Source organism: Lagopus leucura, unplaced genomic scaffold, assembly GCF_019238085.1.
Source record: "Lagopus leucura isolate 7727_CA_CO unplaced genomic scaffold, USGS_WTPT01 Super-Scaffold_100157, whole genome shotgun sequence".
NCBI lineage: Eukaryota > Metazoa > Chordata > Aves > Galliformes > Phasianidae > Lagopus > Lagopus leucura.
Window position 1 is genome coordinate 3,001,107 of NW_024962334.1, and position 130,035 is coordinate 3,131,141.

A 130,035-nucleotide genomic window follows, 5' to 3' on the forward strand; every position below is an offset into this window, starting at 1 on the left:
AATGAAGAACAAACTCCTTGTGCTGCTTGTGAATGAACTCATTCACACCTGTTACTGCTTGGCGTTCTTCTCCACACGGAGCTGCAATTGAAATGGACACTGCTGGTCTGATTGCCAGCCCCCTCCCACATGCTCAGATCGGCCAAGTTTGCAAGGCCTGGCTCTTGGTGAGTTGTGCCCAAGGTCAGAGGTGGCTCTTCTCAGCCTTGAGATGTGTTTTCCAGTTGCATGCTGTGCTACTCCTGTTGTGTTGACCTCTTGAGCTGCAGCCCTAACTGGGGATCCAAGTAGACTGACACAGAAGGAATGGCTGAGATCTATGTGAGCTTGGATTGGAAATGCAGTGCCAAGGGCTGCACAAATGTGAGACAGTTCTGAGTGTAAGGAAAGGCATCTGTTGGGTGAGGGCTTTGCTGGGTGAGCGTCACCCTGCTGAAGAGCAGGCAGCTGTTGTCTTTGCAGACAGCCACATCCATGGGGATTGGAAGCTTTGTCTGCCTTCTGGCTCTTGGCTGCTGCTCTGAGAGTGGAGGTTCTTGCCCGGAGAGAAGCAGCAGCAGAAAGGATCCCATGCGTGGCCTCTGAGCCCTTCCAGACAAACCAGCTGGATTAGCGTGGCTGTGACCTTGGTTTGGAGTTCACCCAGCAGGCTTTGCCCAAAGCAGAATGAGCTGTGGGCACAGCGTCCAGCAGTGGAAGCGACCAACAGCTGGAGACAGCAGCAGCCTGAGCGGAAAGCGGCGCTCTTGAGGGAAATCCTCACTGTGAACAAAGGCCCAGAAGAAGAGAGCAGCTTGTCCCTGCATTCACATAGTAAGGTTTTCCTTTCTGATCTGTTACCCCTCAGGCGCTGCCTGCAGCTGTGTGATGTGCTCTGCAGGAAGTGCCCATGTTTCACATTCCACCTTGTCTTTCACCTGATTTTAAAGCTTAGATGCACCCTCAATTTCTGCAGCCCTGAGCTCTGTGCCACGAGAGCTCTCCAGCTTCTACCCGTGATGTGAGACTGTAATGTGTCTACTGTGTCAGGCTCTTCTTCTCTTTTCTCTTTTAAGGTACCTCTTTTAAGTACCTCCTTTAAGGTAGGAAAATTCCTTTCTGGGCCAGGAGAAGAAGAAATGCAGCAATCTTCCCTGCGCTGCTCAGTTTGCCTGAGTTGCCAAGTGCTCCTCGTTTTTCTCGTACCCTTCAATTCCCAGTCCATATTTTCCCCAAAGCAAAAGAATTCAGAGGTAACCACCAACAGTTCAGTAAGCGATTTCAGTATTTATTTCTGACTGTGGCAGTTACTTCAGTTCAGAAGTCACACTTAATTTACGGAGCCTGCTTTAATTCTGACCAAGGTTGCAGTGGCAGCTGGCTTCCCAAGGCTGCAGTACGTGGTGGTGGCACAGCCTCGGGCTTCTGCATTTGTGCTGATCCCACATTTCCTTTCTCTGTCTCGCAGGTCAGCTGGCGCTGGAAGCGAACGGCATCCAGTGTGAATGAAGGTCAGTGCAGGAGCAGCTGCTGCTGGGAGGAAGGAAGCGCAGGCTGATGGACGCTGACGCATCTCCCGGCACGGCACCAGAGGAGGCAGCAGTGATGCTGGGGGGCAGCTGCAGAAGAACACGAGGAGCTCCTCAGCAGGAAGCCACAAACCCTGCAGAAAGCTGCAGCAGACTCAGAGCACGCGTGGATGCCCAGGAGGAAATGCAGGCCCAGCGCTTGAGCAGCGCCCTGCCACAGAGTGCTGCAGCCCAACAACAAAGCTGTTCTGCCTTTGCCCAGATGGCTTTCCAAGGTGGACTCGTCTGTCCTCATAAAAACCAGAGGGCTGACTCATCCGAATGCTTGCTGATTGCCTGGGAGCCCAAATCCTCCCAGCCTCCAGCCTGGGGGAGCCTGGGGGCAACATCTCCTGGGTCTGATCATGCGGTGCCTGAGCGAGAGGATGACCCAGGCTGGTTACACAAGAGTCATCTTAATTTCTCTGTTTTGATACTTCAGATAACCCCATTGGGCGGCCCTCATGTTTTCTTACAATTTGGTACCAGGCCTGGTGACTTTGGGCCAGTGCCCAAAAGGCTGCATCCAGCGCAGGGGCTCACAGCCACAGCCCCAGTTAGAACAGCACTGACTTCAGGGCCTAAAGCCTCAGCCGCAGGCAGAGAAGAGAGCTCCAGCCTTGGAACTAAAGCCACAGCTGGAGAAGGTGGAAAGGCCCTAGGGCCTAAAGCCACAGCCAGAGAGGCTGGCACCAGCCCCAGAGCCAAAAAGGACAGCCCAAAAGGCAAGATCCAGCCCAGGGACTGAAAGCCACAGACACAGCCAGGGAGGCCAGCGCTGCCCTGGGACCGAAAGCAAAAACCAGAGATGCCGGGTTTTGTTTTCTGCTGATTCCTATTGGACTCCATTGACCACTCTGAGACCATACTGGTTTTTATTGGGCTGCACAAGGGTCGTCTTCACTTCTCTGTTGCTTTACTTCAATTAACCGCCATTCAATCAACCCCATTCACCACACTGGGTGAGTCTCATGTTTCCTACAGTTTGGATCTGGGAGGTGACCACTCCTTTGCCTATGATGAAAGCACAGCAGTGATGCAGGCACTTGCTGAGCTCACAGTGGTTGCCTGGCTGGGAGCGTTTGTGCCCCAGCTGGAGCAGAGCTGGTGGTCTGGTGAGCGTGCTGCACACCTAGACTGAGCTCTGTGCTTTTCAGGAGAGATCTTCCTGTGAGAGCCCACTGGGAGCAGCGCTGCGGCGCGTGCGTCAGCTGGGCACAGTGACCAGGTCATCCGGCTGGGCAGTGACCAGGTGAGCTGGGTTTGGTGCTGGCTGGAGGCCGGGAGGTATCAGCAGAAAAGCTGGGCTGGGGAGGAGTTCCCAGCTCCAGCAGTGCCGTTCAGCATGGCTGTTTCCAGGGGAAATGGTTCTTGTTCAGATTCCATCCCACGTTTCTGTGAAGATGATGGGATGTCATTCCTCCCCTGGAAATTCACTGCTGAGCCCCACCTTCATGTCAGACATTGAAAAGCAAGGAGAGCACAAGCTTCTCAGAGCACAGCTCGTGCCCCCACGGGTGGCTGGGTGCAGAGCTGTGGAGGAGATGGAGAAGGGCACTTGCTGACACAAGCCGTGGCAGTCAGACCCAAACTGGACCTGGTGGCAGGCAGCTCTTGCAGCCAGCTGCCTTCCAGACGTTGCCCTCCTCAAGAGACTCCATGGCACGGCAGGAGAAAGCTGGGAAGATGCTTCTTCCTCATGATTTTTCACTGGTGGATGCTTTCTGCAGGGTTCCTGTCCAAAAGGAGACTTTGGGCATCGAGGAAGAGTGAAGCCAGCTCTTTCCAGGAGCGGGAGAAGTTCCTGTGCAGAGAACCATCTGAGCTTGGGCTTCCTCTGAGACTTCAGCCATCATGTCTCAGCATGGAGACGAGCGCGGCTGCAATTCCCGCTCTGTGAGAGCAAAGGTAGGGCTGGGTATCTTTTGCTGGGTGTTTCTTCCTTTGTTTTTGTTTTCCAGGGGAAGGGGTGGAGCAGGGGGAGCCCTGCTGGTCCTTTGGGACCTCAGGAACTGGTTGGGTTCTGCGCTCGCTGACAGCCTGGGCTAATAACATGGGCATGGCTCAGGCTGTGTTTTCCCTCAGTGGTAAAGAACATCTCAGCACTCTGCTATCCCATCTCTGGCACGACCTGGAAGCTCTGTGCAAACCTCGGCTGCCCGTTCCCTCCAACGTTTCTTCTTTCTCTCCTCAGAAGCAGCGCGGCGCGGTTCCCCGCCTTTGGGAGCAGCAGCCAGCAGGCTGCCAGAGATCCCACGGTGCCTGGCAGCACACAGAGGGACGCGATGGGCACGGGCCGTCCTCACTGCCACGCAAAAGTGAGTTTCTGCAGTCCTCTGTCATGAAGGATGGGGGAATGCCTTCTAGGTATCACTTCTGAGCGGTTGCGGTGCTGTAGGGATGTCCAGAAACCACGGTGGAAGCATTAGAAAGGCCAACAGCTGATGGCAGCAGCGAGACACAAGTCTGTGTATAAGTGGTGGTGCTCAGGGCTGAGTGCATTCCCTCTAGGGACAAGAGATCCGTGTCTCGACGTTTGCACCCGGTAGCATTTGTTTGCTGATGCAGCTTTGCTCTGCAGAATGCAGAGCTGTCAGGCAGTCCGGGGTTCCTCTGCTGCCATCTGACAGGAATGAGAGCATAATGCTTTGTGTCAGCACACTGCAGTTTGAACACCAGTTTCTGCTCTGGCTGTAGAACAGCATCTTCTGGTTTTGGGGTGGGTGTGGGCTAACAGGACAGTGCTGCTCCTGGTGTCTGTGCAATCACACTGGATCTGTCGTTGCAGGGACGGAGCCTGCGCGTCCGTGGGATGGTGCTGGGCACGGGGGGAAACGGAAAGCCTCCCCAGGTAAGAAGCTCCTGTGAGCTGTGGTGTGGGTGCTGCCTCTAAGCAGGGCTGCATGCAGGGCTGAGTGTGATGGAGGAGAGAGGAAAGGGCACCGCAGTTCTGTGCTGACTGCAGAAGTGGCACAAGGCTGTAGCAGCGGAAAGGAAATTGAAGAAACTACACTGGAAGACCAGAAGTTTGGTTGGCTGTGCTAAAACGTTCCTCCAAAGAGATGCTCTTCATGTCTCTGTTTCCTTTCTGTCAGATACTGATGCAAGCAGCCTGCCAGCAAAGCGCAGCCTTGCAGAGAGGCAAGGCAGAAGCACCGAGTGTGGCACAGCACCCAAGAGAGGTATGGACACACAGCAGGCACCTGGGTTTGGTGCACTGTCTTTCTAGCTAGGCTCTCTGTCTATTCTTTCTGGGGCTGACGTTGTTGTGTGTTTTACTTGAGGTATTAATCCCAGGGATCTACTATTACCTTCCTGTCCCGTTTTGTAGTCTCAACCCAACGTTCAGCCAAGATGCTAAGATTCCTTACTGTGTACACTCGAGATCAGGTTTCCTGGTATCGAGGCCCATTGTGCAGACTGAAAGTATCACTGGACTCTCATTGTATCTCCTTGCTTCTCTTTTCTTGATTATAACAGACAGAGGTGCTGAGTCCAACGGAAAGATCGACCCGAAAGCGGTGCAGGAAGGGCTTTCTGGGAGAGCTTGTCTGCAGGCTGGGGGGCTTCCTACATCAGCAGGTCCCAGCTCAGGGGGAAGACCTGCCCCTGCCGTGTGCCCCCGCTCTGTCTCCAAGTCCCTGGCTGCAGGTAAACGCAAGAGCTTGGAGGAAGAGCAGCAAACATCAGCGCTGCTGCCTGCCTGCAAAAGAGCCAGAGGTCAGAGCGGAGGCAGCGTGCCGGCTCCAGCAGCACAGCCTGGGCCTGCTGCAGCACGGAGCTCCAAGCTGCGAGGTAAGCAGGTGCTGTGCTACCGCCCTGCAGGGCAGGCGCTGCCCTGATCAAGCACACCGAGGCTGCAGAGGCTTTGCTTTGCTTTCTCCTTCTCTGCAGATGGGAAAAGAGTTGGAGCCTACAAAGTCCAAAGGCAGTGAGGTGCCACACTATGTAACCCCGTCTCTTTAACTGCCTGGTGGTCTTCTGTTTGTCCCCCCGGAAATGTCATTCACTGAGAGGCTTCCTGCTCAAATTTCCCCTGTCTTTTTTCTGCCTTCTGCTTTTATGGTACCCATGTTTACACAGTTCTGCTGCTCACAGAATGAATTCATTTTTATTCTTGCTTTATAGCAAGAAGACGACGACAGAAAGAGAGGAGAAGGGAATTGAAGAAGGCTTCCCTCAGAGCTGCAGCTGCACATGCAGAGGTGAGTCCTTGGCCAGCACAGACACGGCTCTTGTTGCCCTCAGTGCCTCTGTCTGACAGCCGTGAAAGATGCTGTAAGGTCCTGAGGGCAGTGATGTCACAGAAAAACACCCAGCTGTGTGTCTGAGGAAGTCACGCTGTCAGTGAGAGCTGCCCAGGCGAGCTTGGGTGCCTTCCTCTGCCTTCAGAAGGACGCTGTTGGTAACGGCTGGAGGGTTTTGCTGCCATAAGGAGCCTTGCCATGTCGGGCACTGCGACCTTGGAAACCTCGTTCCCCCAGCAGAGCATGAATCTTAGCATAGGCAGCTGCTGTGGGAAGTAACGCCAGCGACCTGAACGGCAGGAACGTGCTGTGCTGCATGGGGCCGTTCTGCAAGTGTCCTGATCAGCCTTTCTGCAGGAGAGCTCCCCACATTGTTTCTACACTCACTCTGTTTCTTTCCAGTGCTCCACAATGAACAGCCTGGTGGAGATGATGCAGCAGCTGCAGCTGAGGGACTGAGAGGAGCAGCATCAGCCGGCAGCGCTGCGGCGTGCGGCGTTACAGGGCAGCGCTGCGAGTGCCGCCCAACTCCAACTAAACTTTGGTTGTGGTCAATAAAAACATCACCAGTAGAGATGGACACAGAGCGCACGGCCTGATTTGTGCAGCGGCAGCCAGGAGCTGCTGCTCCAACGACTTCCTGGCGCACTCACACAACCCTGTGCACTCACACACACTGCCTGCACCTCCTGGCACACCTGTGTGCAACCATCCGAACGCACGGGCAAAGGTGTGCAAAGCCACACAGCCTTGTGCAGAGCCCTCGGTGCACACGCCGTGTTCATGCACACGGACACGCACACGTGTGTGCTGCCATGTTCTGCTTCTGGCCTTCGGTGTCTGGAGGGGGGCGGCAAGAAAGAAGGGCAAAGAGTGAGAGTTTAGATGGGACGGATGGCAGAAGTCTGTCACAATAAGGGTGGCACTGGAGCAGGGACACTGTCATGGGAAAAAAGCCAGATTGAAGAGGAAAAACAGGGATTTCGGGGAGAAAAGCCCAGATGTAAGGAGAAAAGCAGGGATTTCTGGGAGAAAACTTCACATTTAAGGGAAAAAACAGGGATTTTTGGGAGAAAAAGCCAGATTTAAGGGGAAAAACAGGGATTTCTGGGATAAAAAGCCACATCCATGGAACAGATCCTCCTGGATGACATGCTCAGCCACGTGAGGGATGGGCATGTCATCTGTGACAGTCAGCATGGCTTCACCAGAGGAAGGTCATGCTTGACCAATCTGGTGGCCTTCTATGATGGAGTGACGGCATCGGTGGACAAGGGAAAGGTGACCAATGTCATTTACCTGGACTTGAGCAAGGCCTTTGACATGGTCCCCCACCACATCCTCATCTCCAAATTGGAGGGATGTGGATTTGATGGATGGACCACTAAGTGGATAAGAAACCAGTTGAAAGGCTGCAGACTTTCAGAGGGTGGTCATCAATGGCTCTGTGTCCAGGTGGAGGCTGGTAACAAGAGGCGTCCCCCAGGGCTCTGTGTTGGGACCGGTGCTCTTCAACATCTTTATCAATGATGTTGATGTAGGAATCGAGTGCATCCTCAGCAAGTTCACTGATGACACCAAGCTGAGCGGTGAGGTCGACACAGTTGAAGGAAGAGATGCCATGCAGAGGGACTTCGAGAGGCTGGAAAGGTGGGCAGGGTGAACTTGATGAGGTTCAACACAGCAAAGTGCAAGGTTTTGCACTTGGGCCGGAGGAATCCCAGGCATCCATACAGGCTGGAAGGAGCGGTGCTTGAGAGCAGCCCTGTGGAGAAGAACCTGGGGGTCCTGATGGATGAAAAGCTTAATATGAGCCAACAGTGTTGCGGCTCAGAGGGCAAATGGTATCCTGGGGTCCATCAGAAGAGGGGTGGCAGGCAAGGACAGGGAGGTGATTGTCCCCCTCTACTCTGCTCTTGTGAGGCCCCATCTGGAGTACTGCGTCCAAGCGTGGAGCCCGTAGTACAAAAAAGACAGGGAGCTATTGGAGAGGGTCCAGAGGAGGGCCACTAGGATGATCTGGGGACTGGAGCAGCTCCCCTATGAGGACAGGCTGAGGGAGCTGGGCTTGTTCAGCCTGGAGAAAAGAAGGCTGCGAGGTGACCTCATTGCAGCCTGCAGTACCTAAAGGAGCCTACGGAGGGGAGGGGAATCAACTCTTTGAAAGGGTTGACATGTGTAGGATGAGGGGCAATGGTTTTAAGTTGAGGGAGGGGAGATTGAGGTCAGACATCAGGGGGAAATTCTTTACCCAGAGAGCGGTGAGGTGCTGGAACAGCTGCCCAGAGTGGCTGTGGATGCCCCGTCCTTGGAGGTGTTCAAGGCCAGGTAGGATGGGTCCCTGGGCAGCCTGGTTTAGCATTCAACGTGGAGGTTGGTGGCCCTGCACGTGGTAGGGGGGTTGGAGATTCATGATCCTTGAGGTCCCTTCCAACCCTGGCCATTCTGTGATTCTGTGATTTGTGTTTCACGCTTGTTGCAGTGTATACAAGAAGTGATACAGGATGCTTTGAACCGTGCCTTTTTTATTAATAAGGAAGGGGGAGATGTGGGGGGAAGATGTAACTGTGAGCAGTCAGCAAAGAGTTTATCAGACTCCTTAATAGACCCTGTCACTGTGAAACCTTGGGAGCCTGGAGTGTAAGACTGAGAGCAAACGGGATCTCTTTGCACCTAAGGGTAAACAGGAGGTTCTGTTTGTATGCACTGTTAACCTCATCACACTTCAGAAACCTTTCATGCTTTGTCACTGTTGTTTGGGAGAAGCTAGGCCAATTAACTGATGAGAGGGACAGGATTTTCCTGCTGGTAAGTGAATGGGATGTAAGATGTATGTTGAACACCATAAAGCAGAACTATTCGGGGAACGATTCTGATGCTACAAGAAACCGCGCGAGCTCTCTAATTCCACTGAGCGCCGACAACTGGCGTCCAAACAGGGACCCGAAGACTGACCGGTCCGGAGCACGTTGAGAAAAGCGTGACAGGTGCCGAGAAAAGCACGGAGCACGCTGAGAATAGCGTGGCACTGAGAGAAGCGTGGGTGCGCTGAGAGAAGCGCCACAACCTGAGGATTCATCGCCCCGACAGCTCGGATTGCCTTTCTCCGGACCGTTGCCGTGGGGATTAATGTGAGCTCCGAACAAAGAACGTCCCAGTTACTTTACAGATTATTCTTAAAAAACGGGGAAAAACGGTGCCCGCTGCCATTTTACAGCACGTGAGTGACCCCTCGATCACAAATCAGGCAATTTTCGATCCCGAAGTAGAGGACCGGGTCGGGGTGATGCTATGGGACGCTGCTACTGTGGGTGGTACAACAGCGTTCGGGGAGCTGCAGGAAGGGAGAAAGCTCTTTGAAGCGCTAAAGAGCCACTTAAGATCGCCATCTGACAGCCCCAGTGTGCCTGAGGGCAAGGGAGCGGCTGGTTGCTCTACAGATCAGCCCGCAGTGCCATCGGCTGCCGGCCGCCGCCATCGGATGGATTTTTACTGTGTCGCCCCCCGAGGATCCCGGCGGCGGGAAGAGACGGATTTGTCCCCTCCTGATCCACGCGCAGCTGCTGGGTGGGAGGCCAGGAAAGCCGGAAGGACGGAGAGGTTGAAAGCTTCCCCTGTTATCCCTGTAGCCCCAGATCAGAGCCGTGCTGGGAAGCGTTGTTGCACGGCGTCCTGCAGGACTTGGGACGCACGGTCACAGCCGCGCCCCCGTGTGAAGCGCTGGCATCGCTTGCATCGCTCAGCTGCTTCATTCTCGGGCACAGCCGGCGCCAGCTGCGCCCACGAAAAGGGTGCTGCAGGGTTCGGATCAACGGGGACCCGCGCACAGAAGTTGGATGTTTCCGGACTTGTCACGGCGGACTTCAAAGACTGCTTTTGCACCATCTCTCTGGACCCCCACGGTGCTCCGAGGTTTGTTTTTTCGCCCTCTCTGCAGAGATCAGCACCAGCCCAGCAGCATCACTGGACGGTATTGCCTCCGGGCATGGGAAACAGCCCTGCAATCCGCGCAGATAACGGCCCGGGATCCCTATCCCAGAAAGTATGACAGTGTTACAGTGTTACAAGATAAGCCATAGCGGAGCACACCCAGAGCATCCTTAAAGCTATGCTACTTCAGCAAAGCAGAGGGAATGCAGGAGGCACTTCCAGCTGCAAGGCTTGCTGAACCTATACTATATTGAACTTTTTAAAGCAAGGATGTGAATACAGAGCACAGCCAATAGCCCTCATTTCGTTTCAGTTGACTGGGAAAGAGTGACTATTAATGGAAAAACTATGATACAAGTACAGAACCTGAATCATGTGAATGGAAAGGCTCTCATTCCCACGGATAACTCGGGGGAGAGGAAGCATCTTGAGGATAAACTGTACTGGTTATTGTCTCTCTCTTTGTGATTGGTAAATGCTTATGGCACATGAAAGTGTAACTGTTAATGGCATATGGAAATGTAATTGATAATGGTATACGGAGGAGGAATTGTTAACAGTGCACAGAAGTGTAAGTGTTAATGCTGTATGGAAGTGCAAACATTAATGCTGAATGGAAGAGGAGTTAAGAATGGAACATGGAAGCGTAACTGAGGGTACAAGTAGTGGAATTGTGAGAAACAAAACAACAAAAGCAAAAACCAGCCGAAAGTTTAAAGGAGAACAGTGAGTGAAAATATTCAAGTCTGTGATCTGCTCGAGCCAAAGCAGATCAGTGCCGGCAAGAGAACGCATCCCCGCACTGCTCCTCCCCCCGCTGGTAACCAGAACGCAAACAAAGCGTTAACTGCGAATGGGGACGAAAACAAAGCGCTGCAAGCGAGAATAGGCTTGATCTGCAGAGATGTAGGAAACTCGGTATCCCGGTGTCAGCACGGGAAGCCTTAGGAGGAAGGAGCTGAGAGCCGGGCTCTAGGACCCAGAGATCTCCGTAGGAAGAGCTGGGAGGGGGGGGCTGGCAGCGTCCAGGAGGGTTCTGCCCTCATTGAACAGAAGAGCAGCTTGTGCCAAAAGCGGCGCTGGATGTGGTAACAGATGCGATAACAGTTAAGGGTGGAGAAAATTCAGCTAAGGAAGGAATGACAGCAAGGTGTGAAATTCGTAGTAAAGCTGAAGGAAAATGTGGTGTTCTTACTGCAGTAAGTGATGAATTTGTAACTGGCAAAATGAGTGTAATAGGAGCAATCTGTTGTTTGTTAACCAAGCTTATCACTAGGAAACTGCAGTAACCACAGCTTCCAACCACAGACCTCCTGAAACATCAACAAACATAACCTTTAAATGTATGGACCCCAGGACTTACACAGCTTTAAAGATATTGTGCAAGGATCACAAACGGATGCATTGCGAAAGATCCCAGCCCCCACTTGACAAGACAAAGGACGATTCCAGCAACAGGACCACGCATGCACAAGAGATATCGAGAGCACCACCTACACCGGATGTGGAACTGTGTGCAGACTGTCAGCTGGAAGAGGAAATCGTGCACCGTTGCTGGAGCAGAGACTCCCTGGACACCCAGAGCTGTTTTGTTTACTTGCTTGCTTTAATAAGTGACAATTTCCAAAATACATAATTGGGTTGCTCAGTTTGTTTGACGTAATGTAAAACAATTTGGTGCCGTGACTCAGATCCAGGTAACTCTCATACAGGATCCTCAGCCCGGGGAGGAGCCCCGTTTTTGGATGGCCTGGAGTGGGTGATCTCCGTACAGAGAGCTGTAATTCCGAACCCTAAAAATCAGGAAAGTAAGCAAAAGAAACTGCAGAACCCCGTAATTTTTGTGCACGAAGACCCGGACGACGACTCAAGGCTCTAGAGTAAGTATTGCAGGGTTGCAAGGGAATCCGTTCAGTCGGGGCTGGGAATCCTGGAGTGTGAGTGACTGAGAGGTTTCTGCGAGAGACCAAGCGAGTGTGGAACCTTTAGTGGTGCGGTTCCCACAGCCTGTGAGAGTGTGGGTGACAAGGGGGGCGAGTGTGAGAGTGAAAGGAGAGCACCCCAGACGATGGGACAGAAGAAGAGCAAGCCTTCTGATCCCATGGGTGGTCCTAAGGGGAGACTACCAGATACACCACCAGATAGCCTACCAGGACTTATGATTAAGTACTGGGGGGCTTTCCCTCGAGGAAAGAGCAAAGAGAAAATGGTCCTTTATTGTATGGAGGTTTGGGGAGGAAAACAGATTAGGGCAGGTAGTCTGTTCTGGCTGATATTTGGATCCTTTGAGGGCTGGATATGCCAGGCCTGAAATATTTATGTTAATTCCAAAAAGCCATTTAGCAATGAGGAAAGCAAATATGCTAGCCTATGGATTGTGCCAGGAGCCCAAACTTTTCTATTCAGCCTTAAAGAGACAAAGAGAAAAGATTAAAAAGGAAGAAGAAATCCCCTGGTCCCCTCCTCCTTATGTTCCCCCCGAGTTTCCTGCAGCTCCCCAACTCCCCATAACTCCCAAACCTGCATCTGCACCCCAGGCTCCAGTAGAGGTTCCAGTAGAAGATAAGGGGATAGGATCTGATGATGCAGAGGAGTCAAATTATCCTGACTCACTGGACTCCGAAGGAGAACCAGGAGCCAGACCAAAGGAAGAAGTTCCAGGGAGGAAAGGTTGTTCCCCCTGAGGGAAGTCCCAGTGATGGGACCTGAACAGCAGCTCGGAGTAGGGTATGTCTCTAGTCCTTTGAATTCAGGAGATGTTAGAGAATTTAAAAGGGAAATGGGGAATTTACTAGAAAACCCATTGGGAGTTTCTGAAAGACTGGACCAGTTTTTGGGCACCAAGTCTTTACACCTGGGAAGAGTTACAATCTATATTAGGAATCTTATTTACTGCAGAAGAGAGGGATGTGATCTGGAGGGCAGGAATGAGGATCTGGATCATCAGGCTGGCCCAGGAGCAGATGAGAAGTGGCCTCTCCAAAGGCCCCCCTGGAATAACCAAAATGCAGAGCACCAAGCTAATATGCCAGACCTCTGAACGATTATCATTCAAGGGATCAGGGAGTCAGCTCCTCGGGGCAGAATATTAATAAAGGCCTTTAGTGAGCAGCAAAAGAAGGATGAAACTCCGACTGAATGGCTGGAAAGGCTGCGTAAAAGCCTGCAGCTGTATTCGGGAGTAGACCCTGCTACTCTTGTAGGACAGGCACTACTAAAAACACAGTTTGTGGTGAAATCTTGGACTGACATCAGGAGGAAGTTGGAAAAGTTAGAAGACTGGCAGGATAAGGGAGGAGAGGAATTACTGAGGGAAGCACAGAAGGTATGTGTAAGATGAGAAGAAGAGATCCACAAGAAGCAAGCTAGAATCTTAGTGGCAGCAGTAAGGGAAGGGCAACAATCAAAGCAGGAATTCTCCAGAAGGAGAAAAGACTCTTAATCAAGGGAACAGGGAGATGGAAAACAGAGAGTGACTAGGGATGTGAGGCAAAATGAATGTTTTTACTGCCAGAAAAAAAAAGGACATAAGAAAAAAGATTGCAGAAAGCGAATACAGGATGAAAAGATGTTCCAGGAAGATTATGGGGTCAGGGGCTCTATGTGCTGGGGACCCCTGAAGGAACGGAGCCCTTGATACAATTGAAAGTGGGTCCTCAGCGCCAGGACATGGAGTTCCTTGTGGACTCCAGGACTGTCCAAGAGCTACCCTGGGGATCAGTTTCTTCAGAAGAACTTCAGGTAGGTGAACCATTTAAAGTACCAATAATCAAAGGAGCAGAGATAGAAGCACCCTGTAAGTGTGGTTTAGGTTCCTTTTTGCTAGTGCCTGAAGCAGAGTATAATTTGTTGTGTAGTGATCTGATTATTGAATTAGGAGCTAATTTGGAAGTCAGAAACAAGGAGCTGACTGTACAATTATGCACCCTGACAGTAAAGGGTGAGGAACAGAGAAATCCTGAGGTGTGGTATAGCTCGGATGCAGTGGGGAAATTGGATATTGCCCCTTTTGAAGTTACCATTAAGAACCCAGAGATCCCTGTAAGGATAAAACAGTGCCCTATTTCACAGGAAGGCCGACAGGGACTCCAACCAGAGATTGAGAGATTAATAGCAAGAGGCTCGTTAGAACCCTGAGTGTCACCATTCAACACACCTGTACTACCTGTGAAGAAACCTGATGGGTCATAAGGGCTAGCGCACGACTTGAGGGAAATAAACAAGCAAACCATCACCTGATACCCAGTAGTTGCCAACCCTTATACTCTGTTAAGCCAGTTAACACCAGAACTGAAGTGGTACACAGTCATAGACTTAAAAGATGCATTCTGGGCCTGCCCCCTTAAGGAGGAATGTAGGGATTATTTTGCTTTTGAATGGGAAGATCTCCAAACCCAACAATTAAGGTGGACAGTGTTACCCCAAGGATTCACCTAATCTGTTTGGTCAAGCATAGAACAGGTACTGGGCACTTCTCAACCAGATCCCCAGACAACCTTAGTGCAATATGTAGATGATTTGCTCCTGGCGGGGGCAGACGAGGATGCAGTCCGAAAAGAAAGCATTAAGTTATTAAACTTTTTAGGCCTAAAAGGGCTAAAGGTATTGAAGTCAAAATTGCAGTTTACAGAAGAGGAAGTAAAGTATTTGGGACATTGGTTAGCAAAAGGAAACAAGAAATTAGACCCAGAAAGGGTGAATGGAATCTTATCCCTCCAGGCTCTGAAAAATAAGAGACAAATAAGGCAAATCCTGGGATTACTAGGATATTGTAGACAATGGATTGAGAACTATAGCAGTAAGGTAAAGTTTTTATATGAGAAATTAACCAAAGGTGGACATCTGAAATGGGGCCAAGAGGAAGATCAGGAACTAAAAGATTTAAAAGCGGACTTAGTTAATGCCCCAGTATTAAGCCTGCCAGATGTTAAGAGACCATTTTACCTGTTTGTGAATATAGATGGAGGGACAGATTTGGGGTCCTGACACAGGAATGGGCAGGAAGAAAGAAACCTGTGGGGTACTTTTCTAAGTTACTTGATCCCGTGAGTAGAGGGTGGCCAACTTGTTTACAAGCCATAGTGGTGGTAGCCCTTTTAGTAGAGGAAAAGTAATCTTTGGTGGAGAATTAAAAGTATATACCCCCCACAACATTAGGGGAGTGTTACAACAAAAGCCAGATAAGTGGATAACTGATGCCAGGTTGTTAAAATATGAGGGGATATTAACACATTCCCCCAGGCTGGAAATTGAAACTATGGGCCTACAGAACCCTGCTCAATTTATTTATGGAGGACCGAATGAAAATCTAACCCATGATTGTATACAGTGTATAGAGCATCAATCCAAAATTCGGGAAGACATGGAGGAAGAAGAGTTACAGGAAGGAGAAAAACATTGTGTGGACGGGTCCTCTCGGGTGGTGGATGGAAAGCATAGATCAGGATATGCAATAGTTGATGGGAAAACATTATCAGTAGCCGAATCAGGGGCGTTAGATGAATCCTGTTCTGCTCAGGCTTGTGAATTGTACGCCCTATTGAGGGCACTACTATTACTTAAAGATAAAAAAGAGACCATATGTACTGACTCTAAATATGCCTGTGGGGTAGTCCACACCTTTGGGAAGATATGGGAAGAAAGGGGGCTAATAAATTCACAAGGAAAAGGGCTGGTTCATGAATACCTAATCAAGCAGACACTGCAAGCTTTGAGAAGACTGAAGCAAATTGTGATTGTACATAGAAGAGGTCACCAAAAGGGAATGTCCAATCACATAAGAGGAAACAACCCGGCTGATGAGGAAGCCAAGAAAGCAGCTCTGTTGATAGTTAAAGAGTTAGGGATCGAGGAGTCCAAAGAGCAAAAAACAACACAAAAAAAGTTTTACTGCTAAGGAAAAGGAAAGGTTGTTGCAAATGGGTATTGAAAAAAGAAATGGGTAATGGTTACTTCGTGATGGTTGGGAAGTACTACCAAAAGGACTCGCCTGGAAGAGAATGAGAGAATCCCATAGAAAAACACATTGGGGAATCCAGGCACCAGCGGACCAATTTAGCACAAAATATATGTGCATTGGGTTATACAATATAGCAAAGGCTGTTTTGGGAGGATGCTTGACCTGTAAGAAAGTTAATAAGCAGCATCTAAGAGAAAGAATACCAGGTGGGAGAGAATTAGCCTCAAGACTGTTTGCCAAAATCCAGGTAGATTTTACAGAATTGCCTAAAACTGGGAGATATAAATATTTATTGGTGATAGTAGACCATTTGACGTATTATGTAGAAGCTTACCCAGTAGCCAGAGCCACTGCCCAAACGGTGTTAAAAATATTATTTGAGAACATCATCCCCAGATATGGGAACACTGAGGTAATAGATTCAGACAGAAGATCTCCTTTTATTTCCAGAACAGTGAAGGAGGCCTTAGAACCACTCGGAGTTAAATGGGAATTCCACACTCCATGGCACCCCCAAAGCTCGGGGAAAGTAGAGGGGATGAATGGAGAAATCAAGAAACAGCTTACTAAATTAATGATAGAAACTAAGATGTCTTGGGTTAAATGTTGACCACTGGCTCTGTTAAATTTAAGGACCCAGCCTAGGATGGATACAGCCATTTCTCCTTTTGAAATGTTACATGGGATGCCGTATGACTTTGAATTAGCAGTAGAACATCCAAAGATCGAGGAATACTCCTTACGGGAGTATATAGTGGAGTTAATGAAAAGAAGGAACAAGCTGAGAAAGAGAGGCCTGATTGTACAGAGGCCACCCCTAAATATGGCAATCCATCAGTTGAAACCAGGAGATCGAGTGTTGATTAAGACTTGGAGGGAAGTATTCCTCACCCCTAGATGGGAATGGCCTTTTACTGTTCTGCTTACCACAGAAGCTGCCATCCGGACAGCCGAACGAGGATGGACGCATGTAAGTCGTGTAAAAGGACCCATTCCGGAGGATCAATGGGAAGCATCTGAAAACCCCGGGGGACTGAAACTCAAACTGAGAAGAAAGATCTAATAAGCACAAATGAGACCGTCTGTAACTTGTTAGTACTCACTGACTTCTGTAAGGGGAACTGGTGGATCTGTTATACTTAAGGATATCTGCCCCAAGATATCCGTGACCTGTAACTGAGTGGTCAAGCTCCTACAGAGATTATTTAGAGCCCTATGATGGGACATTTTTGAAAGGGGAATTGGCCTAAAGGAGCGGTTGGTGCGCTTAACGGGGGTAAAACCTTGAGAGCCTGAAAGTGGTTAATTGAGTGTCGAGTAAACTTATAAGGAGCAAAGAGGGACCCCTGAAGAATACGACTGCTGCCGGGAAGATGGAAAACCTCACTGCCCTAAGCAAAAGAGTAGGTGAAGGAGGCAGAGGCGTAAAACAGTGGGGATGTAGGCCAAGAGGCCCCCTCAGGGGTAGAACCCCAGGCTCCCACTCCCAGGGCCAATGCCTCTTACAGCGTGGATATGACACCCAGATCCATTGGGCGCTTAAAACTTTGGAGGAAAGGAGGAATCCATTTAAACACCGTAAGGATCCACCAGTTATCCTATTCTTATATGCTGTTGTATGCATTGTGGGGTGGGTGTTGGTACCAATCCAGGCAGAAAGTAACCCCCACCAGCCCTTTAAATGGTCCCTAATCAGGTGGGAGGATCAGCAAGTGATTCAAATTAAGGAGACTGCAGGTCCACCCAGTTTCACACCTACTTTATGTGAGCTTGTACCAATTAAACCATGCCTGAATCTTTTAGGATTTTATTTCTGCCCGAGCTCTAACCCAGGAAAAGAATATTGCAATAGGCCGGGGCATTATTATTGTGCCTACTGGGGTTGTGAGACCATAGCTCCTGATTGGATAGGAGGGAAGGGTAAAGATCCCTTCCTATCCGTAGGCTGGGGACCCACAGGGTGTACACCTCCTCGTCGAGATTCCAGTGGAGGCACTGTCTCCCCAGGGAACTGTAAGCACATTTACCTCAACATAACCAAACACGAAGATCCAGGATGGACAATAGGAAAAACCTGGGGAATGAGATACTGGGAACCAGGTACCGACCGAGGGGGTGTGATATATATTAAGAGAGAAGAACTTCAGTCATCCCCTGTGGCAGTCGGCCCAAATGTAGCACTAAAAGAGGATCCAAAGCCTGAGGGAGGGAGTGTCAGTATCACCGAGGACAGCAGAGACAACTCCACTGAAAAACCTGTGATAGAAGCCGTGAGTAACAACCCCCTTTTGGAATTTAATGAAAGCTAGTTATCAGGCCCTTAACGACTCCAACCCAAACATGAGGAACCATTGTTGGCTATGGTACGATATTAAACCTCCATTTTATGAAGCAACAGGAACTACCACTCATGATAAGCTCACAAATGAATCGAAGCCCAGTCAGTGGAAGTGGAAGGATGGGAAAAGGGGGCTCACTATACAACACGTAACAGGAAAAGGGCAGTGTATAGGTGAAATACCTGGGTCCAGGGAGAAACTTTATGGGGTAACAGTGTCCCTAGAACCAAAAGTTGAATGGGTAATTCTGGCAAATGGGACCAAATGAATTTGTTCCAGGGCAGGACTTATCCCTTGCCTGTCCTTAAAAGAGTTTAACGAAAGCTGAGAATACTGTGTTCAAGTGACCATTATTCCTAGGATATTATATCACAATGAAGATTTCTTATATAATCATTGGGAAAAAGGGGAACACTATTTACAGGAAAGAGAACCCTTTGCAGCTCTCACTATAGCAACTGTAATGGCTGTAGGAGCTGCAGGAGTGGACACAGGCATCTCTTCTCTGGTACAACAAAATCAAAGGTTCCAATCATTACAAGCTGCTGTAGATGAGGATTTGGTAAGAATCGAAAAGTCTATAACAGTCCTAGAAAAATCTTTAAGATCATTATTGGAAGTAGTGTTACAAAATCGATTAGGACTCAATGTATTATTCTTGCAACTAGGAGGTCTGTGTGCAGCCATAGGAGAGGAATGCTGTTTTTATGCTGACCACACTGGGGTAGTAAGAGATGCCATGACCAAATTAAGGGAAGGACTGGAGAATCAAAAAAGAGAGAGAGTACAACAGCAGAGTTGGTATGAGTCATGGTTCAACCATTCTCCATGGCTTACTACACTATTGTCTACAATAGCTGGTCCTTTGATGTTGTTGATGTTAGTGCTAACCTTTGGACCCTGTATTTTTAATAAAATGATCGCCCTGGTAAAAAGCAGACTTGAAGCAGCACATTTAATGTTGATCAGAAGACAATATGAACAATTAGAGGAGAAGGAGGTCAGTGAGACCCCTATCCTTGAGTTGGCTCGGGAAGCGGTTAATCAATTTGATGAACAAAATGGGAAAAAGAAAAGGGGAGAATTGTAATAGGAGCAATCTGTTGTTTGTTAACCAAGCTTATCACTAGGAAACCGCAGTAACCACAGCTTCCAACCACAGACCTCCTGAAACATCAACAAACATAACCTTTAAATGTATGGACCCCAGGACTTACACAGCTTTAAAGATATTGTGCAAGGATCACAAATGGATGCATTGCGAAAGATCCCAGCCCCCATCTGACAAGACAAAGGATGACTGCCCAGCAACAGGACCACGCATGCACAAGAGATATTGAGAGCACCACCTACACCGGATGTGGAACTGTGTGCAGACTGTCCGCTGCAAGGGGAAAGCGCGCGCCGTTGCTGGAGCAGAGACTCCCTGGACACCCAGAGCTGTTTTGTTTACTTGCTTGCTTTAATAAATGATAATTTCCAAAATACATAATTGGGTTGCTCAATTTGTTTGACGTAATTTAAAACAGCGAGGAGGTTTACTTTGTTAAATGCTTACAATCTAGTATAGGAAAACAGGTAGGCATACACAAATTTCTGTACATGCCAAATTCATCCAAACCTTGACTAGGGCATGATTTACTAAAACAACAGTGCCACAGCCCAAAGACAAAGGTCTGCGCTCTCCTCAGCTGCAGAGGGCAGCAGTAACCTTCCCACTGAAATGCGGCAGCTCTCCCAGTAAAGAAATGCTCATGGCTGGACTGTGCATGCCCTACAAGGCTCAAACAGGCTCAGAAGATCTAGAGAGGATCCTAGAGAGGATCTTAAGTAAAATTGCACCCAAGTTTGAACTAGGAGAGCATGAACGTTTCTGCCTCCAAGGAAATAGACACAACTTGCACAATGCTTACACATTTTCTCACTCCTCTTGTCTGGCTACCTTGTGACAATAAGCCCTGTTTAGTGTTTATTTCTTATATTTGTGTTATTTGTTGAGTAATAACTTCCAGCATGTGCACCAAAGCAGAGAGCATTTACTGAGTGAGGTGGTCAGAAGGGCAGCAGCTCCTGGCTGGCCATGTGCAGGGGCTTCTCAGCCATGTTTGCCAGTGAGGTGTGGGTACAGCTGGTAGAACAGCTCCTGGGGGTAATTTTTGGTCACAGAGCCCTGCAGTGCCCGGAACAAAGCCAGCAGCACGTTCCTATAGAGACCCATGTCAGGTGGGGCTGGGGCTGCAGCATCTCTGCTTCTTCCCAGTCTTAGCAAACAGAAAGTCAGTCCAACAGCTCTGCTTAGAGGAGAACCCAAATTTATTTCAGGCATGTGGTCCTGGAATCTGGAAAACCCCGATGTCTCCAGGTGCAGGCAGTACTGCCAAGCATCGACATCAGATGGTTTATACACCTGACCTGCTTAACAGGAAAGGAACGGTGCCATTGCGTGGCTAAACTGAGCCCATCAGGCAGCTGTAAGGTAGTTGAGTCCTCAGAGCCCAAAGTGAGTGGAAGTTTGCTACAACACTCCATGCATGGTTAAGGTAACTTAGTTTCAGCAAGTTTTGCATTAGTAATAATGGAAAAAGAAAACCCACCCAAACAAGTATGATAGGTGCTGCAAAAGAAAATCCTCATCTTTTGGATGGAAAGTCAATGACTGTGTGCAATTTCCCCTGTGAAGCCACAGGGCCTTCTTCCACTCCAATGTCTCTGCTGTCTGACACAACGGGAGAGCTGCTGTGGCCTCGTGTCCGTGCCTGTGCTCCTCCAGGATGAGCAGCTCTGTGGGAGGAGAAGAAACCCACAGGGATTTGGGCCACAATTAAGAACTGCATCCTGTAAAGGAAAACCACAGATAAGAGGGAGGATCAGCAAGCAGCAGCACGGTCATCACAGCTCTGGGGGAGGTGTTGTATTTTTCTAAGGCTTGGTTATCCTAGCCACTGGAGGATGATGTCAAAATAACCATTTTGTCACAGGTATCTTTATGGCAAAGGACAGACATAAGTGAGAGCAGCGTAAAAGCCAGCTGGGACTCAGACCAGCAGCACAGCCTTCTTACCAGGCTTCCTTCCCAGCAAAGTAATGTGATGGTGCGCTCCCTCCTCTCCCTTTCTTTCTTCCTTCCTTCCTCCCTCAGTCTGGCACAAGAAGACAGTGAGCAACACTCCTGGCTAAATTAAAATAATGATCACAAAACTGTCTCAGACCGGGAGGCTGAAAGAACTCACAGCAGGCCTTTGGCTCAACAGCTGAGGGCCAGTTGAGCACATGCCTAAAAACAAAGTGCAGCAATGAGTCAATTATCTTACCACCAAACAGAGAGCAGCACAAGCACCTCTTAAGCTCTTCTGCACAGCAGCAGGCTGCAGGACGAGCTCTCTCCTTGTTTGGAAATAGCCAAATAATTTATCAGGACAGTATCTCTGATAAAGCAGATTTGATTTGCAATTGCAATGCCGGGCCTCCTGCTGACGTGAGGAATCAAACTCTATAACCACAATGCAGTTATAAAAGCAGCTATGTTTTAATCAGTGCTGCACAGACACCGGGTGCAAGGGGGATCGTTCCTCCTAACTTGCACAACGGAGGGCAAAAGATAAAGGCTGAACTAATACATAATCAATGATTTTCCTGGAATTCATACACATATTCACTACAATTCCAAGAACCCATCAGCATATGGTCTGTCCCTCTTGCACGTGCGCTGTGGGCAGTGGGGGTCTCCTTCTGGTGGTCATGGGATGAAGGCTCTCTGTCTTCAACAGAAGTAATCCGATCCTGACCCGTTCCTTGTGTAATGTTTCTTCCAGTTTACAATAGAGTTTCGAGATGTTCTTTTCTTATCTGGCCTCACATCCTGCTTTCCTGCATTGCTATACAATGGTTAACCCTTATCTTGTCCTCTCTTAACTCATGCAAGCAGGAGAGCACACAGAAAACAGCATTACATCTTTTATGCCCTATAACTCGACACTTATCTCTTTCTCCCCTGATCCTCATTGGCTGAGTACTTCAGGTTCACAATCTTCCCAACGCTCAACTAAACATACGGATAATGGCTAAACATCAATTGTTGCTAGCTAAGCATATATCGCTAATTAGTTAACTTCTCACACTTGCTCACTCAACACTTGGTTCTTGTTTCTGGACATCTGCTTGTCCTTGCATAGAGAGAAGCTTGGAAAGAGGACAGGAGGGAGTATCTCGATCCCTGCCTGTTGCATCCCAACCTACCCACAGAGCAAGACAAGCCAGCCTTGTTTAGAGGCCATGGCTTCTTTGATGTTTCTTAAATCTATTTTTCTTTTGCTGAGGGTCTCTTATCCAAACAGAATAGCCCTTCAATATGCTTTCTAGTCCATAATACTATACCTACACTATTTGGAACATTTAAGAGCTACTGCAGTTTGGCAAGCAAGAATTAATCACACAATTCAGCAACTGTATTTCTAGAGTATGTTACTAACACACATGGTATTTCTACTTTTTCACATCAGCTATTTCTAAGGACAAGTTACAAAATACAAGTACGTTGTGCTCTGCTTCTTCAGATCAATTCCCCCTTTTTAATATCCAATGCAGGAACAACATTCCATTCCTACAGCCTTGAGCAGGGATGCCTCTTGATGTTACACCTGCACAGAGATCCTTTCCACCTCGATGTCAAGACACCTTGATGGTACAGATCCTCAGTAAGCGACTAATAGTTTGGTTTGAGCTTTGTCAGCTTCATTAAAGTTATATCTATCTATCTATCTATATAGGATCCCTTGGACACAAACTGTCTGGGACTAGGAGTGGATCCAGCTGTGCTGAGGAACCTTACCTCTGTGGTTTGAAGAGTGTACACAGCAATGGGGTTGGCTCTGATCCTCATGACACAGCAGGAGAGCGTCCTGTAGGTGTGTGTGTAACCCTATCCTCCATGTAGAAAACAACCCAAAGAGAAGAACCCCAATTAGAAGAATTTAGAACGCTAGAAGCTCCGTCCAGCCGCGGTGCAAACACGCCGCTTCCGCCCGGCAGCGTTCCCACACTCAACATGGCTCCTCGACGGCTTCACCCGCTCCTCAGCGCCCCCCTGCAGCGCGCCTCCCCGCCGCTCTGAACATGCCGTGCCCTTTCTCAAAATGGCGGCCGCCAGCTTCACCCCGCGGCCGCCCTGCCCGGGTGACGGCCGGGTCGCGTGGTCACGTGGCGGACGGCGGGGGCGGAGCGGTGCCGGGCAGCGCGCTGGCTTTGTTCGCTCCTCCTGGCCGTGCCATGCGGTCGGCTCCTGTGGGGTCCGGGGCCTCCCGGGGTCGGTGCCGCTTATGTACGGGACGGTGCCGGAGGGCCGGGATCGGCGGCAGCGGGGTGAGCGGGGCCGGTGGGCGCGGGCGGAGGCAGGAGGGGGAGCTGCAGGAGCTGCAGGATGGGGAGAGCGAGCGTCCTCCGAGCGGCGTTCTGTTCCGCAGTTCTTGCCCTCAGTCTGATTTCTCTCTCCTTTCCCTGGCCGAATTTCGGCGCCCCGTTACGGGGCCCCCCGGGGGGGGGGGGGGGGGTTGGAGCTGACGGGCAGCCAGTAACTAGGAATAGAAAATGCCCAATAACTAATCACATTCTGCGGCAAAACAAAAAGAAAGCATAGTCCCTTTTTAAAAAAGCAAGTGGCAGAGTGCTTCCCCCCAAAAAAGGGAAAAATCGCCAGATGTTTATGCTGAGCTAACACGCTGAGAATGAAGAGTGGCAGCTTTGCTTCTTCCCTTCACTACTTGTTTTGGTTTGAAGTGCAGAGCAAAGGATGTGTGAGCCATGCTGGAGCAGTGTGCCTGCTGCATGGTATTGCAGTGAGCAATGCAGAGAATTTTATAACGTGTTTATAATGTCTGTCTCCTTCTTAGATGGCACTGAGTTCTCTGAGATGCTCTATGGAAATGATGAGAATGACTTCTGAAGCTGTGAGCAGTGGCTGATGAGAAGCTAAAGAGAGGGACCTCAACATTGAACTGACTGGTAAATCCAAGCCTTAGGGTTTATGTGCTCTTTGTTCTAACAAACACGTCTGACCCTTAATTACTTTAAGGGACCGGTGTTGTTATGTCTCGCTAGACAAGGCAGGGAAGCTCTAGGACTTGGTATGCTTGCACTGATGCTTCTCTCAGACTGCTTTTGCTTTTCTGTGGCAGCATAACGTCCTAGGCATAATCTGCTCATGAACCCCTGGAGGGCTGATGAAAAAGTTCAGTAATTATGGTGAAATATTTATGTATGTGTATGTGCTCCTACTTTGTGTATCAACAGATACTGACCTCTGTTTACTTTTTGCTTTATAGATATGGAATGATGGGGCATTTCATAGCAAATGGATGAAGGTATGTCTGTTTTCCTTCTTAAAAGTGAAATGTGCTTCTGAAGTTCCCTTGTTATCACTTGTGCTTTGCTTGTCTGATTTTTCTCTAGAGAAGAGACCTTCATCCTGTGACTACTTCCCTTCCTGACCTCTCATGGTAGCTGCAGGCATGAAGCACTAACAGGAACGCAGGATCCTTAGTTTTGTTTTTTTTTCCTGAAGCTTTTATTTTTAGCTTCGTAAGTCGGTGTGTGCTAAGGAGGGCACTTTAAAGGAAGCTGCAGTTGAAGCGTACGAATTCATGTTCTTACTGGCTGGAAAACAGCTTATTTTGTAAGTCAGAGATCCAGAATTCCTTCAGATTCTCAAGTGAAGTTCCAGTGGATTTGATGCCCTTTAATTATTGATGTACAGCTCCAGGCTTTCATTACATGGTCTCATTTACCTTTTTCATAAAGTAAGAGCTCTGTATTTTAACTGTGCAAAAGTCAATACCTCATTTAGAACATGAGTTGGAAAGAGACAGTATTTCACATTGGGTAACACTGTGCTGTCACTGTTTCCTTCACTGCACAGCCCTCTTTGAAAGCTCATTTCTCTTTGAGTTATGTTATGCTGAAGTGGAATCTTAATATAAGTTCTACTATATTCATTATTCATGTCCTTGTTGCTGCTTTGAGGCTAAGAAGGAAATGCATTTCTTCTCAAAAGAAGGTAGGGTTGAGTGTGAAGAAAACTGCTGATTGTTTTTTTCCTCTCCATGCACAACTTTGCAGAAATTGGGTCCCTTCTGCTTAAAATCACTCAGTCAGCAGCTATTAGAAAAGTTCTTTTTGTTTTTGTATGCTGTACAAGGTCAGTTGTGTTATTTGTCCGTGGCAGCATCTGCAGCTGTTTCATTCAGTGATTGGTTTTAGCAGAATAATACAGAAAATGGTGCACAACAGTTAAATGTGATGTGATGTTAGGAGGGAAAAACCCTTGGTAACTTCAGTGTCCTTCACAGGGTTAGCATAGATAACATTCTGCCTGCTCCTGAAAAGTGGGACTGCTCTCCTCTGAAACACTTCATCCTCGTTTATATGTAAGGATGTGTGATACACTTGTAGTCTGTTAAACTGGTCTATGGTCAGAGTTTATAGCAGGACAGGTAAGCAGGAATTTTATAAAGAAACTTCCTTAGGCATTGAGCTAATAAACTTTGATCACCTGCAAGAGGCTTTCTGAGAAATAGCAATTATAATGCTGGTGTTGCATAACTAATTTTTCTATGGTTGTTTTATTCCTGATTTGCCTACAATAGGCAGGACTTGCACCTCAGCAAGTTTATAGTGTGTTAGGAAACATGCATTTCATATTTTAATTACATAGACACGTTTTACATCCGGACTTGCATTACTCACTTCCACCACACTGTTTTCAGAGAAACTGGTGAGATCCAGAAGCTCACTGGGGCTTTGACTACTATTTCATCTCAGCACACGCAGCGTAGTTTACTCAGCCAGGCTGGTCGTACTTGTGAGTGGATGGATGCTTAAAGGAGGTGGAAGCTCTGCAGGTCTCACAGATGGCCCAAGAAACCTTACTGTCATAGTCAAAGCTATGTAATGTACATCAACAAAAATAGAATAAACAAAGGAAATGTGCTGTTACAAAGAGCCAGCTTTGGTTTATGCCACCTCTGTGAATATCCTGTGCGGTGCTTTTGTAGCTGTGTTACCAGAACCACCAGAAGTTTGTTTTTCTACCTAAACTCTTAAATGAACTTTGGCTGCCGCTGCCGCGCCGCCCCGCCCCTTCTTCCGGGAGAGTCCCGTCCCTCCCTTCGCCTCTGCGGAGCCAATTGGCTGCCCTGGCTGTCACTTAAAGCTTGGGCGGAGGGGCGATTGGTCGAACGGGGTCACGCGGGGTGCCCGCTCCGAGCGAGGGCGAGTCCGGGTAGCGGGCGCGCGGAGGCGTGACGTCACCTGACGCGACGCGCAGCGGCCATGGCGAGCGTCACGTGACTCGGGGAATCGGCGGTATGGGGCCGAGGAAACGCGGGTCCTCGCGGGGCTGGGCGGTGGGTCTGGCGGGTTATTGGGGCGCGGGGGGCCACGTAGGGCTGGGAAGGCGTCATCCCGGAGCTGCGGGTGCCGGGACGCGTTCTGGGGGCCCCGTGGGGCTGGCAACGGGGTGGGGAAGCGGGGGTCTCGCGAGGCCCGGGGGGGGGCGCGGGCCCGTTATGCGGGGTATTGCCCTGGGACTCGGGAGAAGGGGCGGCGGTTTCCGTGCCTGATGGGACCGTTCTTCCCTCTCCTCCCTTTTGTTCCCCTCTCGCAGACCGTGGCTGCCCCTATTTCCCCCACGCTGGTGCCGGGCGAGGCCTCGGAGAGCGACTCAGAGCCGGAGCCGGGGGGGAGCGCGGCCGGGACCCTCGCAGCGGGGCTGAAGGTTCCGGGGGAGGCGTCGGAGACCGAGGAGGAGGAGGACGAGGACAGTGCGGCCCGAGTGCCGCTGCCAGGGGTGTCCCGGGAGAGCCCCTCACTGCTGCAGCAGCGCCTGGGGGCGGGCGAGGGGCGGCTGCGGGGCGCGATGGCTGAGGCGCTGGGACGCAGTTTCAATGGGGCTGCGCGGCTGCTGGAAGGCCTGGGAGGGCCCCTGGGCCGAGCCCGAGCTGGAGCAGCTGCCACTGCTCACTGCCTGTGCCTGGTGCGCCGTGACCTGCGCGCCGTGGCTGCCGCCGTGGCCACCGTCACCGCCTGCCAGCTGCTGCCCGACATCCGCGTGGAGCCGTGAGAGTGGGAACGCCAGCGGGGCGGTGCTGGCAGCCGCGGGGAGCTCCTGGCGTCGTTGTTGCAGCGTCGCTGTCGCTGACCTCCAGCTCCTCCCGACGGACTTGGGGGTTGTGGTTGTCGCTGATGGCGTTCTCGCTGTCGCTGCGTTTCCAGTGCTGTGTCCCCTTGAGCTGATGCTGCCATCGGCAGTGCTGCCACTGATCGCTCAGTGTCAGGGGAGAGGTTTTGTGAAGGGCACAGTGGTATGGGATTCCTTTCATAAAGATTCTGGACCTTGGTTCCCTGTCCGTATCCAAATTAGAATGATAAACAGTATTAAAGATTCATCTTTTGAGGAAGAACCTCTGAGCACTTGTAACTGGCAGTGCTTTGATAACCTGTTCCATAAGGAGTGCTGGGTGATGCTGACTGATAGCATCAATTGTGAGCATCCTCTATAGAAAGTTTCCCTCTGTGGGAGTGAGGAAACAAAACGTGCTGGGGTTATTATGGGGTTACTAGAGTCTAGGATTCTAGAGTCTGAGGATTGTATGAGGATGCTACGAGGATGCTAGCTCCTGTGAGTGCAAGTTCTGTTATTTCAGATCCTGTGATTGTTTCCCAATTCCAGATTCTTTGATTCTGTGATGATTCTGGGCTTCAAATGTGTGGTGATTCTGATTCCTCACTAAGAGTATGGGCTCCCAGATTTGTAGCTTCGCAATATGATACATTTCCATATCCACCCCTGTGCATAGCGTGTGGCATAGTTCTGAGTGCCTGACACAAACCAAGCAAAATCAATTTCTGTAGGTTATTAAAAAATAATAATAATAAAAATAAAATCTTTGCTGTTGTTTCTTCTCCCTGTTCCATTTATTTACGTTCTGCCTTACTTCATATGCAACAGATAATACCTTTTTCCCCTTTCATCCCTTGATGGCTCCTGTTGGTCCCTTGTTTCTCAATCATAATGAGCTCTCAGTGCCATTCATGTGAGAATTTGGGAGTGGCTTTCACTCCATGAATCTTGTAATAGAGTCCCTAGTTGCTATCATGCAGACTTCACCAATTTATAACAGATACAGCTACAATATACACTCCTAAGGGGGAAGCAGGAACGCATTTATTGATGAGCATAGATATGCTGTAGCAGATATAACAGTGACTTCACAAGACTGGAGATGGCTGGATGCCCTTGGTTATTTTCCACAGAGAGGACAGGGTTACACACACACCTACAGGACGCTCTCCTGCTGTGTCATGAGGATCAGAGCCAACCCCATGGCTGTGTGCACTCTTCAAACCACAGAGGTAAGGTTCCTCAGCACAGCTGGATCCACTCCTAGTCCCAGACGCGTTCAGGAGTTTGTGTCTCAGGGATCCTATGTGCACAAAGATCTAACATATAACCTGTACAATGGACTGACTGCATGGGAGGAGGCAGTTTATCATCATGCAGATGTTCAGCCACTGTTCTGTGGCAAATGGTTGGACTGTGCAGCCATCCCTGAGGCAATCTACAGAAAGTATCTTGTCACCCCTGCCACATTCCTCTGCAATTTGGATAGTGGGAAATGCATTAGCTCAATCAATCACAGCATACCCGCTTCTGGAATGTTTCTGAACTTCTCTTCAAGCAGTGGTTCCCTACTACAGCCGCTGTAGAGGCGGGCTGTGCTTATTTAATTCCCTCCACAACCCATCACTTTTTGACAGGCCGTATTGGGTTGTTCCAAGCTGTAGTAGTTGACTTAAAACTCCTGCATCCAATAAATCATTAATTGTATTTGATATCTCTTCATGCCCCCCACCCAGGGTCCCATACTGTTTCACTGTCACTACTTCAGTTGCAGCAGGAATCTGCACAGCAGGCATTGTTACTTTTCCCACTGAAATTGTCGGAGCACGAACGCAATTCTTTATCCCAAATTGGGGCTGACTGCTGGTAAGATTCAAGGTGAGTCCTTTTGGAATACCTGTCCCTGTGATGTACTCTGGGACAGGGACAATCGTGACAGGATACAATCATTTCAGGAGGTTTCCTATTTTCATTTCTGTTTGTGTTTTCACAGCTTGCATTTGTTTCCCTCCCAGCCCTATTACTGGCTGTCCTGCAGATTTCTCGGGGTTCCCATATACTAAGGAACCTCTGCTCCGGGGTCGTCTGAGGCTATGCAGTTTGTGAGGACCAGTTTTTCCAAAATATCTCCTTCCAAGGATACAAATTGGAATATGGTTCCCAATCCTCCCCCACAGCAGCCGACCCGCTCGCATCGGGTGCTCTGCAAATAGCTAAGAGGTCCCACTGAGTGCAGTAGGTGGAATTGTTCCCGGGTGTTTAGCTTTAGAATTTGGCACCTTCTTGCTAGGGTTTATTTAACCCTCTGTGTTTGTGTATCCTCTGTAATTCAGGAAGTGGAAAACCATCAGTCTTATCATGAGAAATCCTGTCTCTTAAGAAAGCTGTAAACAATTCTTTTCAAGGAATCCTATTTTCGCTGCCTTTCTGCTCTTCCCTCTTGTCCATTCTCCCCTGCCATCTCCTTCCTTCCCCTCCCCCATTGGCTCTGCTCCTCTTACCTGTGTCCTTTCTTCAGTTCTGCCCTCTTTGTCCTCCCCTCTCATTCATCACACTTCTGTTCTTCTGCCTTACAATTTCCTTTCAGCTTTGTGGTGGGCTGCCAGGAGATTCTGTCAGAGGCCTGGAGCAGGGACAGCACAGGGACAGGGGAGGGGACAGGAGAGGGACAGGCAGAGACAGGAGCAGGACAGGGAAAAGTCTAGGGTAGACAAGGGATAGGGACAGGGACAGGAGATGGGCAGGAAAGCAGAGGGGCAGGGGCAGTGACAGGATAAGGAAAAGGATGAGGATGGGTATGGAGGTGGTAGTAGGGTAGGGATAGGGACAGGACCAGAAGATGGGCAAGGAGATGTGGAGGATCAGGGACAGGACAGGGACAGGGATGGGCTGAACAGGGAATGAGGGCACAGCAGGGCCTGGTCAGGACTATGTCAGAGGCAGGAAGGGACTTGAAAGGGGCAGGACTGGAGACAGGCACTGCTGGGACTGCTGCCACTTTGTGGTGGTGAGGATGAAGGGATGCCTGCTGTACTTCCTGGGTGGTGAGAAGTAGAAGATCATGGGGATTTCTTGCTTTTTATTTATTTTCTCCAAGCAGCTTATTAATTGCTATGAGCAGTGACTTTGGTTAATGCTCTGATTGGGTAACGGCAGCTCCATTAGAAGATTGCAGGTTTGCAGGGGAATTTTCCACCAAGGAGGGATCTCCAGACAGAGATCCTTCTCCTGTGGCAGTCAGCCCTGAAATGGGGCCTAAGGGAGGTGCAGCCAGGCTCCAGCCCTTCCTGTTGCACAGCTGAATTGCCTTCACCTGTGCTCCCAATGCTGACCTGGTCCTTTCCACAGGTGCTCAACCAGTGGTTCAGGCTCAACAGTTCCCATGCAGAGTCCTTCACAGGTCGCAGTGCAGGAATCTGCTTGGATGTGGTTCTTTAGGGGCTGCCAGGGGCAACCATGGTCTTCTGTACAGCTTGCAGAAGCAGCTCTGCTCTGACACCTGGAGCGCCTTCTTCCTCTACTTCTTCACTGACCTTGGTGGCTGCAGCGTTCTTTCTTTCACGTTATTCCTCCTCCTATCTCTCACAGCTGCTGCACTGCTTCAGAAATAACTTTGATTTACAACTCCTGACTTGGCAAGGCCAAACAGTGGCCTCAACAGGAAAACGAGTGCTATATTTTCAGTTCTGAAATAACCAGCTTAGGGATGTTTAAAACTGGCTGCAGGAGCTGACAGCACCGAGGGTGCTCCATGTTAATGCCTGGATATTGTAAGCTGGAGCTAGCAATGCAAGTGCTGAGATACAGGAAGGGCCATTTAAAGAAAAATCTCCTGAATTCTGCCTTCCTTGCTAAGTCCCACAGCTAAACATCAGCAAAACAACATCTTGAAACTGAACATTTTTTGTTCATTAACGTTTTACTTTTTCTTTCTATCCTGAAATATATTAGTAGTGGACATGGCAAAAAAGTTACCCAATACATTCCACCTGGGCATAAACGCTCACTTGTGTGGTAAAGCAGTGCCTAGAAACCTGCAACGACTGCTCCTTATCCACGTTCACTGGATTTTCTTCCTGGTAAATGGATGAGTATTTTTACCTATAATGGCACCAAGTGTTGAACACTCATCTTTAATTTAGCATCAGAGATGGTTTTTCTGCTTCTGTAAATGACCACTCACTCAAAAAATAACAGCTGTTTCTCAAGCACAACTGCCTAACTCCATGGGCTCAATGCTGAACACTTCTGACACCTTGGGACCTTCTTTCCTGAGGCCAACCCAATTTAATTCACAAAAAACGTACGTGAGGAGAAAAACAAAACAGTTTTGGTAAAACAGAGGCTTTTAGCAACTTCCTTTCGGCAGTCAAGAAGTAGCAAGGAAAACACCAATCCCCATTTTTTAATTGATGCTGATACCAACATGCCTCAAGTATGTACAATCCCAAACAAAATCCTCTGGGGAAGTTCAGTGGGTTCCCTGAGCACTGCTGCCTTTGTGAGCCCTGACTGCCTTCCAGCTCTCAGTGCCCTTTGTGCATTTCCCACCTCTCTGCCTCCTGATGCCATGCGAGGTGCTGCTGTCCCTCACAGCACGGCCTCTGCTCCCTTCTCTCACTGCTCTGTGTCCCATCAGGCAGTGACCGTCCTTGTCCCACCCTTTCCTGCACACAAGCGGTGAGTTTTTTCCACTTCCTATGATGCAAATTAATAGAATCACCGATTTGGATTGGAAGGGACATTGAAGAACAGCTCCAAGCCTCATACAATGGGTGAGACACCTTCCACTAGTTCACGTTACTGAAGTGACCAATAAGAAGTCTATAGTTGTTTGATTTTGTGATCTAAGAATGCAGACCCTGGGCAGGAAGTGTTCTGGTGCACTGTGTTCCATGAAATACAGAATATTATGCTGTTATAATTCTGCAGGGCTGAACTTGGTGGCCTGTTGTTCTGCTCGGCCAGAGAATGCCAGGGCAGTTGCAGCTCCCATGGGCAGCTGCTCATTGATCTGCAGACACCTCAGATTGCTGACAAAAGACTTCTGCCTGCTCTCCTTGATCAAGCAGTTGGTAAGCAGCCTGATCAAGACCATGCAACAGTTAATGATGTTATCTCCTATAACAGCTCAAGTGACCAAAATGAGAGAATCTTTTCCATGGTGTACTGCATGTGAGTCATAGGCTCTTTCACATCTGGACACCTAAGGATACAGTTTGCAAAGGAATCCCTCGTTTTATCTCCATCTATCACTAGCTGTATCCAATAAAGTCTGTAAGAAGACACAAAAGCCAGGACAAGCTTGCTGATAACAGCTGAGGACACGCAGGAATGTCCATGACACAACAGCCACTGCAGTCAAGGAAGATCTAGAAAACAGGCGATGAAGCAGAAGAGAAAGAAATAAGCTTAGTCATGCTCCTGTGGCACCACTCCATTTGTTCGGGTAAATCCCTTTATAGGCTGCCCTCATTATGCACAGCAGGGACAGCTTCAGTTGTCCCAGATGTGGGTATCTACTGACAGTGCAGGTGTTGTTGGACAAAGGTACGTCCTTCCACGCTCTGGGAGTAACAGCCTACATTTCACCAGATATTTGCATCTGAACAGCTCCTTCTTATCCTTAATCTCCACATGTGAGCATTAGTGGCTCACTAATTAGCAGTAGTGAGGTACCTCACAGGGAGGCGTCTATGTTGTGGTCATCTGATCTGAGGCAAGAGGAACTGAGGAGGGTATTGGGAGGGGGGGAGAGGATGAGAATGGGGGAATAAGGAGGGGAGGGATGAGGTGAGGGTGGGGAAGGGACCCTGGGGGTAAAAATGGAGAACTGGGGGGGGGGGCCAAAAAGGATGGGGGGACCCGGGTTTGGGGGCCCCCCCACCGGCCCGTGGTGGGGCGGACCGGGGGCCGAGTGTGACCCTGAGGGTCAGAAAGAGGGACTGGCCGAACCGTGGACGGGAACGAGGCAGCGATGTACCCTGGATTGGGGGGGGTGGGGGACACAGCGCACCTCCCCACACCGAGCACAGGCCCTGAGCACCACAGAGGCCCCACGGAGCCAACTCAGAGCGGCCCCCGCCCCGGTGCCCCCCCGAACACCCACTTGTACAAGCTGAAGCGGCGCTCAGAGCCCGGGGCTGCCCTGCGGCGCTGGAGCAGCGCGCGGCCTCGCACCACTTCCACTCGGCCGCCTCAGTCTCGCGGCGAGGAGTGATGACGTCACAGCGCTGCGCCGCACCACTTCTGCACGGCCGCTTCCGTCTCTCGGCGCAGGGTGATGACGCCACACGGCCCCGCGCATCTCGCCCCAGTCGACCCCGCAGCTCCTCCCTCGCCCGGTCCCAATGCGCCGCTCCAGCAACCGCCCTCAGCGCGGGCAGAAAGTAACCGACCTTTTATTCTCATTATTGCTACTAAAAATCTCTGCTGTCTTTTACGAATTGCCGTGAATTTCCACTCGGCACACGCAGGTGCGTTCTGCGTTTCCTCAGTTGCTCCGCGCCTCCAATCTGACACGGCCGAAGGCTTTGCGGGGCTCCTCCCGCTGATACAGAGCGGGAAGCGCCGCGGCACATCCGCACGGCTCCCTTTGCCAGCGGCAGAACCCTGACTTGCTCTGCTCCGCTCCCTGGGCTGCCGTGGGACGCCAGAACGGCGCTGCTGATGGGGGAAGCAGCTGCACTCCTCCCTCCCGCCAGCAGTCGTTCCTCCACACCCGCAGGAGGACGGTTTCCCTCCCAGCAGCCTGCCGCACCACTGGCCATACCTGCACGTGGAAGGTGTGGGCGATCTCTCCGTCTACATCGTAAACAAACAACCCCAGGAGAGTTTCACCTTCGTCCTCATCCGCTCCCTCAAAGACAAGAGATGATGGCGGTCACACTTAGGCAGGCCGTGCAAAAAAGAACATACCGAGGCCGAAGGTGGGAGCCCCTCCCCCCCCACATCAGCTCTGGCAGGATTGGAGCACAAAGGAGGGTGAGCCTGAGTCAGGGCACCTGGAGCAATTGCTCCCAGCTGCTCGGCCATGAAGAGCAGCAGAGGGGTCTTATGGGGCTCTGTGGCAAAGCTTTTCCTCGGGGCTTTCCTCCAGAAGAAGCAGTGGGCAGAGACTTACTGAGACAGAAAAGTCTTTGGGGGCACTGCTGACTTCCCCAGAGGGAGAAACTGCCTTGGAGATGTGCCAGACAGTGAAAGCCATGGGCTGGAGATGCTGATTCTGAAGGTGCTTGTGCTGGAGCTTGAATTTCAGCCCGCAGATAGCCAGCTGTGATGGTTGGTGATGCTCACAGCACAGGGTGTGAGGGCCTTGCATAGGAGCTGAGGAGGCATGAGAGGGTCGGCACCCTTCAGTTCCTGGGAGGTCCCAAATGTCCTTGGGCAAAGGAGGGGGTGACAGTGGATGTGGGGGGCTGGGACAGCAGACTTTGCCTGAGCTCAGGATTGGAGTAGCTCAGTTCCCAATGAGAGCACATCACATCCATTCCTACTGTCCTGCTTTCTTTCTAAAGGAACTGACCAAGAAACTGAGCAGGATGCACTGCAGGAAGGCAGCTAGTCCCACAGTGTCCCACACTGCCAGTCTCGGACAGTGGAATGCAGGCATGGTCAACAACTGGCATGCCAGGTAATTTCTGTGCCGCGCTCATCCAGCGTCACTCACCAGAGTCACTGTGTGCCTGCAGGCTCTTGCTGCCTGCCCTTGCACACCAGTCAGCAGCCAAACCTGAGCGTGTGGGCACAGAGCACGTGTAAAAGAAGCCAGAGATGGCTCTCTGATAATGGCTGAACTCAGTGGGGTGTGGAGAGTTGTTCCAGCGCCGTGCAGAGAAGGTACTTGCAGACCTCTGTGATGCTGCTCAGCTCCCACCACTTGCAGTTCCCACAGAGTTGTGAGCTTTGCCCTTATGCAACAAAGCCGCGTGGGGGTGATGAACGGGGTCCTGTGTGGTAGGAGCCTGCAGGAGTGTTTCTCCCCTGGTCTGGCTCTGGCTGTGCCCTGCACTGGCTGGTTTCTCTCCCTGGTTGTAGGGAGAGCTGACAGATGGCACAAGAGGAGTGGTCCCTTCCAGTTTGGTTGCAGAGGTTTCAGATGATGAACTGGATACGCCTCAAGATCCTGTGGGAATTCCTGCATTACTCCATCTGCAAGATTACCCCCTGCTCCCCTTGATGTTCAAGTGGAGTGTGTGCAGGATGTGGATGAGCTCCTACAAAACAAAACAAAAACAACCAATTAAACACCCACAATAAAACAATCAATCAAACAAAATCCCTAGGCTGTTCTTTTTCTTGGATAAAGGGCTGTTTACAAGGGTGGATAGAGATAGGACATGGGGGAGCGGTTTTAAACTGAGACAGGGGAGGATTAAGCTAGATATTAGGAGCAGTTATTTCACGCAGAGTTGGTGAAGCACTGGAACAGGCTGCCCAAGGAGGTTGTGGATGCCCAGTCTCCAGAAGCATTGAAGGCCAGGCTGGATGTGGCTCTGGGCAGCCTGGACTAGTGGTAGCCTGGTTGGTGACCGTACACATAGCAGGGGGGTTGATACTAGATGATCACTGTGGTCCTTTTCAGCCCAGGTCTTTTATATGATTCTATGATTATATGATGGTATCAGACGTCAGGGAAGTAATGTGAAAGAAACAAGCCTTTGAAAATGAGCTTGGTTTGCTCTGCCCCTCATACACCTGATAATTGCATCCCATGCTTGGCAAACGACCTTTCTGTGGGGTGTAGACCAGGAAAGCAGAGGAGGAGAATAAAGCAGCTGTTTTTTCCTAGAGCTTTCATTTCACTGGGTCTGGCCCTATTTTCTGAAACTAAGAGACAGCGTGTGGAAGAAGAGCAGGGAAAGGTTTTGTTTTTGGTGTTCATTCCAGCCTGCTGCTTGCTGCTGGGAAAGGTGTGCTTGGCTTCAAGGGAGGATACATGGTGGAAAGCCAGCAGCTGGGAGGTCTGGGGTGCCCAGGATGCCCAGTGACAAAGGGCAACAGCCCAAGCAAGAGCTGGGATGATTTGTTTTTAAATTGCATCCAGTTAAGTCCTGTCCCATTGCATCTATCATATGTCTCCCCATTCCCTTTAGGGTCCCCTGAAAAGCTGTTCTCTGTTTTGCAGTTTTGTCTGATTTTCTCATCTCCTCAGGGCCTTGCAGCATTGAGAGGAAGGTTTTCCCTCTCTCCTTTCCCTCTGCAAAATCATTTTAATGGCTGAGTGCCCCCTCCTGTCGGGCACACACCATGTTCAGTTGCATCAAGAGTTAGAAAACGACTCCTTTTTTCCTCTCTTCCTGAATCACCCTGTTTTCCCTCTGCTTTGGGGAAAGTCCTTCTATTGCAGATGTGACTCCTTGCAGAGCTGTGACTGCAGTGCCCAGGCTGCAAGAACAGAAGCATTTCAGGTGCCAGAATGGTTATCTTTCCTCGTGGTGGAATGGGGTACACAGAGAAGGAGGACTTCCATTCTCAGGGTGGATGTGCATCTGGGAAGGCACGCAGGGCAGGCACTGTCTTGGCCAGTTCAGCCAGCAGCTGCATCCAGCTGGCAGAAAGCAACGCCCTCTGTGATATGTGCACACCAAACAGTTGCTGGATTGAATATTTTAGGTCCTGTCTACAGTGTTACTGATGGGCTTTCATTTGCCAGTGAGTTTCCCGCACACAAACACGCACTCCCTGGCAATGAGCTGAAGACCTTCCATCAGATGAGCCACGCGTCACTTCCTCCTCCCAGCTGCTGATGCCTTCTCCACCTGGATGGCTTTATAACACATCTCCCCTGCCTCAGCTCTACATCTCACTCTTGCAGGCAGCATGCTGTTGCTTCCCTTACTCGTTGTGACTTCACTTTGGTCCCGTAAGTGCCGTTTCCCTTCTCCTCTCCCTCCCGTGCATGGAGAACACAGTCCCTGCTGCAGAGCTTGGTGGCTCCTGGCCTACGTGCAGTTTCTCCCTGTTCCCTTGCAGGTGGGGATGCACAGGCTGCACCGGTGCAAAGCCCAGCAGAGCGCAGGCTGGTGGAGGGCAGCCCAGTCACCATGAGGTGCCAGCTGAGCAGTGAAACCACTGTGCACTGGTACAGGCAGCTTCCCGGGGAGCCACCCAAGAGGATACTGTACATGTCTGGATCCTCACCTATCTTCGATGACAACAACGACGGATTTAAATTTCGAGTGCAGAAAAGTACTTCCAACAGTGTTCTGACAATAAAGAAAGCATCCCGGAGGGATACTGGTACTTATCTCTGTGCATATTGGTATTACCAAGGCTACACAGCATTAGATGGGCAAAGATAAGCCGTACAAAAAGGCATCTGGCACTCTGAACCTCAAGCTGTCAACTCCTGCCAGATGCAGATTCTTTTTAGGCCACCTTTCTCTGGTGATCTTCTGCAGCAGGAGAGCAAAAGCAGAAGATTAACATGGCAAATGCTAAATGAATTATCTTAACTAACTCTCAGAATACTTCTTCTGTACTTACACATAGCTGTAACATGCAGAAACTGAACAGTCTTAGTCACTTCAGGATAAAAACCGGTGACTTTGCAGATATGGCAAAGAACTGACTGTACTCAGAGCACTCAGCTGACAGTGGGCACAGACTGTGTGCCTGTGGACAACGAGTAGTTGGAAATTTCCCTTCTTCATTGAAAGCTGTACAGCAAACGTAGAAACATATCTCTATCTCCTGCAGGCTCTCACTTGAACGGAGGCACACAAGCAAAGCAATGAGAGAAAGCTACATGTTCTTCTAGATCCTCCTTCATTCTTTCTCTGCTGTCATTTCAGGTTCTACCAACTCCTTCTGCAGCACCGATGGCTCAATTTCACTGTGTCAAGTTCTCACCTGTTGCATCCAGACAGAACTTCTCTCTTCTTCCGTGGGCCTGCTCTCCAAGGAGCCCTTTGAGCACAGTGCACGGAGTTCTAAGAATTAGTCTATGGTCAAAGCCTCTTTTCACCATGCAGAGCAAAGCTGGCATTTGTCTGTCAGTTAGCTCCAGAACTGAGTACTGCATTTGATTAGAAGCCTCGGGCACAACATCCTGTGAGGTAGTGCACTGGAGAGACTGGACCTTCAGCCACACAGAGATTGCCATAGTGGTGGTTTTGCAAGGCTCTGAACGCTGCTCGTGCTGAATGTGCCCTTGTGCCTTTCTGTCCTTGCAGTCCTTTCCCAGGTTGCTGCAGCTTCTTGACAAGCACAGCCCCGTGTTGTTATGCACAGAAAAAACACTGCTGGTGACTTCTCCTCCCACTCAGTGTGTCCCCATCCGGGGCCCCACATCTCTCAGTCTCAACAGCAGCAGAGCAGGAGCAGCAGACATGCTGCTGCTGGCATCTCTGATGGTTGCAACTGCCTGGTCCTGTAAGTGCTTCAGCTTCTTTTTCCTCACGGGCAACCATGGATTGTGCCCTCACAGATGCCTTCCCAAGTAGATTGCTGCCAATGAATAACAGTTTCTCCTCTTCTGCTTTTCTTTTTCTTCTTCTTTTTTTTTTTTCTTTTTTTTCTTTCTCTAATTCTAGATGGACATGCACAGGAAACTCCCATACAGAGCCCTGTATCCATCACCATGTCACAAGGAAATGCAGATCTGAAGTGTCATTTTAAGGACTTCTCTGGACATTTTGATAGCACCATCATACACTGGTATCAACAGAAGGAGAATAAAGCTCCAGTCAGGATGATCTACTTTTCATCAGGGACAGTAGTAGCAGATGAGAGCTTCCAAAGGCACAGATACAGGATTCAAACTATTTCTGGACAGAATCTTTGCATTCTTACCATAAGAAGTGTAATTCCAGATGATGCTGCCACGTACTACTGTGCCTACTGGGACCCTCACAGTGGCAGATGCCAAACAATCACCACAACAAATACTTCCTCAGTAGCTCAACCACAGATCATTTGGAACGACCAGGTGCCAAGCAGATTTCTGCTCTGTGGGCAGAAGAATAGCAATGGACTGATACACAGTTCATCTGTCCTGGTAGATGTTGGCCACAGGGTTTAGTCTCATGTTCTCTCCATACGGTGCCTAACACAAATGTGGTTGTAACTGGCTGAGGTTGCCCACACAGCAGATGCAAGGAGTGACTGTGTGTGTGCATCTCTCTCCCTTCTCCTTCAAGTCTCTTCCATCCTTCTCTCCTCCTTGCTCATGCATTGAAGCCACCTACCTGCCATTCCTGACATGAAATGAAACGGCTTTTGCCGTTGCTGTTTGCTAGGAAGAGAGGCAGTCGTCCAATGCTCTCAGCAATACGAGCATGACACCACATTGCCACGTGTCTCTCTGCTTTTGTTTTCCAGTCTTTCTCTCCACGAAGTGTTTGCATTTCTTCTGAGGCTCAGAACTGAAATCCTGTGGCTGTGCATTTCCTCCCACACTCCCAATCAAAGGCAGGGCACACGCTCACGGTGCTGCTGCCCGTTGCTGAACGCTGATACCTACCGGCTCTTCAGCAGAGGGCAGCATGGGCAGAGAGCATTTCATTGTGCTGGAGATGGGTGTGCATGCTGGGGCAGTTGAAGGGGGCCCCACATGGAAAAGAACATACCTCCTATCCACTCTGAGTGATGGCACACACTCAATGACCACCAGGGTGTCCTCTCATCTGGCAGCCTTGCTCCTGATGCCCAGCTGCTCTTGCTCTCAGTCCTTTCTCAGTAGCTCTTATGCAAAATTGATGTCCTTGGATTGAGCAATAGTTGTTGCATTTCTCTGAAAAGGAGATGTGATGATAAACCTTTAACCAACCTGAAGGAACATTTGCAGGTCTTACTCAATATCAGGCTGTTGTGTTATTACAGCCCTGTATTGTTATGCATAGAAAATACATCACTGTAGACTTCTCCTCCCACTCAGTGCAGCCTCCATCCAAGGCCCCTTTCATTCTCCTCTGAGTCTCAACAGCAGCTGAGTTGGAGCACCAAACATGCTGATGCTGGCAGCTCTTATGGCCACAAATGTGTGGTTTTGTAAGTCCTTTTTCTTTTGTTTTCTTCTTAGGGTGCCCTTTGCTGCACTAACTACTTTCCTAATCCCTGAATTTCAGCTAACATCAGTTACACATTTTATCTCTTGCAGACGGATTTGCACAGGAAATTCCTATACAGAGTCCTATATCCATCACCAGGTTCCAGAAAAGTGCACGTATGTTCTGTGAAATGAAGAAATTACCAGGACGTTTTGATAGCACTGTCATACACTGGTATCAACAAAAGGAGAATAAACCTCCAGAGAGGCTACTCTTCTTTGCAGGAGGGAAGACTACAGTTGAAAGTGGCTTTCAAGGGAACAAGTACATGGTTGATAAAGTTTCTAGTCGGAATCTGTGTATTCTTACAATAAACAATGTAAGTCCAGATGATGCTGCTACTTACTACTGTGCCTACTGGGACCCTCACTGTGATAGAAGCTCAGAAACCATCAAGCCACAAAACTCCTTCAACCACTCAACTTCAGCTTCAGTCTGAACCACAGGATTGTTACTGCCTCATTCCCCAGCCTTCTCACTCCATCTGCTATCAGCTGTGACCAGAGCAAACACTGCCCAGATGCAGAGAATCACAAACAATAAAGGTCTGGAAGGGACCTCCGCAGATCATCCAGTCCATCCTCCCTGCTAAAGCAGATTCCTTAGAGCAGGTGATACAGGGAAGAGTCCCAGAAGTTCTTGAATGTCTCCAGAGGATGTCTTGGTGTCTTCTGGATGATGCTGCTACCTGCTATTGTGCCTACTGGGATGCTCACAGTGGCAGCAGCCTAACAATCACCTCAATCAATACTCCTCCAGCAGCTCAACCACAAACCATTTGAAAGATCCCAGCTCACTTCCCCAGCATGGAGGAGTCTCCTGAACACGTGGGGGATTTCCTCATTGCTGACCATCTCTTTACAGATGTCAGCTTCCAGAAGACAGGATTTCAAGCAAACCAAGGGTGCCACGGCTGAAGCAAACAGTGGACGTCTAAAACGTAACCCAAACTCAGCACTTCAGGTGCTCTTCCTTTTTCCTCAGGCATAGCCATGAACTGTTTGTAGTGGCTCAGCTTGGATAGTAGGGAAAATTTCTTCTCAGCAGGAGTGGTGATGTGTTGGAACAGGCTGCTCAGGGAAGCGGTGGAGTCCCCATCCCTGGAAGCTTTCAGCAAGAGGGTGGATGTGGCACTTAGGGACGTGGTTTGTCAGCATGGATGACAGTTGCACTAGATGATCATAGCAGTCTTTGCCAACCTTCATTATTCTATGATTGCTTCAGTACAAAGCAGTGCTTTTTCATGGTGGTGACACTCTTTCATGTATCTAGTTGGTGTCCAAATGTGCTATTGTTGAGTTTTGTCCTACAAATGCTTGCAAGCCAAAAACACACAGAGGAATTGGACAATATTTCTGCAGCACTCAGAGCTTTTCTTTCTGTGTTTCTAACTATGAGATGCAGTGGAATCCTTCACAGCGTGACTCAAGACACAGCTGGGGAAGAACTGGTCAGCTTCTTTCTCTGCCTGTGTTACTGCTGGTATTGCATTATGTTTGCCATAAAAGTAATAGAATTTCTGAAGTTGGAAAAGCCCCATAAGATTGTGAAGTCCTCATATCCAGCAAGCACTACTAAGTCCATCACTGATCCATGTCCCTAAGCACTACATCCACATGGCTTTTAGATACCTCCAGAGATGGGAACTCCACCATTTATTTAACTGGGCAGCCTATTCAACAATTCTGCCCAGAAGAGTTTAGAGTAGATGACTGTTTCTCTTAAATCTGCTTAAACAGAAAGTTGGTCTGAACTGCTTAAACCATCTGCAGTCTGGTTCCTCCCTGTAGCCACAAACCGTACTTTCTTGACATTGGTTTGTAGTCATTAGGGCACACAGTGTCCCAGAAGTATTCAGACTTTTTCTTTGACACGTCAAGCTAAGCATGCAGGCTGGCTCACAGTACCTGGGTTTTCTCAGATGTTATCCTGTGCTGTGCTGAAAGGAACAAGCGTGCAAAGGAACAGCCTTCATCATCCTCTGCTGACACAGGAAAAAATGTCTGTGAGTGGTTATTTCAGGGTCGGGGTCGAGTTCAGGAGGCAGACAGCTAACAGACACGTGCTGGGACAGAAAATGGCAGATGCAGCACATGGACACCTTCACAATGGACCGCAGAGTGGCTCCCAGTGCTGGATTGTATCCTAGTAGTAGCAGATGGTACTTAATTCTGGATGAGAGGTGGAGTATGCCCTTGAGGAGGAGCAGTGTGATCACCTGAGTGTATGTGGTTCCTTAAGATGTATGATCCCATGGGCTGACTTGTTTGTGTAAAATTGAAGAGGATACCTTCACTTAATCATTGTAAGTGGATGGGTTATCTGACCAATTTAGGACCTTTTTAGAGAAAGATTTGATCTAAAGGGAATTATATATCTGCTGAATACTGAGTGCAAATCTGAAATTCCTGACATCCTCCAACAAGGCAATGCCAGCCCATCCCTCAAGGAGTCCCCAAGGGCTTGAATAGTAAAAAAGGGCTTTTTGTTTTCAGTGACTGCATGTTATGAGAGCACTTCAGATTTTTGCAAAGCTAAAGCACAGTGTGTAATGTGTGGATCAAATACTTCGGCACAGGGACTAAGCTGATTGTCTCAAGTAAGTACCATTGATACCAATCTGATTTTTACACCGTTATTTGTGTTGTTAGATTATTATAGTTGTTAATGTAAGTGTTTAGGAAAAATAATTTCTGACTGATAGGTCATATTTTGTCTCTAATCTGTGAATGTGCTTGCAGTTGGGTGTTGGTGGGCATGAATATCAACCTAGTGGATAGAGAGATCACAGGAAAGATTTCTGAATATTTATTGAGGATGGGGGGTGGAAAAACGAGGAGAGGTAGAAGTTTAAATGTTGTGGTGGATGCATTCCTTGTGCTGTTCCAGGAAAGAATAATGAATTGAGAGAAAAGAACAGCTTTCAGTTCAACTAGTCAGAAATGCCAAAACTTGCTTGTTTATAGATGTGATTCAGCCTAAATTAATGGGGAAGAAAAATTGCCAGGAATTGAATAAATGTCGTGGTCCTGGCTGTAGCTAAAGCAACCGGCTTCCCTTTGCCTTCAGTGACTCCTCAAAAACTGTGCAGTCTGTAGTATGAATGCTACTGTCAGTACAAACCATCCAGCAGTGCCTACAGTGCCTTGCTCAGAAAATACATGAGCTTACCAAGGTGAGTATAAAGAAACCAAACTGCAAAAAGCAGAAGAAAGTTGCAGTTTCCTGCAGTTTGCAGTTAGATTTTGTCTGTATACAGGCAGGTATTTTTGCCAAAGAGGGAACAGTGTAATCACTCAATACAGCCACAAACTTCATTAAACACATACCAGGTGTTTTTCTAGTTTAGAATATGGTCTCTGCATGTAAAATATTGGCTTTGAAGTAAGAGTGTGATGTACCTTAATCTAAGGTATTTTCACACAGCAGTATTGTGCAAGATACCTTATCTAAATCCACAAATACCAAGTAATTAATTTTATTTTCCTTTGGGAATGATAATGTAACCACATTTCTTATTAAAATAACAGCTAAAAGTTACTTTAGAGAAAATGAGGTAGGCTAGAAGCAGCAGATTTTGTTACAAACATCCCAGCACTAAAAGGGCTAAAGCATAGTAAGTAAGCATGACACAACTTTCTTTTCAGGAAATGCTACATTTAAAAATTGGGACATTTTATTCTCCATGAAAAAATAAAATAAAATCATAGTATTTCTAAATATTGCACTCAGTCCATACTAAAATTTCAGTTATTATGCTGGCCAAATTATCACCAGCTTCTAAATCAGAGAAATAATCTCTGTGGCTTGTGAAAGAAAAATGAAGTGCAGAAGATATTGCTAAGCATTATCACACTGTGCTATGGTGATGAGAAAATATTTGGAAGTGGAACTAAGCTTATTGTTTCAGGTGAGTGTGAAATAAAACTTACTACATCTGAAATGCATTTCCATACTGTTAGATGTTGACTACATGATGTGCTCTGGTTCTTTACCTCCCACTAGGATTAAAACAGAATGCTTTGCAGGATTTTACCTGCAAACAGTATTTTCTGATGCAGAACACAACATCATTGTTTTGTATTTGTATATGAAATGGGAAAAATGAGGCAATTATTCTGGTGGAGAATATAATTAACCCCTTTTTTTCTTCTTAAAGATGAATTTAAATGTGGCGAAGATAATGTTCAGAGAAAAAAGATTTTAATTTTTTTATCTTTAATGGTGCATATTCCACTCTTGTGACATGTCTAATTCATTCCAAAAGACTGGCAATCTTGGAAGAGCAAAGAAGAGCAAGACGCTTATTTTTGTCTCAGTCTGACTATGTCAAACAGTGGGAGAATGCCCAGAACTGTCTTAAGACCTGCACAGCTGAAAGACTGCTCTCTCTCCCTCTCTCTCTTAGTATCATTTATTACATGTTATCAGTTGTTATTATTAAGAGTGCTGAACTGTAGAGACACTAATTTTCCTTTCCCAAAGTACTGACATACTCTATCAAATTTTATTGCTTCACATAACGTTCAGATGTTTGATGCCTGCCTGTGGTTTGGCTTGACTAAGTACCTGGGATAGAAACTCTAATTTTGCTCATCTGAAAATGGGGTGTATTGGTAATGGGAGGTTTGATGTTTAATTAAGGTTTTGCTTCATGCTCTGATAACAAAAATTCTGATCAGGGGGTTTGTGCTGCTCAGCTCTCACCATAATGTTCACTAATTCTAGGGCTGATTTTATGGTGCTTTAAGGGAGCGTTTAAGGCCAGGTTGGACGGGGTCCTGGGCAGTCTGGTCCTGTATTAAATGTGGAGGTTGGTGGCCCTGCCTGTAGCAGGGGCGTTGGAGCTTGATGATCCTCGAGGTCCCTTCCAACCCCGAGCCATTCTGTGATTCTGTGATTCTATGATTCTGCTGTTGCTGCTTTCTCCAAGTAGCAGATAAGGAGTGAAATTACTTAGTCTGCTACATCCATCTAAATTTTTGAAAGACTGAAATTAGTTGAGATGAACCCTGCCCATTTAGCAATGAACATTTCCTCAAAGTCTTCACACCATGTATTTAGTTAGTTAGTTACTTTAGGTTACTGATTATTTTTGCTGTTCTAGGATCTAAAAATTGATTAAATCAAATCTGTTTATAAAATAATATTTACTCATAAATTAAATGTGCCCTTGTCACAAAGAAGGCTGGCAGTATCTTGGGCTGCATTAGGCGTAGCATTGCCATCAGGTCAAGGGAATGGATCCTTCCTCTCTGCTCAGCACCAAGGAGCCCACTTGTGGATTTGTCCAGTTCTGAGCTTCACAGTGGGACATTGGTGACGCATTGGGACACAAGTGGGACATTGGTGTATTTGGGAGAGTCCAACACAGAGCCATGAAGATGGCAGAGGGATTGGAGGAAAGGCTCTGAGAGTTGGGTCTGTTCAATCTGGTGAAGAGGAGGTTCAGGATCATCTCAACAATATCTGTAAATTCCTGAAGGGAGGGTGTGAAGAAGATGAAGTCAGGCTTTTTTCAGTGGCACCCAGTGTCAGGACAAGAGTCCATGGGCAACGTTAGCCATTCTGAGATACTATGATATAAAGATAACAGATCTGATATTGTAAAGACTTTATCCATCGTGTACAGATATTACTACAAAGTTTTCGGCACTGGTACAAAGCTCATTGTATCAGGTAAGTTACTTTCCTTACCATAAGATAAAGGAGTTTTTTGTGTTCATGCAGATGGATTATTATGGTGTCCAGGAGGACATTCAGCTTGCTTAGAGCTTTGGTCAGCACTGTCCCCGCGTGGGTTTCCCTCATCTTGTCATTCTGTCAGTCTTGTTGATCTGTAATGCAGTGGTTTAGGATTGCAAATATACCCAGGAGCTGTTTTTTTATCACTTATGAGCATAACTCCTCCTTGGAAATACTGTGAAAAATGATCAGGAGTAGTTTCAAGAGCCCTCATGCTTTCTTCCAATTACCGAAGCATTAACAACAGAATCAAGCAGTTGTGAATTAAACATAAAAAAAGAAATCCTCTTCTCAATACGGATTCAAGTAACAGTTTGCAATGGTGAAAATTGCTGAAGTCCTTTTTCAGTTAGACTAGTAAAAGTGAAAGAATTTGTGCTTAATTATTTTTGTTATCTACACAGCGCTTTGGCAGTAGAAATAAAATAGTACCTCCAAATTCTCCTCTTCTTATTAACATATTATTAACATTAACATTATTAACATATACTTAAAGAAGTCACCTTTTTCTTGCCATTCCTGCTGAGATATTTATTTGAATGGTACACTGAGGACAAAATCCTCCCTCTTCCCCATTAACTGGTGATCTAATCACTGTAATCCTAGGGTGGACTATTACAGAAACACAAGGGTGAGGAACTATTGCTTCCAAATATTTTAAGCCTGATTAAATGCCTTGCCTTATACTAGCATATCCATCAAAGATTGTTTTAAGCAATTCCTTTATGAAAGACTAGCAAAATCATAACTATAATTCACTAGAAATATCTATGTTGGGACATTTTTCGTGTTAAGTGAAATTAAGTGAATTAAGTGAAAGCCCTTACGTTGGTGATCAGGTGGTCACCATTTAATTAGTATTTACAGCTTAAAATAAATGATTTTCAAGTGTCTACCAAAACTTGCAGGATTCAGTTTCCTTGACAAGGGCCAAGGTTCCTGACTAATTAAGAGAATAAAAAGCCTACATTTACCTCATGCTTATGATCTGGCACCTCACAAGTACGTTGCTAGCTTATTAGGAAGTAATAAGACAAAGAATCTATTAATATTTCTAGTAAATAAATGCACAGCAGAAATTGCAGCAGCAATATTTGATTTCTTTAGATGCCAACTCCTAAATATTACCAAGGAATCTACCATGATTTCATCAGAAGCATGAAGTTCAGTAGTCAAATAGCTAGAATTATTTTTTGCAATTTTATAGACTAAAATACATCTTGCTTATATATTGTTTATGCTTACATTTACTTACATCATCTAAAATTGAATTAAATTGATATTCTGCCCTTTTAAATCAAAATGCACTCATTAGTATTTTTCTGTGTTTGCTTTTTGTGTGTGTTCATGGGGAAGAACATGAAGTTCTGAATCAAAACCCATTAGATTTGAAAGCCCAGACCAGTGTTATGGAGAAAGGGTTGTGCATGAAACAAATAAGGGAAGATGTGGGCAATCTAAAGAAAACTGCAGAGCTAATCCTCGTTAATAATATTAGTAGGTACATCTGCTAATGACTTTAGCAGAAATAACAAGGATGTCACAGGCCTGAAGGTGAACTGAGTACCTCTTTCTTTTAAGGAAACCTAGAGGAGAAAGAATGTGGTATGCTGTTCTAACAAGGTAATACAGATGACAGACAAGTGATGTGGAATTTGCAGTAGCAAAATCCATCTCAAATTTACCGAAATGCTTGTGTGATGCTGCCATTTTGGTACTGACGCCCTACACTAACATCAGTACTCTGTATGCAAGTGGGGTAGGAGCAGGAGGTCAACAGTCCTGACCCCACACCTGTGTGAGCATATTGCAATGGACCTCAGCATGCAGAGTTAGATCCCAAATGAGTAAGGGCTCCTACAACAAGCCTGAGAGGAGCTGTGGCTGTTCAGGACTGTCCAGCCCAGATTTCCTGTAGTGCTTTTCATTAATTCAGTTAAACAGGAGCCCAAGGCGTTTCTTTATGTGCACCATCTTTGGCAAAAGAATCATTTTCCCCTCTCAATTTTTTAATAAAAAGCACAATCACTCTTAGTTACACCATGATACAAAAGAACAACCTAAATAGTTATCTAAATGGTTTATCTAAATAAAGGTTATTTAAATAATCCTAATAGTTACACTTCCAGTTGCCTTCCAGTACAATATTTCCTCCTTATAGTTGTTAACCCAAAACAATCTGTGTTTCACAGAAATTGGACATGGATTGCTGAGTAATACTGTGTGATGAGTTTCAGCTTTTGTGCATTAATAGATTCAGCTAGAGAAACAGCCTACACATATTGATATCACCAAAGCAGGCTGATTTTGCTCACAGATGATGAAAACATGCTTGACAAACCTCCGCTCCCATGGATCTTTAGAGATCTTTATTTCAGTGTATAGAGAAGCACACACAAAATTTGTTACAAAACGAGAACTTGGAAGGACTTGAAAGAGATAAAAAAAGGATTCAAAATGAGTGGTTAAGACCTTGCATTCAGTTTCATATCATAAAATCAAATAAAATCAATGCTTTCAGGATCATGTGGTCAAAAGCAACTCAGCATCCCTAAAAAAGAATTAATTTCTCTGGGGAAAAAAAAAAAAAAGAAAAAGAAAAAAAGTAGAAGATGTGTGGTAGCTCAGTCAATGCCTCAGAAATCAACAGTTTTGGTTTATTCTAATATCTTCTAAAAAGTAATAGCGAAGATCAGCTTGAAATGGAATTTTAAGTGCATTTCACTGAAGACTCTTTGGGAATAGAAATGAAAACTGAAATTGAGCTCATAGTTTCCACATGATTTTTAGCTAAATAACTAGACTCTCTTTGTTCATAAAACGGAATACTTCTCTGGCCAAAATGTCATAAACATTTTCTGTGAGGAAATACAGCAGTGTGGTTATACCAGATACTTGGCACTGGCACGAATCTCGTAAACTCATTTCCATCAGGTCTTTTAAAGTTGTTTTTCTGTTTGTTTTGGATTGGTGTTTGTTTTGTTGTTGTTTATTTGTTTACATTTTGTAATGGCAAAGTTGTGAAGGTTGAGCGGAGGCTCCTTCCTTAAGTTTCCTGGGGAGGCTCAGCATAGGCAATGTTATCACCAACACTTCAGAACCAAATGCTGTCTATAAGCTGAGTGCTCTCAGCTCATTTTTTGAGGGGCCACCCAAAAAAGGATAATTAAAATTTCAATCCAACTCTCCCTGCTTTATTACAAGAAAAGCCATGCACTGGCTTAAGAATTATGCGCAGGTTACATCTGCATGGTGATAATTGTTTTAAAAAGACATGGCTGCCTCTTCAAGCCTGCATAAAAGAACTGTTTGATGAAATAAGCAGCACAGAGAGAGCGTAACTAAAGAAAAAAAGGCAGCAGAGTGTAGAGTGGACATTTACTACTTGAACATTCCTCAGAAAGTATTGGATCTTGTGCACAGATAAGTCAGTGTAAATCAGCTTGCTGACTTAATTAACTTTACAGATAAGCCTGAAAATACATCAAAATCCACTGACAGGTTTTTGACATTTTTTTCTGCTAAACATCATTGCAGCTTATCTATATATTCACACACAATCGCACGTATTTTCATGCATCCTGGAAAAACTTCCTGTTCCCAAATAAATAAATGAACACGGCTCTTGCTGGAACCATCACTTATTATTTAATAATTGCCTATGACCTATGCAGACTCTGTTTGAGAGCAGTTCTGCTGGGAAGGCCATGGGATATAGGCTGCCCCACAGCCCCCTAACATCTTCTGACTCAGCTTCAAGGGAGAGTGGCTTTGAATATATTCAACAGTATTTCAGCTTCTTATCATGTTTCTCAAAATAAAATAAAATAAAATAAAATAAAATAAAATAAAATAAAATAAAATAAAATAAAATAAAATAAAATCCCACCCCAAAAAAAACCAACCCTCCAAACATTTTTGAACACGTATCTAAAGTTTTGACTAACCGGACAAAATTTAATTTAATAAAGCACTCAAGAAATCTTTTGAGAGATCGTTTTTAATGTACAGTGATAAAAACTTCTCTATCAGATGTGCTGCTTGAGGAGAAGCATGAGCAGAGCTGTCCAGATATTCGCGTTCACTGAACAATTTGGAATTCAAATGATGCTTCGCCATGCGCGTGGCAGAGTATGAAAGCTTCTATCCAACATTCTCTGGACTTGGAAGAGTCTATATGTTGTATAAGCAACATTGAGTTTAGACTGTCTTAAGTGAATCTTCTACTTTTGCAATTGATTTGCTGTTAGTTCTCTATGAAATAGCATATTTAAAATAAGATTGGAAGTCCTGTTTTCTATTCCCAGTTATTCAAAAGAGTCTTGTAACTGTTTTTGACTGGAACCCAAGTGGTAGAATTTATTAGTTTAAATTCATTTCATATAAACCGTGTCTAAATGTCAAGTACAGTCAGCTCAAATGAAAGCGTATTTTTACATGAAGGATAGCAAGGGTTGTAATCCATCCATCTGCTTACCTAAAATGTATTTTGTACCTGAGCCATCGCCATTCCCATCCTAAGTATTTCATAATAAACTGGAGAGCTAAAGTATTCGTCGAGAAGAACTATTTTGTCTCTGAACACCTGTGATTTATTGCTGTACACTTCCAAGATTCCAACTCTTTGTTTTGTTATTTCTCTTCCCCTCCAAAAATAAATCCAGACAAAGGAAATTCTGGACCAGAGAATTCTGAAATCCTGCAGAAGGAGCACAAAAACCAACTCGTGTATGTTTGTCTGTTTGAGAAATTCTACCCAGAAGTTGTTCGGGTGAAATGGATGGATGAAGCACAAAAGGAGGTAACACAGAACGTAGTAAAAGGAGATGTCTGGAAGTTTCCAGGTGAGGAGAAGTACTCAGTCAGCTCCTGGTTATCTGTACCACTGGAGGACAAAAACAAGAAATATTCTTGCCATTTTGAGCATGAAAGTGGAATCTATTCACTGCTCACACATGGTAAGCACTGCATTTTAAATGTTTTATTCTACCTACTATGTCTTTCCTTTTTTTTTTTTTTTTTTTTTTTTTAATAAATGAATTTTTATTTTTCAGCAAAATTCCAGAAATAATGCTGTACATGACTGCTCCTGCAAGCTTCTGCATTCCTAGGCACCATTACTAAAGTTCTCATCAGCTGAAACAATCTAAGCTTTTCCAGGAGAAAAAAATCAACCCGTGCTGAGTTTGCCAAGCGAAGGCCCCTTTGTAGTTCTTCAGTGTCAGCAGGTGTAAAGCAGGGTTGCACCAAAAGGTCTGCACTGCCTTACCTGGCAGCATGCAGAATTTCTTCAAAACCGTGTTACAGCTGTGTTACAGCAGAGGCATCGATCCCTCTGACATCAGACATGGCTATAATAAATGCAGGAGGCAAAAATAAGGCTGATGGGTGTGTAGAGCAATGTTTGAATATGTTACTTATTCATGGTCTGGTGGCAGTGAGGTAATAACCACTTTAAAAAGAAAGAAATTATTTAATTGCTGGAAAACTGATTACGTGAGGAAAAATCTGAAAGCCAATACAGTTTCAGAGGGAAAAAAAGGCAATCTATAATAACTGGTCTAAACCTACAAATGGGTTGTATCATGGTAACATCACTGAGAAAGCTGCTTATTCTGGATAGGTGAATCTTTCCTGAGCTCACCTTGCTGTACAGCTCCACTCCGTGAAAATGTAGCCATACACAACTATTACTTTCAGAATATATTCTGACAAAAGTATGTTTCAAGTGTACTTATAGCCCCCACCTCAATGAATTCAAATACCATAACCGAGAACAAACCCCAAAAAGAAAAAAGCTCAAGAAAGGGAGGCAGTTTTAGAGACACCAATCTACCACTGGAACAGCAAATTCACAACAGGGAACGCGAGTGACAACCGGGTGCTCAGATTGACTTCAATTGGGAAATTAAAGAGCTGCTGCCAAAAATCTGCCTAACAGAGGCATTCACAAAAGGGCAAAAGCAAAGCCCCGGGTTAAGGCAACAAACACTCATTCACTTCTGGATCAACATTTGTCCCCCTCAATTCCCCCCATGACGGAATCCTACTGGTGGACAACTGATCTACAGACATGTCTTGAACATCCTACTTTTTTAAATACTAACTTCCACTTCACTGTTGCTCTTCTTTTTAGCCCTATGTTAATCTTTGTTAAAATTTAAGTCCAATTTTGTCATTTAAACTCTCTTTCCATTACTTTCTTCAGTGAGCTCTCCTGAGAAGCAGGACTGTGACATTGAATCTAGAAACAGCACAGTTTTTAACAGAGGTAATGACAATGAATTAAAATGGGGGAAAGCAATGTGGAAGTTAGATATCGCTTAATATGAACAACATGAACATTTTAAATAGCTTGCAGGAAATCTGTTAAATTCTGGGGTCTGCAACTTAAAAGGGCTTTCATGCTACTCTGAATCACCATGTTTTGGAGTATAAAAAGCAGCCCTCCTGGCTGGACTTTGTTAGCTGGTTGCAGATGCTGGGGCTGCTGCCCTAGGTTATTAGCCTGCATTAAACGTCACTGCTTTAAATACTCAACACAGTTAAATGCACAGCGCTTGAGCTGATGCTCCTTCAGACTAGCAACTGGCAAAGAAGCTTTCCTTTAGATTGAATGAGGATTTAGGAAATACTTTGGGCACTCGTGTCAAGAAACTGATGCAAAATGATTCCAGGAAACACGGTGTTATCGATGGTGGAAGAGCCAGACGCTCTTGCATTGCAGGGAATGATAACCTGGCAGCCAGTCTAGCGCTAAGAAACCTGCCCCATCTGCAGCCTGCTCAGGGGACAGTCAGACACTGTGTCATGTATTTCCACATAAATGTAGCACACAGACCTGGCTCTACCTGTTTCTTCTAGGAGGTTGCACAGTACTGATGTTCAACAGGAATTTTCTGCCTTACATTTGTTGCAGATCACTTGACGCACAAGGCAGCGCAGTTGGTGTACGTTGTTCTGCTTCTGAAGAGCTCCATGTACTATGTCATAGTACTCTTCTTCTTCTTCAAGTACAGAGCAAGGAATGCAGCCAAGCCCTCGGGAAAGAGAACGTAAATACTGGGTTTGGAAAGGTTTATAAGATTGTCTTCAATTTGCTTTGCTGTATAATTATCCACATAGGTTCTCCTGCTCTCCATGCTAGATACAACAACAAAAACAATCCTAAGAGAACAGGCATATAGGGTTTGCTGTGCTTTACTGCTAGTGTTTTCCTAATTTTTTCTGAGTATTGAACTGAGGTGGAGGTGAGCAAAAAAAATAAGTTTACATGGGGTTTTAGTAGGAACTCTGTAATGCAACATGAGGAACCTCCTCCTGCTTAAAGTATTTTTGCATGCATAGGAGTAGAGGTGTAATGGAGCTTTCAAAACATAAAACATTGATGCATTTTATCAATGCATTTTAGGATCAGTTAGGAGCATTCCACTGCTGAAAACGCATCGATGCTTTTTTTTATTATTATTATTTTTTACTTTCAATGATTTATTGCAAAAAATAAATCAAGTCCACCAAAGCAGGACTTGAATATTCTGAAGTGATAAATGCTTTAAAAGACTCAGCAAGGCATGATTTTTGAAAGCAAAGATATTATCTTTTAGCAAGTTTAATGACCATAAAAGCAATTTTAACATGCATATCTATAGAAATTTAAGAAATTCACCAGGCCACAGGTAGCACTGCTGCACAAACTGAAAACTTGCGTATGGTATCTTCAAAGGTACAAAACGATCGCAGTTATCACCTTGTTTAGAGAAATCTTTTCAAACTCAGCAAAACCTTACAGCTGGTGCTTCAATAGAGAAAGTGTTCTCACATCACAAGAGAACTCTCAGATGCTGTACTTCGAACTCCTCATCTCCAGGTTTTGCTAATGTAGAGCTTGTACAAGTTTGGAGAGGAATGCCTGCACCAAACCTGTAAAGATGTAGAGCAATAAAGGCTTCCCTTGAGAGGCGTTTGTGAGATCTCTATTTGTTCTACAGGCTGTACCACGGTGTCTTGAAAGCTTGGTTATTTTCCATGTCCATTGAATTCCTTGGAGAATGAAGGATCCTTAAAACCACCTGTTTTTCTTTTATTCTTTTCCTATTTTTAAACGGGGACACAGTTCTACACAGACAAATGAAAATTAACCCATTAAGTCTTATCCATTGAACAGCAAAGCTGGGGAGAAACAACATGCTGTTACAACAGGCCTGTCTTCCACCCCTGCTCAAGAAGGGCTGCATAGAGCAGGCAGCTCAGGACTGTGGCCAGATGTCTTTTGAGTATTTCCATGGCAACCAGTAGCAAATCTCTGAGCCTCTCCTCATATGAAAGATACTCTGGTCTCTTGATTATCTCTCCTGGCTCTTTTCTGGGCTTTCTCCACATGCCATGTCTGTCTTGTACAGATGAGCCCAGAATTGGAGCCCTCAAAAGTACCAGAAAACCACTGCTGACACTCAAGACTCAACCAGGGACCTTTAGATCTTCAGTCTAACTCTCTCCTAGCTGAGCTATTTCAGCACTGCCTTAGCTTCAACATTTACAAAACCTGATGGAATGTAATTATCTTTCAGCTGTATTCAGCCAAGCTTTGCAGACATCATCTTGAGAGTCAAAGTGATTTCAGGGAACGAAATAGAGACAGACTGGGCTCAAAAGAAATGGTCCAACCAGCAGTATGAACACAGGGTCCCTGTCATGGGCCCTTACCTCTGTTTACAGAGTCTGTGTGTGAGCCTTTAGTAATAGGGTGATGGGTGATGTCTAGAAGAGAAGCAGGGAAACAAAACTTCTGTTCTTGAAGGAGGTGTACATCTACCTTTAGAACAGAGAAGGTATCTGTCACAAGCCAAAGGGAAATAAAGATACAGGGCTAGGACTCTATAATTTGACCTTACTGATGAAGCAGCAGAATGATAACAGACAGGAATGATGGATGATGAAGAGAAGGACAGTGTAATTGTACAGTGAGAATGGGAAGAAAATAAAACAGACAATCAAGCACAAACTGTTCTTTCTACAGAAAAGGAACTTGGTATCCAGGTGGACAACAGGTTGACCACGAGCGAGGAGTGTGTCCTTGCAGCCAAGAAGGCCAATGGGTTTGTTAAAAAGAGTATGGCCAGCAGGTCAAGAGAGGTTCTCCTCCTCCTCTACTCCATTCTGCTGAGTCCACATTTGGGCACTGTGTCCAGTTCTGGCGTCCCCAGTCCAAGAGAGGGTACTTCTAGAGAGAATCCGGAGGGGGACTACGAAGATTATTAGGATCCTGGAGCATCTCCCTCATGAGGAAAGGCTGAGAAACCTGGGACTGCTCAGCCTAGAGAAGAGAACACTCAAGGGTAAAATCTCATCGATGCTTATAAATATCTAAAGGGCAGGAGCCAAGTGCATGAGGCCAGGTTCTCTTTGGTGACGCCCAGTGATAGGACAAGAGAGAGTAGGTACAAATGGAACACATTTCTCACATTCCATCTGAACATGAGGATTGACTGCTTTACTTAGAGGATAAGAGGCTGCCCAGAGATGTTGTGGAGATACTCAATACCTTTGATGCTTTCTGTGTAACCTCTCTTACGGAATCTGCTTTAGCAGGGGGTTGGAATAGATGACCTCCAGAGATCCCTTCCAATCTTTAAGATTCTGAGATTCTATAATCTTTAGTCAAACTCTCTTTGAAAACAGGCTGATATCCTGCATTATTATTTGCTAAGGCTTGATTCCAGTGCAAGTGAAATACAACAGAAAGAAAAGTATTTGGGAAATGCACTTACTGTAGATTTGAGAAACATAATTAATATCACTGCCAGGCCTCCCTCACCATTATACCTGCTAGTCCATCAGGCTAGAAATGCATTTGATTGCTACAGTGAATCAAGTCTGCTTTTACTAAGCTCATCCTCAAATCCACTTGTGCCGTCTCACGTACAAATCAAAAGATGCTGTCCGTGTTGCACAGTGAAAAAAAGAGAAAACATGGCCTTTTAAGCTTCCTGAACAAAAAACCCTGCCCATAAGCAGTGCTGAACAATGTTCAGAATAGCTCTTATCTCACAGCTTATGGGGTTTCTCAAGTGCATAGCTGCAAGTCTCACATTTGCAACAGATCACATGCCCCTGTAGTGTATTTATACAGGCATACGCTGCTTATAGCACGTTTGTATTCTTATTTATTTGGCCCAAATAGGAGGACAAGTGGATGTTTTCAGGCGTGGGGTGCAGGGGGGGCTAATGGCAGGAAGCTTAGGTTGTTTAGTGGAAAAAACCTGTAAACTGAACCAGTCACAACCAGCTCAGAGGAGGTGGGCTGCGATGGAAAAGGGCGATAAGCTGAGGACAGTTAGACCACAGCCGCCCTGTCTTTCACCACAGAAAGTTTCTAAACCGCGGCGATGGAAATACAGAGTGATAAAACCACGTGCCTACGTGACGTGGTAAAAAACAGTGACACTGATGGCTCACTACACGTTGCTCTAACTGTGATAGCCACATGTAAGGGCTGCCGCTGTGCACAAGCACGGGTGCTGCAGGACTTCCACTCTTATTATCATGCATGCATGCCAGAGTTAGATGCTATCTAATGCAAATTTCTGCAGCCAGGACTTTCTTAATGCTTCAAAGGTACGTCTTCTCAAATGAGTGTCTTATCACAGCAGATTTTCAGTGCTTTCAAGCTTCTAAAAGCATGAGCATTACAGCTGCTGTGCTCCTGCTGTGGTTGCAAAAATAATGAAAGTATTGAGAAAATGACTGCAGTCAATCTGGTGCTTCTAATGAAAAGACGACAGAATGGAACACACATTTCTAAAACACAAAGGACTAATGTGCAGATGAATTTTTTTTTGTGGGAAGGGATTTCCTCTCTTTTCTTTGTCTTGCTAAGAAGCACTTTGCATCCTATATTGAACAAGAACTTGCATGGTTGAGAATTCTGATTTCTCATCTACTAAAATGCCCTAGAATAGGTGATAAGGATAGAAACACGCGGATTCCTCTCACAAATAGTTGCAAGGGAGAAAGATCTGCGTAAGGATTAGAGCAGCCTGCCAACAGCTGACTTCTGTCGATACCAGTTACCAAAACAAATTTTAAAGGAGATCCCAAGAGCAGACTAATCATTTTGAGACTCTGAAACATGCAGGGCACCAGCACACACTCACAGGTGCTGAGCAGATCAAAAACCTCCAAAGAACGGTTCAAGAGTTTGTTCCTCTGCATCTAAAGGGAAATAGATGAAATGGCAACAACAATCAATTGACAAGTTTTAGCTCCTGAGTCTCAACTATCACTAAATATACTTCCACCATACAGAAGTTTTATTTCAATCTTTTACCAATCTCTTGGCTAGGTGCACAAGACATCACTTGCAGTGATTATTCAGCTATTTAGAAGATCACTTCAGGTATGCATCGCAGACAAATATTTTCGTACTGCTTGCAAGTAATCTAACATGCATATGCCAACAAGGCACACCTTTGCTGCTGTGCAGCACACACTGCAGTACAGGGGAACCATTCCCTTTACTTTCTAATGAGTAATTCCTTCTACATCCACCATTCTTAAAGAGGACCAGAAGATCTCAGATCAGAATCTTCAGCTTCTTGGGGTTTAATTTTGCCTTTAGCTGGAGCTTTGCCATTTGTGGTAAAGCGAATGCAAGACAATCCTGAAAATAAATTAAGTCATTTCAAAAATGAGAAAATCAACTCTCATATTTAACTGAAGCACACCACAGAAATCTTCAGCAACCAGTGGTGGAGGGTAACACTCTCCTGGTATTAAGCAGAGGGAAGAAGGTACTACTCAAGTAGTTTTGTCTGACAATCTTCAAGATGAGTACATTTGTCCTACAACTAAAGTAAAAATAAATCTTTTCCTGGAACTTCCTCTCTCCAGAGAAATTTTTTGCACCCCTTCCCCTTCTGGTCCATCATTGTCTTTCCAGGATAGCTGTTGAAGAAATGATGGAGACCAGCCATGAGATCTGAGATTTGGGTGGTGCTGTGTGGAGCCAGGTGTTGGACTTTATGATCCTTGTGGATCCCTTCCAACTCAGGATATCCTATGATTCCATTTCATCCTGAGTCTTTTTCATCGTGCTGCAGAAGAGCTGCTTCAGCCCCTGCGCTTGGATTAGCCAGAATTCAGAAGCAGTTGAGTCCAACTCAGGCTCTGATCAGCCAGAACCCAGCAGGACTTCCTGCAGCAGGTTCAAAGATGAACTCAAAGAAATAGTCCAGTAATCAAATTATTTTGGGATGGAGCTAAAGAGAAAAAAGGTACCTATTTCCAAGAAAACTGGAGTTCTACACAAAGGTTCTCTCATTTACAATGAGTTTTCCACTGCCCTGTTTTTCTCTGAAGACTTCTTCAGATCCTAAATGGGAAGAGAGGATTGTTACTAACTCCGCTGAAAGAAATCACAGGCATTTCAAATCAAGCATTTCCCCCAAATTACTCCCTTTTTCTTTTAATCTGGAGAACATGCTTTTAGATGTAACCTGGAAGGCTTTTAATTATCAAATCCAAAAAAACAACTTCACTAGGATCATTGCTGAAATGCCTTTCCTCACAAAAGGTTTTGTCAGCAAGGATAATCAACTCCATGTTTCCTCCCTCGCAAGCAGTTTTTCCCACTCATTGCAGCCTTCCCCTTCAGAAGACATCTTCAGAAGCCCTTTTGGGAGCAGCCAGAAGCACTGCTTTACAAAATAAATCATTTCTGTAATAAGCAATCCGGAAAGAAGTTGTCTCAACTCCAAGCCACGACCCAAATAGCTCCTTCTGTTGTCTTCCCCTTGCCCCTTCATGCTCTAAGCCCTTAAGAAAGATCAGGTGGGCACAGGACCACGTACCAGAGATGGCTCCTGCAGGAAGCAGGGCTTTGCAGGAGGGTGGTTGGCTGTGTGTCATTTCAGGGAGACTTTTCCTCATCTTTCCTGGTGCAGCAAAACTGCTGCTTATTTTCAGGCTCCAACTATAAAATAATGGTAAAAATTAACTGTTTCACAGTTAGGCAGGCTAACAGAAAGGAAGGATGTGAGCTGGCACTCTGGTGGCAGCACGCTGAGCTCCAAACAAAGCTGGTAATAAGGTTTTAAAAATCTCTGTATGGGAAAGACTGACTTGGCTTTACAACCAGGTGATCAGGATGCAGCACTGATGACCAGTGTTCCTGTAATCAAAGTTTTCTCCTCCTGGGCATCTCCTGTGTCCATTTGCAGTGCAGTACAGCACAGCACGATGCTCTCTGCTGTCCTGCTTTTTCACCCACACATGGAGCTGTCACGCACCATGTCAAAGCACTGCAAGGTTTCTCCCTGCATTATCAACTCCTAACTCCTCTTCAGAAAGCTTTTACACTCCTAGTAGGTACAGAACAGGTCTGCTCACCATCACAGACAAGCTGAAGTGCAGGGCACCAGCTGAAGGTGCTGTCTGGGAGCTAAGGAAAAAAAAAAAAGGCTTGGCAGGAACAAAAATCCCTTCTTTAGCCAAGGATGAAGATTTTATGCTGAAAATCCCATTCTTTCTGCATATACCAGTAATCACTTTGAAACACCAGGAACAGAAAGCAAGGGGCTGCCAAGTTTCAGAGGGCAGGTAAAAAATGCCTTCCAAGCTGCAGCAAGAGAAGCAGCTTCTCTTCGGGCTGAACATCCTCAGGCAGGAGACAGTGTCATCACTCAGCAGCTTTTAAGGCAGCAATTAAGCTGGGAAAAAAATATAAAAAACATTTCTACCTTCACAATGCAAGATAGCAAAAACGACCTTCAGTGTTCATCCAAAGATGAGAGAGTACAGTGCCATCCAGCAGTCTCTCTCACCCAAAGGAGGGGAACTTGATGGTATATAACCAGTTTCAAGCTAGGACAGGACCAGAGAAGAATGCAGCACCCCCAGCTGCTGTTTGGAAGGTGCCACATCTCATTTGTCACAGCCAGCAGCAGAAGCCCAGCTTCCCCTTCTGTCTGCCTGCAGAGAAAGGAGCTCCCATGGCTGCAGGGCATCGTGTTCTGCTACAAATGCACATGGGAAAGAAGCAACTCTTGTGCAGCAGAATGTGAGATGTACAGGAAATATACGGGGGAGATTTCCTTTCTGAGGGGCACTCCATTGACTCCAGACAGAATGTAATAAACTATACTTGCTTGTCCCATTTCCTTCATTCAGACTGGCCTTCCAGAATGTTGAGTTCTCATTGCTGAGGACAGCCTGTCACCAATGCAGGTCATTTTAACCTTTTGTTCAGCAGTGCTTGCACACATCCTTTCTCACTGCGTTCACACCACCCATTTCTGCTACCAACCCTTGAACCACATCACTAACAGCTTTTCAAACCAGTTGTCTCCCAAAGGCTGAAGCAGGAAGGCCAATTGCTCGTTCCTGAGATCTGTGCTTTCTCCCCATTGCTCATCTAGAGACTGAGTGCCCTCTGCTGACAGTCAGGGCAGGCAGCAAACCTTGAGGCAGTCGAGGTGTCTGGGTGCAGGCATCAAGGTTTTGGCAGCAGTGGGCTGTAAGCGTGGGGCCCTTTTTGAGAAGAGACCAGGACATCCTGCAATGCTCACCATCCTGGATCCATATACTGATAGCTTCTCAAAGGTCAGCCTTTTCTGAATGCGGCTGTAGAATATATTTTCTTCTCCTCCTTTTGTAGAGGAAACTATTTACTACCTACAGTCTCTCCTATTCTTCACTGGGTGTAAGAACAATTCTACCCAAAGGAGCAACCTTAATTAACTACTGTTTCAAGCACCTGAGCTTGAAAGGTTTTCCCAAATCCCCTAGAAGGGTTTAGGGGAATTTAGTGCTTTACGTGAATTTGAGTGCCTTCCCTGGAGAGTTTCTCTCTCTGCAGGAGTTTCCCAGCACTCTGTGGGCAGGAGAGTCAAGAACACTGCCTCCAAGCCATCCTGAACCAATAGCCTCATACAGATTTTCCCTCTGCCCTCCATCAAGCAGCTCTTGCAGGTTCAGGTCTTCCTCCTCTTCCCAAGCTTGACAAAAGCATTGGAGAAAACAGGAACACAAAGCAGAGTATAAACAGAGCGTATGCGACCCTTGGCCAAGGTAAAGGACTAAAGCAGACAGCAAGCAGAGGGAGAAACTGATCACTACCTCAATCTAATATCAGCTCTTCTCGTGAAGCTTAGTCTATGTTTGTGTATCCCCACCACAACCAGACACTGAAAGCTCATGGTCCTCCATTAGATAAAACTAGGCAAGACCCCCTACCCATCAGTACACAGCCCTTTGCTGTTTGCAGCATGAGGTCAGCTCTGCTCACTTTTTGGAGGTGTTGCTCCATTCCAGGACAAGAAATGTGCTCCAGGTGCAGAGGAGCAGCCCTTACAGAGAATCCCACTGCCACACACCAGATGGCTCTAAAGGTGGCCTTGAGCAAAGGCTTTGGCATGTGCAGCACTCAGATGAGCAGGGCCTGTTCAAAGGGTGCCAACTGCACCAGGAATGAATGCCTCCCTGCTGCACCTCCTGCCATGCATCTTGCATTAAAAAAGCCAAACAGTAAATAATTATCTCACTTGATCATGCTCATGCTTTAATTACCCCAGCACAGGGAGGTGCTTTCCATTCTATTTCTGCCTATTCCTGCTGTTCGTTTCAATGCAGCATTAGCTCATTTTTACACAGCTGTACCTGCTGCGTGTTTAAAATCATTCTCAACAGACTTTCACAGTGACTGTTTGCAAACTACACTGAGAATAACTATTACCAATGTGCCAGTGCAGTAGAGTCATAATTGAAGTGAGCGTGAATAACAAGGGAGGCTTCCTTGCAAACCAAAACCACGTGCCTGACTTACAGCCACAAACCCTTTTTTGTTTCTCAAAACTTAGCATTCAGGAACAACTTCCAAAAAATAATTTCATGGATCTTTTATCAGGTCCGAAACCAACGCAAGTACAACTCACCTTGCCTGGGAGCCTAACAAACTTCTTGCCTGCAAACTGAAGTTCTGTAGCAAGTAAATGAAGACAAAAGCGCCCATCCAGATGCTTAATGCTACATTGAGCTGGAGCATGCAGGACATAAAACCCCAAATACCTTTGATAATTTCTTTGGTATATTAGACTTTGGCATATTAGATAAATCTCATGTGTATCCTTGAACAGGATGAGGGTTTGATGCCCTTTCTGATGCACCTCGTGTCATCCTCTTCACTGATACGTGCCTTTAAGGCTCTCAGGAGAGAAAAGACTATTGTATAAAGGATCATGCAGCGTGAAATTGAATACACATACATACATAGTTTTGTTTTCATTGCATCCCAGAGGTACCCTTAACTCTACAGAGAGCAGCACGGTCCACAAAACCCATCACTTGACATTTTATAATTAAAACTCATGAACTGCTCCCATGAAGATTTAAACTTACATTTCATTCTTGGTGTCTGATACTTTCAGATGCTACAGGTAAGTTGCAGGAGGCATCGGACTGGAAAAAGCAAGCAGACTTGTGACAGCATGGCTTTGTGGGAAACCTGTGAGGAGTTAAATCAAAGGTCTATTCAGTAAGAACACACCAGAGGCTAGCTGGAGACAGCTACAATGACAAAAATTGCACTCAAGATGCCCCTGTTAGAAATAGCTCAGAGATCACTGTGTAACAACTGTGACTGGTATCAGGATGTACTACTACAGTACAGACAGAAGGCTCCACAGCCAGTTTGGATGCTATATTTGCCTTGCAACTGGCAAGATGTACCTGCTTGGATTCAGAGCTCACGAGCATAAGTGTGCCACTGAATGTTCAGAATGTGCCACTTTCCAGTCTAGAAGATATGCACTGTTCTCCTCCTTTAAAATGGAAAGTTCTGAAGATACTCTATAACAAAGTCACAGTGGTTTAGCAAATGCTTCAACAGCTGATCACTTCCACGCTTGTCAAAGCAATGTATTATTCTGGTACGGAAGAGCTTCAGCAGTGCTAAGCCTGCATTACTTTGGACTCACTCTTCCCCAGATCTACCTCATACCACACATGCAATCTGCACAAGGGCAGTCAGTTTCCAAACCAGTTGTACCAAGAACCATCCAAAACATCTACAGAGTGGGTGGTTCCATTGAGCCCAAAAAATGTTGCTCCCATAGGCAAAGTTGGGAACACCCCTAAGTAACAGTTGTACCTTGTTACAAATCATACTCTTTTATCTGAAACAAATTCTAATTTTCACCATTATTTCAAGACAAAGACAGTATTCTAAATAACTCAGCACATGCTTGTACTTGCTCTGATTGAAGTTCTGTTTGTAAATAATGAAGCTGGAGATTTAGAAATTCACTCTCCCCCCTTAAACAGCAATAGGCATCACAGGCTTCTCTCTCTTTGCACTTTCATTTCTGTAAAGCCAGTCCTAGAGCTCTGTTGTTGGCTTGGATGCTGACAGCACAGGGCAGGGCCCTGGCACCCCACCATCTGAGGGAGATGGATTGCTTGGTCTGGGGTATAGGTCTGCTTTTTGGCACAAGACGAGCTTGTGGGGATTCACAGTCTCACCAGGGTTTGGTATAAAAAGCTGAGCAAACTAGATGCACCACAGGATGCATTTTGCTGTATGATGTCCCACAGACAAGAAGAAAAAAAAAAACAACAGCAAATCAGCAAAATTTTACTTTTTCTTTACCTTTTTTGGCGCTGGTTTCTGGCACATCCTTTGCAGCCCCTACCAGATGCTTACTGAACCTTTCCATCCAGCCCCAACCACCAGCATTTGATTGAGCATAACTACCACAGGCTTGTGGAAAGGAAGGATGTCTCCAACAATGGGACATCCGCCACCTCTCCAGGCAAACTGTCCCTGTTCCAGTGCCCATACCATAGAAAAACAATCTCCCCTCTTTTACTTTGAAACCATTTTCCCTCGTCCTATCACAAAAGATGCTGCTGAAGAGTCTGTTCCTGTCTCCCACATAACTGCCTTTAGATACAGAAAGGCTGCTGTCAGGTATCCCCAAAGCCCCATTCTCTCAGCCTGTACTCATACAAAAGGTGTTCCTTCCTTTAGATCATTTTAATGGCCACCCTCCAGCTGTGCTCCAGCAGGTCCATGTCTCTCCTGTGAATTCCACATCTGGATGCAGTTCTCCAGGTGAGGCCTCACCAGTGCACAGTAGGTCCCTTCCAACCCCTGAAATTGTGTGATTTATACTTGTGAACACACTCAGAACCCCAGAAGTATCTCAATCTCCAGAATACATGCTATAAAAACAAGACCAATAGGAAGTACACAATATGAAAGCAGAGTTAACAGCAAAGAGCATGATTTAAATGATCACCAAACTACAGTACTACTATAAACGAGCAGCTCTAGGGAGATCTGCTACTTAAGGGATGTTTCTCAACACAGAAAGCATTTGTTTTTAATGCCCAAGAGACATTAAAGCATCCAAGGAAAAAGAAAGTACACTCACTTGTCCTGTGTAAAGATGGCAGTTCCTTTGAAAATAAGCTCCCATGAAGACAGAAGCACAAATGCTCGGATTGTAAATATATATTTTGGTTTGAGGAATACTGACAGGCAACCATTTGCAACAGGAAAGTATCTGATACGAGTCCAAAAGAACGATTTCTCTCAAGTGAAACATTTGGCCTTGCTAGCCTCAAACAAAGGCTAACAGTGTGTCAGGCAGTTAAGAACTCCCACTGCTGGTGATATTTATTAACACAGCCCTTGTGCCAGCTTGAAAAGAGTGGAAGTTCTGAATAGCTTTCACGGAACACAGAGAATAAGCTACAGACAAAACAGTTCCAGAACAACTTGTACTGACTTGATGATGGTATTGTCATGAAGTAGCAGACCTGGCTAGGAAAAAAAAACAAAAACAAAAACAAAAAACCCAACCAAACTCACTACTTCAAAACCTTTGGATTAAAAAGTAAAAAAACCTTTTTTATGAATACGAAGATCAAAATTCACTGTTCTGTGCAGACTTTCTTTATTCTGTTGGAACCTCAGCATTTCGAAGAAAACACGAAGCATCTGCTTTTGGTCAGTAAAGTGTCCATTTAATGAACTCCTCAGCCACATTCCCCAACCCTTCCTCCCACCCTAAAATTTCAGTTCACACTTGAGCAGCAGATGACAAACTGACGGAATACAACAAAAGCCTGAAAATCTGTACTCTTAAACTAAGAGCATCAAGGGCCAGTATTTGACAAAATTATCTAGAACTCACATGTGCCCATGCAAAAAAAAAAAAGCAGATTTTTATATACAGTCCCTATTTATTTTCTTATAAATTTAAATATTTTACAAAAATGCATTTTCAAAATGTATAAAGTTCAGTGAACACCCCAAATGTATCTTAAAATAAAATGTTATCTGATTTCAATGGTTATTTCAAGAATGAAGTCTAAATTGCACCAGATAAAAGGCACTTGTGCTGTGTGATGTCTTGAGCAAACGTATGTTAAGTTTATAATACAGTGTCTTCTTGAATTCATGCAGTTGTCTCTGAGCATCAAGCATCATTAAAGCAGCCAGAAGAGATCGTGAGTAAACTTGATTCCACAGCTGTGAAAATGTTTTCTATCACCAGGTTGAACATACAGCATTGTGCTCCAGCTCTGACTCTAGAATCAAACGCTACAGAAGAATTGCTGCTATTCACAAGGGAATTCAAACTACATCTCATTTTCTCATAAGTTACAAAAAGAAGTACGTCATTTAATTATGAAACTAAAACACCACTGAACAACTCTGTGTTCACATAGTGTGTGCCAATGAAAGTCTGTATTTAAAAATGAGCTAGGGCTAGTTATTCAAGGAGCAGTGCATTGTACTTTCAATTTCCACTTCACTGTTGAGATAGAAGCGCAGTCCTGTTTGCCTTCATCTTCTCCAGCCGTTTCATTAAGTGGCTATTGGTCATCTCCATCTCTTCTATCTTATCCAGTGCTGTTCTTAACTATAAAATGAAAGCAAAAGTTATCACCACCAAATTTAATTGGAGTTTTTGCTGTGTTTAAGCCTTGACAGTGAAAATAAAAGTCAGAAATACAGCTTTTAAATTCCTTACAATAGTACTGTGTGAGTTAAGGCTGATACTTGAAGAGTAGCCATATCATTACTGCAGCCAGATGAAGGAGAACTTAAATATTAACATAATAACGGGTAAGCAATTTGAATATGAAACACTGTCATCACCAGTTTCCCATTACATGCTATTGAAAGATAAGGTCCTCTCAACTACTGTCACTAGCTGCTGGGGACATATTCCCATGGGTAGCAGGCATCACACAAGCAGCAGCAAACATGTTCTTTCCAGCTCTTTGTGAGGTATGTGATGGATACTTCCTAGGATGATACTCGATTATGGGAAGGTTGGCTCCTCAGTAATATTTATGGAAGGATTAGCTTAAGATATCCAAGTGACCACATTTAGAAGAAAATATAACTTCAGATCCTCTCTTTCAAGGACAATACTGCATTGAATGGTATTTAGTACTACTTTCACGTGCTACAGTTGTCCTCTGAATGCAGCACTGAGAGTCAGAGGCCTTCTGAAAACACTCAAAGCTGTAACAGAAGATTACTAAAAAGAGAGAGCTTGGACATAAAAGACAGTGCAATTCCAGACAAGTGAATCAAGTTAATTACCTCTCGCTGAAGCTTCCTCTTTTCAGCTTTGAGTTCATCTTCCACCTTTTCTGCATTTTCTGCTGCATTTTTATACCTTGCAACCTGTCCCTCCAGCCGTCCAACCTGCAAACCCAAACAAAGTGAGAGGAATGATTAGCCAAGGTGTTCCACTCTGAGCTCACCTACCACCACCAGTTCTTCCATTTCCAAAAGAACACTAACACAAGGCATCCTGTGAACTACCCCTATCTCTGTAGAGAAAGAGGAGGTTTAAATGTACTCAGCTACAGCCATAACTTCAAAGTGTTTAAAACAAAAACAAACAAACAAATCCACTATTACCACCAAAAAAAAAAGCTAAAAGCAACAAAATGGCAGGCAGAACTTCCTTCCCTTCTCTGCTGGTCTCCTGGCAAAGGATGCAGAAAACAGTAGAGAATGGAACATAGTATAGAAATATTTCAGATGATATGAAAAGAGACTGAACTAAGCAGAGAGAGGAATCTGTAAAACAAAGAACTGGGGAATACATGGGGATTAATATTAACCCTGGAAAGCTAAGAAGCAGAGACAGATGAAAGTAGAAAGAAGAAAGAGTCATAACATGATGCAAGACATCTTAAGCCAAAGCACGGATTTCAATAGAGAAGTATGGACTACAAGAGTGCAGTCGTGCAACTTTGACTCACATTTTCAAGTGATCTGCAGAGATGCTGCATTATACCACCTTGTTACTCACCCTTTGCTAATAGACTAAAATTCCTGAATTCAGTCCCTCTTTACATTCTGCTATATATTAATGTGCAAATTAAACATAAAATACAGAGTTAGACTATGCACAGCTATTTACTTGCAGCAAGTAGGAAGAAAGTACAAATGTAACACTGTTCTGTGCAAACTAAAGAACAAGTAGTAAATCAAATTATAGGTTTTCATAGGTTTTCTTGAGAAAAAGTATTGTGAAAGTTTGCAGAAAAAGCATAATGGTATGAATAAACTTGAAGAAAGATGCACTTACATTTTGTTCCAAGGTGGTTATGTCTTGTTCAGCTTTTGAAAGTCTAAACTTGTATTCACTAATTTGTCTGTTGGCATCTCCTAGACAAAAATTGACATGAATACATTTCTCAGAGTGGTTCTCTGTACTATCAGTACTCCTTCTAAGTCAAATTCACTAACAAAGCCCATTTTATTTATATTGAGGCATATGACAATCTGTTAAACAAGCAAAATATTCAGCTAAAGGAATAACTTGCTTGGAACGGAAAAGAGTGTAATGCTGCTAAGAAGCAGTTGTGAATTTTGAGCTATATTTTAGTAACTTCTCATATTTTGCTTTAGGGAATGGTTAAATCTTTTAGATAAGTTTCTGTGTAAAACAAAATAATCAAAACATTTTAACAAAAGCAATTCAGGTGAAATTCTAAAAGCTAAAAAACACATTTGTTCAAGTATCGACACCCATTCTAGGCAAGACTGTTAACTGAGAACCAACTAACCACAAGTAAATACATATTTTTTAAGTTATTACATAGTGAGAAATTTCCTGCAAGGAGTCATACCAAGGCAAAAATACCTACTCCATGATGTATCTGCTCCCAATACTACCCTGTGTAACAACACAGGAAAAGGTAGCCAGCTTCATCTCCCCAGTAAGAATACCTCTGAATAGTAACTGTATACGTACTCTGCATTTCAATTAGTTGCAAGTCAGAACCATTCTCTAAGCCTACTATATCTGGATTCATGCCATCACTTTTAGAGTATTTCTGCCTTTCTTCTTCCAATTGCATCTTCAGTTTTCTAACCTGAAACACAAGTTTCACTTTGTGAAAAACACAAACATTCAGTAGCAGTACATGTAAACATTCAGTGAGGCCAAATAGTAGCAAGATGCCACTTGCTGAGACAGTTCTGCAAGTGGGAATAGCAGAATGTATGTATGCAGGATGTATGTTTTCTTGAGCTCTCTTCTCAATATTGAAACTACATTAAAACACAGCTACTTTGGTACCAGTAACTTTCTGTTTAAGTAACTGAAGAGATTAAAGAAATTGTACACTTCACTGCTCAGCAGCTTGGCAGAAAGATGCCAGAGCTTTTGAGAGCTACATTTCACTGAATTCAGTATTCCTGGATAATACCAGAAGGAAATCTAGGTGCCTGCATCTGTTTACTGCTACTTTATGAATATCCTGTAAAGGATACACAAGAGGTACATTTCTGACAATAACAGGTTGTTTTACCTGGGACAGCAATTCTTCCTTTTCTCCAGCTAACTTGCGTAGCCGGACATCTAAAACAAGAGAGTTCCATTAGAAAACATGAATCTTTAAGTAAGGAATCTATTTCTTGTAATTTTTGTTTTCTACGTAAAACATTCTTCAAACAAAGCCAACAGCATTGGGAGAACAAAACCATTATATCTCCCTAGCAATAACATAATGCTTTTCAGTTAATAGCAGTAAAATGAAAAAATACCCAATTGTTCATATATTAGTGTAACAGCTCTAGAACAAAGGGCTCTGAGTTTAATAATTCTACAAAGTAAATTAACAATCAAGTAGTCAAGTGAAGACCGGTTTTAAATAGTAAAACACAGTTTTGTTTCAATCTAGAGGCAGCCAACATGTTTTTTTCCCAGTCACATACTCTTCTTGCCTTATTCTTAAAGATTGCTACCTCTTCAGGTATGGCACTAGGCTTGTGCAAAGCATGCATTTGTAGAAAGTCTTATAGTGGCTGTTCTCAAACCACAGAAAACTATTTGGGAAAGATCCCAGAGGAACATTTCAAAATCTCAAATCAGCTAGGAGATCAGTAATAGCTTCAAAATACCCTGCCAGATAATGAAATGTAATGATTATAGTAGTTTACAAGGAAAGCATAACCTTGTCAGTAACAAAGCATAAAGGTGTGTATTTCACAATACAAACATGTACCAAGCCCAGCCCCCATCTAAACAATGCTTAATTATTATACATCGTGTGCAAATATAATGCAAGTGTATGGAGAAATTTATCTGCATGTTAACTAACAGTTTCACAGGGTATTGACTACACACAGATTAACTAAGAAGCTAAAATAAAGGTCTGGGAAAAAGAAAAAAAAAACATATGTTATCTTTGATTGTTGTTAAAACTGGTGGATTGTGAACGGAAAGCAAGCAGATCTCAAACTCTGACTTATTTTTGGATATTTTTACCTAGCGGCCCTTCTCCTGCAGATTCCAAGACTTGAGCAGCTTCCTGCGATACAACTGTTATTGCACCAACTGCAGACTCATGGTTGATATCACCATTTGGTGTGCCATCTGGGATTATCACTAACCCATGTTTCTGAAAGTACAAAAGAGAAATTGGTACTCAGAGGAGACCACTGCTAAACTGCAACCGTACAGAAATCTTTTTGAAAAGCCTTCTTGAAGAGATTGAAACAGTTACAATGAAACGCTCCATACCCCGAGGTCATGTATCGAGGCTGCACAAGAACAGTAACCATTCTTCCTCCTTTTCACCAGCCTTGATTTCATGCCCCATTGCTGGATTTCTGACACCATCATACAGCTACTACCAACATACCTCTCCTCTCTTCATTGTTTCCTTCAGGTCAGCCAACTCCTCTCTGAGCTCATCTCGCTCATTCTTAATGCAGTCAAAGTAATCTTTCTGTCTTTCTAGGGCCTGGGTTCAGGCAGATAGCAAGAAAAAGAATGGCATAGAGAAAAAAGATGACAGACAGCAGAAAGATTTTCTAAACATAAATACAAAAAGCTTAATAAAAGAAATTAAAAGGGGTATTTTATGTATGTAAAATGCATCTGTGTCTAACATCTAACAACTACATTTTGCAAGTCAAACATCTAGCCTCACTGCCATGTTTCTCATGACAAATTTTGTCCCAGAGGGGTCTTAGTTAATTTCTATTATAGAACTTTTTAGGAATATTCTGGTTTTGATAGATTTTGATAATCTAAACAAAGCACCAGAAGAGCAAGTCATTCTTCATTCTTCTTAACATGGCCAGATATAAAATTTGCTGGAACTCAATTGTCAAAAGATCTCCAAGCATCACACCCATTGAGATAAATTTCTGTAAGTTCTAAAGTATGGAAGTAGAAATCTTACCTCACTGAACCACTGCCATCCACTTAGAAGTCTAGGTTATTTCTACCAAGCACCTTTTACTATAAGCAAAGTAATCACTTCCACAGAAAAGCAGAAACAAGCACTAGCAGTACTATTCCAGCACGAGAAAGGATCACAGCTAAAAGCACAATGTATGGACATAGCTGGGTTTGCCTACCGAACTAAAATGCAGCTCTGTTACTTGGCAGTTAATCAGACATTTTCCCTTGACTGGGCAGGATCCCAGTATTCCATTCAAGCTCAATATTGCATGCATTACAAATGATCCTGACTACAGGGCAACTGCAAAAACATGCACAAGTTTTCCTAAGAAAGTTATTTAGCTACACCTGGCATCATGCTTTTAGGAGGGAATGATAACAAGAAAGAAATGAAGGTGAATACCACTGTATTGCTTGTAATTGCTCCACGTGATTGCAGTATGCTGAACTTTAATAATTAGCACAAAACAATTAAAATGTAGAATTTAAGATGTCCTTTCATTTCCAGACCCACACTACATCTTTGTAACAACATCAGTGTGAAGATCCTTAATCAGTACATTGTTTTGTGTTCCACTTAAAGATGACTGCCATTTCTGAAGCATACAGGGGTGGCGTGGGGGTGAGTGTTCTATGTTCACCCACAAGGGTGGGCACAGAGGCCTAAAGTCACACTGCAGATGCAGAACCTGTGCTCTTGGCAGTGCCCTGTGATGCTGCTGGCCTTGCTAGAACACCCTTCCTATTTTCTCCCAACACATAAAAGTGCTGGCAAGCAGGAAATAGGGGTAACCACGTTCTTATACCTACGGAGAGATTGTTAATAACTACTCAAAACTGAAAAATCTTAGTAAAACTGCTAGTTCTTGTATGCCTGAGGGTTATGATATGACACGGATTTCACACTAGATATTGTACTATTGCAATTCTTCTCATAGGAAAATTAAAATTTAAATAGTAATAATAACAACAAATTGAACTCTACAAGCACGTTTTGGCATACCAACGGGATTAAAATCTGACTGCCTGATAAAGAGCATATTTGTCCAGGGTGTTTATTATTAAATATTCCAAAAACCATGAAATCTATACCAAACTCAGATACACCACTGCTAATTTCAAATTGGTCACAGACGTACTAGACTACAACAGCTGTACCTTTCAGTAATAATCTAACCTAAAAGTGTTGTTCAATGTCCTCAAATTGACCATATTATAACAAGGTGCAACTACAAATTTTGACTGCTTTGTAGAAACAGGATAATATAAGGAGACTTGGGTAAAACAAGTCATGCTATCTTTGTTAGGCTTGCCTTTCTTCCTTCCTCTGAGGTACCAGTCTTGCAAACATTTTAGAGGTAGGTTATAATTCTAAGTCAAACTACTTCCTTTGCAAAGCTTCAGAAATTCAGAAGCTGGAAGAGAGTAAAATTAGCAATGTGACTCAGTACTGAGGAGAAAGACAAGAACTGAGAGCTTAGAAAAATACCTGAACATTTTAAGTAATGTGAGAGAAAAAAAGACAGTGGCATTGTTACATTTCAAGCAGTAGGAGATTTTAAGTTTGAGATGAGAAACTGTGAGGAAAATTTTTCAGCTTTTGACTTTGTGACTGTCTGCAGTAACTAAAGGAAAAAATTATTGTCCAGGTAGCTTTTATTTCTTTGAACGTTAGATATATATAATAGCTTCTGCATTAACTGTGGTGAGGTATTGGAAAGAAAAAAACAGAAACTGAGACAGTCTGGTACACAGAAGTGATGAAGAGTAAATATGGAAGACATATGATCAGTTAATGCAGTATTAAAATAAGCTTCCTGGAGTGTACCCAGAAAAAAACAACAACTATGGAAGTTGAAATACTATTTTTCTGATGCAGGAGAATGTAGCAGCATGGTTTGAAGGAATGAAACAATAAAACTGACGTGAAGGAAGAAGGTTGTATATACATATATTTTTAAATAAATCTGGGCACTGCAAGCTAAAGATAACTTTTCACTTTTCACACTGACTTGAGCTTCAACAAATACATTAATATTCAAAGAAATGTGAATAAGTCAAAATCCGGGTGTAAAATTAGTTTGATAGAAACAACCCTGAAGTTGCTGAAAGACACTTCCCTTCTGAAGACTACCCACAGTTAACTCCCTCTGACCGCTGGGCAATTTACTTGTAGACCAGAACAGCCACAAGTTCAGGCCATGCAGTTATTTTTTAGGGTCAGCCTGGTTCTGAGGTAGCTTTTCCATTGTGACTGCCCAGAAACAAAGCTGACAAGCCCTGCCTGAACTGTATCAGCTGTGAAACAAATACATGACTCTGTTCTTGCTGCACCACCTTTCCTAATACACAGGAACCCTATAGATACTCCTCAAAAGAGCTGACACAGCCAATGTTTCAATTTCAGCTCTCAGTCTCTTGGTACCAGTCAGCCTGGTTCAGTACTGTATCCAAAGTAAAGACCTAGAAGGATCAAGAATGCAATACAGAAACGTGCACGTGTGGCTGAAGAATTCAACTCAAGTCTGCACGCATATCTTAGCACTAGGTATGCTAACTACAACCTTAACAAGTATTCACTGAGACTTCTCTGCATTTGAACCCTTAGCACCTGCAGCTCCCCAGGTTTTCCCCTATTCCAAGTAGTGGAAAGCAGACCAATTAAAAATCCACTGATTCTTAGGCAAATTTCTAAGGCAGCAATAAAGGTAGCAGCCAAATCACTAGCAAAGGTTGACCTCTGTTCAGGTTTTGAAAAATTTAATTTACCTTCATAAACACTAAAAGCGTTAAAAGTTACTTCAATTCTGTGTAAAACTCTATCAGTGCCACATATCTGTGGATCAGTGTAAAGGAACAATTCTTATATCTGTTAAGGATATGCTAACAGTGACTTTTACAAGTCTTGACTACAGGTTAAAAGTGTTCTGAAAGAAAAAATTGTGCATAACAGTTAATTCCATTTTTTTAATATATTAATATTATTGACCGTTATGCAAGTAAAGAAAGTGGAGCTAATTCTCTCTCTCAAACAAGATGACTGCAAAACATCTTAAATATTTAAATTGGGAGTGGCCTTCATTTCTTTGGAGTACACAGCATTCCTTGGGAGGAGGAGGGGAATTAGTCTACTTAAAAGAACAATTCTGCCCCCGTATTTGTTTCCTACCCCTATTTTTTTATCTTTCCAATTAATTGTCTCCTGGAGATCAAACACCTCTTTGGTTATGGAATCTATATGCAGCTGCATGCGTTGATTCTCCTGTAGTAAATAGTATAAGGGAAGAATAAAAGAGGAAAGACAAGTAAGAAATGAGGAAAAAAACAACAAAAATTCACATTTGAAGGTAAAGGAAATAAAGCAATAAAAGACAACCAAAGAGTATATGAACATGAGGGTAAAGAAAACGAGTGTGACTTTTTCATTTGAATTCATGCAAAAGAACTGTAGTTTTATTCCACTTCTTCATGTCAAGGGCAGAATTTTGTACAGCTAGCACTACTGTTCTTCAAGAGTTCCCACTGCAGTTTGGAGATAGCATGCCTTCTTCAGACAAACAATTATTAGGTGGTAGTTTCCAGACACCTTTAAGCACGGTTTGGAAGTCAACGTTCTACCCCACCTGCTAGCTTCCCCCAACCCCTCCCCAGATACACAATCTGTTAACTAGAAACAACCTTGTTTATGGAGTAAGACCTGAGAGAACAGATAATGAAATAAATACATTTGGAAGGTTACTGCCATAGAGCAAACTAATTATGTAAGATAGTACTACTGCAAGAAACTTTAATAGATTTTCAGCCTGCGCTTGTATTCAATAATTTGTCTACCACTGGTGGCAAAATAAATACTTCATAAAATAAACAGAAAGCTGGCTTTTAGCCCATAAATTTAAAATTTAAATTGGTGCTTGCTAGATGCTGACCATTAACAACAACAAAAAAATCTAGAATTAACTGCTGAGGAGAGTATTACATATATAGCATCTTCTTCATGTAATCTGCCTTCAAAGTATTGCAACATTAGTCAAAAGCAGTAGGAAGTATCACAGTACATGGACAAGTTGCAATATCCAACACTGTTCAGCAAAGAAATTTAGAAATAGAGTAAATGCACAGGACATGACAATAGGAAAAGTTAAACTGTTGCAGGAGATTAATTACCAGCTGATACTGAAAAGTTAGCTGACAAGGACAGTACAATGATATGTATGGAATTATGGCTATATAGGAACTAGTTATGTGCAACTGGCAAAAAACACTTGCTTTAGTGCTTTTTACACACTTCCCTTGGCAAGTGATTTTGCTAGTGTTTAACAAATAGAAAACTCTCTTGAAAGCATAAAAGAAGAATGTTTGAATCAAGCATCCAGGAAGTGAAGTGTGCTTGCTGACTACTTTCAGATATTTTAATCAGTGTATTTCAAATATAGCACTACACTACAAAAGAAAAAAACAGCAACATGGTTATGACCCAGTAACACTGACAACTGTTGCTGCATTTATGCTTGACTGCAAAGCAAGCAAACACTCAGTACTGAAAACTCCAGTGGCTGATGGTCACAAAAATCAGAAACAGCTGAAATGGAAGTTTTGGGAAAAAGCAAAGAAGAATAGTTTGCACTATCCATGCTTCAGAACTTCTGGTTGTGGGATGAGATTTTGGTCATACAAGCATTATCTCTGTTCTCAGAAGAAAGTAAAGGCACAAGGCACATTCAGGTGAGAATCATGGTTACCAAACAAAGGATTTTCTAATACGTAACATACATGCAAATCTTCCAGGGACATTCTTAACTTTATGAGCTAACAGACTGATTAGCTTAAATTCTATTCTCTAAAACAAGATAAATTCTTTAATAAAAATGGGAGTTAATATTTTAGCTAATTTTGTGTGTGATGACTGTTCCTGTTCAAATCTTGCACTGATTTTATTTGTACAAGTTCTATCATGCATCATTACCACACATCAACATACCTCTATCAATTCATCTCTTTGTCGCAGGCCCTCTTTAAGTTCATCCAGCTTGTGCTGCAGAACACTGCACGTGTGTTTCTGTCTTTCCAATTCCTGTATGGAATTCAATGATTTTTATCGATTTGTGATTGGACATGCATTTTAAATATATTTAAGTTAAACAAGTTACTAGTCTATCTTGACATGACAATATCTAAGAAACCCCTGTAATAACTTAAGAAATTCTAACTATGTAAAATCTAAAAACCACAGATTAAATTTTAGGTAAGTTCCCCAGATACTTACTATACAGAAAATTCATTTAATAAGATAGGGAATGGAGACAAAAGACTCCATAAAGGTTTATGCATAATATCAATGATACCTAGTCTATCTATGTATTGCCTGGAAAAAAAACTGCCACAGATTTTCTCTTTCCAAGAAAGTTTGACCAAACTTATCCTATTCAGTTCAAATGAATATTTTGCTTTAGTATTTGGATGGATTCTTCTCTTAATACAGAGGTCTTTGACTGCTTCTTACTGAGAAGTTGGAGCTTCCTATGAACTATCTTTGTAGAGTGGGGAGGGGGGAAGATAAAGCCCTCAGAAATCAGTACCTTTGACTTCTCTTCATTTTCCCTGTGGTACTCTGCTATTTGCTCTTCTTTCTCCTCAATGACATCCTTTAGAGTATCCACTTGGTACACCAAGTTGTTTTTCTCATTGTCTAGTTGAGCATTGGAAACCATAGCTTTCTTGTACTTCTCTTCAACTTCAGAGAGCGAATCCTATGGGTAGAAAGGGTTACATTTGTCTTTTTTATTAATTGCTTTAATAATAAAAATTGAAGTGTTAACTGTTACACAGTCAAACTCCGCGACTACTCTTGTTTCTGATCTATTTTTTCTGTGACAACTTTATGGATATCAAGCTCAATTTCCATTATTCATATTATATTGTAGACAGCAATAGAGAAAATTATCATAGCACAAGTAACAAAATTACAGGGTAGTATTCCACTTGACACTTTCTGCTTCACAACATTCATAACTTACAGGAAGAAAGTATTATCAGCATATTATTTACTTCATATTCAGTGCATGCAAAGGAAAACATGTCAGAACACAGCAACAAATCTGAAAGAACTCAGACAAATGACTGTAAATGTCTACAGAAAAATCTCTCAGAGCAGCTTTAATTTTATTCTCATTATATAAGAAGGGCTTTATAATCTAGATTCAAAATTGAAAGGTAGACAAATCTTTCTAGTAATTATGATTATTTTGGCTTAAACTGTTTTATCTTCCTATTTTTAAGGAGTAGAATAGAGAAAATTTGCCAAGAAATACAAAATCATGCATAGGTCTCATAACATCATAACACGCGTAATTATTTATCCATGTTACAACAAACCTTCATTTTTAGGAAGCTGTCCTTAAAGTGCATATTTTCTCTTTTATTTTTCTATCATGATTATATAAATTCATGCCTATCAATTCAATACACTGAATTTTGGAATTTCGTGCCGAGAAATCTAGTATCTCAAAAACTCCAGAAGAAATAACTCCAGGGATGTCCAGATAGACTGCAGGTCAGAATAGACTACACAACATAGGAAGTATTGAGAAAGATATTGTTATCATCCAGGAGACAGAAAATAATAAACAGCAAAGAAGATTCAGGCTGAGATATAAGCAAATAATGAAAAAATAAAGACCCCTTCGAAGTGCATTCAGATAATTCAAGTTTTAGATTTAAAAATGTGATAATGTAATCATGACAAACTCTGTAGTTATTGGTAAATCAAAACATCAAGAGACAGGAAAGCTTTCCAACACTTTTAAAGAAGAATTCCATTTGGAAGGAAAAGGAAAATAATAGGAGTCATAAAAGGCGGATGATATAGTCCTTCTATATTTTACAGATTTAACAAAAGCAACAACAAAAACACCAGAGAAAAATGCCTACTATTGTTCATTTTCGTGAGCGTCTTGAGTGGCATCATACAGTAATGTATGTTGGCAGAGGTCCCTGTATGCCATCTGGCCTAACCTCCCAGTTAAAGCTGGGCCAAGATCATGCTGATTGGAGCTCTCTGCAGCTTATTTTGGACTTATTTCCATGGATGCAGAGTGCACAACAAGGCTGGGTAACTTGTTCTCGTGTTTGACTATCTTCCTTGTGAAAACTCTTGAAATCAAATTGGCATTTCTCTTGCTGCAACACAATTTTTGTCTGTTGCATCTGGCCCTACTGCTGCTTGCCTCTGTATGGAATCTGTTCTGTTTTTTCTACAGCTCCTTTCAGGCAGCTGAAAACATCAATAAAATGAACCCATGCCCCATCTTAACAAGTCCACATTCCCCTTATTTCATCCATGTGCTCCAGAACACTAGCCATCAACAAGAACTAAGAAAAGAGCAAACAATGATTGCAAAACAGATGCCTAGCTGCCTTAAAAAATAGGAAAAAAAAAAAAAAAAGACTTGCTTGGAGGTTAGAAGATCAAATTAAAACGCAATTAATCATCAAGTTAATGCAAAAAAAAAAAATCTGCATTTAGGGAAGAGGAATAAAACTGATATTGAGACAGAAGAGTGGCAATTGTTTCCAAGAAAGGAGATAAGCTTAGAAGACCCTGATCAATCGAAAAAGTTAATCTTACTAAGACATCTCTGGAATAGTTCCTTTGTTTAAGAGAAGACTAACTCACAGAACCACTAAGCTTAGAAGGACTGCTAAGAGCATTTGGTCCAATCGTTAACCCATCACCTCGCCACCCTGTCGTCCCTAGGTGCTACACCTGCCCTTTTGTGCTGGTAGGCTCTGCAAGGATGACTTCAGGATATGGCAGCAGATGTTCTGGATTAGGTATGGACACTTGCAGCAAAATCTACCTATACAGCAGACTGTTAACTGTCTAAAAAGTGATCAAAACACCTGAGAAGCTTTTGAGATTAAACCAACTGCATGACAAAATACTTTTTTTTCTTTTAGCATTGGAAAAATATTCATAAGCATGCAATTTTCATGCTATGTTCTCCTCTAGCTTAAGTTACCGTAGCTCCATTTCGTGCAATTACTGATACCATTATTTATTTTTGTAAAGCATCATCTTCCCTATGGTGCAAGAACTACATGCATTTTCAGTTATATCCCAGTTTTGCAAGAAGTAATAAGGATTTGGAAGAGTTTCTGAAAGACCTGGATGAGGCAGTAGGATGCCTGAGGATGAAGCAGCGGAAATGGGCTGGAATGAAAATAGATAAAACTCTGTACATAACCTGTAACTAAGAAGAAATACCACCAATAATTCTATTGGCAAAGCCAAAGGGCTGTGCAAATAAGCCTCTGGAGCTTGAACCAAAAGACTAAACAAAGCAGACATCAAGACAGAGCTCCATAAAATGGATCAGAAAAAAATGCTGAGGAAAGGAAAATGATTCCTTTTCTAGCTGCTGCAAGAGAATACAGAAAGACTTAGCAAAACAGAGGCAAACTGAGACATTAAAAAATGTGGAAAACTGACTAAATCAAAAGTACTTACAATACTGTTGACTATGCTGACACCCAGATTTGTAGCCAAGTGGAAAAAGAAAACCTTTTTGTAACAAGAGAGATAGGCAACTACAGAGATATGGGGGAAGTGGGCCTACAGATCACAGTTACCAGGCACTGGAAAAACACAAGTAGAAGCAGATACCCTTGTAGCCCTTGTTAAACGAAAGAAAACACCAGCAGTTGAGAAGGCAGTGCATTCCTAACTAGAAAGAAGGGTTCCTGAAAGAACTTCTCTAAATTAACTTAATATATTTAATATCATTAATAATAATTTTAAAAAATGGAATACATTTTGTACCATCTTTAAAGTCAATCATAGGTCAAAGATCTTATCAAATCCTCTAAAGAACATTTTTGCTACCTTGAACAGCTCTAATTACATATTTTCTCTTTGCTAGAATGTCTACCACATTGTTTAACCAAGAAAATAAAAGGAGGCTGTTAAATGCCAACATTATATTCTCTAGCAGCAAGAAGCAGCCATTGAATTCTTCCTCTATATGGATGTAAAACAAGTATGTTAAGAGCTCTATATTTTATACAAAGCCACTCACAACTAGATAGCAGGAAAGAGAACAAATCCTGGAAAAGATATTGTAAGTTGCCTGATTTGTTATATTTAGTTTTCCTTCAGTGCAGAAGAGAGACCAATCATACTTTAGATTAACTGCAAACTGTTAATTGTGGAAAATTTACAAAAGAAAAGCATATTAATTTAAGCAAGCCAAAATACAGACAAATCTCATTAACCCAATACTGAAAATATCAGTCTGTGATTTAAGAATATAACTGGAAGTGCAAACCAATACAATCAAATCATTATCTTTCATAACTGCAGTCTACAAATGATCCAAACAAAACAGTCTCCTCCTGCAAGCAACATGCCTGCCTACATGTCCATATTTCAAAAGCATTACTTCAGTTTTACTTTATAAAATTTCCTGGAAATTAGAAGAGTAATTAAGTTACTCATCATAACTGTATCTTATTTCTTTCTTCCTCATCTGACATATAGCAGCTACTTTGAATATCTATTTATTTGCTAACAAAGCACTGGAAAATACATTAAACCTCTTAAAACCTTAATCACAAAACATTCACTAAAATGTTAAAGTTAAAATAATGTTAACGTAAACCAAATAATGATTTGAAATGTACAACGAGCAGATCTTAACATTTTGTCCAAATGACAAAATCTGATGCTCTCTATGCATTAAAAGTTAGGCACATGCTTTGTAGAAATTTAAGAACTTGTTAGTAAAGCTTCATACAGTTAGTGGAACCAGTGAGATCTCCATTACCCCAGAATACCCATACAGAATGCATGCATGGGAGAAGCCCTAATACCTTCAGTTCTTTAAGTCCCTGCATGTATCTCCCCTCTACATCGTGTATCTGGTCCTTAAGATCATAGATATCCTGCAGGACATAGGAATGAACCATTGCATAAGAAGTATGGGGAAATACATTTGCAGTTGAAAGACTATAAGATTTGACATAAACAAGTTCCACTAAAATAAACTACCAGCAACATAAATACTGATCAGTACAAAATATACATTTTTCCCCTGATTGAAAATTAAACCCTCATAGCATTTTCTTACTACTATGAAACCAGAAGTAAAAAGCATTCCTCCCAACCACAAATACAATTTTAAGCTAGATCCAAATTCTCCAGCAATGCAGTTTACCCGTAATTCACTGAGGGAGGCATCAGGATCCAATAAACTGCTTGTATCTCCACTTCCTCTCCTAGATGAGTTGCCACTCAGAGGAATTGAATTGCGAGACGACGGCTTAAAGAAGGGAAAACATTGCATCAGGTATGACATAGTGGTATATTTGACTTCAGTCTTTATAAATTACTTCATAACCATCAAGCACTTTTCTCTCATCTTTACTTTTTCATAGGATTATTTTCCACCAAATGTTTTCCAGCACTTATGTCACTTCTTGATGAGATGTTGGTTTCTGTTTACAGTCATCTGATTTATGAGAAGCTTAAAGAACAGTATGTAGCAGAACAGAAAGAAATAGAAAACATATCAGTTATCGTGACATTTCAAGTTTATTCCCAATTTTCTCTTCAGGCGATATCCATAAGGAGCTGTTAGTGCCAAAAAACACTTCTAAAACTTCTCTGTCACACAGCATTCAGAATTCTCCAATGGGATCCAACATCTGTGTTTTTCAAGTCTTAGCCTCTTAAAATACAACCTTTCCTGGTGAATGTTTTACCCAGAAAATGAATTCTACAAGAACTTGATACTTCTTAAAAGGATATTCAAGAATAACATTATTTCCTTTGAGAATAAGATGCAATGCATTATTTTCAGTAGAAGCAGTATGTCCAAAATTATTTCTTTGCAAGTTCTTAAAATTACTAAAATACACCCCACAAAGAAAACACATATTTCTACTTTTGGAAAAATGTTGATGCTTTTAAACTGATGGATGAATACCAACAATCAAAAATTTTAATTCAAATATTCTTACCCTTGAAAAAATTTCTGAATGTGATTTTTCACTCTTTTCTTCCAGCTGAAAAAGAGAAGGAAAACTGGTCACAATACACCTTTTGCTACAAAAGACTACTAAAAAGCACTATTCTGTTCAAAGATACTGAAAAATATTTGAGAACAAAAAGTGAAACGAAAAAGAAATATCAGAAGTTAACACAGATCAAAATGCATGAAAAAAAATACAGCTTCAAAACATAGTTTTACCTTAACTGCAAAATAAATGAATGCTTGTAAAGAAAAAGCCAGAAACCCTTTACAAAGTTTTCCAAAGAGTCATTGCTTAGAATAAAGTACCGAGCAAAACAAGTTCCATTACTTCAAATTTGAGCACAGTAGGGACTGCAGCACTCGGTGGCATAACAAAGATTCATGCAAGTGCACTTCAGACAATCAGTGACACCAGTGTGAATGGTCTAGTTATTAGAAAACACATTTGCTACCTCTAACTCTTCAGTAAAACCAGGAGTTACATAAGGACAAGAACACACACAAGTGAAAGCTCTGAATTATTAAATAACTTTAATTCATTCTTTTTTTGGACTGGAGCCTGAGCAAACAAACATCTCCTCCACTTCACCTCCATCCCAACTTTTTATTTCAGATCCTTTGGTAATCCAGACTTGCACTGTAGACGTCCATAGTTCCAACATTGCAGGGAAATCAACACACAGATGAGTGCTTTTAAAAAGCATGACCTCTTCAAAAGCTGGTTTCTCCAAAACCGCCCACTTTGCTCCCAGCCCAGTGACAACAGATTTGGAAGTTTGCTATCATCACAGTACAAACAAATGTTCCTTTATGAGATCTTTTTCCACCTGCTATGGTTTCTACAGCTTGACAGTGCATTTCCATGGCAGATTTATCATCTCCAATGATATACTGAAATTTTAATTTGTAATATTTGCCACCCCCATGATGGTAAAAACGATATGAAAAATCCAAAAGATCTGAAGAATCATTTGGAAAGACAAAGTAATATCATAGCCTACATTTACATTAAGAATAAGTAGTTTTACATACTCCAAATTAACTTACGTAGGAACTACAATAAAAACAACTGAGAAAATAACAATTGTTTGTCTCAGCTTCCACACTTTCAGCACAGCAAGCTTGAGTAAAAGAGCTCTACTGTAAGTTAAAAAAAGCTAAGACTTAAAATAGATAAATGCTCTCTGTCATACTTTGACCACATACAGAGACAAATAAAATACAAATTATGCAGCACTATATGACTATTATACTGTCAAAATGTGGAATGACAGAAACAGCAGTTGTAAGGGTACTCTTTAGCAGTCATCTAGTCCAACCTTCCCACCATAGCAGAGTTGCTGCAAACAGAAACCCAGGTTAGCTTTTAATTCATAGGCTCTGTGTGGTTAACTTTCACCAGCTCCTGAGGTTGGAGATTCTCCAACCTTGTTGTAACCTGAGTGCAACACTAATCTCCTTGTGGAGCTTCTCCCAGGCTCTAGCTTTGAGGAGCAGCATGAGGTTGCAAGATGTACAGTTAAGAACTGCTTGGCTTTTACCTAATTAAGCAGTGGCAGGCTGCTAGTAGATCAGGTAGCCCTTTTCCTTCTACTGCATATGCTAGCCCTGATCATTCAAAGATAAGGTTATGTACAGAAAACTCCCTATTCTTTCTACTATTAAACATAAAAACTTTAATTAACAGCAATAAAAAACAAAGGCAGCTAGGTTTTTGAAGCTCAGATCAAAGGAATGCACAGAAAAACTGTCATCCCAATTTTCCTGCGACAAGCTCTGTTAACCTAGGGCTCAGGGCGAGGGCATAGATGGCTTCAATAAAGGATTCTTAGAAACTCTTACAATGGATTAATGAACACTAGAATGTGCTAACAATAACGTACTTCAGTCTATTTTTGTCACTAAAACAAATATTAGTACTCCAAAACTCCACAAAGCAAAACTAGGTATTGCTAACTTCATAAAATAAACTTCCACAAGAAAAAAAAAAGATTTTTTTTACATTGAAGGGATGCTTATGCTCATCACCTGTCAAAATAACGTGAAGTGTTAAGACGTTACATGCTTCAAGCAACAGGCAGAATCTCCTTAAAATAAAGCAGCATGCAGCATGAAACAGTTTGAAGAAAATTCGTGGACTGAAATAAGCCCCAATCCTTCAACAAGCAGACTTATTTGACAAAAGAACTCGGGGTTCTTTTACAGTATTTACTCCTCTGTAGAACAAAAATAAAATTCACGGTTAGTCAGTTTGCTCTACTTGGCACAATACAGCAACAAGCATTACACTCACACTATTCAAACCTTGGACATCATCTGCATCAGAAACAACGCTTCCCCTGCGGTTGGAGCGACTGAAATAGTCAGCAGCAGTTTCACTTTTATCAGAAAAATCAGAGGACTTGAAAAAAAGAGATTGAAAGAAAACTGAAGATTATAAGATTATACCACAGAATGAACAAGATTTTTTTTTTTAGATGTAGCAACAACTTACATTTTCATTGTTGCAATTTATTCCTGGATTTGAAGTATAAGAACTGCAAAATATTCTCTTCTGAATTTTTGAGACATTAAGTGTCTCTGTAGAAATAATACACGTGCCACACCATGATCAATACTTTAGCCATGCATCATTTTTAAGTACACTTCAAATTTATTGTTCTGATCATTGTCTATCTAGCTAGGTGCTTATCTAAAAGCAAGACCAATAGATATTTATTATTGACTCATTTTCTATCATTTGAGTAATATAAGAAGTACAGTCAAACATAGAAAAACGGCTTGGAATCAGTAGTGCCAAACTACATAAATCCTTAAAAAATTAAAGAGAATAAAATTGCAAGCCATAAAAACAGATGATACATTCTGAAGTCAAGAAAGAGAAGAATACTTTTGTCGACAAACGTTGTTTCTTCTTTGGATCACACTCTTACCAATCTAATCTGGGCTTTCACTCTCAATTTCCAGAATCTTTACAATGGAATAAAAAGTTTTCTCCCTGAAGCCACCCTCACGTGGCTAAAAAGTGAGGGGAAGAAGTGCTCACATTACTCACAGAAAAGGCAAGATATATCTAAACACATGACGATCACTACAACTGCCACAGGAATTCCAGTGAAATGTTTTTTTAAAAGCACATTATATATGTTAAATGTGAACAATGCATTTAGTTTTAAAAGTACTCGTATGAAAGAAAAATCTTTAAGTAATTTGAAAATACATGGCCTCCAGTCAATTTTCACCATTAAAAAATAACTCAGAATATCTTTGTACTTGAAATAAATACTCGATGTAGCTTCATCTCATTTGGATTGAAGATGGTGAGATGCCTTGCACACAAATGTGACCAGTGACAAATAAAATAGGCAGCCGATAAATACTTACAGCCACTTCACAATAACTAAGGAACCAGAAGGAATTCCAAAGAACACCATGCCACCCAACTCACCATACTATCACTCTTCCCTTGCATGGCAAGATCAGAGAGGATGCATTTCTGTCCATTTCATCATCTGTACATCACAAGGATTGAAAACATTCCCTTGCACTTAAGTCATTATAATTTTTATATTTCTGTATTTTATTATAGATAAAAATAATGTTTGAATGTTTGTCCAAGAAATTTGTATAGCACAAATGAAAGATCTGTTCTGCGAGGAACAATGAAGAAACTATGCTTATAATTAAAGCAAAATAAAAAGCAATAAAAAACTTTAAAATAAGATAAAATGAATGACTTATACAAGCTTGAGAAACAACTATTGAGGCATAATTTTTCTCAACAGTAATATATATGTTTTTTTAAACAGAAACAGTTAGGTCAGAAGGCTGAGGCACAAAGCAAGGCTTGTATTAAAAAACAAACAAAAACAACATTAAAAACCCTACAGCACCAAACAATTATGTGTCTAACATATTTACTGCCTCAATACAAAGCCAAACAGAAGGCACAATAATGGATCAAAACACATTTAGACTGTGAGTAAAACTCAATAGTGTGCATCTTCATGGTGGCCAACGGGAAGGAAAAAAAAACTGCTCAGGTGCTCCTCAAAAATTACCCTGGTTTTTCTCTTCAGTAAAGATTTATTTCATTACTGTTAAGTTCATAAAACGTATCTTCAAAAGCCTCATCAGAAAATTTAAGAGAAGCCTTTTCCCAATATGCCAGTTCTACCTCTGAGAAGGTACTCAGCACACCTGCATCTTATTCCTAATGGGTTTTTCAGATGCAGAGCACTATGGATTTGTATGTTTTTCAGTGTTGTTTTCTACTCTGATTTCATGTTCTCTTCTATTCTCCCTTTTGATTTCCCAAGGTTACTGAGCTTATTTCCAATGCAACACCCCAGTGACACCAAGTCTTAACAACAGAAAGAATATATGGAGTGATGATTGAGCTGTGAGCAAGATTTTTGCTCCGTCTACTTAATATCCTTCTCAGAATTGTTTCATGCAATTTTTTCCACTTGGAAATCTATTAAATCTTCACTAGTATATGTTGGCATTAATGATACCACAAACATACTGAAAACTGATACCTAAACTCCTAAATATATATGTTTTATATATAAGAAATTACACTCCATCTTGAGAAACAGAGGAGACAATGAGTACACTCAACATCCAGAAGACTTCAGAAATGGATGACAGTAACTGCTAAGTTTTGGAACCCTTTACAGAAATGGCAAAAGCCCCTTTTTCCTATACTCCTTAAAATTTAGTCTGAGTCTATTGCAGCTAAAAAAAACAATCAGTTTCTGACAAATATATTTATTTTTTTTTTTATTTTTTCCTCTCTAACACTGATAAGAACATGTGAAAAATGAAAACATGACTATTTCAGTTTAACCCACACAAAATGCTGACATTCTTTTCTTGGGTAGCATGACAGATGCATCAGTAAAACTGACAGAGCTGCTCTGGGGCAGAAACATGGTGTAGCTACTAAAAATCACTTTGCAGCACAAAAAGTCATCTTTGGAGCAACAGTTTCAGCTTAACAAGTTTATCTAATTTTTTATCTAATTCGGGAACAAGTTTATCTCATTTTTAAGTACCAGTCACCAGAAAAGTGAGCTGATTACTTCTCAGTGCACAATATGAACAACACTGAAGTTGACATCAGTCCTCCTCCCCCACAGAAAGACTTTTTCCACATGCTGGGATCCAGCTGTGACATAAGGTGGTAACTGCACAAAGTACTGCACTTCAGCACTTAGTTCTTTCCAGTTCTGTACATCACAAATATTTGAGAGATGCTTAAAGCAGGAAATTCCTTACTGCTTCTTTATTTCATTATCTCACTGCCTGAAGTTCACACCTTGGTAAAATTTACATCTCTAACAGAGATTAATAATTTTAGAATTATAAGAATTTAATAGAATTTTAAGAATTTAATAATTAATAGATTTTAATAAAAAAAAGTGAAAATCTAATTAATCAGTAAAATGACTCACTGTTCATTTCAATCAGTGAAAATTCTCATAGCTGTTGTGTGTTAGTATCAAAGCATTCAGCAAAACATGCAAAGGAATGCTCACCACAGGACTACTTCGAATTGAGCTTGCTCTTGAAGAATACCAACTGTATTCAGATGGCTAAAGAAAAGTGTTAAAAATTTTCTTAATTTTCATTGCTTTATGTCTCCAAAAAACCAAGATTTTGAAGGAAGCAACAGAAAACCTGTAACACTTACAGTGCAAGAACTACATGAGCTACGTAATCCATCACCACTCAAAGATGCCTGAGAAACAGAGGGAATAAAATGCCATTTATATTCCGACTCAGAAATTACTGTCACACACTCACACTGAAATGCACTGATAAATTAAATCTCATTTTTATTATCTTACCCAGCTAAGCATTTTCCAGTTGCTATTTATGTTTTTTGAAAGGATGAAGAGCAGTTTTTAAGAATTGCCAGTAGCATTTCCTCCAACTAATATGATGTCTACTTCCCAATATAATCTAAATTTCAGTGAAAAATAGCTAAATAAGTTTTGAAAGTCAGCTTTTTTCAGAAAAATAAATATTTTAAGTGAAATTTATTTTTAGAAGTTGCAAACCACCCTGGGAACTGAAGTCGTACCGTACACTTATCCATCTTGAAAACCCATGCAGATTTTCCTGAAGAACTTTTTCGGAGCGCAAGGCTGAAATCTATTTATGTATAACAGAAGCTCTGGCACCAAGCTGAATAAAAATGTAGAGCCTCGTGTTGGTTTCCCCTACCTCTGAAGCTATCTCCAATAGAAATTAAGAATTATGTGCAATAGCAGTTATCACAGTGGCATTCTCTCACTGGATCTTCTAATGTTATGACAAAAACGCACACAAAATCAAGAAGCAAACTGCTTGCAATTCAAGTGCATAAGTGCATACAAATATTACATCCAAAAAATTTGACTATTCTCTCACATAGTTTCAGAACTTCTCTAGGTGGCAGCTAAGTTAGATTTGAATTGCTGTAGCAGTAAAAGGCATTTAGTTTCAAGCATACACAGTACCTTTTGAATAGAAGCTTTATGGAGCTACTTAGCCATTCTTGTTCTAGCTGCTTTGTACTTTGCAAAGATGCCCACTTGCACTTTTGCACACTTACAAGTTTTAATTCTGGCATCTTATTTGAAAGTACATGAAATGTATTTACCACAAATTTCTGTAACATCCAGACAATGAATCTCTCATTCAATTGCTAGATTTTTTAAAATATTACACATGCAGTTGTTGTCTATCGTGCTTAGATTAACTAACTCTAAGGCCAATGTTCATGAACATTACTGCTGTATTCATAAACTTTATGTTTGTCCGTAAAAAGATCATCAAATAGCAATTACAAAAGCAATTTAAAGGGGGAAACCTAGCATTTAAGGACCCTGAACTAATGCCTCCCCAAAACGAGATGCATGAATTATGTATATTTAAGAGCACAAGAAGAATGCACATGTAATGCTGTCAAGCCACACGGTCATACAATACAAACTTAAGGCAACCGTGCAAAATGGGGCTTACGAACCAAACTGATACTTCTTATCAAACCAGTGTTTACAGAAGGAGACACCTATAAAGAAAAGCGTAATTTGAATTTTCAAGGGCCATTAAAACATCTAGAGAAAAAATGTCTTTCATGTAGTACTAACCCTGTAACTCCTAGTTGTTGCCACTGGATCACTGTATAGAGAAGACGACTGTAATGCAAAGAACAGAGAAAACAAGAGAGAAAGAAACTTTTTCTGTGTACAGCATATGTTCTTACCAGTTGCTTTACATTCACCAAAAGTTCTAAAGATGGAAGTAAGGTATTATAGTTGCAAAATACGTAAGAACTTTTAAGAAAAGTATGGATAAACATTCCAGGAAAATCCATCATCTTTGAAAACGAAACATGCAACGTTCAGTGGAATAGTCTAGAATTTTTATCAAACAAAAGTAGCAATAAATTAAAAGACATCAATTTCCTTTAGACACTTATTTAAACACGACAAACATACCTGCAGTTACTGTGAGATGCAATCTACCTCATCAGGCTGTTAATTTATCACTCACAGCAATGTACAGTGAGTAGCATATTGGGGCTACATTTTTAACATGCTGTATGTACTTTACATATTAAGCAACAAATATAGGAAGGAAGGACAGACCCGAGTATAGTAGGAAGGAATCGGTTTGCTATATCTAAGGCTGCTATAATTTCTTTGATCATGGTAAAGTCCACTCTGTGAAAGGGAAAGAAAAAGAAAAGAAACACTAATATTGCAAGAGAAAGAAACACTAATATTGAAAGACCAAATTTGACAGCCCAACTATTTCCAAGTTCAAAAATTGGGATTTTTTTTCTTGCCACAAATTAGCATATGCCATACTCTTAATGTCTTGCCCAAAGTAGAGAACAGTTGTGTTACGCTCCCTTATAACAAAACCCTAAGAAGTTTGACTAAACTCTGACAAGTACAACATGAAATATAAGAAAAACATGAGACAGAACTCACTAATGATTACTACAGTTGTTCATTTTATCTTTCTTTTTCTATTAGATACCAACTTATATCAGAACGTGGAGGGAGAGAAGAATCTAATAGGGAATGGACGTTTCATCATCACCCTCAGTCCATAGCCTAACGCTGTGCATTACACCAAGCACAAATTCTGAGGGCTAACAGCTGAAATTCTGGCTTATTGTTGCTTTTATACATTTCACGGACAAATAGCACACATATGCATATACATATGTGAGAAGAAATTATATAAGAGAGAGAAAACAGAGAGGCAAGTACATGGCACAGTGTAGTACTTTTAGCATTGTCTCAACCCACACGTCCACTGCTCCAATCACTGCTAAGTCATCAGCTGTCAACATCCCTGAAAAACTGCCTCCAAATGCTGGCACTACATTGATGCCACACACTGGATTTTCTAGAAGAGTGTTCAGAAGATCACAATAACCCACATCTTCCTCAAGAACTCACATGAATAATGTCAGCGTTTATGGTAAATACTACCTTAGCTAGTTCAAAACTACAGTTAAACTCTAACAAGTAGTGGTCAAAGCACAAGTAATAAAAATCCGTATTTGCGTTCTGACTGAATAAACTTTAATTCACAGAAGTGCCACTTCTAAGCCATTTGAAAAGGCTTCTCACTGAATGGTATTTTTCATTCAGATGAGCTCCATCCACGTAGCCCTACTGATGTGACACAGCTTAACACACTCAACTTGTCAGAATTTGGTCAGTACTACAAGTTCCTTTGTTAACAAAAAAATAAAATAAAATAAAAGCATATATCAGCAAGCCAATCCATTTATTCATGTACTGTATTAGTACATAACAATCTAGACAGTGTATCTATAATAAATATCATAGAAAACTAACCAATAAATCTTTACGGGAATAAGCAGTTTTCTTCCTTGTACTGTGAGATTCACCGTAAGCATGACTCTAAGAATCAAATTTAGAAAAATTAATAGCACTACAAAACAGCAGCTTCATTCTTAAAACACAAAATGTCAATTCAAGACATTACATGACCAGAAAAATAGGCCATACATCTAACACTGTGTAAAAAAAAAAGACAAGTAAAATTATAACCATCCTTATCTTTGGTTAGAACCAAAGTATTTACCTTCCACAAGAAATGTAAAATCAAAAATCAACTTAAAAGTGCTTAATATTACAGATTATTTTAAACACTGTTTTTATTATGCTGCCTACTTGCAGATTATTCAAATAAGCAAATTCAGCTTTTTAAGCTGCTAACATGCTTCTGAGTGGAATTGGTGCTCCATTTTGCTGAAGGACATGCACGCAAATCTAACTTACTATAATACCACATCAGAACTACAATGCTTCATAATGGTAAGAAGGGATACAAACCACATGCTTTTTTCTCTAGATCGAAAAAAACCCGGTATATTACATTAAGTTTAATCTTCTATATGAAATATAGGATACAAATGTGTACATACAGATACAGTGTTGCCTTTTTGTTTTTAATTATGTGCTATATAAGTTGCACTTAATTACATTTATGGTTTAGCAATGACTAAAGTACCTACTGCAAAATAGCTGTTAGTTGTCTATACGTTACTCCATTAGACTTCTTCCCCACAGAAAGTGGGGAAATAGTATTCTTGACCTTAAAGTGTGATAGCACAAATCTTCTCTTTTTTAAAAGTCATTTTTAAAGTAGCAAGTTAGTGTCATCACACTGTGTAAGAACAAATCAGTCTACATTCACACAAAAAACATGCAAAGTGTGAACATACAGGGACCGAATATCTTGCAGGTCTATCCTTAGCACTGTCATACTGAGGTAAAAGAAGAAGAAATGAAAATGCTTACTTACAAAAGGAAAACAGAACAGAAATAAAATTGCATTCAACTGAGGCAGTGCTTGTTGTGTTACATGATGAAAGGCAGATAGCTACACAGGAAAAGAAGTCAACCACCATCCGTCAACCCACTGTTGAGGTACAAAACACATCACAATGTAGGGGCTCCCCAGAGCACCTTACAGAGCATGGGAACTTACAGCCTCTAGGGCACCAAAGACAATATGGGACGCAGGGAATAGCATTTAGGGATCAGGTGGGGGAAAGCAGAGAGAAGTGTTTTTGGAAGGAACGGGTGCATGAGGAAAGAACAGTGGAGATAAAAGGGGTTCTCTGTGTGTAAAAACACTTCTGGTGACTGTCCTTGTCTGGCCATGCCCTCTGCCTCACCAAGACAGTCTGATCTGGCTTCTTATTAAACTCCACTTCTAACTACTTTCCTGGGTGCACATCTGGATATGGAGGCCCAGGGCAAACGACTGGACAGACTGAGCGCCTAGGGCCAGTTACTGGAGGATCCATATTGCATACATGTATGTATTGCTCACTGACAGGCCTTCCTCTTAGTCAGCATGACACAGGAGCAGAATGAGGCTGCCTGTGTTCATGTGAACGCTGAGTGTTCCTGTCCACATCAGCCTTGTGTTTTAATATAAACAAAATAAATTTAACAATCTGATGTTGTATATTTGTCTTTTTTGGACATTCAGCAACAATATTATTAGCTGAATGTGGGAAAATGGAATGACAGTGGAATGATAGTGTATCTCTCAGTCCACCAGACTTAGGAATGCTTTAGGAAATTCGTTTGTAATAAGTTTCCCAGTGTTCCCATGTCTTCTGTCATTCAAAGACTTCTAGACAATCTATATATTAATTTAAAAAAAAAAAAAACACCAAACAACTACAACAAAAAAGAAGAACATACATCTTAGGTTTTCACAGTAAGTTTGTTCTTTTGATTTCAATTCATATGTATAACTTAGTTATTCTGACTGTACATCACGCACAATTCAAAATGCTGCTCACTATTATCCTAAGCTTTCTTAAAGCAAAAATAAACAGAAGTTGAAGATGATTCAAGAACACAGTAATATGCTAAAAGCATGCTAGAGCACTACTAAATGTTAGTTTTGGTGAGAATCACTGGGAGGACAAGAAAAATAATTTCTCTTATCTACTGGTATGTCTGAGAATTCTGCAGAGTTTAACTTACATCTCAACTATAAAGCGTTAAGAGCTTACAAAAAAAATCTTTTTTCATGTAAATATTTACTGAAAAACTGCCTAAGCTCTGAGTGACACAAATCAGATACAAATACAGATTTCTAAAAAAAAAAAAAAAAAAAGTAGAATTTCTATTCATATTTTAGTCCAGAATGCAGAAATAGCATAGCAATACATTTACTTTAAAAATAGTTGAGAACAAAATGCTTCCTGACAGAACTTCCAGGAACACTTTTGTACCCACCAAGGTTGATGCACCACCTCTGTCACTTGATTTTACTTCTCTTTCACAAACATTAGGAGAGACTGAGAGATTAACTCCCTTCAAACTCAAGTTTTTCCTTATGCCCCCAAATTTGCTATCACAGATAAAATGCTTGATTACATCAGTTATTCCAGCAGTTCAATAAGCAGCATTTTCCTTGAAGAAGCATGCTTTCACCAAGCAACTGCTTTGGTAAGTAGAGATTGAAAGGGTTATAATGGGAACACATCAAGGCATGCTCATTCTGGGTTACACACCACAAGATCTCTCCTTCTGGTGGTACTTGTTCTGCTCCTGTGAGACCCACTGCTATCCAAAGGACTCTTAAGAATGAAATTGCAAAAATATTTCAATATACAATGTCACTAGAAGACTCTCTAAAGGTAACTGTTGAGCTTCGCTAAATTATTTACTCTCAATCTTCATGTATTTGTACACTAAGTGAACAAGTGTAAGAACAAATCTGAGCAAATCTATATTATTTCACAAGTTTTTGTCTCCACTTACAATACAATATTTTTTTTCTCTCTATCAGCCAACTGTTGTTTGCAAAGTAGTCAATATTAGGTCACTAAAAGCGTTTATTTGGAGAAAATACCTGTGACAAAAAAATGTAGAAGCACTTATTTAACACAGAGACGTGTAAGATGTTACATAATCTTTGACAAACTGAATTTGATTTCTAATTGCTCGTAGTAAATGGCAATCATTTTTATTTAAGTCACACCAGAACATTCTATTCCAGTGAACTAAACAGACCCAACCCTTTTAGTATTGTAACTTGTCCCTCCCTTGGGCCTTTATTACAACTATTCTTTAGCACCATTTTTCATTCAAAAAGACTATGGGAAAGCCAGTACAACAATAAATAATTTTACTACCAGCGTTTGGGGTATCTCACAGCATTCGGGTAAGGCTTTGTCACTAACAAATAATACATTCCCACATTCTCAAATAAATAAAACCCTGCACTGTATTTCTTCTTCAGAACACATCCTCAGGTACTCCTCTTTATCCCACAAGTATTATAGAAATAGTACTATCTGAAGTGCAAGAAAACACAACAGCGAGCAGAAGACCACAAGCACTGATTGGGAATGAAAGCTGAAGTTACCAACTAGTATTATTCATCTTCAGTAAGTGGTCCTTATCTATAGGATGACTGAGTCAACAGAAGCAGTATTAATTTTTTTTTTTCTATTTGCAGAACTTCTGACACAGGCAAAATGGAAAAGAGAACTTCTCCCCATGAGACCACTGCCATCTGAACTGTTATTGTCAATAGCAGCTTCACATCCAACCGTGAGCTCCTGGTGCGTAACAGTACCCATAGAGACAACGGGCCGCTGCTGCAGGAATTCTAATGCTCTGCCCTTCAAGGAAAAACAATCGATTCTTACTAACTGGCAATATCTGAAGCCTAAATGAGGACAGTTATTCAGATATTTTTAAAGAAATACTTCATTTAATAGTAGACTGGACTAACGCTAAAAGATGACCCTTACAAACTGTCATTAAACATAAGTTATTCTAAGGAACCAAATGTTTCATAATATGCATTTCTAAGCAATTTCCAAGCCCTACTCTCAGCCACGGAAATTGACCATAAATTATTATAAACAGAAGAGGAAAAGAACTCAAGGTATTCACAGCATTAACTTCAAAGATTTAAAATGTGACGATTGATATTCTTTTGAAATGCAAAGACACAAATGCATACGATAAAAAACATTCATGAAATACTGATGTAGAATTGATGGAAATAAAATACCAAATGAAGTTCAACATCACACGTGATTTAAAATACCGTCCCCCAAATCATTAATGCTGAAAGCATCATCTACTTCCTGATAACATGAAATTGTACTTATTTTTAAATACAACTTTAGTTGTACTTTTTAAGAAGGGCCTTGTGGCAAGGGAAAAAATACAGTTCTAACACGAACCAAATATGAATGTCGACTGGACCGGTGAGAATACCTGGCCCTCTCTGAATCTTCCTGAGAAAGAAGAAATAGAGTTATTCATGGTAATAAAAAACATTAAAAAAAAAAAAAAAAAAGGAAAAAGTAAAAGCAAGTGAAGGTGAGCAACATGCTGTTAGCACTTTTAATGCCATGTATTATTTTCAGTAATCGCTGTGGTAAGTGAAGTCATTCAAGATTCAAGTCAGGAGGAATTGTGATTTCACCTGATTTTGGAAGCGTATTAATGCATCATGTTATAAAATGAAAATGAGAAAGGTGAATATAATTATTCAGTTAGAGTCCAGCACAGAAACCTTCTGATTACTGTACTAATGTAGAAAAGCGCAGAAGATTTTTTAAAAAGTCCATTTAAAAAGCTTTGCAGAATTACATTTTACAAAGGCATTTTAACCCTTATGGAAATTATTGTTCTCTGTTTCCTGATGTATATTTCAAATATTCTATCCCATAGGAATAAAGCTTCTTAAGCAAATGGATCAATTGCAGAATCTATAGGAAGCTGACATCTGTAGTGTCCGTGGAAAATGACGAACCTAACTTACACAATTGGGGAGGTAGCTAAGAGACCTTCACCTTTTATTTTGAAAGACCAAGGAATGTTTATTTTGTCTCAAATCAGCATCTCAAAATTTTCATTACAAAAGGTAAATAAATTTAGAATAATTTCAAAGCAATCCCATTTGAAAACTGGAACAGGGCTCTAGAACTAGGATCTTTACTCAAATAAATCACTTCCTACCATTTTACCATATATCAAACTATTATGAAGATTGTAAGCTACTGATCTTCACATGTAAAGGCTCAGCTTCCTATAGACAGCTTTCATATCCCTTACTGTCACAAGATTATTTTCTATATTATTATCACTGGGTATATTAGCATGTTTAACTATTCAAAAATTGCCTGGTTAATTCTTGGCAATAAAAAAAACTGTACATCTTCTTATTATTCTATCCTTGTATTACCACAAGAAGAGGTGGATTACATAATGACATTTTAGTCTTCCTCTCTGTAACAACTACTTTGAGTTTTAAAATGAACATCGTGCCATGGAATAAATACCTGCTACTCATTTTTGCAGTCTGCAAACAGAAGCTCCATGCTTAGATAAAATTCCTCCTGGTTGCCTGTATAACACCAGTGTTTCCTCAGTAACATACCTGAATTATGAAAAGCCTGACTTTCTGTACACAGTTGCCTAATTTTGAAGTGAAATTGCTCACAAAGGAGATTTGCATTATGGAACACATGGGTGGTTTTGTTTTGTTTTTTTGTTCTGTTTTTTTGAAGGGGGAAGGAGAGCAGTGTACATAAATGCACATTTTATCACACATGAACAGAACCTGTTTTGATTTGTTATAAGTGACATGAAAACTACCACACAAACATGCTAGCTAGGTGAAGAGTCAGTACAGCTCAGCACAACTTCTGCAAATGAAATTCTAATGACAGACCAGCCTTTTTCATCCTTAGTGCCAATTAACAGTCACTACCTTATGACTATTTTTGGCATGTCCTAAATCTTCTTGATTCAAATCATTCACAGTGAACGCCAGGATAAAAGCAATCCCCCAAAACTCCCACCAATTCACAACAACATTTCTTTTTAAGAGGAATTCTCTCAAGAGACAGACTAAATCAGTATAAACTGAGACGCAACTTTCTAGGACTGTAATTCAACTATTCACATGCCTCCCTATTCAGAGGAAGCAAAGGGCAAGGGGTGAAAGGATGAAAGTAACACAAAGCTTTTTTGTTTTGTTTTAAAACATATTACTCGAAGATTTAAGTCACAAAAGCGACTTAATCGATGATCAATGAAATAACCACTGTTTGCTGTTACTCAAAAAGGAAATAAATGCAACTCTGCCAAGAAAACAGTGGAGAAAGCCTCAAACCAAACCCCACAAGCCAAATCCCTCAAATTCACTGAAGTAAAAATATTTACTATTGAAAAGACATTTACCAATACTGAAACTGAAGTAAATTTGAAGAAGGACACATAACCTCAAGTCAGAATATGATGTCAACAATATGCATCTCATTTAAGTTTCTTCCTTTTTGCTTCCATACGTCGTCTTGCAAATCCACACCCATACTCAGCTATTATGCATGTTTTTTTCAGCAGTTCAAGACAGCACAAAATGACACACCACAAACCATTAGTAAATTATTTCCTCCAAATCCTGTTAGTTCCTCGAGTGGCAAAAACATGCACAAAAGGTTGTTTTAGCCTACCATCCATTTCTGGATATGAGCCCATTTTGTATCATATGAATGCTGAGAAAACTACAGAATGCAAAAAAAAAAAAACAAAAACAAACCATTTACAAAATAGTTTCCAAATCAAAAAATCCAGACAAATCTAAGTTCATTGCCATGTAATCTTCAAAGTAGCATCAGATACAACAGCAGTTAGACAACAAGGTATGCAGTAATGAAAGACATATAAAAACATGTATTTTATAAGCAGTACTTACCATCTCAGCAAAAAAAGCAAATATCATTTACACAGATTTGAATAACTACATGAAGTAACTGAAACACTGAAACTTCTGCTTGCCATGTGAAAACCTGAGCAGACTGCAGTAACCATGGAATAATCAAACACAGCTGACAATCTGCCTTCTTTATGCTTTTTCAGTCAAAAAAGTGATTCTTTTTTTTAAAAGGAGAAATGTGTGCAGTAAAACACAGTGTGTAAATATTATCCCAATTCCACTAAGTTGTTTTAAACAGAAATCCTAACAGTAAGTATTTACTGTAAACATTGAGTGCAATCAAAAGGGAAGACATTGACTGAAAATTGCATATCTGAAGTCACATACTCATATTATCCAGTTACTGAATGTATTATAAATAAAAATAGAGCAAAAACTGCTTTCCCTTCATCCTTTATCCTTTAATATAAGCAGTGTTATACATGTATTATCTACACTGTGCTGCCAGTTATCCATACTTAGAATGAATCTTTTTCACAGCAACAACAGACAAAAACTGCTGAGTGCGTTTTACAGTACAGTAAATGTTTACAAAAGCAATACAAGCCAGATGTCTCAGGTGGAAGTGTACTGATTCATATCCAAACAATATTAAGCTTCACATTAGATAATTAAAACTGTTCCTTTCTACACAAAATTATTTGTGCACACCTGAGTCCTGGACATTGCCACTTCCATTCTCTTCTCAACATTTAAAAGAAATAAGCAGTAACATATAAATATCTCATAAAAACATGAATTCATTTATGCCCACTTCTAAATGTTAACACACTGAATTCACTGCTCTGTTAATGGTAAAACACTCAAATACCTCATTTGCCCACAAAGGCAGAATAAAAAAAACAACGTTACAAATAGTTTATTTCTCCTTTGGAAGCACGAGTTCTAATAGCCTACTTGTACAGCAGATTTTTTTCTGCAATACAGCCTTAAATATTACTCAAGTTCAAAATCAGTATTCAGACTAATACTTTGTGAGGTGTTAAGCACAGATGAAAAAGCAAGATAACCTTGAGTATACAATCCATAGGAAAGAGGAGGGTAACAAGAGTACGGTTTGGAGCAGAGGGGGAAGGAGAAAGAGAGCTAACAGTTACCTGATGCTCAAAGTCCCAGAACACCACTGAATTACACTGAAGGACAAAACTAAGGATTTTAGCACAGGTTTGCAGTGACTCCTGGCACTTTAACACTACCTCTTTTTGCTGCCTCTCCAGCTCTCTCATACGTATATCTCTTGCTTCTGCTCGAGCCGCCCGTTTTGCTGCAAGTCTGGCTTCAGCCTACAAGCAAATTGAAAACATTCCAAGTTTAAAATAAGTTCTGTGTGTAACTGTTTGCATACTGAATGTAATAACCTCTTCACGTAATCCAGAATTGATCACCATCACCAAAACATGACTTCTTTTCCACTTACAACTTCACATTCCCCAAAACATCCACATTTCTCACATTTGGATAATGAATGGACGAAACTTCTCTGTTTTTTGAAATATTAAACTCTTCATGACAAGTTTGCCATAAAAAAATCCCGTTGTACTTCTAAATTTAATTAAAACGAGCACAGAGAACCAAAAACTCATAACTTCCATTATCCAGAACAATTTTAAAAAACTTTTTCGAGGTTGGAGACTTCAATGGGATGTTGCCTAAATTAAGGGTTGGGGGTTTTTTTGTGTTTTTTTTTCCTGCTTTTGTCATTGGTACACCATAGGTTTATGTAAAACACTAGAAACCTATCAGATGCATGAATATTGGGATTACCTACCATGCTTCAGGAAAAAGAAAGGGCAATTAGCGTTTGGATGATATCACAAGGACAAAAACATCTATCAAAGAATTATCAAATAACAACAAAAAAAAGCAGCAAAAAACATTACAGCCTTGTTACTTAAAATAGTCTTAATTTCAAACAATTCAAGGATGTTTTCTCTCTATTCTTCATATGTAGATGAAATGATTGGAAATCAGTGCCAGCACTGCTGACTGCCACTATTTGATCACTTCTCAAAGGCTGCTCTTCCTGCCTAAGGAACACATACAAGAGAGCAAGGGAATCCCCAGCAACAGGAAGTCTTTTCTCACTTGTAACCCTGCTCTGCAATTGCCTGTGATCATAGCTTACGTGGGAGATTATTTCCACATGCTGTACAAAAAGAGGGAGGATTCATGTAGCTGATACGCCTAGTTTCAGATCTATCTATAGAATCATAGAATCACAAGATTGGAAAGGACTTACAAGATCATCTAGTCCAACTGTCCTCCTATCACCATTACCACCACTAAGCTAATAAACCATATCTCACGGCACCTCAAAGATCACCTACAGCTCAGCAGACATAAGCAAACAGCCTTTAGACTGGTAAGGCTTTTTGGTTAAATATAGCAAGTCTGTTTATTGATGCATGGTAAAAGTCAACTCCCTTTTCATCATTCTCTCCTAGCCCTGCAGCCTAAGTTTCACAACCATGTTTCTAGAAGGAAAACCCAATGTTTCCTCATTTTACTGAACCTTCTATAATACTCAGAACAGTACTATAAACATATTGGTCACAAAATATATGCCTGAAATTGAAAAAAAATAATCCCAATTTGTTATAGAAAAAAAAAACCAGGAAAAGAAACAGTTTGGTACTGCGTTAATCATTAATCTGAGCAACTAGATTCACCAAAAAAAAGTACAGAATTGAAAAAGCACCAAAATGCAAGGCTCTAGATCACACTGCATTCAAAAGGCCATCAATTATTCTTTATTTACTATGGAGTTGTTAGACAGCAGACTTGTCATGAAAACCATGATAACTATGTAGCTGAAACTGAAAATGAGCATTAAGCAATTAACTATTAAAGAAATAACCATTATTCATAAGGACATAGCAGCAATCAGGTAGAATGCTATTTACTCTTTTGTGATACTGAAGAAAGTCTGTAAAAGTTGTTACAAAACAAAAGAAATTCTTCAGATTGAAATAGTCTCACATATCTACTAGGGGAAATACAGTGCCATGGCAGCTCTGCACAGACAGCTGACTTGAAAAGACGAAGCTGTTTGGACCACAGAAGTGGTAAAAAAAAGAAATTTAGACTTTTTTTAATCAGGAAAAAAGGAAAGAACAGACAATAAGATTCTAATGCTTTCATAACTCAGTCAATACTTGAACTGAAAAACATTCTTAAAATATTCTTTGCTCAAATGCAGTTGGGAGTCAGTACAGGTTGATTTTTACAGCTTGCATTAAATAAATTTCAATCTTAAAAAACTAAAGACTGGCCAATAGAGCCTTCAGCTCAGTTTTATCAATTGTTGTTTTTCATATAGTTTTAAAATCAGAAGAAATGTTTCTTATGAAAATATATTACAATATCACGGAATTTAAACGCAGCTTCTTAAGAAGCGATGTATCAAATCCAAATGTTCCTGAAGCAACAAAATTAAACTCTGCACTGTCTACTATCTAGCAAACATGAAACTATTTTAAAAGCTTCTAAGGGGATTTCCAGCTGCTATAAGGAAAAAGAAAGTGATAGCTGAGATTTCTTAGTCGCTTCAATTGCAAAAAAGATGAAGTATCCAAGCCTGTTCAATCCACACCAGTACACCTAACTGGTGGCTAAAAAGAAAAGAAACTCCTTGATTATAGTGGAAGGCAAACAGGAAAATTAAGGTAGAGACAGTGACTTTGTCTGAGATTTATTCAGAGAAATGATCAAGAAAGGAAGTAACAGACAGATAAGATACCTGTAATAGCATACATCAAGTAGATAGGAACACAAGAAAGAGGCCCTTGCTACTTTATTTGGACAGGAAAAACAAGATTTCAGTAATATTTTGTTTTGTTCTGTACATAAATACACATGCACTGTTCCTCATCTTCTACCTTCAGTGTAAGCACAGACATGACTTTAAATCAAGCACTGTATCTGCATTTCTTCAGGTATCAGCTCTGCTGCTCAAAGAAGAGCTAAAATATTCATTTACTTCTGAGTTCTGGAATTCATCTCATTCACTTCAAAACAGATATAAAGGTATTATATATTATAAAAACGTATTTCCTTGAGCCTGTATAAGCATCATTTCATTCTAGAAATATATATTCATATTTTTGCTGTTTTCAAGTACACTATCAAGAAACACCTCTTATTGGAGTACGTTATTTTAGAAAACATGGCACTGGAAGTGAATGCTCTCTTTCCATTACTGGTGATATGGTCAGTTTCTTCATTTTCACCTAAAAATGGTCACTAAAAACTACTTGCAATTATTTTTAAAATTGCCTCTGCATACTTCATTTCTCCTCATTTCCATTTTTATTTTAAATAAATTTTTTGCTGCAATCTTTTTAAGAACTTCCAAACCACTTTATCTAGCACCTGGTTCTTCAGTTAGCATCCAAATAGTTTCTGTAGGAAAGGAAGAAAAAAAAAACAAAAAACAAAAAGAGGAAAAAGACCAGATTTAAATCTGAATGTCTTTGGCAGACAGTCTGGAGTCTTCTTTCTGAAGTGTTTTTTTCTCAGCATCTTCACAGCACTGATGAAATTCTTCATAAAAAGTAAAAGCTTACAATCACACAAAGGTGACACGGTAGAAATTTTCCTCTCTGCAAAGTTAAGCGAACATAAAATTTGCCTCCACAGTATGGAAAGGAATTTTTCCTCCTTCACCTCACTTGCAAGAAGGCAATCACTAGAAAGTAACAGTATTTTGATTTTAGTTTCTATACAGTTACCTCACCAGCCTCATTAAAGCTTATTTCACATTTCTTATTGAGGGAAGTCGTTGCAGTTTTCTCTCTTGTTGCTCATTTCTTCAGCTTATTTCCATGCTCCTTTACTCTCATCCTCTCCTTACTGTCTCTCCACGACAGCACAGTCATTTACACACCAGATGGATTTCTTGTCTCTCCTCAGCTGTATCTTTTGTTTTACATTTATGTTTGATACGCCTGCTTTTTGTCCAACTGCCACTACGTAAAGAATACAAACAACAACATCTTAACATTTATATGATGAAGATTTAGCGTGCTCCTGTCACATTTAGTGCAACAGCACAGAGGAAATGCTTGCCTCAATGCAAACTCCCACAGCAAGCAGAAGACAGGAAAGCTTTCCAGGCTAGTACTACAACAGGTAAAGGGGAGGGGATGCTAACAGCAAAGTTATCTGATACAAGAGAGAAAGAGCGAAAGAAAACTGACAAGGAGAAAGCAATTTGTTCAAGTCCCTCAGATCCCATGACAGTGACTTTCCACTGAATGTTTTCATACAAGACAAGACATCAGATTCAACTGATGAAAAAAATGACCATACAGAAGTGAGATTATTGGTTCAGTGCCAAAGAATTTGACACCATAATTTCCATTTTTGCAGATGTTCGTTGGTTCCAACAGACTTTGGTTTTTTTACACATCCCACAGAATAAAAATAATGATCTCAATTATGTCAAATTATAGAGTGGCAAGAAGCAGTGAGATTAGTACTTCCTTAAATATGAACATTGTAAGAAAGCAGAAGAAATTTTAAAAAAACAACCCCAAACCTCATACACTACAGCAGGAAACCCTTAGTATTACAACTACTGACAACTCCTAGTGACATTTTGTGACTGCTTTGAATCCCAAAGCAATTTCCATGAAGTTTTTCCAGTTGTGTGCCAGACTTTTGTTTCAGCAAATTCTGTTTACTATTTCTTGCTGTCTAGAACACCTCAAAGGAATATTTTCCTCACAAGACATGCGAGTCAGAATTTGGTCCTGTAATCTACATCTGCTAAAAGGTAATTTCAGTATAGCAAATTGAAGAACAGAACACCCTTTGACAGTGAAAAGATAAACAAGACATGTTGCTAAGATAACTGACCGAGATCAGTTGTGTACATATTCATGCACAGAGAATTGGAAATCCCGATGTCATAAGCATGTCAAATGGAAACATCTCTGCAGCCTCAAATGAGAAGGCAAATGAGAAGAACAGTACAGTAAAATCAGATATTGTTTAAAGATAGACTTATTAACTGGCTTCAGCTGTTATACCCTGGGAAATGAATTCTGTTCCTTTAAAGTAAAATACAAGGGCTTTTTAGACAAAAAGTTGGCTAATACTTGAATTACAGCAAGCAATTCAATGACAACAGCTACTCTCTTGGCTGGTTACTTCCAGGTGCTTATTTTTAAGCTGCTGATCCTACTAGAAAAGTCCTGGAATATGAATAATATGAATAACATATGAATCTATTTTTGACAGAACTGTGACTTCATCTTTGAAATAGAACACGTTTGTCAACTCTTGTAAATACATTCAATAACTGTTACACCTTCAGTGCTAACAGACTACACTGACCACTATAGGAATACTGAGCACTACAGCAGGCTAAACCTTCAGGTTTTTTTATTTCACATTTCAGAAAGCAACTGGATTTCTCATAAATCAAGGTAACAAACAGTTAAAGCATACCTACCTGCAGAAGTAGCTGCTAAGCTAAAGTGTGGCGCTATGAAGTTACACTAACCATAGAAGTAAGGACACTTAATTCCAGTAAATGCCATCTTTTCAATTTAAAGTACTCCTCATTGGTGTTTCATTTTTGTCTAATTATTGGACTATAAATCTGCTTTCATCTCTATTCATGAATTAGAAACAAACTGAAATTAACATACCTCCCTGGCAATGCTACTCAGAGCTTCATCTTCTGCAGAAAATCTGTCTTTCACTGGAGTTCTCTTCCGTCCTGATCCAGGAGTCCCCATTTTTATTCTCTAATTCTGTATTTGCAAAGAGAAATTGGAGAAAAATAACACTCAGTTTTTAGATCTGGAATTAAATAAAAAAACCCAACAGAACGAACCCACACCCACAATCTTAATAATTTAGTTACCTATTTTTTCAGCCATTTAATACTCAAGAACTCAGTATGACATCGGCATAAGGGCTGTATTTTTGGAAAAACTTTATCAAACTTTTATGGAAGCTTTATAAAATCTGACTGCATCGTACAAAGCACACACAAGTTTTTCCACTTAACAGAAACCACTCATTTACCTACAGCTTCAAAGTCAGACACAACCATCAGCTACTCCTAGCTCAGTGAAGATACTTACACACCCTATCATTTTTCACAACTCCTAAAAATAACAATTAAATGCATTTCATGGACTTAAGAGACCCCACAGTCAGCAGCAGGTTCAAGAACTAGAATTACACAGTCATTAGAACACTCTCCAAAACAGAAAAAATTCAGCAGACAGAACCTTTTCAAAGCATCCAGGCAGGTAATAGACATTTATTTACATTTTAATACAGCTGCAACTGAATGCAAACTTCAGTGTATTACAGTAGCATTAAAGACATATCCAGGGTAACAAAAATATTCTTTTGCCTAACTTGGAAAATGAGGAGAGAAACATTCCAGTGTCACGTACTCAGTATAATACAGAACATCTTCCAAGCACCTTTTGCAAGGAGAAAGAAAATCACCAGCAAACCAAGACACAGCTCGTGTTTACAACATACAGTCACAGAGAGTAAAACATTAGTCAAAAGTAGGGGAACAACCTCAATTAGCTTTTTTTTCCCTAAATACCTTACTAACAGCCTACTTCCAGACATCCAGTTGCTTACAAGTGGCAGATCAGAACTCGCTGGTAGCCCAGCTACTTGAGATAAAGGAGATAAGTGTTCCACACAGGGCCTGGGAAAAAGCCTTATTTAGTAAAAACAACTTCTTCATGCAAATAGAAAAGTTCCAGGAGCAAACTCTTACTGGCCACCATTTTGAAAACAAATTGGTTTAAGAGCTTTTCCACCACCTCTAACTAGGAAACATCAAAAAATCCCTAATGCTTCAATCAAACAGGCAAAATAAATTCTGACAAGGATTCTTCGTGCGCGGACACTTCATCATTTCTTACTCCATTATTTTTATTAGAGTAACAAAACCAAAATATTCGGGCTATTTTCTGGCAAAGAGATCAAGTAGCAGCATGATGCCCTTTTCTTCCTTTTTTTTCTTTTTTTTCTTTTTCAATTTAGCTTCTATACTTCTAATCCCCACCATAATATCACACTGCAAGTCCTCTCTCCCTTGCAGGCAGGGATCTTTCATCCTGCTTCCAATGCCACAGGTACTTTCCTAACCTTTATGTGCTTAGAGTAGGGAAATATTCTATTTGCTAAGAAAGGACAACAGAGCCTTGAAAACTACACATTTCCATTCTTAAAAGCTCCTGCATAGGACAGACACTGCTATTATGGAATATAATCTTATCACTTTCCAGTTGCTATTCTGAGATCCAAACTAATGACGTTCAGTGCTGCAGGTGTTGGATAGAAGTGCACTTTTAAGAACAAATATAAGATACCAACCTCACTCTTATCTGAACTTGGAATGATTCTAAAGGACAGCAGAGCTGGAACTCAAGGTGACTACAGACTGATCTGAGGTCTAAAACAAGTTCTGCCCCTGTTGGTCAATTCTGTGAGAATCTGTTCTCTTAGCTTTAAAACAAAGCAAGCAAGCTCCTACTTTGTACTTTGATGAACTTAAGTACCCATACTGAGAAAGCAGATTGAAAATGTTTTGGTGGCAAAGATACAAGCTCAGAACTTTGGCTTGCTGCTCTCATTTGGGAGAGGTGTCCAAAAAAAAAAAAAAACATCTCTTTTCAGTAAATAACACTGACTGGTTTCAAGTAAAAAAGCAGACAGATCTCAAGACAGAAGCAGCATCAACATGTTATAGTAGGAGAATAGCACTTTACAAGTACTCATAAAGGCTATGGATTAGCCTAAATAAAACAAGAAATCATGGTACGTGCTATTGTGATAATCCAATTCATTTAAGCAACAGAACTCAAAACTATCTGCTAAAAAGGCCAATAGGCAAGAAATGAAATTCTTACCATTTGCATTTCTCTTTTAGCATCTACAACATCAGCATTAACAGTTAGCGTGCAACTAAAAACTGCTGAGTACCTGAGCACAATGCAGACCTGACCTACATCTGTGGGTTTAAACAACATATCACCTCTAACATTCAACTAATTCAATTTTGTGAATTCACTGAGATCCTCAGAGGATCAGAGTAATTTAGAGAATGAAATATAGTCAGCTGTATAGCTATTTTTAGTATGGCTACGTTCAGACTGACAGTTCAGTACTTAACGTATAATTAAAGAGCAGTGAATGTGCAAATAGAACTTCGTCACAGTTGAACTGGAGCATGAGGAGCAGGAGTCACTGCGCTGTAAAGAGAGCACAGCATTCCTTACAGCCATCTGCCAGATTTGCTCACCAAGATGAGCACAGAACTCCTGACTGAGCTCAAGCCCAGGAAAGGAAGCATGAACAAACTACCTAGAAGACACATAGGGACATTCTTTCTGCATACAAAGATGAGTTAGAAAAGCCAAAAACTCATCTAGAGTCAAAACTAGCAAAGGCTGATAAATACAAGAAAGGTGACTATGAGGACATGACTGCAAAAGACAGGCTGAGAAAATAGTATGGCCATTGCTCAGTAAGGCAGAGGACATATGTCAGTGGTTAGACAATAGCAACTGTGAAGAAAAAAAACTTGTGTCAAATATGCAATTGTCTGACAGTGAGTTTGCCCAAAACATGTCATGATGGAGAGCAAAATGACTATCATTCACATCAAACAGCAGGAAATTACAAAGAAGTGTCTGAAACAAAGTAATCAGCTTTAAAGAAAATTGGACAAAAATACAAACATCAGTGGGGGAGGCCTTGGAGAGGAAACAGCAGCTGTCCAAACCTGGCCTGACACTACAATGTGATCCCTGCCCAGGCCAGACAGCATCCCTCCACGTTGTCTATCTCTCACCCTTCAGCCTGCAGGCAGCCAGTACAGGGTGCAGGAAGCAAGGAGAATCTGTGCCTGGCTGCAGGCAAGCCTTGAGGTCATTTCTCACCAGCACACGTTCAGGCACTGTGGGGAACGGGACAGGTACATGCAAATCCAGAGCATCTCCAAATGGGAAACACATGCAGAGGATCTCGGAGCTGAAGAACAGAGAGCAGTTAGACACTGGCCTAGAGAGACTGTGAAACTCCAGATTCAGAACGTGATCAGACAAGGCCCTGATCAACCTGCTCTACCTGACCATGCTTTGAGCAAGGCCTGATCTCCAGAAGTTTCTTCCAAAATTACTCATTTTTTGCTTACGTAATTCTTATAGCTGCCAACTTTGAAACTCTCAATACAATCTCTTAACAAAATGTTTTCTATTCCTTCAAGAACCTTATCACACAATTTCTTGCATTCCATGTAGCTTTTAATCAAGCTGAGGTATCACAGAGTATTTCATGTCTCGCTCTATGATTCAGTACTGAAGGGATCTAGTTGGATTGCTAACAGACCAATAAGTCTAATACTAAAGGTATCAGGATGTTACTTCTCTTAGAAGACAGCATCAAGTATTTCCACAAATGTAAATAAAAATATTCCTTATGTACTTCATTTGTGTAACTTGCACAATACAATAAACTGAACACATGCCATAACAGTAGAATTTTCACCAAAAAAAAAAAAACACAAAAAACTGAATACAACCTAAAATAAAATACAACCACCCAAAGAACAGTTTGTTACACTGGGCTTCCTGAACGATGGAAAGGAAATGACACTATAATCTGCTGCGTTTACAGTTCAGAATTCCCAAGTCACATCTCTTACGTGCTCATTCCTTAACGTAGGTGGGGTTACACGTATTATTACAACAGGATATCGCTTCATCAGCTGTGTATTTCTTTTTATTTTTTTTGAAGTCCTAAAATAAAACAGAAGACTCGTGAGGAAATCCCTCAATTTCTCTGATTTCCCTTCGCTTCAGAGATATATAAAGTTTCACCCCTTCCACAAGTTAAACATTTCTGCCTACTCTTCTTCCTACCATCTCCTGACTAAAGGTAATCTGTTTATCTTTTCCTTCCTAAACAAAGGTGACCAGTCTTACATAGAACAGAAGCTACTCTACATTTTAAGGCCCTATCACTCACCACCTTCAATAGCACCACCTGTTCTGATGCCTGGGTCTACGCCAGCGTATTTGGCATCGCATGCATGCGAGGCATTCAGATACTACAGTGTGAAGATGCTATAAATAAACTGAAAGAGAAAAGGAGACTTTCAAAGTAACACCACAGAACACTTAAGAAATTCACCTGTGTAGAAACAATCTCTGTGCATCTGATCCAATACCAGCAAAGAGCAGCACTGCTCTAGAACCACTGTTAGAGCCAGCCTTGCAGTTTCCTAACACTAAAGCCCAAGTCAGCAGAGGCTGTGTATTTAAAAAAAATAAAAATGAAAACAACTTTTCTGATCTGGGGAAGGAGCTAAACCTCTTGCCCACAATACCTAGCTTCTGGAACAAATTTAGCTGCCCACCTGGCAAGCTGGCGTGCCGATCTGCTTTAACTATCCGTAAGTGAATCACATGGATCATAAAACACCATGAAAGCACTACCTGCCCCTAATGATAGCTACCTCTGACGTGTAATGAGAGAGAAAATACAACTAGGAAGGTGTTCATTATAAAATACCATCTGGAAGTAATTTCACGCTACTAGATGACACAAATGTCTATGATACACACTTTTACCTGCCTTTTATCAAACAAGAGCCAGCAGTAAGTGTTTTCTCAACAAAACTCAAAGATCACAAATTGTAATGGTCCACATGATCAACTTCAGTTATAAGTTGATTCCATTTCAATTTGTGGGTTAACTATGATTTCACAAGGACAAAAAGGCAATGAAATCAGTGGGAGTTGATCAAAAAGGAGGGCTGGAGTTTCTTAAAATCGGTGTGAAAACCTAGAAGACTCTGAATTAAGGTTGCTTGGATGAATGCTAGAAACACACTAAGCAGGATGGATGTAAGAAGCAGAAAGAAAAGCACATTCATCACTAATAAAACAAGCACAGATTGCTGATAAAAACAAACAGCAACTCATTCTGATTTCTGACAAATTTCAGAATTCCACAAACCCCAAGAATACCAAAAGAACAAGCTTGTGAAATACACTACTCAGTACAAAATCTTCTTCATGCACCTCACTAAAAAGAAAGATCTAAGCAAGACTGCTATGCAACAATGACGGAGTCAAACATTTTGAATATACTTCCTATTTTAATTGAACACCTGACCTTCACTTTCACAGATAACACAGCTGATTTCATAGCTATGAAAGGTATGGAGGCTACCATGCCCACAATTAAAACAGAATATGCTCAGCAGAACACTCCCAACTCAGTAATTTTGAAGAACTGCCTCATGAAGCTGCAGCTCAGATTAACACAGATCTATAAAAAAAATTATAAATCAGAGGTATTATTATTGCAAGCCAGCAGAGGTAGCATTTATATTTAAGAGGGAGCAGAAAGAATCAGACTGGAAAATTACAATCTTATTTGTTTAAGCTTCAGCGCGTTGTGAAAGCAAGTTCTAAAGTAGAAACAGAAATAAATGGACACAGAACAAAGATACACGAAGAGTTAAATTACGCAAGGCTGACACAAGAGTGCTCCCTAGAAGGATGCACTTGTAGCATTCCTCTGAGCAAGGACACGCTCTTTGGAATTAGAATGTCTAATTCACGAGGGGAAAAGGAGGCAGCTTCATGTGCTAATGATCACAGCGACCACCCTGCAATGAAGGAAAGAGGGGAATCAGCAGTTGTTTACATAATGGCTTTAAGCACTCATTCATAATTTTCACTCAGCACCACCTTGCTCAGAAAAAGATTATCTGAAACCAGAATCATCGCAGGGGGTGGAGAAACTGATACTATGTGTAAAACATCTAGCATTAAAGGAAGAAGTAAAGACTGACGGTTACTGTCAGCCAAAAGGTGACAGCGCTTACTACTACAACGGGGGCAGTTATTCCAGTTCATGAACAGTGTTTCCACTAACAACCAGAAAACCTCTTTGTCTCAAATCACGTCCTACCTCAAACTGGAGGTACAGAGATTCTGCTCTGAATGAACAAGCTCACGTCAGCCTCTTCAGGGCAAAAAAATCCCCCTAAAGTTACTTTGTGCACAGCTGTCAGCCTGCACTGAGTTAACTATCAACAATCCACACTGACACAACACGTTCCCAGTTCATTTCCCTTTTAAAAACCTGAGAAATACAGCTTTTTGCTTCGATGGTGGCTTTTAACAATAGAATGACAACTCCTTAGAGAAAGCTGAAATCCCTTAGCTCTTGAGTGTTACAAAGCCAGGAACAGACAGAGAGCCAGAAAGCTATTATGTAGTCTGGAAAAGTACTGCCTGACGGAGCCATGAAGTGTAACCATATCAGGCTAGTGTTGGTAAACTTTAAGCAAGGCAAGACAGTACTGTACTGACATATCCTACAACCCTGTGGGAGTACCTAACACCCACAGGCCCATCCATCTGTCTTTGGTGACCTTCCTGTCTTTGCAGACTACCAGAATCCTGAGACAAACACCACAGAGTGAAGTGACTTCAATCACTGGTATTTATTTTATGAAGCATGAATTCTTTGCCAGTCAGCTGCTTACAGCTGCACTTGCAGATACCACGACTCCGTGATAAAAAATGACATGCAGAACATTATCATTATTGAGAAGAAGCATCTGAAAAGCTGTTATAATAGTCTCACAGCCAAGACTATCCTAGGGCATGAGGTAAAGGTAGGTGTCAGAGAAGCAGAGTGACACAGCTGGACATTTACAGTGTCACCAGTGTTACCACAGGTACTGAAGATTCAGGGAAAATAAAAGAAAATCAAGCATGATTTTCAAATTCGAGGAAATGACAGAACTACAATGAACACAATGAAAAAAATTGAAGGAATGCATAACGAAAAACAAAGTCACACGAATCTTCCAAAAACAAAGCAAACTGCATTTTCACACTGTCAGCTTTTCCAAAATGAGTATCCGCTATCATTTTGCAAAAGAATGATTCATTAACCATTTAAAAACAAAACACTGCAACACACTGCTACTCTATTGAGACTATTTGTTAATGAACGAAACAAACAAAGAGCTCCATGGTAACAGCCCACGTCAAGTAATAAGCTGCAACTACTGAAGATATTTCTCCATTAACAACTTCATATTTACAGCACTCCTACTCTTTGCTACTATTGCTGAAGTTACTCTACATTGCAGGAAAGCTACTGAAGCACAACAGAGCAAACCTTGCAGGGCACAATCTAAAGCTGGGGGTCCCCTGTGTGGCTATCAGGCCCTGGGGAGATGCTCCTTCACCTCTGCCATGGCAGCAGCTCTAGCTCTACATGCCTAACACACATCCATGAACTTCCAACAGCACTATCTATGTGCACTATTTCAAATGATATATAACACAGAAGATCACAAAGAAGCAAGCTTGCATAGGAACAAGTTGCCCATTGCATACATTTACTAACTCATTTCCAGTTACTCGGGATAATAAATTCATGTTACTTTCTCAAAAAGCATCTCTAATATATATATATTTTAATATGTGCATTGCACTGACTTCTGTCACCATTTATATTATTCTGTCACCATTTATATTATTATTATTTTTCAAAAACAAACATCATTGGTTTTTCATTGCTGTTATATACTGGATGTACTAAGCAATATATCTATCTAGATTTCAAAAATAAATAAAAAAGGCATGTGTGTTATGATTATACGTGTTTATTCTTTATCATAGAATCACCAATGTTGGAAAAGACCCACAGGATCACCCAGTGTAAACATCCACCTATCATCAATAGTTCTCACTAAACCATGTCCTTCAACACAAAATCCAAACATTCTTTGAACACCTCCAGGGTCCGTGACTCCAGCAGCCCATTCCAGCACCTGACCACTCTTTCAGAGAAGTAGTATTTCCTAACGTCCAGCCTGAATGTCCCCTGATGCAGCTTGAGGCCGTTCCACTCCCAGCTCATCATAACCTCCCTTCAGGTAGTTATAGAGAGCAATAAGGTCTCCCCTGAGCCTCCTCCAAACTGCTCCTTCAGCCACTATTTAAGACCTTAGCACGTACTGCACAGCCCCCTGCAACTGGAAGTTTTAGACAGTGCTGGTTAAACCGGACTCCATGTGTTAAAACACTATGTCAGCTCCTGCACAATGACAGCTATAAAGCAAAGGAGTTCACAAGAAGCATCATGTCTAGGCGAACAAGCTCACACCTGACATTTCACACAGCTGCCTGACATGCACGAGAGCCAGGAATTCTGTTCAGATAACACAACTTCACACCCTAAGGTCAACATCTCCAAACGTAACACAAAGCCATGGGAAAAGCACGTCACCTATCACTGTGCTGTACTGCCTGAGCAGCTTTCATCTGTTCTTACCTCACCACTAAGCAATCAGGCTGTGCGAGGAAGCAGATGTGTATTAAGATCATAGCTGCTTCAGGGCCCCACTGAAACACTTCAAACTCAAGATGTAACGAACGTTTAAAAAATGACTTTTTTAACGCTGCAGGAAATTCGTGCAAGTAAGTAAATATTCCAAGGAAAAAGGCGGAAATCAGTGTGGAAATCAGCTATAACACACGTGGTGGATCGCAGCCCGGAGCCGTACAAAGGCCCCTTCCAGGCTCGGGAATGTCCCCATCCCTTATCAGCACGCTCTGCCCGCAGCCGAAGCAGGGCACACGGAGCCGGCCCGGCAGCAGCACGGCCCGGCGGGACACGCCCTGCAAGCGGCGGAGACACAGCGCTGCGCTTCGAGGAAGCGCGGCAGAGAAAGGCGCGGACGCGGCAATCAATGCCCGCGATCCGCTCCGGCCTGCTTTCCGTCTCTCTTCCGCCGTTGTTCCCCTTCCCGCCGCCCGCCCCAGCCTCACCTGCGGGCCGGAACGCCCGGTTCGGCCTCAAGCTCCGTGCCGGCGGCAGAGGGACGGAGGCCGAAGCCGCCCTAGGACGAGCCGTCGGCCTGGGCCGGGCAGCCGCGCTCTCTCCTCACCCTGCCCCCTCCGCCCTTCCCCGCCCCAGGAACCGCAAGAACCGGAGCGGGGCGGGAGCGGCCGCGCGGATGAGGGCCGTCCTCCTCTCTTCCTCTCCCCGCCCTCACACTGCCGCCTTTTCCCCTTCAACGCCGAGCGGTCGCCGCCGCGGCGCGAGACTGGCAGGAAACGGCGAGGAGGAGGAAGGAAGAGAAGCGGGGAGGAAGGAGCCGGGCCGGCAATGAGGCGGGAGCGGAGCGACGCTCGCGGGCCGCCCTCCAGTCTCCGCGCACACCGCGCATGCGCGGCCGTGGGGCGGTGAGCGCGCGGAGGGGCTGCGTCTGCGGGCGGTGCGGGAGCTGTGGCTGTGGCCGTGCCGCTGTGCGGAATGTGCGCTGCTTTGCTCCCTGCGGCCGCGGTGTGCTGAGCTCCTGCTGACGGGCTGTGTCCCCTACGGCTGGGTCACCGCGGGGCAGGGACAGGTAGGTTCGCGGTGCTTCCTTCTCTGGGTTCTAAGTGGTTCGAACGTTGGGAGGTGCCAGTTTGAGGGTAAGAATCCCGTATAAGCATCACACCTCATCCCACACCGCCCCAAACGCTATTGGACTTGCACGCTGTTGTACGACAAATGCAGGAAGCGAAGAATCCTAGGGATGTAAGATGTAGAAAACAAATATTAAATTAAACATGCCATTAAATATATCCTGGTTTGTTCACCAGGATTTGACTAATATCCATCGGAGCCCCAGTGAGGATCTGCCTTGAAACAGCCCTGCCTTTCCAACTCCTCTGTCACTAAGGCAGGGTGATCGCAGGGATGGTTTGAGCTCTGGCAGAGGTGGTATTTCGTGTTGGAAGACACTTGATAACAAAAAGGCACTGCAGGGTTGACAAGCCTAGGAGTAACGCTCAGGAATGTTCCCAAGAGCCTTTGGCAGAGTTCAAATGTTACACTAAAATAAGCTCAAGTGGATGAACATGAAGAAGGAGTGTCCAGGCAAATTAGATCTATTACAGTAGACATAAAGCAACCTCCTGGGGTTTCTTCAGTATTTTAGGACGTTCTACTTGAGAAACATTACAGTGTCTGTCTCCTTCTTCGTGCAGTGTGGTCATTCCATGCTTATTTTTAACATCATGTTGATTTCTGTAGTAACAGATGATGATCTCACCGCAGGGAGATGGAGCAGAGAGGAAGTGCTGTTGCAGAGGGAGTTTTTCTTGGAATATCAGTAGGAAAGACAAGAAAAGAATGCTGACTTAACCTCAAATAAGGATGTCGTTTTTAATTCTTACAGAAGGATTTATGTGCTGATTTTCTGGGCTTTATGGCGAGAGTCTTCATTAGAAATGTCTCAGGTGGTTTTGATTGAGCTGCAGGGAGAAGTATTTTGAATGGAGAGTCTGTGTGGAATCTTCTGATAGATGCCATGCCCCTGGTCTGTGGGAATTCTCAGTCAGCATATTGCTATATAAAGAGAAAGCATGTTTTCAGTTGTTTGTACTTTTTTTTTCTGATGAAGTGTTAGGATTTGCATGTGTTTGGTCTTTTGATATCGCAGGCAGCACATTTTTCTGTAATGATGCAGCAAAAAGCATCTCTCCTTGAGAGCAGACGTGCATTTTTGTGGCTTGAAAGAGCAATTGTTTACTGAAAAGCAGTGCACAGAGCAGTGTATACAGAGCAGTTACTACAGGCAGTGGTACCAGATGTCACAGTAGCGATTCTGAGTTCAGCATCATTAATGAGGAGTTGAACAAACACTCAGGTTACGTACATTTTTCATTATAGACCTTTAATTAGAAGGCAAGAAATGAAATCACATTGAACTTTTGCTGTGGAATGGCTGCAGTTACAAAATAGAAATTGATTTATGAATCGAACCTGAACAAAATACTATTGAAGCTGCTGTAGAGCTTGTTCCATTAATAGTGTTTCAACTGAAATAAATAAATGAAGTAGCACTGGAACTCCCTTTCAAGGTATTTTCTCTCTTTATAAGGTAGACTATTATAGATTGCTCCTCATATGTTATTCAACCTGCTGATTTACTCTCCCTTTCCTCTAAAAATCTCTCTTTAAAACTGTTTTACTCGGATGAGGCATTCAGTGAGAGATCATCACCTGAAAAAGTGTATCTGGGATGAATGTGCAGATCTGTTGTATAGAATATCTCAACAACATCAAGTTCCTGCAGTGATTTGCAAAGAGTTTTAAGATTTCGTGGATTTTAAGGAGCTCTGTTGAACTCAACATCACTCAGAGTAAAGCAAATTTTCAGTTGCATTCAAAGCAATAGGTAAAAGTCTGCATAGGTTAAATGCTAGATGCTGGGAATCATTCTAAGGCTTACTTTAAGAGAATACCTGAAATAATTACAAAGCTGAGTGCATGCAGACTGTATGCTGAATATAGTTATCAAATCATTTAATAAACTTTTGTAGAATTCAGTGGAATAATAAAGGACTATTATCAGACTCCCTCCATAAGGCTTTTGTATGCCTAGTAAAACATTTACTAAATTACTTGCAAAAGCAAGCAGTGTTTTGCCAGAAATCTAGATTTCTGACTAAATATAATCTTTTGCACACATCTGAAAACATCTGTTTTCAGAGCAGATTTGTTAATTTACCAAACTATTGAAAACAGTGCTCTTTTCACTTCCTCTCTGCTGTTTTGGTCACTGAATTCTTAGTGAAGACTTCTAGAGGTAAGCACTGGAATGTCGTGTTTTATGTTCAAAATGTGTTTATGGGACCTTTTCTGTAATTACTATGGATTTTTATTCATCTTATACTTTAATATTTTAGTAGTAATGTGCTGAGCAGTTTCCAAAGATCAGCTTGTTGAATAAAAAATAAGGAGAAGACACAAGCATTATTTTGACCTATACAATTTACATGTATACAGATTATGAAATATATTAACAATGTCTATGAACTGAGAGTTCATTAGAAACTTTTTTTTTTTAAGTAAAGTGAAGCTATCATCTGAAAAAGGGAATTTAGAAATCAGTTGTACTTTAGAATGTGAAAGTTTTATATTTACGTGGTGTGGTTAATTTTCATACAAAGCTTTTCATTATTATTCCACCGTAAAAACAACTAGGGATGTAGGTGGTGTTATCCTTACAGACTTGACAGACATCACAGAACTGTAGAATTAACATGCTCTTCAACGGATTTGTTTGGTTTGATGCATATAAAAATGCTAGCAACTAATGTAGGCTAAATGTCATTCTATAAAGCTCAGTTTAAAATCATGAGCTGTTCCACGTGTGTTATGTATCCCCCCAAAAAAGATTGTGTAAGTGCTTGTTGATTTTACTGGTGACACACAAACCACATAAAGGAAATCACCTCACCCTTACGCAGCCGTGCTGAGTCTGCAGAACTGACAAGCAGTGTCTAAATTAAGTGTAAGCAACTAGATGTGATTTATTTTTTTTAGTATGCACTCAGATGTTTTTGTTAGTCACTTTTCTGACCATTCATATATTATTTTTAAGTAGATGTCATTAATATAGAAAGTTTAAACATGGCTTCTCAGTACATTTAGATTTTATAACACACTGAAATCTAACTTATTAGATGTCCCCTATGCCTGACAGCACCACTCGGCTTATCTTGACCTACTACAGAGTTCCCGTTGGCTGTGAACAAGTTATTAACATATATGATGAACAAGTTATTAACATAACTAAGACATATCTACTGCAGTTTTTTGTTCTTTGGTGAATATGAAAAGAGTTTAAATATTTTTTTTAATCTTTGCTTCCTACATGAACAAACAGCTCCTTTACAATTCTCTTGTAATACTCAGCTGCACAGATTCACCATATAGTGAGAACAGCCCTTACCTCATTTTCTCCAACAGCGAAGCTGACCCTCAGCATTTAAAACCAAAAGGAGCAACAGAGCCATCTTGAGAGAGATGCTTCCTTTCCATTACAGTTGTGCTCGCGTTCTGCTGCTTGCTTCTTCTGTTGTTAATCCGTTTCTTACTTTGAGGGGGGAAGTGGATGCTTCCTTCATATAAGTACTGTCCCATTAGAGAAGCAGGACACTAAAATTGAGATTTTAAATTTGTGAGGCTCTCCCACTTTTTTTTTTTTCTTCCTTTTCAGAGATGGTCAAATTTGTTTATTGCTCGTGAAAACCAATCAAAAGTATGTTGGCATCTTCCTTCTGAATTAATCACCATCACTTTTGGCCTATTTTTTTCTTTTCACGTCCTAAGCAGATGCTGTTGGCTTCAGTGATTGGAAACTATGAATGCTCAACATTTGTGAGAGAAAAAGCCCATACAAATTAAACAGATTGGGTTTAATAATTCCACTTAGTAAACTGAAAAATCAGCATATGCTTTGGGAGACTGGAAATTAAGGGATATTTGCCTATAATGTACATGCACCTAAGATGTAGGGCAAAAAATGCTTTTCCAAGTTATGGTTAGAACAGTAACCCCAATCCCTGAAATTTGGGGCTATCAATGGAAGTTCCTGCTCTTAAGATATCAGAGAAATGCTATGTTAACAATTCAAACACTGGAAAACAACGGCAAAAAATGTGAAAAGTTCACAGAAAATTTCACAGTACATCATCTAAATGAATGGCGATTTGAAGTAATTCTTTTGAATTCAGTGCAGTTGACACCGCACTTTACTTGTCTGTAAAGTCTAACCCATTGATTCGTCTTTTGTTTGATCATTTGCTTTATTCAGGATTGTGAGATAGCAAGTACCTCTCCAGCTGAATTAGAAAATATTGTATTTATTAAACTGAAATTGCCTTACGAATGCACATTCCATTTTGGAGCTTGAGGATACCTGGATTTTGTAGCAGATTTATCACTATGTGTACCTCGTGTTGGATTTGCCTGAGGGTTATGGCAGCTCAATCTCTATGAAGTAGAAGGAGTAAAAAGCGGGTTTTTATGTTTCTATAGCTAATGTACAGTCCTGATGTTAAAAAAAAAACTTTGTAGAATTCTGTATGTGATGCATAAAAAAGATTGTATGCAACTTCTGACTTTTTTTTTGCTGTTTTCCATCTTTTCACTGTTGTTTTGTTTTGTTTCAGAAAAATCATGTGTACACTACTCTGATTACTTGAATTACAAGACCAAAAGTCAAAATTACTTAAACAGTGAAAATAGAGACGATCCAAGAGGCAGGATCTGCCTTCTTAATAGGCTGAGCAAATGTAAAAGGAGTACTGAAGGCAAAGATGTCACTCCAAATGTATACAGTGAATTTTAATTCCAAACATGATTTAATTCTGATGATTCATATCTAAATATCTTGTCCTCTCATTGACCACTCACAACAACTCAGCTAAAACGAGACAGAACACACAAACTGGATTATATTTTCTTGTGCAGACTTGTTTGTTAGCATTCAGAGAGCCGATTGATTACTTACACAGTTTCAAATTAGCTTGTCCAGTTGTCACCAATGGAGTCACTTTGTTTGTTTGTTTGTTTTCTGAAAAGAGTTACACAATTGTAATGAGGACACTTTTGCAGTGATGTTACGCTGCATTACGAGAAGTGAAGCATGCATGAGAAGTAGTGCTGGGTAACTAGAGGAGCCAAGGTTGGATCTGTGCGCCTGGCAACTTGGGGAAAAACAAAACAAGCAAAAGATCTGAAAGTTTAAAATAAAACCACAAACAAACTCAAAAAATAAAAACCAAAGCAAAACCTACAAAACTCACCGCCCAAATATTAAAACATCCTCTCGACGTGACTGCAAAAAGCACATCTGGTACCAAAATGAAGGCACAATAAATATGATTTTTTTATACTGTTTTACAGGGTAAAATCATAGCTGAGGTGACACCTTAGGTTTTTATGCAGACTAAGTTTTGCTACTTTGTTGTACACATCAGATTCTTTTATTTCCTAAGACTTAAAATTAATTTTTTTAGTATTTATTAGTAAAATAAATTTTACTTACGTAGGAGTCGTTAGGAAAGGTTAATCAACCAGTTTAAAAATTCTTCTAATTGTCAACAGAAACTAAAACTTTTGTTCATTTGTATATAAAATATGCATATGTACATGCAATATTACATACATGCAATATGTGTGTGTGTGTATATATAAATATAAACAAGCCGGAACATCAAGTACTAATAAATGAAGAATTAAATCTAGTCTAAGTGGAATCTCATGCAGTTACAATGTCTCATGACAAGCAGTTACTCAAATAACCATTTGGAGTCCTTGGGTTACTAACTTTCCATGTCTGCTTTACTTCAAAACCTGGGAGAAGAAATGTAAAGGGCTGCCAGAGCAGCGTAAGTGTGTGCTGACTTTTCAAGCTTTGCCTGTTTCCTGTGGGAGATACCACAGTTCTCAATTCCTGGTAAGAAAACCATCGAGGTTCATTTTTAGAACAACCAGCTCTGCATCTGCATTTATCTACTTTTAAGTTATGGAAAGGATGTTTTTCTGGGTTGCTTATAATAAATGGTACCGGACATAGCCAGTGGGATGATAACAGTTGTGTAACCTAAGGCTATGGTTTGATGCAAATGAAATTTAGTTGCTTGAAACTAATTTGACTGTTATGTCATTGACGTGTAGTGGTATTATGTCTGAAATGTAACCTCACACAGAGAAGACAGAGGAAAAGGTGGCTTGCCAACTATATGTAGTTATTGTTAAAACGTGCACAATGTTTTCTCACAAACAGAAAGAAAAAGCCCTTTCGTGTTGCACAAGGAAAATTAATAGAAACTCTTCATTGAAATTAACTATTTGAGGGTTGTGTTTGTCCATCCACTTATAGGAGTAACATCCAGAAGGGCTTCAAAGGGATGGTTCTGAAACAGCCACTTGAGAAATGATTGTGATTAAGAAAAGAGTTTTGAGGAAGATGTTGATACTAGTGCATCACAAACAGCAATCAGTACATTTATCAGTTTATACAAACTAAAATTCATCTAGCCTTTTGTTACATACAATTATTTTACTTCCTTCCTGCATTTTTGGCAACAGCATATAAGACTAAGTAATAAAACTGGACTAAACTGTTTCACATTCAACTTGGCCATACAAGGTTAAGATGAAGAATGCGAGAGTTTGGCTTAGAAAAAAAGATCTCAAAGCTTTTAATTTGAAATTATTTCTTTGATAACGAATTGCACAAAAAAAGTTTAGAACATAACACACATCAGCGGCTCCCTGAGCTGCTCTGCTGCGTGCCCCTGACTGGCAGAGTGCTTATTGTGCACAAGGTCAGAGTCTGGGGGAATGCACTGAGGCCCCCCACGTGCCCCAGCAGTGGGATGGCATCAAGGGCAGGGAGCCATTACTGGCTGGCACCCTGTGAGCCAGGCATCTGGCCAAAACTCCAGGACTGGATGGTTTAACACAGAAGAGACAAAGGAGAGGAGCTGGCAGAGGCTTAGTAAAGGTAAGATAGGAGAGAAGTAACATGCAAAGTAGAAACTATTATCCCTGAGCAGCCACTGCAAAATGTTGCTGTTGGCAGTCCCTCAGCACTTGGCAGGTAAGGTCACAAAGATGTGATTATACAGAAGACCCAGTACTTCTGTCCTTAATGCAGGGCAGTACCACTACTCTCACTGCTCAGTACCGTGCTGTTTTCTCCACAGGGCTGCCTTTATCTTGTCTCCTTTGCCTTAGTACTGTGAGGTCTGATTTTGAGACTTAAGTTCAGAGTGTTGTTAATAACATGTGTTTTTAGTGTTTGTACTTTTCCCTGTTTTCAAACAATATATATGAACAAAAATATGTGTAAGTATTTAAAACAAAGGAGTCAGTAAGATGATGGAAAGTGAACAATTCTCATTTGATTTAAAAAATAGGAATATTTTGTGGTGAGTAATGTACCTGATCTGTTTCTCATTCTTAAAGGATCCATTTCATTTCAGTAAGGAAGCTATTGGAGTGCAGTCATTATTCACATGCTTCTCCTTTCCCACTGAAAAGCATGTTCTCTGCAAGCATTAGAGTCAAATCTCAGTTTTCTACACTTTCATTATTTCTATCTTCGATCAGCCTTCACATTTGACATTTGAACTACTCAAATTTGACAAATTTGACTACTCAACTAAATTAACAGAACAAATTCTTCCATTGCAGCAAAAATGGCATTAGTTTCACTAACCAGAAGTAAAATTGCTAGTTGTCGTTAATGGAGTTTATTTTATAGGAGTTACTACTTGCCTGGTTTATCTTCTGGAATAATTATACGGGGACTCTCTCTCATTATTTCCTTTGCAACACGTAACAAAGGTTTTTACTTGATCCTTTCTGCTTTGTTATCATGAAGTGTCTCTACATGAATGGTACATCTGGATTTATGTGCATGTCAACCAGTGGTAAAGAGACAAAACTTCATTCAAAAAGAGTGAATGTTTGAACCTAAAATTTGGAAGTTTTATTCATGTTTGGACCAGGAGTGGTTTGAAGACTGGTCATGTTCATGTCTCTGCTCCAGTCTGTGTTTTCAATTTATCACCTATCTGTTCTCTTTGCTCTGAGGCTTGCATTAAGCAACCAGTGTTTTTACTTGCATGATGTTTGCTTTTCCAGTTTTGGTTTTAGAGACGAGATGCTATCCTGAAACAGCAATTTCTCCTTTGATCTCCAGAGAAATATCACTTTGCTTCTAAAGTTTTTCAAGGTTCTTAGGTAAGAGAAATCCCTTGCAAGACTGTTTGGTAGCTTCAATGGCTGCTTTGCAAAGTGTAAGGCGATAGTGACAAGAGACTGTTTTATAAATACACACTGTGTGCTTTAGATTACCAACACCACACAAACTAAAGCAGCCTCATTCCCACTGGTTTGTTATTGTACAATTTTCCGCAGTTATCTCCTATTCTTAACTTTCCACAGTTTAGCATGAGTACATGCTAAAGAGACCACACCAAAAGAACCCAAGCCCCATTTGTCTTCTGGGCTGCGTATTGCCCAGTGAGACTTTCTGGCATTGTTCCTAGTTATTTAAAGATTAATAGGTTGCAACAGAGGTTGGCAAGAACAATATTTGATCTTACCTCTGCAGTATGTTATTTGCTTAGCGTTGTCCTTAATGGACTAGAAAAAATCTGGACTGCTTAACTGTACAGAATTAAATGAACGTTCAAATTGTGCTTAATTAGATAGAACTTGGAGAAAGAAAGTAATTGTTACTACACAGGGAAAGAGGAGAAAATACTGCATGAGACATTTTCAGTACAAAATGTTAGGTAGTGTGGGGTACACACTGAATGAGAATTATAGCATGACAATGTGTTATGACAGCAAGTGAACTTATCTTTCTTACAGTATCTGAATAAACCCAAAAGGAAGTTTTGCCTTCCGTTTAAGCATTTTTGTGCACACTTGGTATAATTATGAAATGTTAACTGTTTGCAACACTTCTCTCAGTGTCCCAAATACAAAATTGTCTTCGTGCTGTGGATCATAGCAGTTTATATTGAAGAATGAGTTGAACAGATATATAGGAATCAACATGATGTACAAAAAACACTTCTTCCTATTTTGAATAGTTACATGGATGAACTGAATAAAGGTAATATAATAAAAGAACAATACCTGGCATCTTACACTTGGAAATCAAAAACTAAATGTCATCTCCACTGTAGTTCTTACCAGGAGAACTGTATCTCAGTGTTTCAATGTGTTCTGTGTATTCTGACCCAAATACCCGCAGCAGGCTGTCCTGCCTGAGTGTAAGGTCTGGCCTTCATCTCTGGTAAAGAAGTCACTGTTTCCCTTCTCTGATTAAGTATTATCACATGTGTTTAAAATAAAAGATTCATAGAGTAAAAATCGTACTGCAAACTCTTTAGTAAGCAGTGACTTGCATCGTGACTTTCTTTGGTTGCATTACTCATGCAGATTGTTGCTAAATTAGCATAAGAAGCTCACAGTAAGGCTCCTGGTTTCATAAGGAGGACTTAGCACTGTCAGAAATAAAAATTGCTCAAAATCCTTTATATCAAGCCAGACAGAGTAGTCTTGCTTTGTTTTTTGTTTTTTGTTTTTTTTTCCTAATGCCAAAATAGTTTGCTTAATGTTGTAGTTTCAAACCCACCTGTAAAACTGTCAATATTTTTTCTAGATCTGAACTTTCAGATCCTGACCTCTGACTCACCCAATGACAATGAATACAGTTTAAAACTGGTGCAGTCCCCATCGGTTCAGCATCTCTCTTCTCAGGAAGAAATCCCACCTCCCACAGATATTATTCCAAATGAAGTTTCAGATCCCGGAGGACAAGTTGAGGTCAGCTGAGTTTTTCTTGCTACAACAGTTTGAGTTTATGTAGCCCTTAAATTGAAGTACAAAATTGCAACTCTGAGATTACCACTGCCTCCCCTTTCAGAGCCTTAAGACTGTATATGTTGCTTGGAGAAAATTATCAGAAGAGGTACTTCTATGAAGACTTGTCACTGTTTTATGGTGGTAGGTGTTTTGTTGTTTTTTCTTTGTTTGTTTGGGGTTTTTTGAGGCAACTCTGGACCATTCTAATAGATGCACTCATTGGTGAGGGATATATTCTATTAATAATTAAACATAACTGTGCTGTGACCTGCAATTTGCATTTGTTAAGCCAAACCAAATGTCTCTGGCCTCTTAGGAATAAGCAGGGAAAAACTTCATGTATATGAAGTAGGAGTGTGGAATTGAAGTAACCAAATAAATTGAATGAGGTCTGAGAGAGAACAATTGGATAATTAGAGCTTGAGATTGCTTTGAAATTACACATGTTAACAGGTGAAGATGCAAAATAACATTTCGCTTGGAGCATTCTGAGCTGTTTGGTGGGAGCTTCCTTTTAGGTAACAATTTTAGCAAGTCAAGAAGTGTTTCATGCCAGGCAGTATTTCTTTGCTAAGAAGGGGAGATAATAGAAGGGCTCATGCCAGTGGCTGTCACTCTTATAGATCAGAATTCTAGAATCTCCAAGGTTGGAAAAGACCTCCAAGGTCATCCAGTCTAACTGTTCGCCTATCACCAATATTTCCCACTAAACCATGTCCCTCAGTACAGCATCTAAGTGTTTCTTGAACACCTCCAGGACGGCAACTCCACCACTTCCCTGGTCAGCCCATTCCAGCACCTGACCACTCTTTCAGGGAAGCGTTTCCTAACGTCCAACTTGTATCTCCCCTGGTGCAACTTGAGGCCATTCCCTCTAGTCCTATCATTAGTTACGTGGGAGAAGAGGGCAACCCTCACCTCTCCAAGGCTCTCTTTAGGTGGTTGTAGAGAGCTATAAGGTCTCCCCTGAGCCTTCTCTTTTTCGTACTAAATAACCCCAGTTCCCTCAGGCACTCATCAGACTTATGCTCCAACTCAGTACTCAAAGTGAGGCCTCACTACAGCAGAGTACAGAGGGGTAATCATTCGCTCAGTGCCCTCATCCAGATCATCAATAAAGATATCAAACAGGACAGGCCCCAATACCAACCCATGGAGATCATGAAATAGCATGAGAATACAGCAAGGGAAATGATCTCTTATTCTGTGTGTACACAACTAAGGATATTTCCTAGACCATGGGATTAAAAATCAATTCAAGAGACCCATATCTACGATGGAGCTGTTGTGCAATACCTGTAGAACTTGTCTTCCAGAAATCACTTTGCTCTGCTGTAAAATGACTTGTGTTTATTTTATGGGCAGATCATCAGACTTACCTAGCGTTTGTTTCTAAGTCACTTCAACAACAGCAGATATTACGCATTTAAATAACTGCTGAGTAATAACACTGTTCTTGCAATAGTTCAGAGGTGATTAAATATCCACTTTCTTCAGCTGAAAGGTAAGTAATTCTTTTTCTAGAAGTGCCTCGTGGGCCTGTCATTGAGAAATAGGTTAAATATGAAAGGAATTTCAGGCCTAAAGGCCTTGGGTGCCTTCAACCAGCTCTTCCACCCTACTCAGTGGGTGCCAAAGTTTGCAGTAAATCTTTGGAGCTAGGAAAAGGAGTTAAGGAGAATAAGAAACACTTCTGTCCAAAACACTGGAAAACTAAGAGTAGTATGGGATTTAGAGTATGACAGTACTCGAGCAATAATATACCAGCACCAGCAGATTTTCTTAATCTGAAATTGGTTGAGTGTTCCTAGTTGTGCTATATTCAGAAATGCAGCAGTGAATTCTACTTAATGTAGCATCTCTAGTAATGGGGTTTTAGAAGTTCCACACTTCAGCTAAAGGGATCATACAGATTACATATAAGTATTTTTAGTTCTTTCCAGCTGAATACCCTTCCTGTCTCTAGATACTTGCATCTATTCTAAGCACTGCTGACTGAAAATTATTGAGCAAAATCATTTGCTGTTTCTTAAAGACAGAGCTTAAGGGGAAATATGATCATAGAAAAATCCTAGCAGGGAAATAACTGAATCTATGAATCTGTCTATCAGTATTCTTTAAAAGGGTGACCTTTATAGCAGCAACTGGGAAAGCAAAGAGAAAATCTGACCATGTGTGTTTGCAAGAAATTGGGTAGCATCCCTTTCTTGCTTAAAAGACCAACAGAAGAACAGAAATGCAAAACAGCTTGCCCAGGGCTGATGAGCAGAGCAGTGCTGGGAAGCAAACTGAGGACTCCTTGAAACCAGCAAATCTACCATAAAGACACTGTGCCTTCAGAAGCAAGTTCTTTGCTCCCTTAGATATAAGGTCCCTGCCCATACAGATTTCGTTCTATTGTACAATAAAAATAAATAAATAAATAATAATAAAAAAATATTCAAGTGAGAATCTGCTGCCAGCTCATATAGAACTGAACTCATGACTGGCATCACTGTTGATATGTAGAATCTCCTGTTTTATGGCATCCTTATCTCCCTTTTCATAGCATCCAGAGATTTTAAAGGAAGTACAGCAATCAAAGTGAAATACAAGTTTAGAGTTGTGACAATTTAGACAAAGCAGAATGGGAATGTCACTTAACCAGGATAGAGATAAAATTATTATTGTTGTTTTAAGAAAGCAAGACTCTTGCAAGATCCTGGCCCTCACTGTTAAATCTCTTCATGGCTTATGTTTCTATTCTATTGAATAAGATGTCTTATTCAATTGCATGAATCCAGATACTTTCCTTGCAGTCATAAGCAGTGATTCAGTTTACCCAGTGGCTCTTTGTAGCCTTGAAAGCCTGAGCTTGCACTCTGTACTTCTGGGAAGAGCAGCATGTTGCATGAAATATGACCTCTGAACAACTTTCCCACTAGAGCAGAAAGCTTCCTTTCTTTTCCAAGGTGCAGAGCAGCAATGCCTGTCAGCTTTTCCTCACTCTGAAGTGAGTTTCTTGCCTTCTCAACAAAAGAAACAACTGCAGATCCTGGGCTGTCTTTCAGCTTTCTCAGGCACTGCCCTTGCTCTCTTCATAGCTTTGTGCATTTTCCACAAGTTCACAGATCTTATTCCTCTCACGTGTATCTTTTTTTAGATGGTTGTTGGTGAACCTTTTTGCTCAGTTTTCCCTTCACTGGGCTCAGACCAATAGCAGAGCAGCACAGATGAACGTATAAATGCACAAATAGACTGTTAGGCAACCATCAAACCAGACACACGATAAAGAAATGTACTATTAGATATCCAGCAGGTTACTTAGAGCAGTCTCTTCTTCATACACATAAGGATTAGGTGGTTAAATATTTATCGTAGGTTTTTATTTGTTGGTTTGTTTTGCAATTCTCTGTTCTGTGTATTTTAGAACTCTCATTCCATTGCCGGTATAGTTTTGCACTTGTGTTACTGACAGTGACCACAGAGGTAGTGGTAATGTTCTGGAACACTGACATCTGCTGGTAGTTGTGAGTCATGATATTTAGATAGAAAATTATCCGTCAAATCAGGTTGAAGACGCACTCTGCCTATTCATTAAATCCAGCTTTCGCTTTAAAACTGGTAGTCACAGTAATATAATTAAAGGATGTATCTTGTGTAACTACTTCTTTACCTGTGCAGCCTGCTGTAGGGGGCCTGCTTTGCAGGGAGGTTGGGCTGGATGACTTCTGGAGGTCCCTTCCAACCCCTACAATTCTGTGATGCTTCTCACTCCCTAAGCTGCATCTATAAAAACTTGTCACCGTTCTCACTGTACTATCAGATAATGTGTGGTTGTCTGTAATCTTTGTGTTGAAATAAAGACTGAAATACTTCCTGACTGATACTGACTACCTATGCACCTGTGTATACACCACAGCAACATTCATATTTTGAATGTTACGAGTAGTACACACTGCAATTACAACAGAATCCAACTTTCTATAAGCTGTATGTAAGGAGCAGCAACATGCATCGTAAGCTCAGGGCAGTAACTCCTGCTGTTAGGCTAGTGCTCCTTTCTGCTTACATATATGTTATTACCAGTTCACATTAGACAGTTTTTTATAGCAATTTCTTCTATGTCAAATAAGATTCAGTAGGAGTAATAGTAATGTTTTTACCAGACATTTGTTTACCAATGAGATGATAATATAAAGAAAAACTGAAGAATTCTTGATGACAAACCTCCTTTCAAAAAACATGAACCGATATAAAAAGTTATCAGAAACGATACATATGTGATGCTTCCTTCTTTTATGTCTTTCCATATTTGTGATGGAGGAGTGGATTGAAAGAAGTAGCTGTTAGCAGATTCATACATTTTTCACAAAGTAATTGGAGTTGAGGTGTGGAAAAGAGTACTGAAAGCCACATTCATAATTCATCCCCAGGGCTTTCTTGTGACTTCCACAGAGCTGCAATAACTTAAAGAGAGCATTTTGAAAATCAGGTTAGGCTGACTAGAGGCCATCTCATGAATACTGTCATTAGCAGCCAAGATAAGCTACTGATTGAGAAACAGAGCCGCTTGTTAGCTAACCTTGAAATAGCACTTAGTGGGATCACTTCAGTTTAAAATTAAGCAAATTGCTCAGCAAAGACCGTAGACTCCTGAGTGGTCTGAAATAAGAACTCCGGCAATGTAAAGCTATCCAGTTTTTGGCTGCCTCTGGCTCTCCTGCAGTCAAGAGACCCAGCACAGTAAGTCAGCAGATAGTTATTTGCTCTTTTGTCAGTTCAGTTTTCTGCAAAATCAACACACAGCAATGGCTGGAGGAAAGGCCTGACAAGCACTGGCTCTAGCACAAGGTGAGAAATGGGACTGCAGGGATATGTGGGCCCCTGTCACTGACAATTAGGGAAGTCTAGACTGCTATGAAAACAGTCTCTTACATTAATGCTCAGTTTCCATTCCCACGGAGATACATTAATAACTGCTACAGATTCACTTGGGAACAGACTTTTATTCTTGATTATCTACCATATCCAGAACTGTGCAGAAATACATTTATCTTTATCTGACTTACCCTCTATGAATAAAGTGCTATTCCATTGCATAAAGGGCTTTGTCACCCAGAAGGGGTGGGAATTATTGTGACTCCAGACAGTTCCCCCAGGACTTCACTGAGCTCAGAGTAAATTCTTTGTATATTGCAAAATGTTTTAATCAAACTTGCCCAGACACTGGACAATTTGAAGGCTTATGAACATATTTTGTGGAATTATCAGATATATCTTCAGAATTTGAATATATATACTCAGAACACAAGAACTAACTTTTCCAATGAAATAATACAGAGCTTGTTTTCACGTTTTGTACATTTTATGAAAGAATGAACAAAGCTATAAATGCTTTAAAAGAAAAAAAGGAAAAATGACAAAAGTAAGGGCAGGCAGTGGCAATAGAAGAAGAAGACATGGTTCACAGAATCACAAAATGGCCTGGGTTGCAAAGGAGCACAGTGCTCATCCAGTTCCAACCCCCTGCTGTGTGCAGGTCACCAACCAGCAGCCCAGGCTGCCCAGAGCCACATCCAGCCTGGCCTTGAATGCCTGCAGGGATGGGGCATCCACAGCCTCCTTGGGCAACCTGTGCCAGTGCCTCACCGCCCTCTGGGTGAAAAACTTCCTCCTCATATCCAACCTAAACCTCCCCTGTCTCAGTTTAAAACCATTCCCCTTGTCCTATCCCCACCCACCCTCACAAACAGCCATTCCCCCTCCTGTTTATCCGCTCCCTCCAAGCACTGAAGGCCACCATGAGGTCTCCCCGCAGCCTTCTCTTCTCCAAGCTGAACAAGCCCAGTTCCCTCAGCCTTTCCTCACACAGAGCTGCTCCAGCCCTCTGCTCATCTCAGTGCCTCCTCTGGACCCGCTCCCAGAGCTCCACATCCTTCCTGTGCTGGGGGCCCCAGGCCTGGACGCAGTGCTGCAGATGGGGCCTCACAAGAGCCGAGCAGAGGGGGACGATCACCTCCCTCTCCTGCTGGCCGCCCCTTTTTCATGCAGCCCAGAACACAGCTGGCCTTCCAGGCTGCAGGCGCACACTGCTGCCTCATGGCCAGATTCTCATCCACCAGGACCCCAAGTCCTTCTGCACAGGGCTGCTTTCAAGGGGATTTTCCCCCAGTTTGTATCAATACCTGGGATAATACATGGTTGGAGAAAGGAAGAGAAACTTGACTTACCC

The 130,035-nt window shown here is 42.0% G+C and overlaps 4 protein-coding genes and 3 long non-coding RNA genes across 19 annotated transcripts; 5 read left to right on the plus strand and 2 right to left on the minus strand.

The window, feature by feature from the left end:
* The first annotated feature begins 10,792 nt into the window (after positions 1 to 10,792).
* On the plus strand, positions 10,793 to 18,960 carry LOC122189259. The gene is made up of 2 exons (XM_042888236.1): positions 10,793 to 11,604; positions 16,616 to 18,960. The coding sequence occupies exon 2, from the start codon at positions 17,057 to 17,059 to the stop codon at positions 17,990 to 17,992; it is 936 nt and encodes a 311-aa protein (XP_042744170.1). The 5' UTR covers positions 10,793 to 11,604; positions 16,616 to 17,056; the 3' UTR covers positions 17,993 to 18,960.
* Positions 18,961 to 20,317: 1,357 nt separating this feature from the next.
* On the minus strand, positions 20,318 to 23,082 carry LOC122189264. Its single transcript, XR_006181769.1, has 2 exons — positions 22,851 to 23,082; positions 20,318 to 20,857 (listed from the first exon to the last, which is right to left on the minus strand). It is a non-coding gene; the product is annotated as an uncharacterized LOC122189264 (long non-coding RNA).
* Positions 23,083 to 23,237: 155 nt separating this feature from the next.
* On the plus strand, positions 23,238 to 26,018 carry LOC122189263. Of its 2 annotated transcripts, XR_006181768.1 has the most exons (4): positions 23,238 to 23,380; positions 23,908 to 24,019; positions 24,340 to 24,378; positions 24,467 to 26,018. It is a non-coding gene; the product is annotated as an uncharacterized LOC122189263 (long non-coding RNA). The 2 variants fall into 2 exon arrangements; XR_006181767.1 differs by having other exon boundaries at positions 24,340 to 26,018.
* A 334-nt stretch (positions 26,019 to 26,352) lies between these two features.
* Positions 26,353 to 27,976, plus strand: LOC122189260 (biogenesis of lysosome-related organelles complex 1 subunit 3-like). The gene is made up of 2 exons (XM_042888237.1): positions 26,353 to 26,418; positions 26,679 to 27,976. The coding sequence occupies exons 1-2, from the start codon at positions 26,380 to 26,382 to the stop codon at positions 27,132 to 27,134; spliced, it is 495 nt and encodes a 164-aa protein (XP_042744171.1). The 5' UTR covers positions 26,353 to 26,379; the 3' UTR covers positions 27,135 to 27,976.
* Positions 27,977 to 33,484: 5,508 nt separating this feature from the next.
* On the plus strand, positions 33,485 to 35,472 carry LOC122189265. The gene is made up of 3 exons (XR_006181770.1): positions 33,485 to 34,178; positions 34,712 to 34,827; positions 35,232 to 35,472. It is a non-coding gene; the product is annotated as an uncharacterized LOC122189265 (long non-coding RNA).
* A 4,644-nt stretch (positions 35,473 to 40,116) lies between these two features.
* Positions 40,117 to 53,948, plus strand: LOC122189261 (immunoglobulin kappa light chain). Its single transcript, XM_042888238.1, has 7 exons — positions 40,117 to 40,187; positions 40,297 to 40,617; positions 42,988 to 42,991; positions 45,879 to 45,925; positions 50,656 to 50,949; positions 52,200 to 52,262; positions 52,911 to 53,948. Exons 1-7 carry the CDS (start codon positions 40,145 to 40,147, stop codon positions 53,048 to 53,050), a joined length of 912 nt encoding a protein of 303 aa, XP_042744172.1. The 5' UTR covers positions 40,117 to 40,144; the 3' UTR covers positions 53,051 to 53,948.
* Positions 53,949 to 64,484: 10,536 nt separating this feature from the next.
* LRRFIP2 (LRR binding FLII interacting protein 2) lies at positions 64,485 to 113,781 on the minus strand. Of its 12 annotated transcripts, XM_042888110.1 has the most exons (27): positions 113,417 to 113,781; positions 104,219 to 104,323; positions 98,759 to 98,845; positions 97,300 to 97,350; positions 95,020 to 95,073; positions 93,331 to 93,396; positions 91,516 to 91,557; positions 90,623 to 90,688; positions 89,393 to 89,467; positions 88,892 to 88,939; positions 88,768 to 88,812; positions 87,448 to 87,495; positions 87,293 to 87,349; positions 84,043 to 84,150; positions 81,736 to 81,780; positions 80,931 to 81,035; positions 80,587 to 80,658; positions 76,296 to 76,466; positions 75,698 to 75,790; positions 73,889 to 73,981; positions 70,172 to 70,273; positions 69,796 to 69,928; positions 68,837 to 68,886; positions 68,278 to 68,398; positions 67,609 to 67,688; positions 66,609 to 66,713; positions 64,485 to 65,916 (listed from the first exon to the last, which is right to left on the minus strand). In XM_042888110.1, exons 2-27 carry the CDS (start codon positions 104,306 to 104,308, stop codon positions 65,806 to 65,808), a joined length of 2,118 nt encoding a protein of 705 aa, XP_042744044.1. In that variant the 5' UTR covers positions 104,309 to 104,323; positions 113,417 to 113,781; the 3' UTR covers positions 64,485 to 65,805. The 12 variants fall into 12 exon arrangements, with proteins under 12 accessions (XP_042744044.1, XP_042744047.1, XP_042744046.1 ...); XM_042888113.1 differs by lacking the exon at positions 80,587 to 80,658; XM_042888112.1 differs by lacking the exon at positions 93,331 to 93,396 and having other exon boundaries at positions 113,417 to 113,780.
* Between the last annotated feature and the right edge of the window lie 16,254 nt (positions 113,782 to 130,035).

Bases quoted from the DNA above. Each gene is read 5' to 3' on its own strand.
- LOC122189261 (XM_042888238.1), top strand. From the start codon at position 40,145: ATGCTGATGCTGGCAGCTCTTATGGCCACAAATGTGTGGTTTT. The intron at 40,188-40,296 runs GTAAGTCCTTTT...TATCTCTTGCAG, and splicing joins GGCCACAAATGTGTGGTTTT to ACGGATTTGCACAGGAAATT. The intron at 52,263-52,910 runs GTAATGACAATG...CATTTGTTGCAG, and splicing joins CAGCACAGTTTTTAACAGAG to ATCACTTGACGCACAAGGCA.
- LOC122189259 (XM_042888236.1), top strand. From the start codon at position 17,057: ATGGAAAACCTCACTGCCCTAAGCAAAAGAGTAGGTGAAGGAGGCAGA.
- LRRFIP2 (XM_042888110.1), bottom strand. From the start codon at position 104,308: ATGGGGACTCCTGGATCAGGACGGAAGAGAACTCCAGTGAAAGACAGA. The intron at 68,399-68,836 runs GTAAAACAACCT...CTTGTGTTTCAG, and splicing joins AGGAAGAATTGCTGTCCCAG to GTTAGAAAACTGAAGATGCA. The intron at 65,917-66,608 runs GTAATTAACTTG...TTCATTTTATAG, and splicing joins AGAGGAAGCTTCAGCGAGAG to TTAAGAACAGCACTGGATAA.
- LOC122189260 (XM_042888237.1), top strand. From the start codon at position 26,380: ATGGGGCCGAGGAAACGCGGGTCCTCGCGGGGCTGGGCG. The intron at 26,419-26,678 runs GTGGGTCTGGCG...CCCCTCTCGCAG, and splicing joins GGTCCTCGCGGGGCTGGGCG to ACCGTGGCTGCCCCTATTTC.